Below are 104,564 nucleotides of genomic sequence, written 5' to 3'. Positions count from 1 at the left end.
GTGCACTCGATGTGGGTCTCTGGCGTTTCGTCAGCCCATGCGAGTTGTGTGGATATAAAGGGAAAAGTTGAGATGGTGTCGGGTGGAGTTCCCGGGTAGCTCAGCTGGTAAGAGCACTGGTACGTTCAACCAGAGGTCCCGGGATCGATACCTGGCCCCGGAACAATTTTTCCCTTGAAATTATTCACTTCTGTACTTATCTTTAAGAAACACAGAATCTCTGCCTTCCTGCTGTCTGGCTCCAGGGTGAGGGGAGGGGAAATGCTGTTAGCAACACCGAGCTCTGGCCCTATACCTTCCACTTACACTCCACCAGAAACATCAGAAGTCGATTCTTTTGTTGAAATAGCAGTAATATTGGTCACTACTGTTGTGTCATATGTTTGATTGCATTCTCCTCCTAGCAATTTTTAAAATAAAACTCTTCAGACTGTTCACAGTGACGTGGTGTATACAATAGAACTCTGGTTAAATGTTGTAATGAAGGAGTTTGAGTGAATGATTAATCGAATAATCCGTACCATACCTGATTTTCATATATGAAATAACAGTACGGGCTATTCCATATGAAATCGATCAGTAAAAAACCTCGCATTTTTTTATACTCTAATTTTTTCCCTATTTATAGAAGGTGCGAGGAGAGTGCATTTGCAAAAATATACTATCGAAAGTCAAATGTTTCTCGTATTGTTGAGCGACAAATTTAGCATATTTTAGAAAAACAAGCCTCTTACAGCGCTCAGAACTCTGGAACCATTTACTGTAGAACATTGAACGAGAGCTCATTTTGAAGCTGACATTTGGTAGGTTATGATAAGAAGTAGTCCTTATTTTTATTGTGTACAGAGAGACAGATAATCTGATTTTACTCACTTTTAGGCTTTTTGCTCATTTGTAAAAATGTAAAAAAATATTGAGAAAAAACCTTGCATTATTAAGAGGAATTCGGCATTGTTTGCTTAGTGGTACGGCAATAAGTTTCGAGGGTATTAAATAGATTATTTTCACATGCCTAGACTTTAACGGCACAGTACTCCCTAGCCCAGCTATGTGCTACTAAACGAAACATTACGTGTTTGTCTCCTGGCCTTGCTTGTCTCGGCTAGCTCCCGTCTCACAGTCAGCTGGTTAGTTCACGCGCGTACTATTTATTTTCTTTATTTGATATTTTCAATACTTTCTTATCAACATACCATCAGTAAAAAATATGTGTTTATTTGTACTTTCAATGCGGAATCTAACTATATATTTTTAAAATATGTTTTCCTAGGCAAAGGTGTCTTAATGAAGAAAAATCTAAATTTCTCCATTTCAATAAAAAGTAAGAAAATCTGTTTATATGTCAATATAAACTTTAATTTCTCAGCATCAAAATAAACCATGATTTTGATCATTGGGTGAAAGGGTTTCGGAGCTACAACAGTTTAAAGTTGCTAATTTTATGAAAATACGATAAATTAAAATATTTTTAATTTAAACGCTATGAAGTTCTGATGCCTCAAACTTTGCACAAAGCATTGTATCACAGTTCTCTACGTACAAAAAAAAGTTTCATTGTATTTAGAAATTGTAAGATCAATTTTCTCTCTATTTCGGTCGATCTGAGATGGAATAGCTCGTACAGTCTTTTGAGGTTCCTGCCATAATGAAACCAATGTTTTCTGCATGCTATACAGAATTTTGCTGGATATAAACTTAATTGAACTGTCACTGCTGCATGATAATTGTTTTCAGTCTCTGAAACAATTAAACCTCAGGCTACATGTTATTTCTGTTAGTCAAGGCTCTACTGTCAAAGATTCAGAGTTCAGAGCCTTAAGATTATCATCTTGTATACTGATGTGAAACTTCTTTAGGCAGGACTTCACATCCACATGCCGAAACATGGAAACTGCATCAGGTAAAATAATTAAAGTGTACTACAGTAGAATCCCGATTATCCGTCACCCTATTATTGGTGGATTATCCGATTGTTTCTCTCCCTCTTTTTTCTTACAGGACAAAATATGAGGTCCTATACAGTTACTTGTTGGAGGGGGTGTTTTTCCCAACTTATAAAATAGTCACTACCTGTTTTCAAGGAAATGACCCCAAGAACTTCCACAAAACTGCAAAACCCGTGTACAATTCAGTTCTTGTTCTACTGTTGGAGTGGTCGTTCTGTATAACATATGTAAAATATCTTATATGGGTGTCAAAAGAAAACGTGTTGTGCTATGTATAAAAAAAGAGCAAATAATTGAGAGATTTGGGAAAGGAGAAACTTTATCTCATATCGAATCGGAATACGAGATTGGCATTACAACTGTGCGCGATTTAATAAAAAGAAAAGGTAAATTATATAAAGTACGACTGTGTAAATCTACAACATGAGACCTCTACTCCTATCTTTTGGTAGACAATCATCACAAGGAGTTACCATGGCCCTTAAAACCCATCACTGATAACCAGACTTAAATTAGTGAATTTCTCATCCACTAACTAGCATGTTAAACACAACACCACGGAGGAAATTACGAAACTATAGCCCTAAATATTATGCACTTTATGAAAATCTTTTATGGTACGGATTATCCGATTTTTTCGATTAACTGTTCAGTCCATCCCCTTCATTACCACGGATAATAGAGGTTCTACTGTAGAAAAAATTATGTAAAATTTAATTTAATTACTAGTCTAAATATCTGCAGTGCCTGGGAAAAGTGACATAAGTCAGTTTTCACAAACCTTTTTTGATAATTTATCGACAACTTACACTGGTTTATGTCGATTGTATGAATTATTGTAATGGGAGAAATACTTATGTCTCTTTTTCCAAGTGAGCAGATGTTCCGTAAGTTGTCAATAAATTATCAAAAAAGGTTTGTGGAAACCGACTTATGTCACTTTTCACAGGCACTGCAGATATTAAGTAGTACAAAACCTCTTTTTCTACTAAGCCAATTATGTAAGATCAATTTTTAGGGCATTTTTAAGGGCATTTTTGAAAGATTTTTAGGTGAATAATTGATTAAATGGCGATCTTACTTGTGTTAATTGTGTAAGCATGTGCGGCTTACAACTGTTTCGGTGCTTCTTCACACCATCCTCAGAGCCTACTAGATCTCAGCGTCATCTTGAACTTCGCTGCTTGTTGTATCGATTGTTGAAAAGTGGTGTCAAATAGTGTGAAGAAGCAATGAAACAGCTGTAAGCCGCACATGCTTACACAATTAACATGAGTAAGATCGCCATTTAATCAATTATTTATATTCAAGTGTTAAAAGTAGTGTACGAAAGATTCAACATGGATTTTTAGGTCATAAATGCATTGTTTTTTGGACATTTTTCATGATTTATAGGTCATCAAAATCCTAGCCCTAATGATAATAAATGATTGAAAGAATTTTAGTTTTGTCCTTTGAAATATGCAGAAATTTGATCTGGACAAATGTAACATTGTAAAGTTCCTTTGCAGAACGAAAAGTTCCGATGAAATTTATTTAAAGACAAAAAAATTGCTTTCAACATTTTGATGTTTATATGTTCGCAATGACCCTTTTATTGGAAAAAAAGAATAGTCTTTTTGGACCATGCTTTCACAGTGCTGATCATTGACATAGCTCAAGTGGTAGCACATTTGTTTGCTGATCCAGAGCTGCACTTGGTCGTAGGTTCGATTCCTCCTTGGGCTGATTGCCTGGTTGTGTTCTTTCCAGGTTTTCCCCAACCATAAAGCGAATGTCAGGTAATCCTATTCGAATTCTTGGTCTCACCTCGCCAAATACCATCTAGCTATCACCAATTCCATTAATGCTAAATAACGTAGTACCTACTTGATACAGCATAGTTAAATAACTGATTAAAAGAAAGTCACAGTGCTTGTTTATTCTTTTGGACAGATTTCGTGAATATTGTGTACCCATAAGTAATTTTTTATGAACTTGTACACACTTTAATTTGTGAAGGTTTGTTTTGGTATTGACAATACTTTATATGAAGCCATTAAATAAAATATAAAACTAAATATTACTTGAAAACGATTGGTTTTTTACTGCCTTCAAATATTTTCAACTAAGACCAGTCTGGAATTTTACTAGTCTGGCAGAATTGAATTCTATTTATGAGATGGAGATACTTTGTGGAGCAAAATGAATTACTGCTGTTGGTAGGATGATTGAGAAATGTTCACATAATTTCTACTTTTAGACACCACGGATTTTGGACCTGGGTTTAGAAATTGTAGATGAATGATAAAAGGAAAATTTTGTTTAAAATGGACCGTAATTATTTAATTATTACCATTCCTTCCTCCATAACTGAAAATAAGATGAGACTTCGAGTCTGTGTTAAAAAAAATATATTAGAAAATAACATAGGCTACATTAAAAATGCCTCAAGCTTCAAACTATCCGTGTAAAAATAAAAATAGAGGACATGTACACAACTTAAATGACACAGATTTATATCTGACTTAACTAAAACCTTGCCACATATAAACATCCTTTTTCGAGTTGTAACTTTAAACAAAATTATGTATTTCAAGAAATACAATTTCTTAATGCTGTTATGTTGAATTAATTTAATAACAAATTATAAAATCCGTTATATTTCGTAAATGATTTTTATAGAAAATTGTAATAAATTTTGTAATATTCAATAAACAGTTCTTTTTCTCTGGTAAATGCCCTATTTTCATCAGAATATCATTTAATATATAATTATAACTAATACAATTCAAATTTAGTGACTTTTTATATTTATGCTGTAGAAAAGATCATGTTGTGAAGATTTTCCTGGCAGATTTTGTCCGATTTTGCTAAAATCTGTCAAGATTAATCTTGAGTATTGGGCTTATAACTACAAATACATTCTTAAACAGAAGATGATTTATGTGTGAACAAAACTTTATTTATTTTATCCCTGAGTTCAACGTTTATAACCTTAGACTTAGGTTTCATGCATGTATATACTATCTTTAATATTTGCGCATTTTTATCATTTGCTTTCTTAGAGAAGTAAGTAATAACACGCCAGAAATGTTTGTCTCTCAATTCATTACTGGTATTGAAGAAATTGTATAGTTCTCAAGATCTCCCTGAACAGAAAGTATCTGAATTCTGTTTTCATTATTGTGTCGAGTCAAGTAATTTAATACTTTGCAATAGTTATGTATTTGTTGGTTCACAAGTAAGTTATAGTATACTAATAAAAAAGTGCAATTATTTATTATTATTATTATTATTATTATTATTCAGTGCAAAGTGGCTTGTTAACTAAGTCATTATTGCCCCCCCCCGAAAAAAAGCACTACTTTCTCATTATACTCCGTACATAGAGAATATAAAAAAATTTTACTATTTCACATAACATAATAAAATGTATGTATAAACACTTGTGAATGAACATTATCATGTGTCAAGGAACAATATTGTTAAATACTGTATTTCACTGAAGGTTAGATAAGATTAAAAAGACATGCAGTCATTTTATGAGCAAATAACATTAGTCTTGTCTTTCCTTTAAGTACCCTGAGTTCAAGATACCCACCATATTGTGCAATTGTAATTACATTTCAATAAACTTGTAAATATGATCACATTAATAAATAACAGACTTGTGAAGATATATTTGCAAAATATTTTAAAGTAGATACATAACCCCTCTTTCTCTTATCCCACTTCTCTCACGGCTGATCTTTCATTGGTTCTACTTGTTCGTAATTTAAATTTACCATGTATTTCTGAATGTGTTAGGGTACTGTATACTGTAATATGCATATTGTGCTTTACTCTGCATAATTATTTGTGCGAAATGGACTGAAATAATCTTGTGCATGTATATGCGGACAAATTTGAAATACAGAAGATACACTTCTGATTTGCTGTTTCTGAGTTAGAGTTGACACCTGCCTCGAATTCGGCAGGATAATCCCACAGATATTTAGCTTAATGTATGTTCCACCATTTTAGAATTGGCAAAAACATGGAATTATAAAACAGTCCTAATTTGTTATACTGTTTTGCATTACGCTTATTGTACTTAAGTCACCTTTTCGTATACATATTAATAATCTTTTCTTTCAATGGATAAACTTTTGTAAGGGGTTTCGGCTGGATTTGTGGTGTGTAGTCGGAGCAATTAAAATGGGAGAAGAAATAATTTAATCATGCAATCAAACGTCCTTACAAGGGAGTTTGAAGCTTTGAGGAAGAATCTTTGAGAGCTTCAAGCCTATTAGCCACTTTTCTCATTCCATTTGAAGGAACCTGGGATAATATTTTTTTGGAGAAAAGCCGGAAATGGACGTAACTTAATTGCTATCACATAGAGAGAGGGCCATGTAAAAAACCTCGACACGCGTTAAATAGAGAATGGAGCGAGATGGACCATGTAAAAAACCATGAAACAAAGTTTATCTTACACTTATGTTTCATGGTATTACGAGTGACATTAGAATAAACCTTTCATGCCAAAACGTTACAATTTTTCTCTCATAGGTTTCACATTAAAAATTCGGTAGAGTTATTTGAGTGCTTCGTTTCCATGGTATCACGAGTAACACTGCGTAAACCTTTCATGTCGAAACGTTACAATTTTTCTCTCCTTGTAGGTTTCACGTCAAAAAGTCTTGTAGAGTTATACATATAATGACATGTCATTTGATGACTTTCAATTTCAAAGCTGCTTTCAATTCAAGTGAATGGGCACTTCTTCATGAGATAAAAATGCAGAGTTAGTGATTGACTAACATGAGTATTGAAAGAAAAATAGCTAGAGAAAGCTAGCTCCAATACAATCTATTCAGCACAAAAACCAATGGAATCTGCTCTAGGATTTGAACTCAGGCCTCCAGCATGGAACGTTAGTACATTAGTTTTATAACATATTGCTTTAGGTATCGAAGAAGTTGTTAGATAAACACGTCAAAACTTAATACAGTAATCCTTTCTTTCATAGATAAACTGAAACTTGATAATTTAATTCATTATCTTAGATCACGATTCAAGACATTTTTGTTTTTACCGCCATTTAAACTTTTGTTACATGCCAAACCCCGAACTAGGGTTGCCAACATTATTTCTGTTTCTGTCGCATTTCGTTGTATGGAATTATGTTGAATAACTTCTAAATATATGTTTAATGTTTTTATTAATGGTTGAAAATATTTGTTTAAGTTCTGAGGATTTGTTGTAAGCACGTAAGATTTCAGTGGATTGGTGTTTATTTCCTGTCTGCGTTGATTAGGTTGTCTGTCATGAAAGTTGTTCGAGGATATTGATTGTTTGTGTCATGTATTTTGTGTCTGAAGTGATTTTGTGCTGGAATTAAGTGTATCAATAGAATAAATTTAATCAGAAAACATTCTGGAAATAATTCAGCATACGTCGCATATGATAATGAAGACCATCTGAAAACCGTCACATAGCTTGTGACAATTGATCATCATTGGGTTTAGTTTGGAATTGAATATGCAAAAATATGAAAAACTGGAGAAAATTGGTGAAGGTAAAGTACATATAGTTCATAAATTTATGTGTCAGATTCACAGAATAAATTATTTAAGAGCTTTATTTATTCATGATTAAGACGTTAGTGATTAGTTTCTAGTTTTAATCGTTAGGCTACTATTTTGAGATAAAATATTTGTTTGTTATTGTACGTGTTTACTTTTAGGTACATATGGGACAGTTTTTAAGGCCAAGAATCGGGAGACTCACGAAATTGTCGCACTGAAGCGAGTTCGTCTAGATGATGACGATGAGGTAAGTAAATTTTACTCGAAGAGAAGGAGAACTTTACGTTCTTTTGTGCAGTTGTCCGGAAAATTTTGATTGTCCTTCCTCCTCAGTGTTAGTGACATGTAGTCACACTGTCAGAGACAAGGTTAGGTAGGGTTTGGTGAGAAATATTAGTGGCAAGTAGCCTGTTAGCGGTCAATAATAAGCAAGAGGAGGCCTCTTGATAATAAGGTTGGATGGGGTTTGAGAGGCGATAGATTAGTGACAACTAGTAACCTCACAGTGACAAGGTTAGGTGGTGTTTGATGGGTATAATATAGATTAGTGGCGAGTGCTGCGAACAATGAATGCCAGGTCCATTAAACCTCTGTTCCAATCCACCTTTAGTTAAATTTTTATAGTTAACTTATATAGAGATTACGTTTGTGGACACTTTAATGAAAAGTTTCCATTATTTTTTTTAATTATGCTCTCAATTATAATGTATATAAACATTTTCTTAAACGATACTCTCCTTAATTATAATGTACCATAAGAGAATTGTACATTACTGAGCACAGAGGTATTTACTTTCAACTGCAGAAGAGAACAGAGACAGTAGTGTTAATCTGTAGTTCCCTCGATCCCCAGACCTGACCACTTTGTGATTTTATCTTTGGAGCTTATTGAAAGATAAAGTGTCCAGTACAAAACCACACACTTTAGAAGATCTCAAGCATAATATCAGTCAGGAGATTGCATTTATCTGTATTTCTCGACGGGAACTTGAGTGAGTGGTGGAGAACGTGTTAAGCAGGTGCCAAAAATTTATAGAGAAACTAACTGGCGGTTTCAACATGTTCTTGATTAAATTGGACGAGTAAGTACAGTACATGACATTACCAATATCAACTCTGAGTGCTGCATGGACAATAGGTGTACCACAGCGGTGTTTCACATTAGACTGAGACGGGCAGATGCAAGGGGGGGGATTAAGGGGATATATCCCCTCCCGAAATTTTGAGAAAAATACGAAACAAGAAACAAAAATAATATTAATTTTAATTTGTGAATGTACATAGGAATTAGAGAGTTTTCCACGTAAATTCTCTATGCTAAAATGTTAAATTCCAAGAACTGCAGGAAGACAAACACAGCGTTCTTACTTCAAGACAGAGAGTCATGAAGAGTATTTTATGCTTTTAATTTTCCTTCTCTTCTTAGACTATTTCATTAGTCAGCTCAAGGACAGGTTTTTAAATAATAAGAGAATCCTAAAGTCCATACAAACTTTTCTGCCTAAAAGGATAGTGCGAGCATCAGATGAAAATTTAGAAACTGCTGTTCAGGCTATAGTAAATCAGTGGCCCAATGATGTTGATGCATCACCAGAGTCTTTCTTCAATGAATTGAGGATGCGGAGAAGAAATTTCCTTGATCAGAAAAATCTTCACCTAATACCTACTGATTTTATATCATCTTTGAACAGGTGCAATGAGATTATTTTTCCCTGCACTCACAAGGCGCTGAACTTTTCTGCACGTTGCCTGTAACTAGAGCAACACCAGAACGGTCATTCTCAACTTTGCGGAATTTGAAGACTTACTTGAGGAGCACGATGGGAGCAGACAGATTAAATGGACTGGCCTTGATGTATATACATAAAAATGTAGAAGTAAAAGCTCATGAAGTATTTGATGAAATTTCTAAGAAGCCTCGTCGCACCTTCTTCTGTAAATGTCATTCTGCCATTGTTTTTGTATTGCAGTCATTGTAAATGTTAAAATAAAAAAATTATGGTTTATTTAACAATGCTCACAATTGACGAGGTTATATCAGCGTCGCCGGTGTGCCGGAATTTTTTCCCTCAGGACTTCTTTTACATGCCAGTAAATCGACTGATATGAGGCCTGTCGCATTTAAACACACTTACATGCCATCGAGCTGGGTTGGGGTAGAACCCTCAACTTCGAGCACAGAAGGCTATACCGACTACGCTACTCAGGCCAACTTGTAAATGTTTCTGACTCGGAAACAAATTGTGAGTATATAAACTTATTTCTCATTACTCCATTTTTACTATCTCCTCAAATCCCTCCCCGAAAAAAAATCCTGCGTCCGCCCCTGGACTGAGACATACTGTATATGCAAGCAACATTCCAATTTTATCATATTTCTATTTTTTTCTACTTCTGTTTTTGTATTTATTCTTATTGTCATCAATATTTCTACCAGTTATGGAGTACTACCACATTTCTGTGCACGTGTGCCACCATAATTTTCTCTTACATTTTCCTACAATTAATATGGAATTCCGACAATGTGTTTAACTAATAAGTCCACTAATCCTGCTATTAACTTAACTTCAAACAGTCAATTTTTCTTTATTGGTCTTTAATATCTACCATTTGTTAGGTCACCTTCTAATAGTTTGTGCGCATTAATGTGGAGTCGCCATTTTGTTTTATGCCATTGTTGCCCAACATGTGACAGATGAATTAATTTCAAACAATTGAAACAACAAACAACAATTCTTTGAGTTTCTCATTCTTTTAATACCAGTCTCATTTCATAATTCCGCTTACTTAGTTACTTACCTACTTATTGGCTTTTAAGGAACCCGGAGGTTCATTGCCGCCCTCACATATATTATATATATAAATAGAATCATTCAAGATTGGCGACAGACACGCCATGGATTTATTCCGATTAATCGAAATTTGCAGCTTGATACTTTACTTTTCGCTGATGATTTAGTTCTCATGGCATCAACTGAAGATGATTTACAATATTCAGTACACAATTTAAATATGGTCAGTGAAAAATATAATATGGAAATTAATATCGAAAAATCGAAAATCATGTCATTTTGTGGGAAATTTCCTGTACCAAGCAAAATCTGTTTGAATAATAAAATAATAGAAAGAGTAAATACCTTCACTTATCTTGGCTATACACTATCACCTTATGATGAAGTAGATATTGCTGAAAAAATATGTAAATATAATAAAACAATGAGGATCATTAATAAAATCATGAAACCTTCACTAGTACAAAGACACACAAGAATAGGCTTGTATAAAACCTTAGCACAGCCAGTATTAAGCTATGGTAGCGAAGCGTGGACTGTGCAGAATAAAGATGTCAGTAGAATAACAGCACGTGAGATGAGGTTCATGAGAGCAACAGCTGGATATACTCGCTGGGATCATAAAAAAAATGAGGACATAATGCAAGAACTTCAAATAGAACCCATTATGCAGTTCATCAGCAAATATCAACTTCAGTGGAAGGGTCATCTCGAACGAATGAATCGATGCAGAATTCCAAAAGCACTGTTTCATTCCCATCCATATGGCAAGAGATGGACTGGAAATTCTAGTTTGAGACCGTAACAGGCCACTTGGCCTAATACTTGTTAGGAAGATGATGATGATGACATAAGCCCGCCATTGGTCCCTATCCTGAGCAAGATTAATCCAGTCTCTACCATCATATCCCACCTCCCTCAAATCCATTTTAATATTATCTTTCCCATCTACGTCTCGGCCTCCCCAAAGGTCTTTTTCCCGCCGGCCTCCCAACTAACACTCTATATGCATTTCTGGATTCGCCCATACTTGCTACATGCCCTGCCCATCTCAAGCGTCTGGATTTAATGTTCCTAATTATGTCAGGTGAAGAATACAATGTGTGCAGCTCTGCATTGTGTAACTTGCTCCATTCTCCTGTAACTTCATCCCTCTTAGCCCCAAATATTTTCCTAAGAACCTTATTCTCAAACACTCTTAATCTCTGTTCCTCTCTCAAAGTGAGAGTCCAAGCTTCACAGCCATATAGAACAACCGGTAATATAACTGTTTTATAAATTCTAACTTTCAGATTTTTTGACAGCAGACTAGATGACAAAAGCTTCTCAGCCGAATAATAACAGGCATTTCCCATATTTATCTGCTTTTAATTTTCTCCTGAGTGTCATTTATATTTGTTACTGTTGCTCCAGGATATTTGAATTTTTCCACCTCTTCGAAGGATAAATCTCCAATTTTTATATTTCCATTTCGTACAATATTCTGGTCACGAGACATAATCATATACTTAGTCTTTTCAGGATTTACTTCCAACCCTATCGCTTACTTAGTTAGCAATGATTAATTAAAATGTGGGAGGTTTGAAAGAGACATATTATATTTTATTCAGTAATTTAAGTGACTGCCATTCATGGTTTCTGTCTATACAAATATGATAAAGTAATGACAATTTTTGAGGATATGTGATCGGAAGTTTTTATATTAATATTGATGTGTAAATATTTCTTGGCAATACCACAGTCTAATATATACAGTCACGAAGCTCAATACGTAGTAAATATGCATCCATAGATAGTTGCTAACCACTAGGATCGCTACTATCGCCTCATTACAGACAATGCGAAATAGTACCAGCACAGTCTATTGTTCCTAGCACCCTCACAACTCAAGCTTCGTGACTGTATATACTAGACTGTGGTAATACTTGGTATCATCTCACTGATAATTAATTCCGTCCTTGTCAACATCAGCACCACCATGACCACGAAAATAACGAAGTGTTCTGGCTTGTTAAAACGATCATTTCGAACCTTCTTATAGCATTAGCACAGCATAAGAAGAATTATCTTATACTGTGGCATTGGTATGTTCAGAAATAACAATGCATTCTGATTTATTGGTAAAATAAGGTATGATAAAATGATGATTTTCAAATTAATCCTTAACTGAATCTCTTTCAGGGTGTACCATCATCTGCATTACGCGAGATCTGCCTTCTGAAGGAGCTGAAACATAAAAATATAGTTCGCCTTTATGATGTTCTACATAGTGATAAAAAGTTGACTCTGGTGTTTGAGCACTGTGATCAGGACTTAAAAAAGTACTTCGACAGCCTGAATGGAGAGATTGATCCAGATATAGTGAAGTCGTTTATGTACCAGCTTCTGCGTGGACTGGCGTTCTGCCACAGTCACAATGTTTTACATCGAGATCTCAAGCCGCAGAATTTGCTCATCAACAAGGTATGTAATAAATGGCCTGATAGGCTACTTTGGTCGACATTAAAACTTGTGTTCCTATACAAACATTTGAATTTGCAGACACCATTAAACACGATAGCACATAAAAGAAACTACAGTAAAACCCCGATAAGACGCAGTTCAAAGGACCGCGTGTAAACCGTGTATTAACTGGGACCGCGTATTAGGCGGGTATACTAATTTTGACATATATACAGTATCTATTAGCATTTTTCTTTATTGAATTACAAGATTCACGAAAGGTAATACAGTATTACTCCATTATGTAATTATTGTATTGTATGTTAATAGTACATTATGCAACGAGCCTATAATGATAGTAATTAAGAAGCAAGTATGCATGTTTATGAAACGAGCGCAAGCGAGTTTCATAATTTTCATACGAGCTTCTTAATTACCATTATAGGCGAGTTTCATACAACTTTTTATGCGCGACCATATTTCTAACTTGAAATTATTCAGATGTATACATTTTATTTGTATCTGACAAGATCGGAAGTGACCTTGTTCTAGGTCGTGAATTGTGAGATGTGCGCATACGCAAAAGTATTGATTTTTTCCGAGGAACAATAATGTCATTGACCTTGATGTAATCCCGTTAAACTTGGTATAACCTTGATTATTGAATTCGACATTGAAAAACCAGATGACAAATTGAATTTATTTGAATATTATTTACAATTAACGCTAATTATTATAGTAACAGTATTATAGCGACAGTATTGGATTTCCAGCCTCCGTGACTTTTCGCTAATTCTCTTTCGATTGCATATCCGAGAATAATCAATACTTGCGGTTTTATAATGGTACAAAGCTGACTTGTCATTGGCTGAACACCTGTAAGCTGAGTTGTCATTGGCTGAAAACACCTCTACTTTAATGAGTAGGTGTACTTTAATGACATGCATTAAAGGACTGCTACCAGGTGTATAATTACTACATTTGGGCATGGTCGAGCATAAAGACATTTACGATACTGCATGTATGCACTGTAGGCCTACTTAATTCTTTTGAAAAGAGTCATTTATAGTTGTTTGCCGTGTGTGTGCTCTCCAAGTCCTCATGTTTGCCACATTTCACTCTCTTGTGCTTACACCCTCCCAACGTCGCAGCTGCAGTGATTGAGTAGCGATTTGTTATTATTCTTAATGTCGATGATGGGATTCCTAATGAATCAGAGAGTTGTTTCTGATTAAGAGTACTGTTTTCATCGTACTTTCGTAAAATTTCCAATTTTTCCGGCACAGAAAGCGCTTTTCATTCATTGTAATCACATTCATAGACACTTCAATACACAAAGGACAACAAACTGACCAGCAAAAATTTCCAGAATTTTATTATGGTCGTGTGAAGAATGTTGTTTGAGAGAGAGAGAGGATTAGCAAGAGGGTAGACTATTGCTACTGTATGTGAGCTGCGCAGGTAAAGGGACGGATAAGAGAGCGTAACAAGAGGGTGGGGTATTGTATAGTAAGAAGGTTTAAATGCGCAAGTAAAGGGCCGAATACCAATAATTTTCAGGTTAATGGCATCAGTAAGTTCAATGACCAGAATGTTTCATTGCTGAAAATTACATCGAAAATATTCCACAAAAGTAGCGTATTATGCGGGACTTGAGCGCAACAAACGGGGTATTTTATAAAGGCGTTATATATGAAATGTTCAGGGACCAGACAAAAAAGCATATTACACGAGATAGTGTAATAAGCGGGCACGTCTTATCGAGGTTTTACTGTATTTGAAAATAATTTGCTGAGTTTTCATCTATTTGTGATTGTGGTGTGATATTATCGTTCAACATATGTTGTAGTATTTTTATTGTTTCTCGTATGGGTGTGTTAGTGAGTGTATAGATTAGTGATGTCAAAAGATCCTAGTGTTGAATTGTAGGGTATGTGTTTGTCCTTGTGGTTGACTACGTCTCTGTTATTTTTGACTGCAATGTGATTTGTGAATTGTATGTTGTTTCCGATGATGTTTTCCAAGTATTTAGCTAGCTTGTATGCTAATGCAGATATGTATATTGGTATATTAGGCCAATTGGTATTTACTTATGTATTTTATGTTGAGCATTCAGTTGTGGAACTTCTGGTTTCATTTGTTTCAACTATGTTTTTTTTAACTTAAAACTTGAAAAAATCTAATTCCTGTTTGGTCATTGCTGTGATTTCTTATTAACAGTATCTTCTTTACTTCATTAAATCCAATTAAAAATAAATTAAAAGTATTCAAGTAAAAATTTTTTTTTTGAATAAAAAAAAATGTTTTAAACAAAAAATCTTATTTAAATAAAGAATCACTGATTTTGATTTAATTACAAAAAATCATGATTTTTGTTTTCCACCCTGCTTTGCTGTAAAACACATGTTTTGAATGATTTGTTGTAGTTCAATCTTGTCAAGGTCACTGGCCTTTATGAGAGAGTTGTGGCTCGGCTATTGTAATAAATAATCTATTACGAACTACAACTTTGGGATATTTACAGATGTTATAACGTTCTTATGTTAAATTTATGTTACTATATGAAGAGTCCACTGCAAGAATGATGGATGTCATTTGGAATACATTTTCCAGGAGAAGCAATTGAAAGTTTGAAATGCTTAGCGCTCAAAGCTTAACTGTGATTTTCCGATCATTACTGGACAATGACTATCAGTGCTAATGCCATATAACTCTGTATGTACATTCTATATGTCTTAAGCTATGCATTGACAGTCTTGGTTCATTTTCGACAAGAAAGTGACATCCATCATTCTTGCAGTGGACTCTTCATATGTAAAATCCAGACTTCTATGTATAATATGTTCGTATTGAAATAGATTCATACAAGTGATTTACCCTGAAACTGTAATATTAAACATGCTTATTGAAAAATATTTAATCAGTTAATTACATAATATATTATTTTATTAATGCATAATACAATCTAAAAACAGTTATATTACCAGTTGTTCTGTATGGTTGTGAAACTTGGACTCTAACTTTGAGAGAGGAACAGAGATTAAGGGTGCTTGAGAATAAGGTTCTTAGGAAAATATTTGGGGCTAAGAGGGATGAAGTTACAGAAGAATGGAGAAAGTTACACAACGCAGAGCTGCACACATTGTATACTTCACCTGACATAATTAGGAACATAAAATCCAGACGTTTGAGATGGGCAGGACATGTAGCACGTATGGGCGAATCCAGAAATGCATATAGAGTGTTAGTTGGGAGGCCGGAGGGAAAAAGACCTTTGGGGAGGCCGAGACGTAGATAATATTAAAATGGATTTGAGGGAGGTAGGATATGATGGTAGAGACTGGATTAATCTTGCTCAGGATAGGGACCAGTGGCGGGCTTATGTGATGGCGGCAATGAACCTACGGGTTCCTTAAAAGCCAGGAAGTAAGTAAGTATAATACAATCTAAACTGTTGATATTTTTAATATTTTGAAGTGGAAAACAGGTTTATAAACATTCGATTTTTGAAATCATTGACATTGTATTATCTCGTATAAGTATCAAATATTGTACAAGAAAATACCTATTTCGTTGGTAAGTATTGTAGAGTAGGTAATTGAACTTTCGGTAGCCACAAATTATCAAGGTTGTAATTTTTGCTTCCACTAGAAAACTGTATAACATTACAACAATGAATAAAAAAGTAAACTCAATAGTAAAACAAAAACAAAAAAACTTTATATCTTCTGAAACAGAGTACAACCATTGGTTTTAGTATTTTTACTATGACAACTTAACTTCAAGCACTCGAAATCTCAGCTATGGCAAATGCCATCTATGGCTCACTTTGGCATGCCTGTTGTTAGTCTATGTTAACTAAGAATAGAATGCCTCATTTTTCGCATCATGGTTCTTTTCCATTTTCTGCTTTTTCTTCATAGTCATCCTTCCCTTTCTCGTTATACAGAGTAAAAGATAAAATTTTGTGATGCCGCAAAAAATTGATTTCGAGGTTTTCATGAAAATAGACAATATAAAAAAATCGAGATGTGGCAGCTGAGGGTTTTACCTGATTACTTACTTACTTACTTACTTACTGGCTTTTAAGGAACCCGGAGATCCATTGCCGCCCTCACATAAGCCCGCCATTGGTCCCTATCCTGAGCAAGATTAATCCATTCTCTATCATCATATCCCACCTCCCTCAAATCCATTTTAATATTATCTTCCCATCTACGTCTCGGCCTCCCTAAAGGTCTTTTTCCCTCCGGCCTCCCAACTAACACTCTATATGCATTTCTGGATTCGCCCATACGTGCTACATGCCCTGCCCATCTCAAATGTCTGGATTTATGTTCCTAATTATGTCAGGTGAAGAATACAATGCGTGCAGTTCTGTGTTGTGTAACTTTCTCCATTCTCCTGTAACTTCATCCCTCTTAGCCCCAAATATTTTCCTAAGCACCTTATTCTCAAACACCCTTAATCTCTGTTCCTCTCTCAAAGTGAGAGTCCAAGTTTCACAACCATAAAGAACAACCGGTAATATAACTGTTTTATAAATTCTAACTTTCAAATTTTTCGACAGCAGATTACATCTGACTTAAATCAACAGTACGATATTTCTGAGACTGTGTGTGTGATTGCACCCCTCTGTTTTACTCTTTACAGAATGGTGAGCTGAAATTGGCTGATTTTGGCCTTGCACGCGCATTTGGTATCCCTGTTAAGTGTTACTCTGCCGAAGTAGTGACACTGTGGTACCGACCACCAGATGTTTTGTTTGGAGCTAAGCTGTACACCACTTCAATAGATATGTGGTCTGCTGGCTGTATCTTTGCAGGTGAATTGCCCTCGTTTGCTGTTTTGTTTCTCTTTAATATTCATTCTTATTTATCTTAGTCATCATCATCATCTGTGGTACTATGGCCCTCCCAATTTAGCTTCGACCTCCTTATAGTTGACCAATCCTCTCATTCCAAAGCCCTCTGTCTCGATCTCTTTATCCCTCTCCTTGCAAGACCATCCTAAACGTCTCCCAGCCATCGTAGTTTAGGTCTTCTGACTCTTCTTTTACCACCTGGTTTAGCATCTAATAATACTTTAGAGCAGGAGTTCCCAGCCAGTGTGTCGCGACACATCGCAGCCCCATGGAGTGTGTCGTGAAATTTTGGAACTGAAAAATAAATTTTATGCCATACAGAAAGTCTCATTACAACGTATTTTGTATTTTTTTATTTACAACAAAGTCTTTGATATGGTACATTTTATTTTGAGACAGACTTTATTATCGCTGCGGCCTCATACTTAACATGCCGGCATCATACAATAATGTGCGGTGTGCTTTTAAAACAATTTCGCCGACCGATTAGGTTTCACTCTAAGGCCCGGTTGCAGAAATGCAAATCAAATCAGTCCCTGGTCACCAATCAGTTGATGTCTGATTTATTTGATTGTTCATTGCGTTCCACAAACGTGAATCTCCAATCAACTTGTCTCAATTTACTAATTGCTGATTTGAGAAAGAAGTGCATTTGACAATAATGCTATTTAGCAACCACAGCCGATTTGATGCTCTTTAAAAGTTGCGAAACGAATGCATCAAGTGGGCGGTGACTAGGAAAACAAGTGAATGCTCTGTTGTTTTGTTGCTTTTTGTAGAAAGGAAACAGGCGGATTCTATTTCTATATAGACTACAATATAGTGAAAAAAATGAAACAAACAAGAAACGTGAGGGAGTTTCTGTTGTGGGATTTGGTAGAGGAGTTGACAAGAAATTGGAACAAGCACAGCCTCCATAGGCCAAAAGAATTCCATTTCCCATCTCTCTATTTACAAATTGAGCTCGTAACATAACCATTAAAAATATTGTGCTGTCCTGTGTAGAACCCTTCCAACGGGCTACAACATTCCAGAATTTCAATGATGGTGTACATATTGCCTGTACATTCACAGAAAATAAACCTTTTCTATTTCGATAAAGTTCGGCATCATTTCCACCAGGTGATTGGATGGGGATGTGAGCAGTCTATACAACCAATTACTCTTGGAAATCCTGACATGGTCGAAAATTCTTTCTGGATTTCAAATCGTTTCCTGTTTGAAGTTTGGGGATTTAAGAGACCCTGCCATAACAAAGCAATTTCATACGTAACATTTCTAACTACTCGGCAAATAATTGATTTGTGGATCCTAACAAGATAACCCAAGACCGCCTGAAAAATTCCAACAGCATAAAATCTCAGCGTTATTAGAACTTTGTTCATAGGAGAAAGTGGAAGGTTTCGATTTGTCTGTCTGCATATATTTGTTTCAATTTTTGAAAGTAACAAAACACACGAATCCTTACTTAACCTAAATCTTTGCTCAAATTCTCTGTCATTATACATAAAAACAGTTCATTTCTATCATGGAAATGCCTTCTTTTTAATAATATTTCCTTCATTCTAAAATTTTTTCATCAGAAGTATCCATTATGTCGAAAACAATATTATTACGCTGTAACTATTTACTATATAAATTGCAATAACTGTACTATAAAGAAAACAACAGAAATAATTGATCAGTGATCAGTCACTTAACCAGCAAAAATCTGTTGATCAAATCTGATAGAAGATTGATCTCCGATCAAATATTGATTGTTCTTTCTGCAACAGAAATAGAACTTATGGCCAATCAAACCCTCCTTGATCGCCAATCATATTTTGATCGGTGTTTCTGCAACCGGGACGTTGTCACGTCTACTTCCTCGATAAGAATAAGCGCTAGTTTGTTATATTGTTAAATGGCTATTATTATTATTATTATTATTATTATTATTATTATTATTATTATTATTGTTGTTGTTTCATATACGAGTATGTTGACATTCTTAACTCTTGATAATAACTCTTTAATAATAATTTTTAATCACATGCCTTAATGTTCGTCCTCAGCATAAGACATTGCAACCTCGGTTTTAGTCCACGTGGATTAGACAAGTAGGTGTCATTTAATAATGGAAGCAGCTCATTGGTTGCAACATTGAAATTGAGGCGAGTGATTGCAGCGGCGACATGAGAAATTGAAAACAATAATACAATTAAATTTCAAAGACCTGCCGAATGTTACGCACGAGGCTGCTCAAAGACCTGCCGAATGTTAAGCATGAGACCGGCGTGATAATACCAATGAAACGTGAACACCTGCAACAATGCTCAGTTTAATTTTTCTTCCTGGCTATAATTCGAATGAAAATAAACACCTGCAACAAAGCAGCTTAGTAATTCGTTTACTCTCCCCACTTATTAATAATCAGAGTCTAGAATTGTTAGAACAGATAGTGAGATTATTTTGTTAAAAGTGCTTTATTTAGATTTTTATGGACAAATTTTTAATTCAGAAAGCACAATCTGAATTAAATTCTGTGTTAGATGACAGCAGTGCTAATTCAAATAATGTGAGCGAAAGTTCACTTCATGGTTTGCAAAAACGTACTGCGTTTCATAAATATTATAGTGATGAATACTTGCAATATGGTTTTATGTGGCGTGGAGATTAATATAAACAAAATCCCAAATGTCTTTTATGCGGAAATGTTTTGTCAAAGCATTCGATGGTGCCGAATAAACTAAAAAGACATTTAGAACTGTCGTTTTTAACGTCATACTTATGTGAATCGAAATTTTTCTACCATGAAAACATTGAACTCTAAACAAAGTAACAGACTGCTGCATCTTGAAGATGATTTACGTATTGGCCTGTCTGTCATAAGGCCATGTATAGAGAAACTCTATGTAACCCACCAAATCCAGATGCTAGTAATGCTAATAAAATAAGTAAGGTATTTATTCTACAAAAAAAGGCGGTAAGAATTATATCAGGGGCATCATTTGTCACTCACTGCAGACCATTATTTATTCAGGAAGAAAATATTACTTGTAATGAACTCTTATATATGTTTGAGTGATTAAAAAAATTAAACATTCATTACCTGAATATTATACAGATAAGGATCGACATAATTATTCCACAAGAAGTAATTATTTGTTGTATAAGACCAAGGTTAGATTGGTTAAATCAAATAAATGGTATTGTAATTTGGCTATTGACCTATTTAACAAATTGCGAAAAACGACATATAAAGTGAACCCGGAAAGGTTTGAAGCCTGTTTATATGACTGGTTACTTGTAAATCCTTTTTATGATAAGCAAGAGTACCTGAATTTGAATATCAGAATACCTTTATAGTTCAATTATTTATTAACAATGTCTAAAACAGTGTGTCATTGTTATTGACTTATTGAAAATACAGTATGTGTATCCCAATAATTGTACGATCTGTTGTTGATTATCCTACTCTAAACTCCTCTTCATCACCTTTATTTTTATATTCCCTTTTCAGAAACAGGTTAAGTACTTTTTAAAAGAACTTAAAGACTTTTACACGTTGACAACCCTCATGTAGCAGCCACTCGAAATCTTCCAAACAAAATTGAACATTGCATCAAACAATTACCAATTACCTTCGATTGCTCTGAACGTTTTTCTTCTCAAAAACTAAGAAAAGCATTGCGTGAAGATTCTTTTCATCAATGGAGCAAATTGAAAAGTAAAGATTTGGGAGTTGTTTTCTATTCTCACTGGAAGAAAGGTAATTCGGGTAATTCGTGGATCTCAACCAAAAAGGGACTTTCAGACAGTCAGTGGACGCAAGCCATTAAGATGAACTGTAATACAATACCTGTACGTACTCTCCCTGGTAGAACTCTTGGCTCAACCTGTTGCAGAAGATGCGACGAGCAAGAAACGCTTCCTCACATCTTGGGTTTCTGCCATCATGGAGAATTGCTCCAAATCAAAGACATAATACGGTTCGTTCTCTCATCGCAGCTTCAATTCGTCAGAATGCTTCCTATGAGGTTTATGAGGAGGTTGGTTGCGTCTCTTCTGATGGCTCTACTAGACGTGCTGATATCATCATAATTGATCGGCAGAAGGATAAGGGTGTCATTCTTGATCCCACATTCAGTTTCGAGATGCATGAGCAACAGCCACAAGAGGTGTGTCGTGAAAAACAAGTCATATATGAGCCTTGTTGTCAGCATCTTGGAGCACAATACCACATCAAACATTGGACAGTTTTTGGGCTCATGTTCGGTGCCCGTGGCACGATCCTACGAGAAACTTTAAATCAACTTAAACAATTTAAAATTTTTGATGCAACGATTGATGCCATAGGATCTCACGTGTTAAAATCATCCTTAGCTGTAATTAGTAATCATTTGTACCCAACAAACTTTTATTGTAAATGATTTCCTATGTTTTCTTATCATTTATCTTAATGTTTTTTTTCTTTCTAAGTGTCACAAAATTGTTTTGTTTACTTATTATTCTTTATGAATTGATTAGTAGGCCGATCTATCGAACCCTTATTTAGGGTGGCTTTTGTTTATACAAATTATCTTCATAGAATCTACTATTTGCATTCTTTACTGAAATTTCCCTCTTTTCTTCTCTTTCTGTGGGTGACAGTTCATTTTGTACATGATTCTAAATATGAATTTATTTACAGAACTGGCAAATGCTGGGAGACCTTTGTTTCCTGGTTCTGATGTGGATGACCAGCTGAAGCGGATATTCAAGTTATTAGGAACTCCAACAGAGGAAACGTGGACAGGGATCAGCCAGCTCCCAGATTACAAACCTTTTCCAATGTATCACCCTAGCATGAGTTTTAGTCAGGTGGTTCCTAAACTCAACTCCAAAGGACGAGATTTGCTACAGGTATGTTGAAATATTTTTTATAAGCTTCTGGATATCAATAACCTTCACTCATACTTTTTAAAATACAAAATACTTTAAAATACAAAGCAGCTATTCTATCAATAGTCTCTAAACACACACCTTCCTCTCAAACAGCAGAAATAACTAAAATGCTCTCTCAATTAATATCACTCAATAAAAGAATTGTATTCCAATGGATACCATCCCACTGTGGAATCCTGGGAAACGAGAATGCGGATGCATTAGCAAAGAAGGGCAGCACTGCTACTTGCAGACCTGTTACTAAATCTACTTATTACTCTGTGAAAAGATTTATTAAATGTACATACTTAGACTTCAACAAACAAAAATTTGATAACACAATCTCAAGGAAAAAAATGGAACTCTCTGCATCATAATCCACAGTTAATTCCCGATTTACCACGAAAATCGTCTGTAGCTGCATTTAGATTGGCAACAGGCCATGATTATTTGGCCAAACACCTGCATAGAATTGGAATATATCAGTCCCCTAACTGCCCATTGTCCAACTCAAACCAAGAAATGGATTCAGAACAACTCAAAATGTGTGCTTCTGGCTGGCCATGATAATATCTTTGAAAAATATTGGAGTGCAAGAGGTCAAATGACTTTATTGTCAAACGCCTGGCATTAGAAAACAACAGCAACATATTTGAACCATGTTCTTATTCATGTGGCAACACTGCAGGTCAGGATTTATATTTGAACAAGGCTCATTTACAATGAAAATTAAACATAACATAAGCGTTAACTTAAGAATGTAAACGTTACGGAAAAATCAAGAAGTCATACCATCATTCAGGATGGGAACATAAACATAACAGCAAACATACTTGGTAACCATGGAAACATAACAACGACGCCATTTCTTCATATTCTGTCGTATACTTCAACGATTGTGTTCTGTTTGCAAATCACGTAAACATAAGCATGAAAGTTTGGAGTTTGCAAACTTTCATGTTAACCTGTTACGGTAATGTTTATGTCAAAGTTTATGTGAATCATTGTGAATGATCCCATTTGGTAGCCTGGGCGCAAACTTCTGTGTTTATGTTACGGTTATGTTTAATTTTCATTGTGAATGGGCCTTTACTCTTGCCACAGTGATGATAGTGGTATGTGTAAGAAAAGGAGTGGTTGATGTTTCAAAAAGTGAAAAGTTAAACTGGTAAATGTTCTGTACATCATCGTCACTTTGCTGCATCACCATGTTGTATTTTTGGTCCAGAGAAAATAGTCGTCTTGCACGAAAACAATATGCCCTGCCACTTTGTTACAACACTTTTTGTATTTTTGGTCCAGGGAAACACTCGTATTTTTACAATTATTTTTTCTGGACCAAAAATACAATATGGCGTTGCTACAAAATGGCGGTGATGTACTGAACATTTAATGTTAAATTAACTTGATGTGATAGTAGATGGTGTAAGTGCATGTACAGATGTATCTTCGGGTAGTTCAAACAATGTGCTGGTGTGGGCAGATATTCAAAGCTAGTTAGTTGTTTAGTATTTTCTATACGACAAATCTTGATGTGAGTCCGCATTAGCTAGTTTTGCATTACTCTACACATAATTCTCTAATAGCCAGTGGCGGCCGCTGATCATGTTGCAGTGTTGCACAACAACCAAGTTTTTCCCGCACATTAAAATTTTGTTTATATTAAATAACTAAACAGATTTTAAGTTTCCTTCTCGTCCAATTGAAATATATACATTTTTTATTTATATATCATTCAAGAATTCGAGTATAAAATAATCAGCTTTTATAAAATTCATCAAATTGTGAATACTTCAGAAGTGGTCGTTGTGTGGCTCAAGCAACAGCCAGATTAGTGTAGCGGCTGGTACTGAAGGTAGGCTCAGTTCAGAGTTCCCTATCCCAGCAGTTAACACAGCTGGTCGCGGCAAAGCTCTTGCAACGACCGGAAGCAAATAGTTCTTGTATTTGCCCATAGATTGCAGAAGTGACCATTCCGAACGGACACATTCGCTGGATGACTCGTGACTTGAGACGAAATTTTCCGAGTCTTCGTTTCTCACGTGGTTTCTTACTTCCTGACTTCCTGTTTCCCAACCAACGTGTAGTTAGGTGAGCACGTGGTCCAGTCGTTTTATAATCGTGTGAAATCCATTTAATCCTCTCTTTAAATATTTAGTTTTTGTTGGAATTTAAGTAGTTTTATGTGAATTGTGCTGCATAATATATTTTTTTTTTATTGGATGTGATATTTTCGTCAAGTTTGTGACGTAGGTACTTAGGCATATAACGTTATGAATTTTGTAAGTTGTTTAAAAAACAGGAACTTTTCTGGCGTTTAATGAGTTTTATGTGAATTGTGGTAGTTATCACAATTTTTATAGTGCACTGATGTTTTCTTCAAGTTTGTGATATACGTGCGTTTACCATTATGAATTCTGTAAATAGTTTACAAAACAAGAACTTCTCTGTACTTTCTGACGAAGAGAAATTAAAAGTTAAAGAACTTGGTAGACCACTGCCTGATCTAAATATTGTCCAGACAGTTACTACGGGGAAAAGACAGTTCAAGAGAATTTTTAGGAAGGAAATTTACAATAATCATGATTGGCTTTGTGGCATTGAAGTGAAAAACGCACTGTTTTGTTTTCCGTGTATTTTGTTTGATGGGGAACAGTCGTGGACAAGAATGGACATTACTGATATTAATCATTTAAGTACCAGCATTGGATTAAAATGACCATGTACTGATAAAGGTAACTAATTCCACCCCACTCTTCACAGAAAGTGCAACACCTAGACCCAAACTTCACCGGCCGCCACTGCTAATGGCATGATGCTTTGAAATGTTCCTTTATTTGTAGCCATTTATTACCTTACTTATGGCTAAGTGGACCGACCTTTATTAATTTCGGCCATTTTGTAAAGACTACTAAAGTTTACTGGTTATTTCTTATGAGATTGTGAGTGATTAAAGGAACTATGTATGCTACGAGTGGTAGTTGTGAGTTTTCGGTAAATATAAAAAATAAATTGACCAGCTTTTTTGACGATTTTCAGATCCAAAAAAAATTGATTGATTCCTGAGTTTCAGATTCAGTTGTGAACTTCAATTTATTATGCATACTGTTAAACGATTGAAGTGAATCTTTAGATGTATCTGTATTTCCTTCTAAAACTAAGATAGTATCATCACCGTATCTATTGTATAATTTAAGATTAAACTGAGATATGAATTTAGGTATGTACTCTTGTTCAAGATGTTGCAAAAAAACTCGGTTAAAAGACTTGAGAGGGAATCACTCATGTCTACTCCATCAAATTGTTGAAAAATCTTGTTATCAAAAGAAAAATAATTTTGTTTGGTACAAACAGTAGATTGAATGGCTGCTTAGAATAATGTTGTAAGTCCGTTTTTGACCAAACTGAGTTTTTCGACTGAAAAATGTTGTATCGCACACCTTGCATCATGTGCTGCCATCATCTTGCTGATATTCACACTACTTCGAGAGCTGTATTATTTTGATTGTGTTGCTGAGCTGAAAACGTAACGCAGATAAAATGGCGAACAATCATACTTGTAGCATGTCACATGGATATAGATTATTGCCAATGCAAGGCCAAGCAAACCATTCCAGGTTGTTCACATGCACCAAGAATACTTTAGGGATATAGGGCTAGCAGAGCAAACAATAAAGAAGAATCCAGACCTCAAGATAACAACAGCTGCCTGGTTTCAGTTCAGTTGTGACGATCCTATGTCTCTGAAAATGCGGAAATTCCATGATATATTGTTACCATGGGCAGTTTATTCTCTAAAAAAAAAAAAAAAAAAAAAAAAATAAGACAGTAAATCATATTTCACAAGATAACTTACCTCGTCTTTATCATGGTCCTATTCCAATCACATAAGAGAAAAAAAAATTATCTGATTGCAATATGAAGTTTTCTTCCTCTTGGTCATGGCTAGGTCATGGTTACTCTGAATTCTACCATGGCCTCATAACAGAATAAAGAAAAAAAGGGATTCTTGTGTGTGTAATATTGATATTGTATGCCTAAACATATAATCTAAGTTGTGTAATTTGTTTCAAGTTCTTATGATATAAATTTGTCTTATTATTATAGTTGTTGTTATTATTATTATTATTATTATTATTATTATTATTATTATTTAATTTACTCAAATGTAACAACCATAAAGAATTTACCAGGAAATATGGACAATATTTAAGTTTCTTTGCTTTACAACGTTGTTCTTCTGGACTGATATACAACGTTTTTCTACTGTAAATGTTCGAGAAGTTGTGTTATTTGGAAGATGAAGGCAGTACATATATGTATAAATGGTGTGAATACTTACTGAAGTATTAATGCAGACCTCACCCTGTCATATTTTGTAATATTTAACAATGTTAGTATGGAATAAACATATTTTTATTTTCCTGACAAACTGTAAAAACTGACCTACAACGTTTTTCTAGGCAGCCATTCAATTAATCAATTGACAAATAAGATTTTCGTCTGTATTAAGTTGACGTAATCTGTCTTTTATTAACTGTAAAGTTTCATCCAAAGGGATATTAGTGTAAAGATTTTCAATATCAAGAGACATTAATTTGGTGGATCTAGTAACTTTCACATGCTGCGATCTATCAACTAATTGTTCCCAGTTGGATAGGGTGTAGTTATTCTGCATTTTGAAAATCTGTTTTAAATATTTGAGTAAAAATTTATTTTATTTTGTGTTATTACTACTACTGCTGCTGCTACTACTGCTACTACTACTGCTGCTACTACTACTACTGCTCATTCTACTACTGTAGGCTGTCCCTGATTTCCGGAGACAGTCCCCAGTTTTGAGTTGCTGTCCCCAGGGAGCAAATGTCCCCGTTTTTGTCCCCGGAAATTAATTTCATCCCCAGAAGTTTTGATTTTGTTTCAATAACATTTTACACATAAATATTTAAGTATCGTGATGAAACTGCTGCGATTCATGCACATTTCTGAACGGTTCTCAGTATGAGACGGAAGAACCAGCGAGCACAGTATGAGATATTCTGCACTCCTTGAGAAGAATATAGCATCTTTGTCTTTATTTGCCTTGCGCGGAAGTGTTAGAATTGCCACAGTGTCCATTTTTAAGTAGTTAAAAAAGTTAGGAGTTTGTGACAAACCAACAAGTGAAAAGTGGTCTGATGTTTTTCAGCATTTCAAAAAATATTCCATTCCATTCCATTTGAAAATCTCAAAATAGTGTCATTAATCATGTGTTTTTCAGTCAGTAATTCATAATTTGAAAGACTTTTTTTCTACACAATGAACTCAGTCTGGATTGATGAAAAGTCAAAAATAAAAATTGAAACAGTTAAAGCTTTGTCACAAGTGAAAAACTTTCATTTCTCATGTGAAGAACTTAGTGTGAAACTGCATGGGAATGAACAGATCCTTAAAAAGATATATTTTTCAAACAAGTAGGCCTACTTGTAAAATGTGTGTTAGAGTTCAGTGTGTAGGCCTACAATATTATGTGAAAGACTTCCATGCATACGTCACTACTGAAACTGAATTCTTAGTGGCTATAATTATGTATAGGAGTTACATGTGTTTATGCATTTAATTAAAAAAGTTAAGACACACTACAAATTTAGTGCGTCATCATAATATCTTTGAAAAATATTGGAGTGCAAGAGGTCAAATGACTTTATTGTCAAACGCCTGGCATTAGAAAACAACAACAACAAATTTAGTGCGCGAAGTTCTATTATTGTATCTATTGTTACATGTATTTTGTGCAACATTTCAACAGAGAGTGACTAGATAAGTGTTTGTGGTTTTTCTTGAAATTGCCAATGTCCCCTACTGGACCATAAAAAATCTGGTCAGTCTATACTACTGCTGCTACTACTACTACTACTACTACTACTACTACTACTACTACTACTACTGGTACTGCTACTCCTACTATTACTGCCACAACTACTGCTGCTATTACTACTACTGAACTACTGTTGCTGTTATTGCTGCTACTACTACTACTACTACTACTGCTACTGTAGTACTACTACTACTGTTACTGCTACTACTACTATTACTACCATTACTACTTCTGCTATTACTACTACTGCTACTACTGTTGCTGTTACTGCTGCTACTACTACAGCTACTACTACTACTACTACTACTACTGGTACTGCTACTGCTTCTATTACTACTACTGCTACTACTGTTGCTGTTACTGCTGCTACTACTACAACTACTACTACTACTACTACTACTACTACTACTACTACTACTACTACTACTGGTACTGCTACTGCTTCTATTACTACTACTGCTACTACTGTTGCTGTTACTGCTGCTACTACTACAACTACTACTACTACTACTACTACTACTACTACTACTACTGGTACTGCTACTGCTTCTATTACTACTACTGCTACTGTTGCTGTTACTGCTGCTACTACTACTACTACTACTACTACTGTTACTTCTAATGGCACTGCTACTGCTTCTACTATTACTACCACTACTACTGTTGCTATTACTACTACTGCTACTACTGTTGCTGTTACTGCTACTACTGCTACTGCTAGTACTATTACTACTACTACTGCTGTTACTGCTACTGGTACTGCTACTGCTGTTGCTTCTACTACTATTACTATCACTACTACTGCAGCTATTACTACTACTGTTGCTGTTACTGCTGCTGCTGCTGCTGCTACTACTACTACTACTACTACTACTACTACTACTACTACTGCTGCTGCTGCTATTACTACTACTGCTATTGCTAGTACTAATACTACTACTACTACTACTACTACTACTACTACTACTACTACTACTACTACTACTGCTACTGCTACTGCTATCACTACTGCTGCCACTACCACTGCTATTGCTAGTACTAATACTAACTCTTGATTTCTTTGCAGCGTCTGTTGGTCTGCAATCCTGCACTGAGATTACCGGCTGAAGATGCGATGACTCATCCTTACTTCAGTGACCTCAACTCAGCAATAAAGAGTGATCGCTGCCAATAGTGAACCTTGAGCATTGACTAATCTACCAGCCTTCAGAGTAGACAATTGGCTGATGCTCTCAAGCTGAGCGTTGACTGTGTGACCAGTGAGCCAGTGAGAACATTTAAGACAGATAAGTTTTTCCATTAGTATTTAAATTCCTTTTCATACAATTTGATACGATGTACATGTGAAAAGTAGTTTTCATTAGTGTGTGAGGTGGTTGAGCCTTGAGAAACTCATCCTGTGTTGATAACACTGTACTGTGTTATGTGCATTGTGAGTGAGAAGTGTATTAATTGTCGTTTTCTGTACTGTTGTAGAAGTTTTAATTAGTTACTGTTTTATGTGACTGAACAAGAGTACAGTATGTTATTTATTGCCTATTCGAATAGGACATTGTATCTAAAAACATTCTTCTAGCCTTCCCTTTCACTACAAAATACTTCGTGGTCTTAATGAGGACCACCAAAACTCTATACCAATAAAGACGTATAAAATATAATAAGAAATCAGTATTATTTCATCTTTTTATTTTTACCCACTTCAATGTGAGGTAGGAGTATTTTTATTGAAGAATTGGCCGCATAAACTACAAGTTACATAGGCCTATTTTAAATAAGTCATGTAGAAAAGCTAATTTTTACAGGATTCCTATGCAGCATAATAAATTATTTTAATGAAAGTAAATTAATAAAAAGACATCTTGATGCAATTGATAAGCTTTTATTTTAAATAGTTTCACTTATAATCACAGAAATGAAAATAACTTGAGTGGTGATATGTGATGTATACACAAGGTGTTAATAAAAAGTGTCTAATATTTTGAGATGTGGTAGTATTCATAAAAGCAAGAAAAAAGTTTAATAAACTTTGGTCCTAAAATTAATATATTTGAAGAAAAAAGGACTGTGAAATTGGTATTGTAACAACAGCAGTCCACACCTGTGGAGTAACGGCTAGTGCATCTGGCCGTGAAACCGGGTGGCCCGGGTTCGATTTCCGGTCGGGGCAAGTTATCTGGTTGAGATTTTTTCCAGGGTTTTCCCTCAACTCAATATGAGCAAATGCTGGGTAACTATCAGTGCTGGACCCCGGACTCATTTCACCGGGATTATCACCTTCATTTCATTCAGACGCTAAATAACCTGAGATGTTGATACAACATCGTAAAATAACTTACTAAAAAAAAAAACAACAGCATATATTCTAATGTGAGCACTCAGCTCCTTCGTTCTCCTTTTAGAAAAAAATAATGTCTCACCCAAACAGTCGTTTTTGGCCATTTTTCGAAAGAATAGTATAAATAGAATATATGCAGTAGATTGAATAGACAGACAAGCAGCTGTTCAGGTGAAGTAGATTAAGTGCCAATTTTACAGTACAACTTGACTTGAGAAACGTATCCTCATTGCTTCTGTTCAAGCAGCCATCCCTGCAACGGTAAGTTAGCTGACTCTATGTTATTTTATCAGGAGTACATTATACATTCGCAAAGTTAAGAAGTTGTTTTTCGGACACTATGTATTTGTTGTATCCCGCGCCGTGGCGTCGTGGTCTAAGGCATCCCGTCTAGGACTCGTGTTATGGAATGCGCGCTGGTTCGAGTCCTCATGGGGAAAGAAATTTTCTCATGAAATTTCGGCCAGTGTATGGGACCGATGCCCACCCAGCATCGTGATGCACTTGGGGAGCTACGATAGGTAGCAAAATCTGGTTGCGAAAGCCAGCTATAACGGCTGGGACGATCATCGTGCTAACCACACGATACCTCCATTCTGGTTGGATGATCGTCCACCTCTGCTTCGGCATGTGGGCGTGAGGCCAGCAGCCTGCTGGTCGGTCTAGGCCCTTCACGGGCTGTAGCGCCACAGATTATTATTATGTATTTGTTGTGCTCCAAGGTCATAGTCGACAGGACAACAAAGATCAACGATATTTTTAACATTGATTTGATTATGGGATATGGTTAGGAAATAATTATTTTATTAATTTATTGAATTTAATGATATTCGTACTTGCTGGCTATGTAAGTTGCTTGTAGTTTTTCATATCGACAGCGACAGACCGGATGAGGCATGATACCCGAGCTGTCTGCTCCCAGAGCTCAAGTCGTGTGTTCTCCACCATCACCATTTTAGCATGTGGAAATCTTTCATCTCCACTTGAACCTGTGTCAGCAAACATACTACAGCGTGTGACTTCGAAGCCCTGCGTGGGGAAGCTTACTAATCATTTCTTACAAGCAACACCCAAAAGGCGTAACTGTATGAAACTATTGGCGTAATTAAGATTTACGTCATTGATCACGTGATTGTAACTCGTTTAAGATCCTTAAGACGTTCTTTCTACCACAAATTTTCATCTATATATTATTGACGGAAATATCTTAATTGCGGGCAAAATTGGCATATAAGCCCTTTGGCTTTTCCTTTTTATCTACCTCCTTCCCCAAGTTGGTGCTGGAAGACTGTTTTCAGTTGGACTTGGAGACCAGCGTGTCTCGACAGTCGATCGGTGTGTACGGATCATTGAAGAGCAGAGACTGGCAAGTCCGGATGTCATGGCTTCAGGAGGAGAGTTCCAACCGCCCAATGGGAGAGGCTCCAGGCCAGCTATACTTTGTAAGTGGTCTCATGTTGTAGATTTACGTACTCTATACACTTTATCCTTGATTTTTATTAATTATCGCACAGTTGTAACATCAGTCTCGAATTCTGATGCGAGATGAGCCACAGTTTCTCTTTCCCCAAACCAATAAATTATTTGCACTTTTTTCGATACCAGCACAACATGTTTTCTTTTGACACTCATGGAATACATTTTATATAGATGTTGTACAATATGGCAGCTTGAAAAGTAGATCAAAATGTGCAAGTGTAAAGGCTTGTAATAAAACTGTCTAGAAAAAATACGTACAATACTAATATAACGTACAGTAGTACTTTATATGTTTCTGTAGCAAAAAAAGAGACAAAAAAAAAAGAAGTGAGGGAAAGACAGTCGGATAATCCACCAATCGGTTAATAGGGTGACAGATAATCAGGGTTCTACTGTATTCACGTATTTTTATTTCGGAGCAAGATAAAAAGTAAAAATTTGTTTTTCAGTGTTATTATTATTAGGGAGCGGATTTTTATGTGCTAAAAATTTTAAATATATTTATTTTTTATGTGCTAAAAAGTACGAAAATATTTGCTAAATATAAAAAAAATATATATATTTTTAAATATGACAAAAATGCCTTACTTAGCTTGAAAAAAAAAAATGTTACTAGGTACTCACCAACCACACTTGAGTGCTAGTAGTTGGCCGAGAATTGCAGTGAACGACAAAGGTCATCTCCAAATTCTCCGTCACAAATTCATGCCGATTATCTCTGAACAACTTGTACTGTGAAAACGATCTTTCCACATCACAGGACGTCAGATGTGCATATTTAAAGAGAGAATGTCACAAACACATATACCGACAATTTCACCTACAGGCACATCCTCCAATACTTGAGCAACTTTACACATTTTTTTATATCCACTGTTTTTCCCAAACACATTCTGGAATTTGTCCCTTAGTAATTGTGCTTCTGAACCTGGTAGTGAGTCTAGTTTAATTTCCACGGCACGCACCTCCCTGTTTCAGACAACAGGTTTTTGGATGTTTCGAGTTTTTTTTATGATGTCACACAAAAAGCTTAAATTTGCTAATAGGAAAGCCAAATCATTTTTTAAATAACCATCTTTCAGTATATTTTGAAGGATATCGATTGACGAAGCCCGATAACAGGGAATCACAACAAGATATGTTGCCTTACTTGATAGACATGAGCGAGAGGCGAGAGATTTGTTTAAATTAAATAATGTTCATACCCGAGCTCTTATCTGTTGTGTTTCACAAACAAAGAATGAAATGATATCATCTTCAGCAACAATAAACATTCCTAATTATGTGTTGCAAGATCTCTCCTCCTTGTCCATGTTAATTTATTCTCTAATAATAACACTGATATGCTGCCTAGCAGTTCTCAGAACTTGAGGCGATACTATTACGAAAATGGATCACGGATACACCACACAGCGCTTAGAAACACGAAGCAACCAAGAATTCTTAAAAAAGAGAACGTACTTCTGAGTGTTATAATTGATATAGTTTTAAAATATTTAAAAGTTCTTGTAAAAAAATTGTTGTTGTTTGTTGTTGTTGTTTTCTAATGCCAGGCATTTGACAATAAAGTCATTTGACCTCTTGCACTCCAATATTTTTCAAAGATATTATCATGGCCAGCCACTGAAGCACAGATTTTGAGGTGTTCTGAATCCATTTCTTGGTTTGAGTTGCACAATGGGCAGTTAGGGGACTGATATATTCCAATTCTATGCAGGTGTTTGGCCAAACAATCATGGCATGTTGCCAATCTAAATGCAGCTACAGACGATTTTCGTGGTAAATCGGGAATTAACTGTGGATTATGATGCAGAGAGTTCCATTTTTTCCCTTGAGATTGTGTTATCAAATTTTGTTTGTTGAAGTCTAAGTATGTAGATTTAATAAATCTTTTCACAGAGTAATAAATAGATTTAGTAACAGGTCTGTAAGTAGCAGTGCTGCCCTTCTTTGCTAAAGCATCCGCATTCTCGTTTCCCAGGATTCCACAATGGGATGGTATCCATTGGAATACAATTCTTTTATTGAGTGATATTAATTGAGAGAGCATTTTAGTTATTTTGTGCTGTTTGAGATGAAAGTGTGTGTTTAGAGACTATTGATAGAATAGCTGCTTCGGAGTCTGACAATATAACTGCATTCCTAAATTTATTGATGTGGCATAGAAGATTCCTGAGACTTTCACTTATTGCAATGATTTCTCCATCAAAACTTGTTGTTCCATACCCAAGAGATCTATAAAGTGAGAAGAGACAACACGTAACACGTGCACCGGCACCTTGTTCTCTGGAGATCAAGGATCCGTCAGTGTATAAATGAAGCCAGTTCTATGGAGGGTACCTAATATTAATTGTCTCTAAAGACAATTGTTTTAGTATTTCAGTGTTTACTTCTGATTTTAGTATTTCTTCTGTTAAATTTAGATTATATTCTATATTTAATAGAGTTAAAGGGTTTGGTTTAATTTGTAAGTTTTCTTTTAAATTCGGGATATTGATTTTTTGTTTTAATTCTTGAACAATGGATATGAAACTTTTTTGAGTTTTCAATCTACAGAGAGGACTGTATGAATGCCAATTGTTTCCTGGTAATCTAATAAGTTTTTCATATTGAATCAGTGCTTTTTCTTCTATTGTCATTTTGATGCTGTTAAGATTAGTGAGGAATCTCATAGAATCTATTGGAGTTGTTTTGATTCCACCAGTAATGAGTCTGAGAGCTTGGTTTTGAACATATTCCATTTCGTTTATGAAAGGTGAAGTAATTAAAATTTCTCCGCAATATGTCAGCACTGGTTGTATAAACATTTTGTATGTAGTGTTCAAAGTATTCCTAGAGCACCCCCATTTCTTTCCTGCTAGTCGTTTTAGAAGGGAGAATCTTTTACGAGCTTTTTCAGAAATGTATTCCAAATGGTTGCTCCATGTTAACTTACTATCGAAAATAACTCCAAGATATTTGGATTCATAAGTCCTAGGAAGGTGTTGGCCATTGTATTGGATATTGAATTCTCTTTCTTTTTTACCAAGTGAAAATATTTGGTAGTTACTTTTGCTTAAATTGAGTGTCATCAAATTTGATGTATTCCATTCATGTAGTTGATTTAGAGCTTTAAGAGCAGAATTTTGAATTTTGTCTCTATGTCTGTAAGATCCGGAAGTCCACAAAACTATATCATCTGCAAATAGTGCTGTTTTCATGTTTGATTCCTCTAATAGGGAGGGTAAGTCATTTATATAAATATTGAATAAAGTTGTGCTAAGGACAGCGCCCTGAGGTAGACCTCGATATTTTGTCTGTAACTAGAAAGTGAGTTATTGAATTTAGTGGCAATGAATCTTTGACTAAGGAATTCTGATATCCATCTGAACATATTGCTGGAGATACCTAATTTCTGGAGTTTTAGTAATAATTTATTTCTCCAAACAGAGTCATCTGCTAACTGAAAGGTATCTTCTTTCTTGTTAAAACTATCTTTTATTTGTTGGCCAAGGCGTATGACTTGTTCATTGGTAGAGTGTAGTTGTCGAAAGCTGGCTTATCTTGGTGATAAAAGATTTTGGGATTCTAAATACCAAGTTAATCTGTTGGAGATCATGGACTCCATGGTTTTAGCTATCATGCTTAATAGTGCTATTGGTCGATAACTATTAACATCATGAGCAGGTTTCCCTTTTTTGTGAATTGGTACAATGATTGCTTTTTTCCAAGCTGCAGGAATTGAGGTGTTCCATGATAAATTGAAAATGGATAAAAGTACAGACTTGGCTTTTTCCCCCAGATGTTAAAAAAATTCGGAATGAATATTGTCTGGGCCAGGAGATTTCTTGGTTTTTAAATTTTGTATAGCTATATTTAATTCTTTGGAAGTAAAATTTTTATGAAATATTTCAGGTTTTGTACTAGTAATATTGTTGTTATTATTTTTATGTAATTCTCTTTTGATAAATTTGTCAGTTTTTTTGATATTGGGATGTAATCTGTGAGAGTTTGAGTAGTGTTTATTAAATGCGTTTGCTATATCTCTACTATCTGTTAGTGTTTTGTTATTAAGAATAATTTGTAAAAAAATTATTTAAGTAAAAAAACTCCAAGATTTATGTTTTTATAATAGATTTCCTAAAAATATGTATTTACATCATTTTTTTCTGAAAATATGTGTTTTTATGTTAAATAAAATTCGGGTTTTAAACTTGAAGCTTCATGTTCGGAATTTTTAACTTTGTTAATTGTGTTTTATCACACGCAAAAATAATATTTAATTACATAGAAATCCGCTCCTTAATTATTATTAGTATTATTATTAATTTATTGTTAATTGTATTTTTTTATTAATTGTGTTCATTATTACTGAGTGTAATTACTTACCACTGCCACCGAGTATTTACCCATTAGCAGTATGAATAAATACATACATACATACTCTTTGCAGTGCTGGTGTACAAGCTGTTCCACGTGGTCCAGGTATTGCAGTCCAAATACGAGATGGTGCAGAAGCTGGAGGTCTTCATGAGTGACAAGGACCTCCCGGACATGCTACAGAGGTGGCATGTAGAGTACTACGAATTCTGCTTCCACAGATGATTCTTCCGCCAGTCGGAGATATTCAGCACACTCATTGAACAGCTGAAGGAGGTGAGCCAGGCACAGCCTCTTGTTTTCCAACCCATTGTTTCATTTTCTCATTATATATGAAGTTTACAGATATATTGAGAGGAAGGGTTTTTTTTGTGTGTGTCTCTCTGTGTACTGAACCATTGAATGGATGTACGACGACTGTGCACATTGAAGGAAGAATGGGATATATTAAAATAAATAAAGAAACCTCGTATGCATTTCGTAATGATGTACATGGTTAATTACAAAATTAGGCTGTAAGTCTACATAATTTGGCAACAGTGTGTCATTGGCTCTTGTACGAATACACATATTAACTCGGTCTGAATGTCGGAATTTCGTTCCTTAGTCATTGCAGTAGTGTTGTCAGCCTTCCTCATCTCGAGAAATAACGATACATAAGATGTGATTAGAGACTGAAACATACTAGATAGGCAAAAAAATACAGCTAGGAAAAAGTGCAATGGATTTGCACGATTTTACTGGTGATTAGTAGTAAACATGTGGGGATGCTACAATGAAAAGGGCAGATCTTCGAACTCCTTCGTTCTCCTTATGTAGAGTAAATTCTGTTTTGAAAAATCAAAATTACCGTTTTTTTTAATTTCTCCAGTGTCTACCGCCCATATACCTGGGGACAGAGAGTTGCCCTTTACACTACAGATAGAGTTCGAGGAGCTCTATTCGCCACACTTATCAGCTTTGTTCTCATTACACATACGGCGGGGTTAAGGCGGCGAGAATGTTGGCGGAATAGAGGTATTTGCAATTTTTTTTTCTCGAAAATCAGTTAGTGTTCAGGATCCCCATTTTGAAGTAAGTCCAGGGGGAATACGGGACAGCATCCCGTTCCTCGATATGGCCGTTATTTCCGGAGACTGAAATATTTTAGGTAACACTTTTTAACTTTGCTCTAGAGTATGCCATTAGGAAAGTCCAGGATAACAGAGAGGGTTTGGAATTGAACGGGTTACATCAGCTGCTTTTCTATGCGGATGACGTGAATATGTTAGGAGAAAATCCACAAACGATTAAGGAAAATACGGGAATTTTACTGGAAGCAAGTAAAGAGATAGGTTTGGAAGTAAATCCCGAAAAGACAAAGTATATGATTATGTCTCGTGACCAGAATATTGTACGAAATGAAAATATAAAAATTGGAAATTTATCTTTTGAAGAGGTGGAGAAGTTCAAATATCTTGGAGCAACAGTAACAAATATAAATGATACTCGGAAGGAAATTAAACACAGAATAAATATGGGAAATGCCTGTTATTATTCGATTGAAGAGCTTTTATCATCCAGTCTGCTGTCAAAAAGAATTTATAAAACAGTTATATTACCGGTTGTTCTTTATGGTTGTGAAACTTGGACCCTCACTTGAAAGAGAAACATAGGTTAAGGGTGTTTGAGAATAAGGTGCTTAGGAAAATATTTGGGGCTAAGAGGGATGAAGTTACAGGAGAATGGAGAAAGTTACACAACACAGAACTGCACGCATTGTATTCTTCACCTGACATAATTAGGAACATTAAATCCAGACGTTTGAGATGGGCAGGGCATGTAGCACGTATGGGCGAATCCAGAAATGCATATAGAGTGTTAGTTGGGAGGCCTGAGGGAAAAAGACCTTTAGGGAGGCCGAGACGTAGATGGGAAGATAATATTAAAATGTATTTGAGGGAGGTGGGATATGATGATAGAGAATGGATTAATCTTGCTCAGGATAGGGACCAATGGCGGGCTTATGTGAGGGCGGCAATGAACCTCCGGGTTCCTTAAAAGCCAGTAAGTAAGTAAGTAACAAAATTAAGTCTAGAAAAAACTGCAACGGAATTGCTCGATTCTATTGCTGATTATTACTAAACATGTGGAGATGCTACAGTGAAAAGGGCGAGTCTCAGAGCCCCTTCGTTCTCCTTGTGCAGAGAAAATTCTGTTTTGGAAGGTCAAAATGATCATTTTTTTTTAATTTTGTCAGCCTCTACTGTCCATATGCTTGGGGACAGAGAGTTGCCCTTTATGCTACGGATAGAGGTCGAGGAGCTCTGTTCACCGCACTCTTCAGCTTTGTTCTCACTACACATACAGCGAAGTTATGGTGGCGAGAATGTTGGCCGTGATATTTTTTTCTCGAAAATCAGCTTGTGTTCGGGATTCCCATTTTGATGCTACCGTATCAGAAGAAGTTCCAGGGAGAATACAGGATCACATCCCATTCCTCGAAATGGCCATTATTTCTATGGATTAGAGACTGTAATATTTTAGGTAGCAAAAAAATAAGTCTACAAAAATGCGCAATGGAATTGCTCGATTTTGTTGGTGATTATTAGTAAACATACGGGGATGCTACAGTGAAAAGGGAGAGTCGCTGAGGCCCTCTGTTCTCCTTGTAGAGAAAATTCTGTTTTCTAAGATCAAGATGACCATTTTTTTTAATTTTGCCGGCCTCTACTGTCCATATGCCTGGGGACACCACAGATAGAGTTCGATAAGCTCTATTCGCCGCACTTATCAGGTTTCTTCTCACTACACACACGGCGAAGTTATGGCCGTGAGAATGTTGGCGGAATAGAGGTTGGTATTTTTTTTTCGAAATTCAGTTTGTGTTCGGGGTTCCCATTTCGATACTATAGTGTATGAAGTAAGTCAAGGAGGAATACAGGACAGTACCTAGTTCCTCGATATCGTCATTATTTCCGGAGATTACAGACTGAAATATTTTAGGTAGCAAAAAAATAAGTCTACAAAAAAAGTGCAACGCATTTTCTGGGTTTTTTTGGTGATTACTAGTTAACACACACAGTTCGAGAAGCTTTATTCGCCGCACTTATCAACTTTGTTCTCACTGCACACATGGCGGAGTTATTGCGCCGAGAATGCCGGCAGACTAGAGGTATTTTTTTTCGAAAATCACTTTGTGTTTGGAATTCCCATTTAGATGCTATAGTGTCTGAAGTAAGTCCAGGGGGAATACGGGGCCATACCCAGCTCCTCGATATCGTCATTATTATTGGGAATTAGAGACTGAAATGATTTTTGTAGCAACAAAATAAGTTAAAAAAAAGTGCAACGGATTTGCTCCATATTATTGGCGATTATTAGTAAACATGCTGGGATGCTACAGTGAAAAGGGCAGATCTCTGAGCCCTTCGTTTTCCTTGTGTACAGAAAATTCTGTTTTGGAAGATCAAAATGACCATTTTTCGAAATTTTGCCAGCCTGTACCGTCCATATGCTTGGGAGTGGAGTGTTGTTCTTTACACCACAGATAGAGTTCGGTAAACTCTATTTACCGGCCTTATCACATTTGTTCTCACTGCACACACGGCGGAGTTATGGCGGCTAGAATGTTGGCGGAATAGTGGTTCCCATTTTTTTCTAGAAAATCAACTTGTGTTCCCGATTCCCATTTTGATGCTATCGTGTAAGAAGTAAGTCAAGGGGGAATACAGGGCCTCATCCCGTTCCTTGCTACAGCCATTATTTCCGGAATTAGAGACTGACATATTTTAGGTAGGCCTACCAAAAAAATAATGCTAGAAAAAAGTGCGAGGTATTTGCTGGATTTTAGCGGTGATTATTAGTGGACATGCGGGGATGCTACATTTAAAATGGCGGGCCTCTGAGCTGCCCCGTTCTCCTTCTGTAGAGAAAGTTCTGTTTTGGAAGGTCAAAATGACCATTTTTTTTTAATTTGTCGGCCTCTCCCGTCCAAGTGCACAGTGATAGAGAGTTGTCCTTTACACTAAAGATAGAGTTCGAGGAGCTGTATTCAACGCACTCATCGGCTTTGTTCTCAGTACACATACTGTGGAGTTATGGCGGCTAGAAAGACCCCTTCCCCTTTTTTTCTCGAAAATCAGTTTGTGCTCGCGATTGGCATTTTGATGCTATCCTATATGAAGTAAGTGAAGGGGGAATACAGGGCCACATCCCGTTCCCCGGTATGGCCATTATTTCCGGAATTAGAGACCGAAATATTTTAGGTACAAAAAAATAAGGCTAGAAAAAAGTGCGACGGATTTGCTGGATTTTAGCAGTGATTATTAGTGAACATGCGGGGATGCTACGGTTAAAATGGCAGGCCTCTGAGCTGCTCCGTTCTCCTTGTGTAGAGAAAGTTCTGTTTTGGAAGGTCAAGATGACGATTTTTTTCAAATTTTGCCAGTGGCGTATACTGGTTAAAGGGTTTGGGCTACCACTGACCCTATTATTACACAAAATATATTTTAAAATCCCTATAATAAAATTCCTTACATATTTATGTGAATTCCAGACGTCTTGATTGGGACGAAAATACGTTGATGACTTCGTCCTTGAAATTACAGTTGGGCCACTTGCAAAGTTTCTGTAGAAATGACTTTTCAATGGATATTAGTGCCAAGCCGGATAAACGTTCTTGTGTATGAGTTGATTTACAGTAGGATTTTATTCTCTTCAACGCAGAAAATGTTCTTGCTGCCGATGCTGACGTAGCTGGTATTGTCACAATTAATGTTGCCAATTTAATGACTTCAGGAATAACTTGGTTCAGCTGGTTTTCATATATGGCAGATAATATTTCATGGATAGGTTTGTTCGAAAAATCAAAGACTTCTGCTGAATATATTACACTTAATTCATTTTTCAAACGTACTTGATCAAAGTGACTGTTATAGGACTGAAATAATTTGTTTAGTGCCTCATTCGGGAAGTTTTCTCTATAAGCAGAACATTTTTGATATTCTAGAAGATGTGTGAACTGAAGCTTTCCATAATCAGAAAATCTGTCAGTAATTTCCATGTGCATACGATCTAGTATGCTGTAGTACAGCTGCCTGTATTTCAATTCATCATCTCCTTTTCTTCGCTTTAATGGTGGTTCCATTGTATTGGCTGAAGAATTTTCATTTTCCATATTACTCCATATGGACGGAAACCCACTACGTCTGAACTCGGATATAGTATTTTTTTTTTAACTTTGATACCTCTTGCAAGTAGTATGCTATGTCTAGACTTTTTATCTGAAGAATATTGTAGAGCACATCTGTATGTGCGAACACTCTAGCATAGACTTCAAGAAGAAATATATTCTGAAACTGTGTGAAAAAATTCAAATATCCTTGAGCCTGCACATTTACAGCATCATCCCAGTTTTCTTCAGAGTCATTACAAATGATATTTTTAAAGAAAGCAGTCCGTTTTACTCTCTGTATTCCTTTACTGTATTTACAAGCCGAGATGTAAAATTCAATCTAGTTGGTGCTACTTTTGGGAGTTTCTTGTTCATAAATTCCTTGAGTTTTCTGATCTTTTAGGAGATGATGAGAAAAATGCAGCTAAACCCGACAGTGTTTTGAAAAAAATGCGGCATTCTGGAATGGATGAAGTAGTTTGTTGCAAAACTAAATTGAGAACATGGCTGTAACAATGGACAAATAGTGCTTGAGGATACTTTTCTTGAACTTTCGTTTTTAAGCCATTAATATTTCCCGCCATAACTGAAGCACCATCATATGTCTGTGCAATTAACTTATTGCCGACATTGTATTCTGCTATAACACCTTCCACATGCTGAAACAAAGCAGCAGCAGTTTTGTCCGAACTGACATTTGTGAATCCTATAAACCGTTCTTGAACATTGGCAGTACTGTCGACGTATCTTAAAACAGTGGACAATTGACTCTGATTAGAGCAGTAACTTGTTTCATCAACAACAATGGCCACAAAAGGTTTTATGTTCTTTATCATAACCCCACTTATAGCAAATATTAAGTCATTCTGAATTGCGAGAGAAGTACCACGCAATACTGTTGAACTCTCAAGATGATTGGCCAATAAATGGTCAAATTCACTTAAGGAACTTAAATATTCAATATAATTTCCTATATTGTCTGATTCCACACTCTCATTATGACCCCGAAAAGCCAATTCTTGTTTTCCTAGAAAGCAGACTGCGTTAATAAGATGCAGTAAAATCTCCCGATTTTTTTTTCACAAGAGCATTGTGTTGGTTGATGTGTAGAGCTTTTTGCTTATCTAGCTGTAAATCAATTCTTGTCTTCCCAAAGTTTGCAAAGTTCATGCTACTACAAATATGAGCTTTTGATTTGTCGTATTCTAGGACTGCCGTTCGAAGGGAGTTCATATTAGAAAACCCCTCTTTTGACCACACATTAGTTTTGCGGCTAAATGACAAACATGGCCAGCAAAATAGTTTAGACAGTTTAGAAGTACCACACAACCAATTCCACTTACCATATGATGTTGAAGTGAAATGGCGTGTGTACTCTCGCTGTTTTTCTTTTACGTCCAAGGACAAATTTAACTCAGGAGTTGGTCTTTCCATTTTCACAATTTCAACTTTCTCGTTGTTATGTACGACGGTTAAAAGGCACTTTTAATAAACCTTCTATTACACAGTCATTTTCAACACAAACCTCTCCAGAAACTTGTTCTGCCATATTTTTCGCAATATCACTTAATTGGGAAATTAAAAACTTAATAATTCACAATTAATATAACTCTTAGACACTCGAACAAATCACAGATTTAAAATAATGCACTGCAAGAACACAATCACATTCAATTGCTAGCGTACTAAGCGTATTGCTGCTTCGCGCCTGCGAAGAAACCGATCATGAGAGCGGCAACTCGCCCGCCTACAGTACACGATGGAAACAGGAGGGAGCGGGGGGGACGGGCAGTTGTGCGAAGGACAGCATGAACGAAACGGTCACAGGCTACCTCACGTAGCAAGCGGTTTCCCCAGCGATGCCGCCTTGACAACTTGTTTCTTTTCGAGAGCAGAGAGCGAATATAAATCTAACAATTACTTTAATTTTAATTACTATGGTAAAACTAATAATACAAAATTATTACATTATGATATATTATAAACTTTTTCTTTTGTAATTTCCTTGAGCTACCGCCGGTAGCCCCGGTAGTCCGCAAAATATGCCCCTGAATTTTGCGGCCTCTCCCATCTGAACGCACGGGGATAGAGAGTTGTCCTTTACACTAAAGATAGAGTTCGAGGAGGTCTATTCAACGAACTCATCGGCTTTGTTCTCAGTACAAGTACTGCGGAGTTATGGCGGCTAGAATGTCGGAGGAATAGTTTTACCTTTCCCCTTTTTTTCTCGAAAATCAGTTTGTGCTTGCGATTGCCATTTTGATGCTATCATGTAAGAAGGAAGTCAAGGGGTATACAGGGCTGCATCCTGTTCCTCGTTATGGCCATTATTTCCTGAATTAGAGACCGAAATATTTTAGGTACCAGTACCCAAAAAAATAAGGGACTGATTTGCTGGATTTAAGTGGTGATTATTAGTGAACATGCAGGGATGCTACAGTTAAAATGGCGGCCTCTAAGCCGCTGCGTTCTCCTTGTGTAGAGAAAGTTCTGTGTTTTGGAAGGTCAAAATGACCATTTTTTTTAATTTTGGAGGCCTCTCCCGTCCAAAAGCACGGGGATAGAGAGTTGTCCATTACACTAAAGATAGAGTTTCAGGACCTCTATTCAATGCAGTCATCGGCTTTGTAGGCAGTACACGTACAGCGGAGTTATGGTGGCTAGAAAGTCGGCGGAATAGTTTTACCTTTCCCCTTTTTTTCTCGAAAATCAGTTTCTGCTCGCGATTGCCATTTTGATGATATCGTGTAAGAAGTAATTCAAGTGGGAATACAGGGCCGCATCCCATTCCTCGCTATGACTATTATATCAGGAAGTAGGGACTGAAATATTTTAGGTACCAGTACCCAAAAATATAAGGCTAGAAAAAAGTGCGACGGATTTTCTGGATTTTAGTGGTGATTTTTAGTGAACATGCGGGGATGCTACAGTTAAAATGGCTGGCCTCTAATCCGCTCCGTCCTCCTTGTGTAGAGAAAGTTCTGTTTTGGAAGGACAAAATGACCTTTTTTTAATTTTGCCGGCTTCTCCCGATGAAACGCATGGGGATAGAGAGTTGTCCTTCACACTAAGCATAGTGTTCGAGGACCTCTATTCAACGCACTTATCAGCTTTGTTCTGAGTACACGAAATGCGGAATTATTGTGGCTAGAATGTCAGCGGAATAGTGGTTTAAACCCTTCCCTCTTTTTTTCTCGAAAATCAGAAAGTGTTCACGATTGCCATTTTGATGCTTTCGTGTAAGAAGTAAGTCAAGGGGGAATACAGGGCCGCATCCAGTTCCTCGGTATGGCCGTTATTTCCGGAATTAGAGGCTCAAATATTTTAGGTACCCATAAATTAAGGCTAGAAAAAAGTGCGACGGATTTTCTGGAATTTAGCGGTGATTATTAGGGAACATGCGGGGATGCTACTGTCAAAAGAGCGGGCGTCTGAGCCTCTTCGTTCTCCTTGTGTAGAAAAAAGTCTGTTTTGGACGGTCAAAATGGCCATTTATTTTTATTTTGCTGGCCTCTCCCGTCCAAACGCGCGGTGATAGAGAGTTGTCCTTTATACTGAAGATAGAGTTCGACGAGCTGTATTCAACGCACTCATCGGCTTTGTTCTAACTACTTGTACGGCGGAGTTATAATGGCAAGAATGTCGGCAGAATGGTTCCCCTATTTTTCTCGAAAATCAGAAAGTGTTCGCGATTGGCATTTTGATGCTATCGTATAAGAAGTAAGTCAAGGGGGAATACAGGGCCGCATCCAGTTCCTCGGTATGGCCATTATTTCCGTAATTAGAGACTCAAATATTTTAGGTACCCAAAAATTAAGGCTAGAAAAAAATGTGACGGATTTGCTGTATTTTAGCGGTGATTATTAGGGAACATGCGAGGATGCTACAGTTAAAATGGCTGGCCTCTGAGCCGCTCCGTTCTCCTTGTGTAGAGAAAGTTCTGTTTCGGAAGGACAAAATGACCATTTTTTTAAATTTTGCCGGCTTCTCCCGTCCAAACGCGCGGGAATAGAGAGTTGTCCTTTATACTGAAGATAGAGTTCGAGGAGGTCTATTCAACGCATTCATTGGCTTTGTTTGAACTACACGTACTGCGGAGTTATGGCGGCTAGAAAGTCGCGGAATGGTGGTTTTAAACCCTTGCCCTTTTTTTCTCGAAAATCAGTTTATGCTCGCGATTGCCATTTTGATGCTATCATGTAAGAAGTAAGTCAAGGGGGAATACAGGGCCGCATCCCATTCTTCGCTATGACCATTATTTCCGGAATTAGAGACTCAAATATTTTAGGTACCCAAAAAAATAAGGCTAGAAAAAAGTGCGACGGATTTGCTGGATTTTAGCTGTGATTATTAGTGAACATGCGTGGTTGTTACAGTTAAAATGGCGGGCCTCCAAGCCGCTTCGTTCTCCTTGTGTAGAGAAAGTTCTGTTTTGGAAGGTCAAAATGACTTTTTTTTTAAATTTTGCCGACCTCTCCCGACCAAACGCGCGGGGATAGAGAGTTGTCCTTTATACTAACGATAGAGTTCGAGGAGCTGTATTCAACGCACTCATCGGCTTTGTTCTCAGTACACGTACTGCGGAGTTAGGCAGCTAGAATGTCGGCGGAATAGATGTTTACTATTGCTATCACTACTGCTGCCGCTACCAATGTTATTGCTGGCACTAGTACTAACTTTTATTTTCTTTTGCAGTGGCTGTTGGTCTGCAATTCTGTACTGACACACCGGCTGAACTTGCGATGACACATCCTTACTTCAGTGCCCGCAACGCAGCAATAAATAGTGTGAGCATGGCCAATAGTGAACCGTGAGTATTGACTGTGTGACTAATGAACCAGTGAGAACATTTACGACATATGTGCTTTTTAAATAGTATTGAAATTCCTTTTCATAGAATTTGATTGGATGTAAATGTGAAAAGTAGTTTGCAGTAGTGTATGAGGCGGTTGAGCCTTGAAAAACTCATCCTGTGTCGATAACACTTTACCGTGTTATGTGTTTTATGACTAAGAAGTGTATTAATTGTCGTTTTCTGTACTGTTGTAGAAGTTTGAAATAGTTATTGTGTTATGTGACTGAACAAGAGTACAGTATGTTATTTATTGCCTATTCGAATAGTAGATTGTGCCCAAAAACTTTCTTCCCTCCTTCCCTTTCACTACAAAATGCTACGTGGTCTTAATGAGGACCACTGAAAATACTGCTACTGCTACTGGTACTGCTGCTACTACTCTACTACTACTACTACTACTACTACTACTACTACTACTACTACTACTCCTGCTACTGCTACTACTGCTACTGGTACTGCTTCTACTACTACTACTACTACTACTACTACTACTACTACTACTACTACTACTATTCCTGCTACTGCTACTACTGCTACTGGTACTGGTGCTGCTTCTACTACTACTACTACTACTACTACTACTACTATTCCTGCTACTGCTACTACTGGTACTGGTGCTGCTTCTACTACTACAACTACTACTACTATTCCTGCTACTGCTACTACTGCTACTGGTACTGGTGCTTCTACTACTACTACTACTACTACTACTACTATTCCTGCTACTGCTACTGGTACTGGTGCTGCTTCTACTACTACTACTACTACTATTCCTGCTACTGGTACAGGTGCTGCTTCTACTACTACTACTACTACTACTACACTACTACTACTACTACTACTACTACTACTACCACTACTATTGCTATCACTACTGCTGCCACTACCACTGCTGTTGCTAGTACTATAGTACTAACTCTTGGTTTCTTTGCAGCACCTGTTGGTCTGCAATCCCGCACTGAGATTACCAGCTGAAGATGCGATGACTCATCCTTACTTCAGTGACCTCAACCCAGCAATAAAGAGTGATCGCTGCCAATAGTGAACCTTGAGCGTTGACTGTGTGACCAGTGAGTCAGTGAGAACATTTAATACAGATGAGTTTTTCCATTAGTATTGAAATTCCTTTTCATACAATTTGGTACGATGTAAATGTGAAAAGTAGTTTTCAGTAGTGTATGAGGTTATTGAGCCTTGAGAAACTCATCCTGCGTCGATAACACTGTACCATGTTATGTGCATTGTGAGTGAGAAGTGTTTTGTCGTTTTCTGTACTGTTGTGGGTTATTTAAGTAGTTTATGTCCAAAAACTTTCTTTCCACCTTCCCTTTCACTACAAAATACTTCGTGGTCTTAGTGATGGTCACTAAGGCTGGTATTCATAGTCGACACTTTATATCACCACTTTGCAAAGTGACACTTTTGACGAAAGTGGCTCCTTCATATTAGTGGTATTCATAGACGATTGAAGAAGTGCAGTTCACAAAGTGTCACTTTTCGCCAGCAAGGTATAGAGTTACAATTTGGTTGGTAACAGAAGTCCCACAATGCTTTTCTAAACAAGTGAACATACAATAACAAATTAATGACGTATAACCTACAAATTACAATGCTTGTGATTTGAATTGGGAGCCTAATTGTTCGCGCGAGAAAGAAAATATATATATTTAAAGTTGTTTTATTTCAGTTTCTAGTTTTTGTTGACAATAGTTTAGATTATTTCAATCAGTTCAGATATATAACATTTTATTAAATACCGGTAGTTAGTGATACTGCTGGTGAAATTAGGTTAGGTTTTGTACAGTACATAGCTGATCCATTAAATTATATAGTTAGATTAGGTTCTGTACATATCTTTTTCATTGATTTATGTCGCTAAGATTAATTTTGTATGTATCCATTCCACTGATTTATATAGTTCGGTTAGATTTTGTACATATCTTCTATTAGTTTATATAGTTAGGTTAAGTTGGATTGAGTAGGTAAAGTTTTTATATATATAATTAAATTTATATCGTTAAGTTAGGTTTTATACGCATCTCCTTCATTGATATATATCGTGTTTTTTCCTTTATTTTCATTTTTGTCTTTTTCGTGAATAGTGAATAGAAGTAAAAAAAGAATGAAATAAATACATTACTACTGCTATTATTATTATTATTATTATTATTATTATTATTATTATTATTATTATTACTATTTTCTCTCTCTCATTTCCATTATTGCCTACTCTTCAGGAATATTTTGAATGCCAAATCGTCGGTGAAGAAACAATACCGCATAAGTAACAAAATGCAAATTTTACAGGGCAAACAAAAAACGTAATTTAAAAAAAAACTAATCACTTCCGCAATGTGAAATTCGGCATGGCATTAGTAAATAATGCTAGAAATGTGTACGGTATCCGAAAATGAAATTATATTCCAATTTTAAGTTATTTATGTTAGTTACGTGGTATTAGAAGGCTAGCTGTGAAGATTTATGTCAGTTACGTGGTATTGCACTAAATTAGTTTTCACTTAATTTTCAATGATAAAACATTTTTAAAGTGAAGAAGTGTTATAATAAAAAGAAGTAAGCAATGTTTTGGTACTCTTAATTTTATTTTTAATATTACTAAAGTTTTTTACAGAAAAATATTGTAATTGTTAAACAATATTTGGAAAGGTTTCCTGTAAAACAATCACCTTGAAAAAGATCAATATGATGTAATTATAATTATGTTTATTATTTTGTGAGACGTGTTAATGAATTATAGTGTTGCTTTTAAGATTGTCATTTATGATATAAGGAAATACACCTTGCTTATAAACAAAATTACACATAACCAATGTTATCATAGAATGCATGACAGTACTTTGGCAAAACACTTTTTAGTTGCTGCAAGTGATTTCACTTTGACTTTTTTTATTCTCAGTGGTTGAGAATATAATTTCTTGTAGTCACTTATGTACTTTGTTTTCTGGGACGCCTTGGCATTACTTGCCAGTCTAAAGTGAAAAAAAAAAAAAAAAAAAAAAAATGTACCATCAGGACGATATTGTATTGCCCTCGGATCAGTTACAGTGGGTTCATTAGTTCCTCTTCCTGGGCGAATTGGATAATAAATCCAGAATATTTTGTCAGCATAATTTCTGAAGAAAGAATAATCTAAATGCTTAACATAGTAAAGTGTGGGTTTCTTTCTTGCTTCTCTTGTTATTGAAACATTTTAACTTGCATTCAATTACACTGTGAACTGAGTCACACTCCATCTGAGTGTGACCCTTCTCTAGATATTTTTGGGTAATCAACACAGAAATTGCTAGACCAAGGAGGGCATTAAACATGACTGCATTTCTATTTTGGTATGTACATCCATCAGAGTACAAAATTACTGGCAGAGGATTTTCTTTTATGCAGTCAGTCAATGCATCTATGACACAACAGGTGAAAACCAATGCCACCAGTTCTGCCTGTGTTTCGTCGAACCAGTAACATACGACATCATGATTTTTCAAGTTGTAAATTTTAAAGTTATGCACACATAACTTAGTCTTATAATACACAGAACTTGCCTGTATGTATGGAACTATTTTGACTACCTGGAGATCCATGGTAAATACATTGCCCAGTTCCATTTCAGCATCCTCTTTATCCTTTTCTTTTTCTTTTTGAGGTCCCTTCTTCTTTCCATCATATTGCAGCCATACAGCTTCACTTTTTTTTCCCAGTTTTGTAATTACAACAGATGTCACATTGATCTTTCTTCGAGCTATAAATGCTGATGTTACTTTCCTGGAAAAGCAGGTTGAAATATCTCTGCTCAGAGGGTCAGTATTTTCATGTGCACATCTCTGTTTATACAAATCATGTACTGGATTTTGGAATGAACTGTAGGCTCTAAATAAAATTTGCTTGGTGACTGTCGACAATAATGGGAAGGTAGTTTAGGGAGACTATCAAAAAATGTCCAGAGAAATTGTGTACCTTCTTCCTTTTTGGCATGAGTGTGGAAAACAGTAGAAGAAGAGGACATCCCATGCTTTGAATTTTCTAACCAATACCTGATACTCCAATCTTTTATTGCAAGAGTATTCAAGAACAGTTTCTTGCACACTTGAAACTTTTCATTGCCCACATGGAAATGATACAACAAAGTACCTTTTCTTCTTGACTCACTAGTACTCTTTCCAGGACGTTTTGTTGGGATTACATCCACAAGACCGTTCACGTATTGTTTTCTCTGATCCCAGGTCATTTTATTCCAAGATATATAAAAAAATTTCTTGTCTTTCAGCATTCCCAATTACATTGCATTGTCTGAATTTTGATTTTTGACACATTTTGGAATTACATGATGCCCCTAGTTTCCTTGCATCCCTGTATGTGTCATGCGTTACTTTTACAGTTTTCAGCCTTTTATACCCAACGTAGGCTTTCCCTTTCTTGCAGTTTTCACAGAATATTGTGTACACTTATTACAACGAAACTCAGTAACTAATAGGTACAGAAGTATTGATGTGTCAGATAAGTGCATACAGCTCGAATTGTCGGGAAAAATGATGCTTTGCGGCACACAGATTGACGTTCATGTTTCCGTAGCATTGTTGAGAAATATTAAATTCAGTCTTTTCCTTCGATGACCCATATCAACTCATCCATATTAAATGAGCATGTATTACATTTCAATTTGTTACTGAAAGAAATGTAAAACTCCTTTAATTCAGTTTGGTTATATTAAACTATTTTCCGCCGTACGCATTACTGTAAGAAGATATCTAATTGGAGGTACACAGCTCGCACACTTTGTCCATAAAATAGCCTACAGCATTATTTTATTCTTCCGTGTTGAAATTTTTCTTATTCACTTACGCGGTATTTCCAACAAATGTACCCTGAATGCAGTTAGGCGGTATTGCATGTAGTGTAGTTACGCGGAATTTCAGTAATATTTTCAGGAATTCTGATATGTGGTATTGTTTCAACTCCTTTTTCTCACATTTACATAGTGAAATTACACTTTCCCACGCTATCAAATGGTGCTCGCAGTGTCAGGGATGCCAACGCACCAAAAAACAAAAAATCGTCAAAAAGTCAGTTACGCGGTATTGTTTCTTCACCGACGAAATGTTTCTACAATGCAAAACGAAATAGGCCTAATAGTATGAGATCTCTTTTCATGATGAGGCTATGACTGCACATGAACTAGAGACAGTAGATGTATTGCTTACCGGCGTGAAAATATATATTACTGGTATCAAAACAGTAATGATTATATCAACATCAAGATAAATCTTATCTCAAAATACAGGTAGTCAACAAAAATCAAAATCATTTTAAACCCAATATAATTATGGAATCTGCTTAGAAGGCAGGCACGTGAGGTCTCTCAATGCTAATTTAAGATAGTTATGCCTACATTAGATTGAAGTTAGTTTAATATTATTTAAGTTAAAAAATTCGTTTCAGTAATAAAAAATAGGTTATATATATACCTACATATCACTTCATCGAATTGAGGTTATAAATATACGAATGTTACTACAGAAATATCTGAACTACAATATTATATATTATATTAATGTATGGTACATATCTGTAGCATAGAATTTTAATGCAGTCAATAACTGTATTATTGGAGGCACTGGCAAACCTCTATTATTCGTTTTTGTCAACCAGTCATCGAAAATACAGTAGTGTGCAAATTAATCCGAACAACGTAATTACTTATGCAAAAACACTCAAACGGAATAAAAAAAGGATCTAAGACATACCTCAGTAATCTATGTGGCCTCCCTTGTTCCTAATAACAGCTCTGAGATGATTTGGCATGGATTCCACTAATTTCCCACAAATGTTCTTCATTTCTTCATCGCGAAACCATACACCAATGAGGGCAGATATCATCTTCTCCTTTGTAGAACAATCCATTTTTTGCTTTCTTCTTTTGCAAATTGACCACAAGTTCTCAATGGGGTTGATGTCGGGTGAGTTGCTTGGCCAGGGGAGTACCTGAATATTCTTCTTGTTGAAGAATTCTGTAGTTTTTCGAGACGTATGGCATGGTGCCAGGTCTTGTTGGAACACACCTCTGCCATCTGGAAATGATTTTTGCAGCTGGGGCACGATTCTGGTTTCCAATAAGTGAATATATTTGTCAGAATTCATCATTCCCTTGATAGGTATTAATGCTCCAGGCCCTTCATGTGTAAAACAACCCCAAAACATTACTTTAGGGGGGTATTTGGGTGCTTGTTGGAGATGAGCTGCTGTTACTTTTTCGGATCCTTTCCGTACGTAAGAAACACGGTGGCCGTGGACCTCGAAATGAGACTCATCGGAAAAAAGTACATTCTTCCAGTCATTCACTGTCCAGTGTTGATGTAATTTTGCCCACATTAAGCGTGTTTTGCACATAACAGGGGTTAGCAGTTGCTTCTTAATAGGCTTACGAACCCTTCGTCCAGCTTCCAAAAGCCTACGCCGCACTGTTGTGACGTGAATATTCGCCCCAGTGGTAGCCATTAACTCGCGGGTTAAGTTGACAGCAGTTAGTCTAGGATTTAATTTACTTTTCCTGACAATTAAACGATCATCTGCAGGTGAAGTCTTCCTTTTCCGGCCACAGCTTCCTTTTTTCTGGGGTGTGATGGATCCAGTCTCCCTGTATCATTTTATGATCGAATTAACAGTAGCCAAACCGATGTGACATTCTGCAGCAATTTGCCTCTGTGTCATAGAAGAATGCTTTGCTAATGTTATAATTTTAGACCGTTTTCGTGGAGTTGTATCCATTTGTGAAGACGACAGAATGTACACAGGATTGCAGTATTAAGTCTTCAACACAACTGAAATGCTTATAAGTACAAAACGACAGGCAAAATGTCACATATTATAAAAAAAATAATAACGACAGACCTTCAACAATGGAATTACACGTACTACAGATGTCAATTAAAGCGGTATGAGCAGCTGTGAGGCCAACAATGACAGAAAATGTAAAAATATGTCGTGTTCGGATTAATTTGCATGCTACTGTATAAGCAATCTCAATAAGTTTCTTTATCAGATTGGAACCGTTTTTTTAAATTCTGTATCATTATAAAATTCCACGGGGATTGTCTTTAGGCTTATCTCTAATGTAGCGCTTTTGTACATTGTCCACATTGTGCCATCTCTTCCGCACGTTCTAATAATCGACAACTTCCAAGATGTCCGCCATTTTTCTACAGTGTCGCTTTCGGCTCAAAGTGTGGTCAGAACTACACTTTCATCCAAAGTGTTCCTTTGCACCAAAGTGTCAACTGTGCAACGGAAAAGTGATACTTTGCGTCTTCCAAAGGACACTTTAATCGAAAGTGTCGACTATGAATACCAGCCTAAAACTCTATACCAATAAAAACGTATAAAATATAATAAGAAATCAGTATTATTTCGTATCTTTTTATTTTTACTCACTTGCAATGTCAGGTAGGAGTATTTTTATTGCAAAGTTGGCTGCATAAACTACAAGATAAATAGGCCTATTTTAAGTAAGTTACATGTAATTTACGTCATGTAGAAAAGCTAATTTTTACACAATTCCTATGCTGCATAATAAATTATTTTATGCTCAACCATGCCGAAATGTAGTAATTATACACCTGGTAGCAGACCTTTAATGCATGTCATTAAAGTACACCTACTCATTAAAGATCAGGTCTTTCAGCCAATGACGACTCAGGTTACAACTGTTCAGCCAATGACAGGTCAGTTTTCTACCGTTATAAAACCGCAATTCTCGGATATGCAATCGAAAGAGAATTAGCGAAAAGTCACGGAAGCTGGAAATCCAATACTGTCGCAGAAGGTTATGTTCTGTTACTATAATAATTAGCGTTAATTGTAAATAATATTCAAATAAATTCAATTTGTCATCTCGTTTTTTAATGTCTAATTTAATTTCAATGTTATCTCTGTAGGTTCTTTGGCCTAGGAAGGTCAATGTGAACATCTGTTCCTCGGAAAAAATCAATACTTTCGCGTCTGCCAACATCTCACAACATACGGGACATTGGTCAAGGTCAGATACAAAGAAAATTAATAATATCAAGTTAGAAATATGGTCGAGCATAAAAAGTCGTATGAAACTCGCCTATAATGGTAATTAAGAAGCTCGTATGAAAATTATGAAACTCGCTTGTGCTCGTTTCATAAATATCCATACTCACTTCTTAATTACTTTCATTATAGGCTCGTTGAATAATGTACTATTAATGGAAGTAAATTAATAAAAAGCCATCATGATACAATTATTGATAAGCTTTTATTTTAAATAGTTTCACTTATAATCACAGAAATGAAAATAATGTCAGTGGTGAAATGTGATGTATACACAAGGTGTTAAGAAAAAGTGTCTAATAGTTTGAGATGTGGTAGTATTCGTAAAAGCAATAAAAAAAGTTTGGTCCAAAAATTAATATATTTGAAGAAACAAGGACTGTGAAATTTGTATTGTAACAACAACATATCTCTTATTGTGAGCACTCAGCCTCTTAGTTCTCCTTTTAGAAAAAATTATGTCTCACACAAACAGTCCTTTTTTGACCATTTTTCGACAGAATAGAATAAATAGACTGCATGCATTAGATAGAATAGGACAGACCAGGGCAGCTATTCAGGTGATGTAGATTGTGTCAATTTTACAGCACTACTTGACTTGAGAAACGTATCCTCATTGCTTCTGTTCAGCCATCCCTGCAAAGGTAAGTTAGCTGACTCTATGTTATTTTATCAGGAGTACTGTATAGCAGTGGTGTAGCGTCAATGTAAGCTAAAAAGCTTAGCTTCCCCATTTAATAATCATTTCATAATAAACCTGCAGTTTATGGAGAAAATGATTTATTAATTTCAATAGAATTTATATTTATGCGTTAAATATGTGATGCGGCAGTTTAGGATGATTTGTGATGCAGCAGTAAACAAGAAGCCTGCACACACCAGTTTCCAAGCAGACTGGTTTCTTCTGTGTAATCCACCCCGCAGATTTTCCATCCCTTTCTAACTAAACTGCCCTAGTCGCAAGGCTCGCAAGAAGCTAGCTTTAACATTTAAAATAAGTAGTTTCTGAGTTATCCCTTTTCGTCAGATGTGTTCAGTTGAAGTGTTAGTGTGCATTGTGGCTGATATATTAAATAATGAGCGAAATAACAGTTCCTGACACTAATTTACGTGAATTTTTTTTAGGACAGTTGTATTATCAAGACTGACTTACGAACAAAAGTATGATTTAAAAAACAAATGACTGACTCCCTTGCTGTCAATGAAGGACACAACCAAAAGACAGACGCATACTTACGTAATGATACTAATATTGTGATTTCTCTAAGTATGACAGCTTGAGCTAATGTTATAGGTATATGTGTCTATTTGTTAAGAGATATGTGTAAACCGTGAAATCATATTTTACTACGTATCATTTGAGGACATGCCTTATTGGTGTTATTTACGATGTTCCAACCAATCTTCGACTGCTGACTTGAAATTGACTACTATTTATTTTAAGACTATATTTTTGTAATACGTTTTCTCATATTGGATGAAAGACAACTTGAGTTAGCTTCCCCTGCTCAAAATTTCATGCTACTCCACTGCTGTATAGTCCATTATACATTTGTAAAGTTGAAAAGCTGTTTTTCAGACACTACGTATTTTTTTGTCTCCTTACCAATTTATTAATATATTAATCCTACGTTATGGTGTGTATACAGTGTGTTTGATAAGCTCTGCATATTGTCTTTTACATTTCAACAGAATTTTTTTTTTCGAAAAACACTCTAATACGTCAAATCTTACATTTTAAAAGTCACTTTTTCACAAACAAACCATCTTTAATATCATTGTTATGCGAGTTGTGACGTCACCGCAAGCATTTTAAAATTACCATTTGAAAGAGAATCTTCATAAATACGCGTAGATGTCAGCCGAAGATCCCATTCTTTTAATTTAATTTTACGTTTGTAGAACTTGTTGAATTTACAAACAATACATATCTCGTATCACAATTTTATCACAAATTGAATTGTATAACTTCCATATTTGGCACTTATAATTGAGAATAAAAGTTGTTAGTAACTTCTCTAAAACGAATAAAGTAATTTCTCTGGGTCAATACAACGAAAGTTCAATTAATTAAATGTTCGAAATGTTTCCCATTTACGATCTGGCAATGATAAAGACGCAATAGAAATCCCTTTCAACATTTTCAATTAAGTACTGCTGGTGATTTCACTACGCTGCATTCGTATTCTTGTTTTCAACTCATCCATATCAGCAGCTTCGTAGCAAATACTTTGCATTTCAGCATAAATTTGCGGCCAGGATGAACAGTAACAGAAGGATGGCTTTTTCGCGACTATTTAATCCTGTATTATAAAAGATCGGACACTATTTTAAAGGAAATGCTTCTGAAATTTCAAAGCTGCATTACATCTCAGCCTTGCTGATGCAACAAATTTGTTTTCATTTCTTTTCTCGTATATTTTCTTTCTTTGTTCTATTTTCTCCTTTATTTTCGCTCGTATGTTAGAGACTTCCCTTTGCGATGGATTAGAAAGTTTACAGGAGTTTTACCCACAAATAATTTGCACACCTCAATAATTAAGGCATGAACTTCGCCTTGTCTATGCTGATGAATCTCATAGAAATCTTACAACTGACGTAACTGAGAAAATAGTTGTCTGACTGTCTTGGAGAAGAGATGGGTTTGAATTTTTTTAACATGAATTTTTTTGTTAAGACACCTGTGACCGAAATTTCGTTTTGTTTGCTTTCCTATGTGGAATAATTATTTCCCTTCTTTTGTGGGATTTTATTTGACTTGACCCCGCAGAGAACAATAAAAAAGAAAAATCAGGTGGAAGATCCAATTTGTTTTCCAAATAAAAGAATAATCATAAAAACGAAAACAAATTAAAGATACATTTTACAAAAAATATTAGATTGTCATAATAACAACTCACATTGTCACATCTTTCATACCGCCATTTTCTCTTTGTGGTGAAGTTGCGTTTGTTGTTTTTCCTCTTCTATGAGGTTCAAAATATGTATCCCTCTACTTTTTGCTCTATTTTCTTCTCTAACTTGGCTCTATTTTCTCCTCTAACTTGGCTCTCTATTCTCTTTATTTTCCCTTCTTTTTCGCTCCAATTTTTCCTCTATTTTCTCCCCTTTTTCTCCTCTACATTTTATTCTATTTTCTGTCTATTTTCCCCTTTATTTTTCATATATCCCTTCTGTTTTCTTTTAAAATTTTTCCTCTAATTTCTATACTATAGGCCTAATATCTTCCACTCCCCCTCTGTTTTCTTCTCTGTTTTTCTCTATTTTACCCAATATTTATTCCTCCATTTTTCCTCTATTTTCTGCTCTATTTTCGGTCCAATATCTTCCCACTAATTTCTCCTCTAATTGCATTTCTTTTCTATCTATCTATCTATCTATCTATCTATCTATCTATCTATCTATCTATCTATCTATCTATCTATCTATCTATCTATCTATCTATCTATCTATCTATCTATCTATCTATCTATCTATCTATCTATCTATCTATCTATCTATCTATCTATCTATCTATCTATCTATCTATCTATCTATCTATCTATCTATTCTATTACATCTATGCTTTTCCATCTTATCTATCTATCTATCTATCTATCTATCTATCTATCTATCTATCTATCTATCTATCTATCTATCTATCTATCTATCTATCTATCTATCTATCTATCTATCTATCTATCTATCTATCTATCTATCTATCTATCTATCTATCTATCTATCTATCTATCTATCTATCTATCTATCTATCTATCTATCTATCTATCTAATTCCATCTATTCTATTACATCTATTCTTTTCCATCTTATCTGTCTATCTATCTATCTATCTATCTATCTATCTATCTATCTATCTATCTATCTATCTATCTATCTATCTATCTATCTATCTATCTATCTATCTATCTATCTATCTATCTATCTATCTATCTATCTATCTATCTATCTATCTATCTATCCTATTCCATCTATTCTATTCAATCTATACTATTCTTTTCTATCTATTCGATATTTTTCTATCTATTCTATCTATCCATTCTATTCTATATACTCTATTCTATTCTATATACTCTATTCTATGTATTCTAGTCTATCTATTGAATCTATCTTATTCTATTCTGTCTATACTATTCTATCTATACTATGCTATTCTATCTATTATATTCTATTCTATCTATCCTATCTATTCTATCATTTATCTATCCTATCTATCTATGCTATCTGTTTATGTATCCATCCTGTATCCATCCTATTTATCTATCCATCCTATCTATCCATTCTGTTCTATTCTATCTATTCTATTCTATATATCCTATTCTATTCATTCTGTATATCCTAAACTAATCTATCTATTCTATTCTATCCATTCTATTCTGTCTACCTATTCTATCTATTGTATTCTATCTATCAATTCTATTCCATCTCTGCTATTCTATATATCTATTCTTTTCTATCTATTCTATTTCACTATCTATTCTGTTCTATCTATTCTATTTCACTATCTATTCTGTTCTATCTATTCTATTCTATCTATTAAATTCTATTTATCTATTCTGTTCCATCTATCCATTCTACTGCATCTAATCTATTCCATCTATTGTATTCCATCCATCTATTCTATTCTACCTATCTATTCTATTCCATCTATACTATTCTATGTATTCTAATCTATCTTTGCTATCTAATCTATTATATTTCGTGTATTCAATTCCATGTTATTCTATTTATTATAATCTATTTTATTCTATCTTATATTCTATTTATTTATTCTATCTATCCTATTCTATTCTATCTATTTTATTCTATCTATCAATTCTAATCCATCTATGCTATTCTGTATATCTATTCAATTCTATATATATTCTATTTTAACTATATTCTATCTATTCTGTTCTATCTATTCTATTCCAATTATTCTATTCCATCTATTCTATTCTATCCTAATCTAACTGTGCTACCTTTTCTATTCTATTTTATGTATTCTATTCTATCTATTCTATTTGTTCTATTCTACTGTATCATATTCTATTCTGTCTTTATTCTATCCTATTCTATCTATCTTATTCTATTCTACCTCTTCTAAATTATCTATCTTATCTATTCTATCTATCCTATCCATTTTATCCTATCTATTCTACCCTATTTATCTATCCTTTGTCTATCCTATCTATCTATACTATCTTTCTATCCATTATAATTATTCATTCTATTCTATCTATTCTGTTCTCTTCTATCTGTTCTATCTATCTATCTATCTATCTATCTATCTATCTATCTATCTATCTATCTATCTATCTATCTATCTATCTATCTATCTATCTATCTATCTATCTATCTATCTATCTATCTATCTATCTATCTATCTATCTATCTATCTATCTATCTATCCATCTATACTAACTATTGTATTCTATCTATTTTATTATATCTATTCTATCAATTCTATACTTTCGTTTCCATTCTATCTATTCTATTCTATCTTTCCAATTCTGTTCAGTCTGTTCTATCTATTTTATTCTATCTATTCTATCTATTCCATCTATTCTATTCTATTCTATTTATTCAATTCTATCTATCTATCTATCTATCTATCTATCTATCTATCTATCTATCTATCTATCTATCTATCTATCTATCTACCTCCCTGCCTGCCTGCCTGCCTGCCTGCCTGCCTACCAACCTACCTACCTACCTACCTACCTACCTATCTATCTATCTATCTATCTATCTATCTATCTATCTATCTATCTATCTATCTATCTATCTATCTATCTATCTATCTATCTATCTATCTATCTATCTATCTATCTATCTATCTATCTATCTATCTATCTATCTATCTATCTATCTATCTATCTATCTATCTATCTATCTATCTATTTATCAATGTATCTATGTACCTATCTATGTATTCATCTATCTATCCATTCATCTATCTATCTACCCATCTATCTATCTATATCTGTCTATCTATCTGTCTGTCTGTCTGCCTGACTGCCTATCTGTCTATCTATCTATCTATCTATCTGTCTGTCTGTCTGTCTGTCTGTCTATCTATCTATCTATCTATCTATCTATCTATCTATCTATCTATCTATCTATCTATCTATCTATCTATCTATCTATCTATCTATCTATCTATCTATCTATCTATCTATCTATCTATCTATCTATCTATCTATTCTTATGTATCTATTCTATCCTATTCTATGTACCTATCCTATTCCATCTATTCTATTGTTATTATTCTATTCTATCTATTGTATTGTATGTATTCTATTTAATCTATCTATTCTATTCTATCCATCTATTCTATTTGATCTATTCTATTCTATCTGCTGTCTTCTGTCTGTTCTATTCCTTTTATCAATTCTATTCCATCCATCTATTGTATTCCATCTATCTATTCTATTCCATCTATTGTATTACATCTATTCTATTCCATCTATTCTATTCTATCTATTCTGTTCCATATATTCTATTCCATCTATTATATTCTATTTTATCTAGTCTATATTAATCTACCTAGTTTATTCTACTCTATCTATTTTGTTCTATCTATTCTATTCTGTCTATTCTATTCTATCCAATTTTACTCTGTCCTATTCTATTCTATTTTATTCTATCTATTCTAGTCTATTCTATTCTATCTATCCTTTGCTATTCTATCTATTCTAATCTATCTATCCTATTCTTTCATTCTTTATATCCTATTCTAATCTATCAATTCTATACTAATCTATCTATTCTACTCTATCTATTCTATTTTGTCTTTATTCTATTTTGTCTATTCTAACTAATCTGTCTATCCAACTATCTATTCTATCCATCTATTCTATGCTTTAAATAAATTCTAATCCATCTATGCTTTTCTATAAATCTGTTCTATTCTATGTATTCTATTTTACTATATATTCTATCTGTCTATTCTATTCTATCTGTTCTATTCTATCCATTAAATTCCATTTAACTATTCTATGCCATTTATTCTATTTCATCTACTCATTCTACTCCATCTATTCTATTCCATCTATTGTATTCCATCTAGCTATCCTATACCAGCTATTTATTCTATTCCATCATTTCTATTCTATCTATTGTAATCTGTCTGTGCTATCTATTCCATTCTATTTTCTGTATTCTATTCCATTCTATTCTAATCTATCTCTTCTAATCTATCTATTTTATTCTGTCTATTCTATCGATGTATTCCATTCGATCTATTTCATTCTATCTATCAATTCTATTCCATCTATGCTATTCTATATATCTATTCTATTCTATCTATTCTATTTTACCTATCTATTCTATTCTATCTATTTTATTCTATCCACTCTATTCTATTTATTAAATTCAATTTATCTATTCTACTCCATCTATTCCATTACATATATACATTCCATTCCATCTATTCTTTTCCATCTATTATATTCCATCTATCCTATTCCAGATATCTATTCTATTCCAATTCTATTCCATCTATTCTATTCCAATTCAATTCCATCTATTCTATTCTAACTATTCTAATCTATCTGTGCTATCTCTTCCATTCTATTCTATCTAATCTATTCTATCCTATTCTATTCTGTCTATTTTATTCTATCCTAATCTATCTTATTCTATCCTACCTCCTCTATTCTATCTATCCTATTTATTCTATCCTATTTATCCTATGTCTCTATCCTATCTATCTATCTATACTATCTATCTATCTATCTATCTATCTATCTATCTATCTATCTATCTATCTATCTATCTATCTATCTATCTATCTATCTATCTATCTATCTATCTATCTATCTATCTATCTATCTATCTATCTATCTATCTATCTATCTATCTATCTATCTATCTATCTATCTATCTATCTATCTATCTATCTACCTCCCTGCCTGCCTGCCTGCCTGCCTGCCTGCCTGCCTGCCTGCCTACCAACCTACCTACCTACCTATCTATCTATCTATCTATCTATCTATCTGTCTGTCTGTCTGTCTGTCTGTCTGTCTGTCTATCTATCTATCTATCTATCTATCTATCTATCTATCTATCTATCTATCTATCTATCTATCTATCTATCTATCTATCTATCTATCTATCTATCTATCTATCTATCTATCTATCTATCTATCTATCTATCTATCTATATCTATCTATCTATCTATCTATCTATCTATCTATCTATCTATCTATCTATCTATCTATCTATCTATCTATCTATCTATCTATCTATCTATCTATCTATCTATCTATCTATCTATCTATCTATCTATCTATCTATCTATCTATCTATCCTTTATATTCTTTCAGCCACCGGTGTGGCTCAGTCGGTTAAGGCGCTTGCCTGCCGGTCTGAAGTTGCGTTCAGGCGCGGGTTCGATCCCCGCTTGGGCTGATTACCTGGTTGGGTTTTTTCCGAGGTTTTCCCCAACCGTAATGTGAATACAAGGTAATCTTTGGCGAATCCTCGGCCTCATCTCGCCAAATATCATCTCGCTATCACCAATCTCATCGACGCTAAATAACCTAGTTGTTGATACAGCGTCGTTAAATAACCAACTAAAAAAAATTTATATTCTTTCTAAGTATTCTATTCTATCTAGCTATTCTATTCTATCTATTCTGTTGTATCAATCCTATTTATCTATTCATCTATTCTATTCCATCTATTCTATTCAATCTATTCTATTTTATCTATCTATTCTATCTATCTGTTCTATTCTCTCTAACTATTTTATTGTATATATTCTATTATATCTATTCTATTCTATGTATACTATTCAATCTATTCTATTCTATCTATTCTAGTCTATATATTCTATTCCATTTATCAATTCTATTGCATCTATTCTATTCCATTCACCTGTCTATTCTATTCCATCTATTCTGTTCCATCTGTTCTATTACATGTATCCTATTCTATCTATTCTATATTAATCTATCTAGTTTATTCTATTCTTTACTATCTTATTTTATTCTATCTATTCTATTCTATCCAATTCTACACTATCCTATTCTATTCTATTCTGAGTATTCTTTTCTATCTATCCTATGCCATTCAAACTATTCTATTCTATCTATCCTATTCTATCCATCCTATCAATTCTATTCTATCCTATTCTATTCCATCTATTCATACTATATATCCTATTGTAATCTATCTATTCTATACTAATCTATCTATTCTATACTAGTCTATTCTATTGTATCTATTCTTTTCTATCCATTCTATTCTCTCAATTCTATCTATGAATTCTATTCCATCTATGCTATCCTATATATCTATTCTATTCTATCTACTCTATTTCACTATCTATTCTATATATTCTATATCTATTCTATTCTATCTGCTCTATTCTATCTATTAAATTCCATTTATCTATTCTATTCCATCTATCCATTCTACTCCATCTGTTATATTCCATCTATTGTATTCCATATATCTATTCTATTCCATTTATTCCATTTCATCTATACTATTCTATCTATTCTAATCTATCTCTGCTATCTATTCTATTCTATTTTGTGTATTCTATTCCATTCTATATTATTTATTCTCAACTATTTTATTCTGTCTATCCTATCTATTTTATTCTATCTATCAATTCTATTCCATCTTTGCTATTCTGTATATCTATTCTATTCTATATTATATTTTACCTATCTATTCTATCTATGCTCTTCTATCTGTTCTATTCCATTTATCTATTCTATTCTAACTACTAACTTCAATTTATCTATTCGACTCCATCTATTCGATTCCATATATCCATTCTATTCCATCTATTCCATTCCATCTATTGTATTCCATCTATCCTATTCCAGCAATCTATTCTATTCCAATTATTGTGTTCCATCTATTCTATTCTAGCTAATCTAATCTTACTGTGCTATCTATTCTATTCTATTTATTCTATTCTATCCTATTCTATTGTCTATTTTATTCTATCCTATTCTATCTATCTTATTCTATTCTACTTCCCATATTCTAGTTATCCAATCTATTTTATCCTATGTATTCTATCTTATTTATATATCATATGTCGCTATCCTATCTATCGATACTATCTATCTATGTATCCTAATTATTCATTATATTCCATCTATTCCATTCCATCTAGTCTATCCTATCTATTCTAATCTATATTTTCTATTCTCTTCAAGCTATTTTATTCTATACATTTTATTCTATCTAGTCAACCTATTCTATACTATCGATTCAATTCTATCTATTCTCTTCTATCCATTTATTCTATCTATTCTATTCTATCTTCTATTCTAACCATCTCTTCTATTTTATCTATTCTATTCTGTCTATATATTCTATTCTATTCCATTTATCAATTCTATTCCATCTATTCTATTGAATCCATTTATTCTATTCCATATATCTATTCTATCATATCTATTCTAATCTATCTGTGTTATTCTACTCTATTCCGTTCCTTCTATTCTAATCTATCTATTCTATATTATAATATCTAGTCTATTGGATTCTATTCGATCTATTTTATTCTATCTTTTCTATTCTATCTATTCTATTTTAGTCTATCCTCTGCTATTCTATCTATCCTATTCGATCCACCCTATCAATTCTATTCTATCCATCCTATTCTACTCCATTCTATCTTGCCAATCTATTCTATTGTATCTATTCAATTCTATCTATATATTCTATTCTATCTATCTATTCTATCTAGCTATTCCATCTAGCTATTCTACGCTATCTATTCAATTGTCTCTATTCTATTCAATCTATCTACTCTATTCTAGCTATCTATTTCATTTTATCTGTTGTATTTTATCTATTCTCTTCCATCTATCTATTGTATTCCATCTATTCTATTCCATTTATTAATTCTGTTCCATCTATTCTATTGCATCCATTTATTTTATCGCATATATCTATTCTATCCCATTTATTTTATTATATCTATTCTGTTCCATCTATTCTGTTCTTTCTATTCTGAACAATCTATTATATATTATTTTATCTAGTCTATTGGATTATATTCCATCTATTTTATTCTATTTTTTCTATTCTATCTATTCCAATCTATCCTATGCTATTCTATCTGTCCTATTCTATCCATTATATTCTATCTAACAAGTCTATTCCATCTATGCTATCTATTCTATTAAAACTATTCGAATCCATTTATCTCTTCTATTATATTCTATCTATTCTACTCAATCTATTTGTTCTATTCCATCTATCTATTCTATTCCATCTATTCTATTCCATTAATTCAATTCTATTTATTCTATTCTATTGGTTCTACTCTATCTGTTCTATCAATTCTATTATATCTACTATATTCCATTCTACCTATGCTATTCCATCTATCCTATATATTCTATCTATCCTATGTATTCTGTCATATTTAATTATCCTACCTATCCATCCTATCTATATATGTATCCATCCTATCTATCTATCCATCCTATTGATCTATCCACGCTATCTACCAATTCTACTCTATCTATTCTATTCTTTTCTATCTATTCTATTCCATCTATTCCATTCTATATATTCTATCTATCATCTATCTATCTACCTATCTACCTATTCTATCTATTCTCTTCTATATATCTATTCTATTCCATCTATTTTTTCCTATTCCATCAATTTTCTTCTATTCCATCAAATTCTATTCTAACTATTTTATTCTAGTCTATCATATTCTATTCTGTATATCCTATTATATCTATCTATCTATCTATCTATCTATCTATCTATCTATCTATCTATCTATCTATCTATCTATCTATCTATCTATCTATCTATCTATCTATCTATCTATCTATCTATCTATCTACCTACCTACCTACCTACCTACCTACCTACCTACCTACCTACCTACCTACCTACCTACCTACCTACCTACCTATCTATCTATCTATCTATCTATCTATCTATCTATCTATCTATCCTCTCCTATCTTTACTATCTATCCTGTGAATTCTATTCTATCTATTCCCTTCTATTCTACCTATCTATTCTATTCCATCTATTCTATCTATTCCATCTATTCTATCCTATTCTACCTATTCTACTATTTTCCGTCTATTCTACTCTACTCCATCAATTTTATTCTATTGCATCTATTCTGTTGTATCTATTCTATTCTATCTATTCTATTCTGTCTATCATTTCTATCGATCTATTCCATTCTATCTATTTATTCTATCTATCATTTCTATTCCATCTATGCTATTCTATGTATCTATTCTATCTATCTATGATAATATATCTATTCTATCTATCTATGATAATATATCTATTCTATTCTATCTATTAAATTCAATTTATTTATTCTACTCTTCTATTCTATTCCATATATCCATTCTATTCCATTATTCTTTTCCATCTATTATATTCCATCTATCCTATTTCAGTTATCTATTCTATTCCAATTATTCTATTCCATCTATTCTATTATAACTATTCTAATCTATCTGTGCTATCTCTTCCATTCTATTTTATCTATTCTATTCTATCTAATCTATTCTATATTTCCATTCTATCCTATTCTGTTCTATCTATTTTATTCTAACCTATTCTATCTTATTCTATCCTACCTCCTCTATCCTATCTATCTTATCTATTCTATCCTATTTATTCTATCCTATTTATCTATCCAATGTCTCTATCCTATCTATATATCCATCCTAGTTATCCATTCTATTCTATTCTATCTATCTATCTACATATCTATCTATCTATCTATCTACCTATCTATCTATCTATCTATCTATCTATCTATCTATCTATCTATCTATCTATCTATCTATCTGTCTGTCTGTCTGTCTGTCTGTCTGTCTGTCTGTCTGTCTGTCTGTCTGTCTGTCTATCTCTATCTATCTATCTATCTATCTATCTATCTATCTATCTTATCTCTTCTATGAATTCTATCTCTCCTATCTATTCTATCTTATCTATTTAGTCTAACTATTCTATTCTATCTATCTATTCTATCTATTCTATTCTATCTGTTCTATCAATTCTATACTCTCTATTCCATTCTATCTATTGTATCCTGTTTATTCTATACTATATATTGCATTCCATCTATTTTATGTATTCAATTCTATCTATCGATTCTATCCTATCTATCTATTCTATCTAGCTATTCTATTCTTTCTATTCTCTCTATGTATTCTAATCTATCTGCTCTATTCCATATAGATATTCCATTCTATCTATTCTAGTGCCTCTATTCTATTCTATCTATTCTATTCAATCTATCTAGTCTATTCTACCTATTCTATCCATCCTCCATATACCATCTATCCTATCTATTCTATCGTATTTAATTATCCTATCTATCCATGCTATCTACCCATTCTATTCTGTCTATTTTATTGTATCTATTCCACTCTATATATTCTATCTATCATCTGCTATCTATCTACCTATTCTAACTATTCTCTTCCATATATCTATTCTCTTCTATTTATAGTAGTCTATCTATCTATTCTATACTATCTATCCTATACTTTGTATACTTTTCTATTTATTCTATTCTATTCCATCTATTCTATTATATTCCATTCATTCTATTCTATTCTATCTATTTTATCCTATTCCATCAATTTTATTCTATTCCATCCATTCTATTCTATCTATTCTGTTTTGTCCTACTCTATTCTGTATATCCAATTCTATCTATCTATCTATCTATCTATCTATCTATCTATCTATCTATCTATCTACTTACCTAGCTACATAGCTACCTATCTATCTATCTATCTATCTATCTATCTATCTATCTATCTATCTATCTATCTATCTATCTATCTATCTATCTATCTATCTATCTATCTATCTATCTATCTATCTATCTATCTATCTATCTATCTATCTATCTACCTATCTACCTATCTACCTACCTACCTACCTACCTACCTACCTACCTACCTACCTACCTACCTACCTACCTATCTATCTATCTATCTATCTATCTATCTATCTATCTATCTATCTATCTATCTATCTATCTATCTATCTATCTATTCTATTGTATCTATTCTATTCTATCCTCTATTCTGTCTATTCTATTTTATCCTATTCTATCTATTTCATTCTATTCTACCTATTCTATTCTATCATTATTATTTGTCCCATCTATATATGTATCCATCCTATATATCTATCCATCCCATCTATCCATCCTATTCTATCTATTCTGTTTTATTCTATTTTCTATCTATCTATCTATCTATCTATCTATCTATCTATCTATCTATCTATCTATCTATCTATCTATCTATCTATCTATCTATCTATCTATCTATCTTTTCTATTCTATCTATCTATTCTATCTGTCTATTCTCTTCTATTCTAACTATCTATTCTATTCTATTTATCCCATTCTATCTATTCTATTCCATCCATTCTACTTTATTCCATGTATTCTATTCTATTCCATCAATTTTATTCTATTGAATAAATTATATTTTATTCTATTTGTCCTATTCTATTCTATCTATATATCCTATTCTAGCTATATATCTTATTCACTCTATCTATCCTATTCTATCTCTCATATCTAGTCTATCCTATCGATCTATTCTAACTATTCTATTCTATCTATTTCATTCCATCTATTCTATCCTATCTATTCTAATCTATATTTTCTATTCTATTGAAGCTATTGCCTCTAGCTATTTTATTCAATCTAGTCAATCTATCCTATTTTATCTAGTCAATCTATTCTATTCTATCTATTGTATCTATTAAATTCTAGCCATCTATTCTATCTAGCTATTCTATTCTATTCTATTCTGTTTATTCTATTCTATTTGTTCTATTCCATCTAGCTATTCTATGCTATCTGTTCAATTGTCTGTATTTTATTCTATGTATTCTATTAAATCTATCTATTCTATTCTATCCACCTATTTTAATATATCTGTTCAATTCTATCTATTCTCTTCTATCTATCTGTTGTATTCCATATATTCTATTCCATTTATAAATTCTGTTCCATCTATTCTATTGCATCCATTTATTCTATCGCATAAATCTATTCTATCCCATCTATTCTATTATATCTATTCTAATCTATCTATTCTAAACTACTCTATTCTGTTCCATCTATTCTCTTTCTATTCTAATCTATATATTATATATTATTTTACCTAGTCTATTGGATTCTATTCTATCTATTTTATTCTGTCTTTTCTATTGTATCTATTCTAATCTGTCCTATGCTATTCTATCTATTCTATTCTATCCATTATATTCTATCTCTATTCTATTCCATGTATGCTATCTATTCTATTATAACTATTCTATTCCATCTATACCATTCCATTAATTCTACTCTTTCTATTCTATTCTATCGGTTCTACTCTATCTGTTCTATCAATTCTATTCTATCTATTATATTCTGTTCTACCTATTCTATTCTATCTATCCTATATATTCTGTCTATCCTATGTATTCTATCATATTTAATTATCCTACCTACCCATCCTATCTATATATGTACCCATCCTATCTATCTATCCATCCTATTGATCTATCAACGCTATCTACCTATTCCACCTATTCCATTCTATATATTCTATCTATCATCTACTATCTATCTACCTATTCTATCTATTCTCTTCTCTATATCTATTCTATTCCATGTATTTTTTCCTATACCATCAATTTTATTCTATTCTATCTATTTTATTCTAGTCTATCATATTCTATTATGTCTATCTATCTATCTATCTATCTATCTATCTATCTATCTATCTATCTATCTATCTATCTATCTATCTATCTATCTATCTATCTATCTATCTATCTATCTATCCATCCATCCATCCATCCATCCATCCATCCATCCATCCATCCATCCATCCATCCATCCATCTATCTATCTATCTATCTATCTATCTATCTATCTATTCTCTCCTATCAATTCTATTCTATCTATCTATTCTCTCCTATCACTCCTATCAATTCTATTCTATCTCTATTCTCTTCTATTCTATCTATTCTATCTATCCCATTCTATCTATTCTATTCTATCTATTCCATCTATTCTACTCTTTTCCGTCTATTCTACCCTATTCTATTAATTTTATTTTATTGCATCTATTATATTGTATATATTCTATTCTATTTGTGGTAATTTATTCTAATTATCTATCCTATTCTATCTATATATCCTATTCAATCTATCTATCCTATCTCTTCTATCTATTCTATCAATTCTATCTATCCTACCTATTCTATCCCATCTATCTAGTCTAACTATTCTATTCTATCTATCTATTCTATTCTATTCTATCTGTTCTATCAATTCTATACTCTCTATTCCATTCTATTTTTTGTATCCTGTTTATTCTATTGTATATTATCTATTCTATTCAAACTATTCTATTTTATCTATTTTATTCTATCTATTCTATCCTCTCCATTTTATCTATTCAATTCTATCTATCGATTCTATTCTATCTATCTATGCAATCTAGCTATTCTATTCTTTCTATTCTATCTATGTTTTCTATTCTATCTGCTCTATTCCATCTAGCTATTCTATTCTATCTATTCTAGTGCCTCCATTCTATTCTATCTCTTCTATCCATCTATTCTATTTTATCTATTGTATTCTATCTATTCTATCTATTTTATTCCATTCTACCTATGCTATCTATCTATCTATCTATCTATCTATCTATCTATCTATCTATCTATCTATCTATCTATCTATCTATCTATCTATCTATCTATCTATCTGTCTATCTATCTATCTATCTATCTATCTATCTATCTATCTATCTATCTATCTATCTATCCTATTCGAGGTATATAACCTATCTATCTATCTATCTATCTATCTATCTATCTATCTATCTATCTATCTATCTATCTATCTATCTATCTATCTATCTATCTATCTATCTATCTATCTATCTATCTATCTATCTATCTATCTATCTATCTATCTATCTATCTATCTATCCATCCATCCATCCATCCTTCGATCCATCGATCCATCTATCCATCTATCTATCTATCTATCTATCTATCTATCTATCTATCTATCTATCTATCTATCTATCTATCTATCTATCTATCTATCTATCTATCTATCTATCTATCTATGTATTCTATGCTATCTTTTCTACCTATGTATTTATTCTATCTATTCTATTCTATCTATTGAATTGTATCTACTCTATCTATTCTATTCTATGTAGTCTATTCAATCTGTCTATTCTATTCTATCCATCTATTCTATTTTCTCTATTCTCTTCTACCAACTTTCTTGTGTCTATTCTATTCCATTTATCAATTCTATTCCATCTATTCTATACCATCCATCTAATCTATTCCATCATTCTATTCTATACCATCTATTCTATTCCATCTGTTCTATTCTATTTCTTGTGTTCTATCCATTCTATTCCATCTATTATATTCTATTCTATCTAGTCTATATTAATCTATCTTGTTTATTCAATTCTATTCTATCTATATTATTCTATATATACTATTCTGTCTATTGTATTCTACCCAATTCTACTCTATTCTATTCTATCTATTCTATTCCACCCTATTCTAGTCTGTGTATTCTATTCTATCATATGCTATTCATTCTATTCTAGTCTATGTATCCTATTCTATCCATCCTATTCCATTCTAACTATTCTATTCTATCTATTCTATTCATTCTATATATCGTATTCTAATCTATCTATTCTGTACTAATCTATCAATTCTATTCCATCTATGCTATTCTATATATCTATTGTACTCTATTCTATTCTATCTGTTCTATTCTATCTATTAAATTCCATTTACCTATTCTATGCCGTCTATTCTATTCCATCTATCTATTCTATTCCCGCTATCTATTCTCTTCCATTTATTCTATTCCATCTAGTCTATTCTATCTATTCTAATATATCTGTGCTATCTATTCTATTTTGTGTATTCTATTCCATTCTATTCTGTCTATTCCATTTTATCTATTTTATGCTGTCTATCTATTCTATCTGTCTATTCTATTCTACCTATTCTATTCTATCAATCCTATTGTATCTATTCTTTTCTATCTATTCTATACTATGTATTCTATTCAATATATCTATTCTATTCTATCTATTCTGTTATGTCCATCTATTCTATTTGATCTATTCTATTTACTCTCTTCTATCTATTCTAGTCCATATATTACTCCATTTATCAATTCTATTCCATCTATTATATTCCATCCACCTGTGTATTCTATTCCATCTACTCTATTACATCTACTCTATTCCATCTATTTTATTTTATCTAATCTTTTCCATCTATTTTATTCTACTCTATATTAATCTATCTAGCTTATTCTATTCTATTCTATCCTTTGCTATTCTATCTATTATAATCTATCTATTCTATAAATCTATTCTATTATATCTATTCTATTTTACTATCTATCTATCTATTCTAATCTATCTATTGTCTTTTCTATCTATCTATCTATCTATCTATCTATCTATCTATCTATCTATCTATCTATCTATCTATCTATCTATCTATCTATCTATCTATCTATCTATCTATCTATCTATCTATCTTATCTCTTCTATGAATTCTATCTCTCCTATCTATTCTATCTTATCTATTTAGTCTAACTATTCTATTCTATCTATCTATTCTATCTATTCTATTCTATCTGTTCTATCAATTCTATACTCTCTATTCCATTCTATCTATTGTATCCTGTTTATTCTATACTATATATTCTATTCCATCTATCGATTCTATCCTATCTATCTATTCTATCTAGCTATTTTATTCTTTCTATTCTCTCTATGTATTCTATTCTATCTGCTCTATTCCATATAGATATTCCATTCTATCTATTCTAGTGCCTCTATTCTATTCTATCTATTCTATTCAATCTATCTAGTCTATTCTACCTATTCTATCTATCCTCCATATACTATCTATCCTATCTATTCTATCGTATTTAATTATCCTATCTATCCATGCTATCTACCCATTCTATTCTGTCTATTCTATTGTATCTATTCCACTCTATATATACTATCTATCATCTGCTATCTATCTACCTATTCTAACTATTCTCTTCCATATATCTATTCTCTTCTATTGATAGTCTATCTATCTATTCTATACTATCTATCCTATACTTTGTATACTTTTCTATTTATTCAATTCTATTCCATCTATTCTATTATATTCCATTCATTCTATTCTATTCTATCTATTTTATCCTATTCCATCAATTTTATTCTATTCCATCCATTCTATTCTATCTATTCTGTTTTGTCCTACTCTATTCTGTATATCCTATTCTATCTATCTATCTATCTATCTATCTATCTATCTATCTATCTATCTATCTATCTATCTATCTATCTATCTACTTACCTAGCTACATAGCTACCTATCTATCTATCTATCTATCTATCTATCTATCTATCTATCTATCTATCTATCTATCTATCTATCTATCTATCTATCTATCTATCTATCTATCTATCTATCTATCTATCTATCTATCTATCTATCTATCTATCTATCTATCTATCTATCTATCTATCTATCTATCTATCTATCTATCTATCTATCTATCTATCTATCTATCTATTCTATTGTATCTATTCTATTCTATCCTCTATTCTGTCTATTCTATTTTATCCTATTCTATCTATTTCATTCTATTCTACCTATTCTATTCTATCATTATTATTTGTCCCATCTGTATATGTATCCATCCTATATATCTATCCATCCCATCTATCCATCCTATTCTATCTATTCTATTTTATTCTATTTTCTATTCTATCTATCTATCTATCTATCTATCTATCTATCTATCTATCTATCTATCTATCTATCTATCTATCTATCTATCTATCTATCTATCTATCTATCTATCTATCTTTTCTATTCTATCTATCTATTCTATCTATCTATTCTCTTCTATTCTAACTATCTATTCTATTCTATTTATCCCATTCTATCTATTCTATTCCATCCATTCTACTCTATTCCATGTGTTCTATTCTATTCCATCAATTTTATTCTATTGAATAAATTATATTTTATTCTATTTGTCCTATTCTATTCTATCTATATATCATATTCTAGCTATATATCTTATATACTCTATCTATCCTATTCTATCTCTCATATCTAGTCTGTCCTATCGATCTATTCTAACTATTCTATTCTATCTATTTCATTCCATCTATTCTATCCTATCTATTCTAATCTATATTTTCTATTCTATTGAAGCTATTGCCTCTAGCTATTTTATTCAATCTAGTCAATCTATCCTATTTTATCTAGTCAATCTATTCTATTCTATCTATTGTGTCTATTAAATTCTAGCCATCTATTCTATCTAGCTATTCTATTCTATTCTGTTTATTCTATTCTATTTGTTCTATTCCATCTAGCTATTCTATGCTATCTGTTCAATTGTCTGTATTTTATTCTATGTATTCTATTAAATCTATCTATTCTATTCTATCCACCTATTTTAATATATCTGTTCTATTCTATCTATTCTCTTCTATCTATCTGTTGTATTCCATATATTCTATTCCATTTATAAATTCTGTTCCATCTCTTCTATTGCATCCATTTATTCTATCGCATAAATCTATTCTATCCCATCTATTCTATTATATCTATTCTAATCTATCTATTCTAAACTACTTTATTCTGTTCCATCTATTCTCTTTCTATTCTAATCTATATATTATATAATATTTTACCTAGTCTATTGGATTCTATTCTATCTATTTTATTCTGTCTTTTCTATTGTATCTATTCTAATCTGTCCTATGCTATTCTATCTATCCTATTCTATCCATTATATTCTATCTCTATTCTATTCCATGTATGCTATCTATTCTACTATAACTATTCTATTCCATCTATACCATTCCATTAATTCTACTCTTTCTATTCTATTCTATCGGTTCTACTCTATCTGTTCTATCAATTCTATTCTATCTATTATATTCTGTTCTACCTATTCTATTCTATTTATCCTATATATTCTGTCTATCCTATGTATTCTATCATATTTAATTGTCCTACCTACCCATCCTATCTATATATGTACCCATCCTATCTATATCCATCCTATTGATCTATCAACGCTATCTACCTATTTCACCTATTCCATTCTATATATTCTATCTATCATCTACTATCTATCTACCTATTCTATCTATTCTCTTCTCTATATCTATTCTATTCCATGTATTTTTTCCTATACCATCAATTTTATTCTATTCTATCTATTTTATTCTAGTCTATCATATTCTATTATGTCTATCTATCTATCTATCTATCTATCTATCTATCTATCTATCTATCTATCTATCTATCTATCTATCTATCTATCTATCTATCTATCTATCTATCTATCTATCTATCTATCTATCTATCTATCTATCTATCTATCTATCTATCTATCCATCCATCCATCCATGCATCCATCCATCCATCCATCCATGCATCCATCCATCCATCCATCCATCCATCCATCCATCCATCCATCCATCCATCCATCCATCCATCCATCCATCCATCCATCCATCCATCCATCCATCCATCTATCTATCTATCTATCTATCTATCTATCTATCTATCTATCTATCTATCTATCTATCTATCTATCTATCTATCTATCTATTCTCTCCTATCACTCCTATCAATTCCATTCTATCTATCTATTCTCTTCTATTCTATCTATCTATTCTATCTATCCCATTCTATCTATTCTATTCTAGCTATTCCATCTATTCTACTCTTTTCCGTCTATTCTACCCTATTCCATTAATTTTATTTTATTGCATCAATTATATTGTATCTATTCTATTCTATTTGTGGTAATTTATTCTAATTATCTATCCTATTCTATCTATATATCCTATTCAATCTATCTATCCTATCTCTTCTATCTATTCTATCAATTCTATCTATCCTACCTATTCTATCCCATCTGTCTAGTCTAACTATTCTATTCTATCTATCTATTCTATTCTATTCTATCTGTTCTATCAATTCTATACTCTCTATTCCATTCTATTTTTTGTATCCTGTTTATTCTATTGTATATTATCTATTCTATTCAAACTATTCTATTTTATCTATTTTATTCTATCTATTCTATCTATTCTATTCTATCTATTATATCTATTCAATTCTATCTATCGATTCTATTCTATCTATCTATGCAATCTAGCTATTCTATTCTTTCTATTCTATCTATGTTTTCTATTCTATCTGCTCTATTCCATCTAGCTATTCTATTCTATCTATTCTAGTGCCTCCATTCTATTCTATCTCTTCTATCCATCTATTCTATTTTATCTATTGTATTCTATCTATTCTATCTATTTTATTCCATTCTACCTATGCTATCTATCTATCTATCTATCTATCTATCTATCTATCTATCTATCTATCTATCTATCTATCTATCTATCTATCTATCTATCTATCTATCTATCTATCTATCTATCTATCTATCTATCTATCTATCTATCTACCTACCTACCTACCTACCTACCTACCTACCTACCTACCTACCTACCTACCTACCTACCTACCTACCTATCTATCTATCTATCTATCTATCTATCTATCTATCTATCTATCTATCTATCTATCCATCTATCCATCTATCCATCTATCCATCTATCCATCTATCCATCTATCGATCTATCTATCTATCTATCTATCTATCTATCTATCTATCTATCTATCTATGTATTCTATGCTATCTTTTCTACCTATGTATTTATTCTATCTATTCTATTCTATCTATTGAATTGTATCTATTCTATCTATTCTATTCTATGTAGTCTATTCAATCTGTCTATTCTATTCTATCCATCTATTCTATTTGATCTATTCTCTTCTACCAACTTTCTTGTGTCTATTCTATTCCATTTATCAATTCTATTCCATCCATTCTATACCATCCATCTAATCTATTCCATCATTCTATTCTATACCATCTTTTCTATTCCATCTGTTCTATTCTATTTCTTCTGTTCTATCCAATCTATTCCATCTATTATATTCTATTCTATCTACTCTATATTAATCTATCTTGTTTATTCAATTCTATTCTATCTATATTATTCTATATATTCTATTCTGTCTATTGTATTCTACCCAATTCTACTCTATTCTATTCTATCTATTCTATTCCACCCTATTCTAGTCTGTGTATTCTATTCTATCATATGCTATTCATTCTATTCTAGTCTATGTATCCTATTCTATACATCCTATTCCATTCTAACTATTCTATTCTATCCTATTCATTCTATATATCGTATTCTAATCTATCTATTCTGTACTAATCTATCAATTCTATTCCATCTATGCTATTCAATATATCTATTGTACTCTATTCTATTCTATCTGTTCTATTCTATCTATTAAATTCCATTTACCTATTCTATGCCGTCAATTCTATTCCATCTATCTATTCTATTCCAGCTATCTATTCTCTTCCATTTATTCTATTCCATCTAGTCTATTCTATCTATTCTAATATATCTGTGCTATCTATTCTATTTTGTGTATTCTATTCCATTCTATTCTCTCTGTTCCATTTTATCTATTTTATGCTGTCTATCTATTCTATCTGTCTATTCTATTCTACCTATTCTATTCTATCAATCCTATTGTATCTATTCTTTTCTATCTATTCTATACTATGTATTCTATTCAATATATCTATTCTATTCTATCTATTCTGTTATGTCCATCTATTCTATTTGATCTATTCTATTCTATCTACTCTCTTCTATCTATTCTAGTCCATATATTACTCCATTTATCAATTCTATTCCATCTATTATATTCCATCCACCTGTGTATTCTATTCCATCTACTCTATTACATCCACTCTATTCCATCTATTTTATTTTATCTAATCTTTTCCATCTATTCTTTTCCATCTATTTTATTCTACTCTATATTAATCTATCTAGCTTAATCTATTCTATTCTATCCTTTGCTATTCTATCTATTATAATCTATCTATTCTATTCTATATATCTATTCTATTCTATCTATTCTATTTTACTATCTATCTATTCTAATCTATCTATCTATCTATCTATCTATCTATCTATCTATCTATCTATCTATCTATCTATCTATCTATCTATCTATCTATCTATCTTATCTCTTCTATGAATTCTATCTCTCCTATCTATTCTATCTTATCTATTTAGTCTAACTATTCTATTCTATCTATCTATTCTATCTATTCTATTCTATCTGTTCTATCAATTCTATACTCTCTATTCCATTCTATCTATTGTATCCTGTTTATTCTATACTATATATTCTATTCCATCTATCGATTCTATCCTATCTATCTATTCTATCTAGCTATTTTATTCTTTCTATTCTCTCTATGTATTCTATTCTATCTGCTCTATTCCATATAGATATTCCATTCTATCTATTCTAGTGCCTCTATTCTATTCTATCTATTCTATTCAATCTATCTAGTCTATTCTACCTATTCTATCTATCCTCCATATACTATCTATCCTATCTATTCTATCGTATTTAATTATCCTGTCTATCCATGCTATCTACCCATTCTATTCTGTCTATTCTATTGTATCTATTCCACTCTATATATTCTATCTATCATCTGCTATCTATCTACCTATTCTAACTATTCTCTTCCATATATCTATTCTCTTCTATTGATAGTAGTCTATCTATCTATTCTATACTATCTATCCTATACTTTGTATACTTTTCTATTTATTCTATTCTATTCCATCTATTCTATTATATTCCATTCATTCTATTCTATTCTATCTATTTTATCCTATTCCATCAATTTTATTCTATTCCATCCATTCTATTCTATCTATTCTGTTTTGTCCTACTCTATCCTGTATATCCTATTCTATCTATCTATCTATCTATCTATCTATCTATCTATCTATCTATCTATCTATCTATCTATCTATCTACCTATCTATCTATCTATCTATCTATCTATCTATCTATCTATCTATCTATCTATCTATCTATCTATCTATCTATCTATCTATCTATCTATCTATCTACTTACCTAGCTACATAGCTACCTATCTATCTATCTATCTATCTATCTATCTATCTATCTATCTATCTATCTATCTATCTATCTATCTATCTATCTATCTATCTATCTATCTATCTATCTACCTACCTACCTACCTACCTACCTACCTACCTACCTACCTATCTATCTATCTATCTATCTATCTATCTATCTATCTATCTATCTATCTATCTATCTATCTATCTATCTATTCTATTGTATCTATTCTATTCTATCCTCTATTCTGTCTATTCTATTTTATCCTATTCTATCTATTTCATTCTATTCTACCTATTCTATTCTATCATTATTATTTGTCCCATCTATATATGTATCCATCCTATATATCTATCCATCCCATCTATCCATCCTATTCTATCTATTCTATTTTATTCTATTTTCTATTCTATCTATCTATCTATCTATCTATCTATCTATCTATCTATCTATCTATCTATCTATCTATCTATCTATCTATCTATCTATCTATCTATCTATCTATCTATCTATCTATCTATCTATCTATCTATCTATCTATCTATTCTATCTATCAATTCTATCTATCTATTCTCTTCTATTCTAACTATCTATTCTATTCTATTTATCCCATTCTATCTATTGTATTCCATCCATTCTACTCTATTCCATGTATTCTATTCTATTCCATCAATTTTATTCTATTGAATAAATTATATTTTATTCTATTTGTCCTATTCTATTCTATCTATATATCCTATTCTAGCTATATATCTTATTCACTCTATCTATCCTATTCTATCTCTCATATCTAGTCTATCCTATCGATCTATTCTAACTATTCTATTCTATCTATTTCATTCCATCTATTCTATCCTATCTATTCTAATCTATATTTTCTATTCTATTGAAGCTATTGCCTCTAGCTATTTTATTCAATCTAGTCAATCTATCCTATTTTATCTAGTCAATCTATTCTATTCTATCTATTGTATCTATTAAATTCTAGCCATCTATTCTTTCTAGCTATTCTATTCTATTCTATTCTGTTTATTCTATTCTATTTGTTCTATTCCATCTAGCTATTCTATGCTATCTGTTCAATTGTCTGTATTTTATTCTATGTATTCTATTAAATCTATCTATTATATTCTATCCACCTATTTTAATATATCTGTTCTATTCTATCTATTCTCTTCTAGCTATCTGTTGTATTCCATATATTCTATTCCATTTATAAATTCTGTTCCATCTCTTCTATTGCATCCATTTATTCTATCGCATAAATCTATTCTATCCCATCTATTCTATTATATCTATTCTAATCTATCTATTCTAAACTACTCTATTCTGTTCCATCTATTCTCTTTCTATTCTAATCTATATATTATATAATATTTTACCTAGTCTATTGGATTCTATTCTATCTATTTTATTCTGTCTTTTCTATTGTATCTATTCTAATCTGTCCTATGCTATTCTATCTATCCTATTCTATCCATTATATTCTATCTCTATTCTATTCCATGTATGCTATCTATTCTATTATAACTATTCTATTCCATCTATACCATTCCATTAATTCTACTCTTTCTATTCTATTCTATCGGTTCTACTCTATCTGTTCTATCAATTCTATTCTATCTATTATATTCTGTTCTACCTATTCTATTCTATTTATCCTATATATTCTGTCTATCCTATGTATTCTACCCATCCTATCTATATATGTACCCATCCTATCTATCTATCCATCCTATTGATCTATCAACGCTATCTACCTATTCCACCTATTCCATTCTATATATTCTATCTATCATCTACTATCTATCTACCTATTCTATCTATTCTCTTCTCTATATCTATTCTATTCCATGTATTATTTCCTATACCATCAATTTTATTCTATTCTATCTATTTTATTCTAGTCTATCATATTCTATTATGTCTATCTATCTATCTATCTATCTATCTATCTATCTATCTATCTATCTATCTATCTATCTATCTATCTATCTATCTATCTATCTATCTATCTATCTATCTATCTATCTATCTATCTATCTATCTATCCATCCATCCATCCATCCATCCATCTATCTATCTATCTATCTATCTATCTATCTATCTATCTATCTATCTATCTATCTATCTATCTATCTATCTATCTATTCTCTCCTATCACTCCTATCAATTCCATTCTATCTATCTATTCTCTTCTATTCTATCTATCTATTCTATCTATCCCATTCTATCTATTCTATTCTATCTATTCCATCTATTCTACTCTTTTCCGTCTATTCTACCCTATTCCATTAATTTTATTTTATTGCATCTATTATATTGTATCTATTCTATTCTATTTGTGGTAATTTATTCTAATTATCTATCCTATTCTATCTATATATCCTATTCAATCTATCTATCCTATCTCTTCTATCTATTCTATCAATTCTATCTATCCTATCTATTCTATCCCATCTATCTAGTCTAACTATTCTATTCTATCTATCTATTCTATTCTATTCTATCTGTTCTATCAATTCTATACTCTCTATTCCATTCTATTTTTTGTATCCTGTTTATTCTATTGTATATTATCTATTCTATTCAAACTATTCTATTTTATCTATTTTATTCTATCTATTCTATCTATTCTATTCTATCTATTTTATCTATTCAATTCTATCTATCGATTCTATTCTATCTATCTATGCAATCTAGCTATTCTATTCTTTCTATTCTATCTATGTTTTCTATTCTATCTGCTCTATTCCATCTAGCTATTCTATTCTATCTATTCTAGTGCCTCCATTCTATTCTATATCTTCTATCCATCTATTCTATTTTATCTATTGTATTCTATCAATTCTATCTATTTTATTCCATTCTACCTATGCTATCTATCTATCAATCTATCTATCTATCTATCTATCTATCTATCTATCTATCTATCTATCTATCTATCTATCTATCTATCTATCTATCTATCTATCTATCTATCTATCTATCTATCTATCTATCTATCTATCTATCTATCTATCTATCTATCTATCTATCTATCTATCTATCTATCTATCTATCTATCCATCCATCCATCCATCCATCCATCTATCTATCTATGTATTCTATGCTATTTTTTCTACCTATGTATTTATTCTATCTATTCTATTCTATCTATTGAATTGTATCTATCCTATCTATTCTATTCTATGTAGTCTATTCAATCTGTCTATTCTATTCTATCCATCTATTCTATTTGATCTATTCTCTTCTACCAACTTTCTTGTGTCTATTCTATTCCATTTATCAATTCTATTCCATCTATTCTATACCATCCATCTAATCTATTCCATCATTCTATTCTATACCATCTATTCTATTCCATCTGTTCTATTCTATTTCTTCTGTTCTATCCATTCTATTCCATCTATTATATTCTATACTATCTACTCTATATTAATCTATCTTGTTTATTCAATTCTATTCTATCTATATTATTCTATATATTCTATTCTGTCTATTGTATTCTACCCAATTCTACTCTATTCTATTCTATATATTCTATTCCACCCTATTCTAGTCTGTGTATTCTATTCTATCATATGCTATTCATTCTATTCTATCTATTCTATTCATTCTATATATCGTATTCTAATCTATCTATTCTGTACTAATCTATCAATTCTATTCCATCTATGCTATTCTATATATCTATTGTACTCTATTCTATCCTATCTGTTCTATTCTATCTATTAAATTCCATTTACCTATTGTATGCCGTCTATTCTATTCCATCTATCTATTCTTTTCCAGCTATCTATTCTCTTCCATTTATTCTATTCCATCTAGTCTATTCTATCTATTCTAATATATCTGTGCTATCTATTCTATTTTGTGTATTCTATTCCATTCTATTCTGTCTATTCCATTTTATCTATTTTATGCTGTCTATCTATTCTATCTGTCTATTCAATTCTACCTATTCTATTCTATCAATCCTATTGTATCTATTCTTTTCTATCTATTCTATACTATGTATTCTATTCAATATATCTATTCTATTCTATCTATTCTGTTATGTCCATCTATTCTATTTGATCTATTCTATTTACTCTCTTCTATCTATTCTAGTCCATATATTACTCCATTTATCAATTCTATTCCATCTATTATATTCCATCCACCTGTGTATTCTATTCCATCTACTCTATTACATCTACTCTATTCCATCTATTTTATTTTATCTAATCTTTTCCATCTATTTTATTCTACTCTATATTAATCTATCTAGCTTATTCTATTCTATTCTATCCTTTGCTATTCTATCTATTATAATCTATCTATTCTATAAATCTATTCTATTCTATCTATTCTATTTTACTATCTATCTATCTATTCTAATCTATCTATTGTCTTTTCTATCTATCTATCTATCTATCTATCTATCTATCTATCTATCTATCTATCTATCTATCTATCTATCTATCTATCTATCTATCTATCTATCTTATCTCTTCTATGAATTCTATCTCTCCTATCTATTCTATCTTATCTATTTAGTCTAACTATTCTATTCTATCTATCTATTCTATCTATTCTATTCTATCTGTTCTATCAATTCTATACTCTCTATTCCATTCTATCTATTGTATCCTGTTTATTCTATACTATATATTCTATTCCATCTATTTTATGTATTCAATTCTATCTATCGATTCTATCCTATCTATCTATTCTATCTAGCTATTCTATTCTTTCTATTCTCTCTATGTATTCTATTCTATCTGCTCTATTCCATATAGATATTCCATTCTATCTATTCTAGTGCCTCTATTCTATTCTATCTATTCTATTCAATCTATCTAGTCTATTCTACCTATTCTATCTATCCTCCATATACTATCTATCCTATCTATTCTATCGTATTTAATTATCCTATCTATCCATGCTATCTACCCATTCTATTCTGTCTATTCTAATGTATCTATTCCACTCTATATATTCTATCTATCATCTGCTATCTATCTACCTATTCTAACTATTCTCTTCCATATATCTATTCTCTTCTATTTATAGTAGTCTATCTATCTATTCTATACTATCTATCCTATACTTTGTATACTTTTCTATTTATTCTATTCCATCTATTCTATTCCATCCATTCTATTCTATTTATTCTGTTTTGTCCTACTCTATTCTGTATATCCTATTCTATCTATCTATCTATCTATCTATCTATCTATCTATCTATCTATCTATCTATCTATCTACTTACCTAGCTACATAGCTACCTATCTATCTATCTATCTATCTATCTATCTATCTATCTATCTATCTATCTATCTATCTATCTATCTATCTATCTACCTACCTACCTACCTACCTACCTACCTACCTACCTACCTACCTACCTATCTATCTATCTATCTATCTATCTATCTATCTATCTATCTATCTATCTATCTATCTATCTATCTATCTATTCTATTGTATCTATTCTATTCTATCCTCTATTCTGTCTATTCTATTTTATCCTATTCTATCTATTTCATTCTATTCTACCTATTCTATTCTATCATTATTATTTGTCCCATCTATATATGTATCCATCCTATATATCTATCCATCCCATCTATCCATCCTATTCTATCTATTCTATTTTATTCTATTTTCTATTCTATCTATCTATCTATCTATCTATCTATCTATCTATCTATCTATCTATCTATCTATCTATCTATCTATCTATCTATCTATCTATCTATCTATCTATCTATCTACCTATCTATCTATCTATCTATCTATCTATCTATCTATCTATCTATCTATCTATCTATCTATCTATCTATCTATCTATCTATCTATCTATCTATCTATCTATCTTTTCTATTCTATCTATCTATTCTATCTATCTATTCTCTTCTATTCTAACTATCTATTCTATTCTATTTATCCCATTCTATCTATTCTATTCCATCCATTCTACTCTATTCCATGTATTCTATTCTATTCCATCAATTTTATTCTATTGAATAAATTATATTTTATTCTATTTGTCCTATTCTATTCTATCTATATATCCTATTCTAGCTATATATCTTATTCACTCTATCTATCCTATTCTATCTCTCATATCTAGTCTATCCTATCGATCTATTCTAACTATTCTATTCTATCTATTTCATTCCATCTATTCTATCCTATCTATTCTAATCTATATTTTCTAATCTATTGAAGCTATTGCCTCTAGCTATTTTATTCAATCTAGTCAATCTATCCTATTTTATCTAGTCAATCTATTCTATTCTATCTATTGTATCTATTAAATTCTAGCCATCTATTCTATCTAGCTATTCTATTCTATTCTATTCTGTTTATTCTATTCTATTTGTTCTATTCCATCTAGCTATTCTATGCTATCTGTTCAATTGTCTGTATTTTATTCTATGTATTCTATTAAATCTATCTATTCTATTCTATCCACCTATTTTAATATATGTTCTATTCTATCTATTCTCTTCTATCTATCTGTTGTATTCCATATATTCTATTCCATTTATAAATTCTGTTCCATCTATTCTATTGCATCCATTTATTCTATCGCATAAATCTATTCTATCCCATCTATTCTATCATATCTATTCTAATCTATCTATTCTAAACTACTCTATTCTGTTCCATCTATTCTCTTTCTATTCTAATCTATATATTATTTTACCTAGTCTATTGGATTCTATTCTATCTATTTTATTCTGTCTTTTCTATTGTATCTATTCTAATCTGTCCTATGCTATTCTATCTATCCTATTCTATCCATTATATTCTATCTCAATTCTATTCCATGTATGCTATCTATTCTATTATAACTATTCTATTCCATCTATACCATTCCATTAATTCTACTCTTTCTATTCTATTCTATCGGTTCTACTCTATCTGTTCTATCAATTCTATTCTATCTATTATATTCTGTTCTACCTATTCTATTCTATCTATCCTATATATTCTGTCTATCCTATGTATTCTATCATATTTAATTATCCTACCTACCCATCCTATCTATATATATACCCATCCTATCTATCTATCCATCCTATTGATCTATCAACGCTATCTACCTATTCCACCTATTCCATTCTATATATTCTATCTATCATCTACTATCTATCTACCTATTCTATCTATTCTCTTCTCTATATCTATTCTATTCCATGTATTTTTTCCTATACCATCAATTTTATTCTATTCTATCTATTTTATTCTAGTCTATCATATTCTATCTATCTATCTATCTATCTATCTATCTATCTATCTATCTATCTATCTATCTATCTATCTATCTATCTATCTATCTATCTATCTATCTATCTATCTATCTATCTATCTATCTATCTATCTATCCTTCCATCCATCCATCGATCTATCCATCCATCCATCCATCCATCCATCCATCCATCCATCCATCCATCCATCCATCCATCCATCCATCTATCTATCTATCTATCTATCTACCTATCTATCTATCTATCTATCTATCTATCTATCTATCTATCTATCTATCTATCTATCTATCTATCTATCTATCTATCTATCTATCTATCTATCTATCTATCTATCTATCTATCTATCTATCTATCTATCTATCTATCTATCTATCTATCTATCTATTCTCTTCTATTCTATCTATCTATTCTATCTATCCCATTCTATCTATTCTATTCTATCTATTCCATCTATTCTACTCTTTTCCGTCTATTCTACCCTATTCCATTAATTTTATTTTATTGCATCTATTATATTGTATCTATTCTATTCTATTTGTGGTAATTTATTCTAATTATCTATCCTATTCTATCTATATATCCTATTCAATCTATCTATCCTATCTCTTCCATCTATTCTATCAATTCTATCTATCCTACCTATTCTATCCCATCTATCTAGTCTAACTATTCTATTCTATCTATCTATTCTATTCTATCTGTTCTATCAATTCTATACTCTCTATTCCATTCTATTTTTTGTATCCTGTTTATTCTATTGTATATTATCTGTTCTATTCAAAATATTCTATTTTATCTATTTTATTCTATCTATTCTATTCTCTCTATTTTATCTATTCAATTCTATCTATCGATTCTATTCTATCTATCTATGCAATCTAGCTATTCTATTCTTTCTATTCTATCTGTTTTCTATTCTATCTGCTCTATTCCATCTAGCTATTCTATTCTATCTATTCTAGTGCATCCATTCTATTCTATCTCTTCTATCCATCTATTCTATTCTATCTATTGTATTCTATCTATTCTATCTATTTTATTCTATTCTACCTATGCTATCTATCTATCTATCTATCTATCTATCTATCTATCTATCTATCTATCTATCTATCTATCTATCTATCTATCTATCTATCTATCTATCTATCTATCTATCTATCTATCTACCTACCTACCCAATTCTAATCTATTCTATTCTATCTATTCTATTCCACCCTATTCTAGTCTGTGTATTCTATTCTATCATATGCTATTCATTCTATTCTAGTCTATGTATCCTATTCTATCCATCCTATTCCATTCTAACTATTCTATTCTATCTATTCTATTCATTCTATATATCGTATTCTAATCTATCTATTCTGTACTAATCTATCAATTCTATTCCATCTATGCTATTCTATATATCTATTGTACTCTATTCTATTCTATCTGTTCTATTCTATCTATTAAATTCCATTTACCTATTCTATGCCGTCTATTCTATTCCATCTATCTATTCTATTCCAGCTATCTATTCTCTTCCATTTATTCTATTCCATCTAATCTATTCTATCTATTCTAATATATCTGTGCTATCTATTCTATTTTGTGTATTCTATTCCATTCTATTCTGTCTATTCCATTTTATCTATTTTATGCTGTCTATCTATTCTATCTGTCTATTCTATTCTACCTATTCTATTCTATCAATCCTATTGTATCTATTCTTTTCTATCTATTCTATACTATGTATTCTATTCAATATATCTATTCTATTCTATCTATTCTGTTATGTCCATCTATTCTATTCTATCTACTCTCTTCTATCTATTCTAGTCCATATATTACTCCATTTATCAATTCTATTCCATCTATTCTATTCCATCCACCTGTGTATTCTATTCCATCTAATCTATTCCATCTATTCTATTCCACCTATTTTATTCCACTCTATATTAATCTATCTAGCTTATTCTATTCTATCTATTTTATTCTATCTATTCTATTCAGTCTATTCTATTCTATCCAATTCTACTCTAACCTATTCTATATATTTTATTCTACCTATTCTAGTTTGTGTATTTTATTCTATCTATCCTTTGCTATTCTGTCTATTCTAATCTATCTGTTCTATTCTATACATCCTATTCTATTCGAAATATTCTAGTCTATCTATCCTATTCTATTCAATCTATATATCCTATTCTAATCTATCTATTCTACACTAATCTATCAATTCTATCTTTTCTATTTTGTCTATTCTAGCCAATCTATCTATTCGACTATCTATTCTATACTATATATCTATTCTATTCCATCTTTGTATGATATAAACCTATTCTATTCTATCTATTCTATTTTACTACCTATTCTATCTATCTATTCTAATCTATCATTTCTATTCTATATATTAAATTCCATTTATCTATTCTATGCCATCTGTTCTATTCCATCTATTCATTCTACTCCATCTATTGTATTCCATCTAGCTATTCTATTCCAGCTATCTATTCCATTCCATCTATTCTATTCTATCTATTCTAATCTACCTGTACTATCTATTCTATTCTATTTTGTGTATTCTATTCCTTTCTATTCTAGTCTATGTATTCTATTCTATCTATTCTATTCTGTCTTTCATTTCTATCGATCTATTCCATTCTATTTTATTCTATCAATTATATTCCATCTATGCTATTCTATGTATCTATTCTATTGTATCTATTCTATCTTACCTATCTATTATATTCTATCTATTCTATTCTAACTATCTACGCTATTCTATCTATTAAATTCAATTTGTCTATTCTACTCCATCTATTCTATTCCATATATTCATTCTATTCCATCTTTTCTTTTCGATCTGTTATATTCCATCAATCCTATTTCAGCTATCTATTCTATTCCAATTATTCTATTCCATCTAATCTATTCCTATTATTCTATTCCATCTATTCTATTATAACTATTCTAATCTATCTGTGCTATCTCTTCCATTCTATTTTATGTATTATATTCTATTTTATTCTGTCTAATCTATTCTATCTCTTCCATTCTGTCCTATTCTATTTTATCTATTTTATTCTAACCTATTCTATCCTACTTCCTCTATCCCATTTATGTTATCTATTCTATCCTATTTATCTATGCAATGTCTCTATCATATCTATCTATCCATCCTAGTTATCCATTCTATTTTATCTATTTTATTCTACTATTCTATCTATCTATCTATCTATCTATCTATCTATCTATCTATCTATCTATCTATCTATCTATCTATCTATCTATCTATCTATCTATCTATCTATCTATCTATCTATTCTATAAATCTTTTCTATTCTATCTATCTATCCCATTCTATTCCATCTATTCTATTCCATCGATTCCACTCTATTCCATCTATTCTATTCTATTCCATCAATTTTATTCTATTGCATCTATTATATTTTATTCTATTTGTCCTATTCTGTTTTATCTATCTATCCTATTCTATCTCTCATATCTAGTCTATCATATCTATTTATCTATTCTATCTATTCTATTCTATCTATTCCATTCTATCTATTCTATCCTATCTATTCTAATCTATATTTTCTATTCTATTGAAGCTATTTCCTCTAGCTATTTTATTCTAATTAGTCAATCTATCCTATTTTATCTAGTCAATCTATTCTATTCTATCTATTGTATCTGTTCAATTCTATCCATCTATTCTATCTAGCTATTCTATTCTTTCTATTCTATTCCGTGTATTCTATTCTATTTGTTTTATTCCATCTAGCTATTCTATGCTACCTGTTCAATTGTCTGTATTCTATTCTATGTATTCAATTAAATCTATCTATTCTATTCTATCCGATCTATTCTACTATATCTATTCTAACCTATCTATTCTATTCTGCTCTATTCTGTTCCATCTATTCTCTTCTTTCTATTCTAATCTATGTGTTCTATATTATTTTACCAAGTCTATTGGATTCTATTCTATCTATTTTATTCTGTCTTTTCTATTCTATCTATTCTAATCTATCCTATGCTATTCTATCGATCCTATTCTATCCATTATATTCTATCTATCTATTCTATTCCATGTATGCTATCTATTCTATTATAACTATTCTATTCCATTTATCTCTTCTCTTATATTCTATCTATTCGACTCAATCTATTTATTCTATTCCATCTATCTATTCTATTCCATCTATACCATTCCATTAATTCTATTCTATTCTATCGGTTCTACTCTATCTGTTCTATCAATTCTATTCTATCTATTATATTCTATTCTACCTATGCTATTCTATCTATCCTATATATTCTGTCTATCCTATATATTCTATCATATTTAATTATCCTACCTACCCACCCTATCTATATATGTATCCATCCTATCTATCTATCCATCCTATTGATCTATCAACGCTATCTACCCAATCTATTCTATTTTTTTCTGCCTATTCTATTCCATCTATTCAATTCTATATATTCTATCATCTACTATCTATCTACCTATTCTATCTATTCTCTTCTATATATCTATTCTATTCCATGTATTTTTTCCTATTCCATCAATTTTATTCTACCTATCTATTCTCTCCTGTCTCTCCTATCAATTCTATTCTATCTATCTATAATCTTCTATTCTATCTATCCCATTCTATCTATTCTATTCTATCTATTCCATCCTATTCCATCTATTCTACTCTTTTCCGTCTATTCTACTCTATTCCATCAATTTTATTTTATTGCATCTATTCTATTCTATTTGTGGTATTTTATTCTAATTATCTATCCTATTCTATCTATATATCCTATTCAATCTATCTATCCTATCTCTTCTATCTATTCTATCAATTCAATCTCTCCTACCTATTCTATCCTATCTATCTAGTCTAACTATTCTATTCTCTCTATCTATTCTATCTATTCTATTCTATCTCTTCTATCAATTCTATACCCTCTATTCCATTCTATTTTTTGTATCCTGTTTATTCTATTGTATATTTTATATTCTATTCAAACTATTCTATTCTATTTTATTCTATCTATTCGATCTATTCTATTCTATCTATTTTATCTATTCAATTCTATCTATCTATTCTATTCTATCAATCTATTCTATCTATCCATTCTATCTAGCTATTCTATTCTTTCTATTCTATCTATGTATTCTATTCTATCTGCTCTAATCCATCTAGCTATTCTATTCTATCTATTCTAGTGCCTCTATTCTATTCTATCTATTCTATTCTATCCATCTATTCTATTTTATCTATTGTATTCTATCTATTCTATCTATTTTATTCCATTCTACCTATGCTATTCTATCCATCCTGTATATACTATCATATCTATTCTATCGTATTTAATTATCCTATCTACCCATACTATCTACCCATTCTATTCTATCTATTCTATTCTGTCTATTCTATTGTATCTATTCCACTCTATATATTCTATCATCTACTATCTATCTATCTATCTATTGTATCTTTTCTCTTCTATATATCTATTCTGTTCTATCTATAGTATTCTATCTATCTATTCTATACTATCTATCCCATTCTCTCTACACTATTCTATTTATTCTATTCTATTCCATCTATTTTATTATATTCCATCAATTTTATTCTATTCCATCTATTCTGTTCTATCTTACTCTATTCAGTATATCTATCTATCTGCCTATCTATCTATCTATCTATCTATCTATCTATCTATCTATCTATCTATCTATCTATCTATCTATCTATCTATCTATCTACATCTATCTATCTCTATCTATCTGTCCTATCCTAGGTATATAACCTATCTATCTATCTATCTATCTATCTATCTATCTATCTATCTATCTATCTATCTATCTATCTATCTATCTATCTATCTATCTATCTATCTATCTATCTATCTATCTATCTATCTATCTATCTATCTATCTATCTATCTATCTATCTATCTATCTATCTATCTATCTATCTATCTATCTATCTATCTATCTATCCTACCTATGTATTTATTCTATCTATTCTATTCTATTCTATCTATTTTATTCTATGTATTCTATTCAATCTGTCTATTCTATTCTATCAATTCTATCCATCTATTCTATTTGAACTACTCTCTTCTACCTACTCTCTTCTGTCTATACTATTCCATCTACTCTATTCCATTTATCAATTCTATTCCATCTGTGGTTTGCAAACAGATGGAACACTTGATTTCAGCTTATCTAAGGCAGCATTGGGATGACTCAAATTGGTTACATAACTGTCAGCATGGATTTCGGGGGGGCTATTCATGTGAGAGTCAATTAGTAACGGTATGTCAGGATTTAGAAGACGGAATAGATTCCAATAGCCAAGTAGATGCAGTGATTATTGACTTTTCACGCGCATTCGATGTAGTCCCACACGATATATTGTTGGTTAAACTACAATCAACGGGGATTGACTTCAGAGTGCTCCAGTGGATCAAGGAATTTTTAACTTGTCGCACTCAGAGAGTACGGGTAGGGGAGGAATTATCAAACCCAATTGAAATTACTTCCGGGGTCCCGCAGGGGAGTGTCTTGGGGCCTCTTCTATTCTTGGCTTTTGTAAATGATCTGCCAGTTAATATCTTATCTAGGGTTCGCTTATTCGCGGATGATTGTATGATATACAGGGAAATAAAAAGTCATGAAGATACTACTCTTCTCCAGAATGACCTCAATAGAATAAATGATTGGGCAATAGCCAACAAAATGAAAATAAATTCTCTAAAGAGCAAAGCCATCAGCTTTACAAGGAAAAGAAATAAAATAGTCGCATCGTATACGTTAGGGGGTGAAACCATTCCGGAAGTTAACAAATGTAAATACCTCGGAATAACATTTAGCAGCGATCTCGGCTGGGGGGAACACGTTACAGACACAGCGGGAAAAGCATGGAGAGCGTTACACTTTGTGATGAGGGTACTAAGAAAAGGTTCTGATAAATCCAAAGAGATTGCATATAAATCACTAGTACGTCCAGTAATGGAATATGGTGCTGCATGTTGGGATCCTTACAGATTAGAACATATTAAGACACTGGAAAAGATTCAAAAACGGGCTCTTAAGTGTTGTTGGAAAAATTCACCATTAAAATGGGACACACTCACGGACAGGAGAACGCGAATTCGATTATGCGCACTGTTCAAAACATACAGAGGTGAGCCTGCCTGGAAAGAAATAAAAAATAGGTTGCAGCCGCCAAATTACTCTTCAAGGAACGACCACTCATATAAATTGAGGGAAAGAAGGCAGAGGACGGACACTGGAAAGTTTTCTTTTCTCAATCGTACTATCAGGGACTGGAATGCTTTACCTGCAGACTTACTAAAGGCTTTACCAACAACCAAAAATGTATTTAAAAATAGGCTTAAGGACCTTACTAATAGACGGTAATTATACACAGTACTTAAAGGGTGTAAATGATATGTTGTTATTGAAGTGTTGTATCAGTGAAGAATTATGTTGTGTCAGTGAAGTGTGTTGTATCAGTGAAGAAGTATGTCGTGTCAGTGAAGTGTGCTGTGTAAGGGAAACGTGTTCCTGTCAGTGAAGCTGTATAGGTTATAGTGGCAGTGCAAAGTATTTGAACAGTGAAATGTTTTTGAAGTGTTAGTGAAATCAGGATAGAATCAGTGAAATGTGTCGTAGTTCCAGTGCAGTGAGTGAGTTGACAGCGAAATGAGTGTAATGTTGAAAGGTACTTGTCCAGATATGAACATATACTCGTGGGTTTTAGTTCGATCTTAGTTTTAAGATACAAATTAGAATATTTCAAATGTTATTTTAAGTGATCGTTTCATTTAATTTAGTATATTCCCTGTTGTTGTTGTTATTATTATTGTTATTATTATTATTATTAGTATTAATTATTAGTATTATCATTAATTGTATTTTTAATTAATAAGTTTATTATTGTCATTATTGAGTGTAATTAGTTACCACTGCCACCGGGTATATACCCATTGCAGTGTGAATAAATACATACAATACCATCAATCTATTCTATTCCATTTATCTATTCTATACCATCTATTTCATTACATCTATTCTATTCAATCTATTCTATTCTATCTAATCTGTTCCATCTATTCCATTGCATCTATTTTATTCTACTCATATTAACATATCTAGTTTATTCTAGTCTATTCTATCTATTCTATTCTACCCTATTCTACTCTGTGTATTCTATTCTATCTATCATATGCTATTCATTCTATTCTAGTCTATGTATCCTATTCTAAACATCCTATTCTATTCTATTCTATCCTATTCATTCTATATAACCTATATTAATCTACCTATTCTGTACTAATCTATCTATTCTATTCTATTTATTCTATTCCATCTATTCTATTGAAATTATCAATTCTATTCCACCTATCTATTCTATACCATTTTTTCTATTCTATTACATCTATTCCATTCTATCTATTCTGTTCCATCTATTCTATTCCATTATTGTATTCTATATTAATCTATATTGTTTATTCAATTCTATTCTATATATATTATTCTGTCTATTCTATTCTATCCAATTCTACTCTATCCTATTCTATTCTATCAATTCTATTCTACCCTATTCTGGGCTGTGTATTGTATTCTACCTATCATATGCTATTCTATCTATTCTAGCCTATGTATCCTATTCTATCCATCCTATTCTATTGTATTCTATCTATCCTATTCATTCTATATAGCCTATTCCAATCTATTCTGTACTAATCCATCTATTCTATTCTATTCTGTCTGATCTATCCAACTATCTATTCTATCTATGCTATTCTATATATCTATTCTATCTATTTTATCGGTTCTATTCCATCTATCTATTCTCTTCCATTTATTCTATTCCAGTTAGTCTATTCTATCTATTCTAATATATCTTGTGCTATCTATTCTGTTCTATTTTGTGTATTCTATTCCATTCTACCTATTTTATTCTACCGATTCTATCTATCTAATCCATTCTAACTATTCTATTGTATCTATTCTATTGTATCTTTTGTACTCTATTCTATGTATTCCATTAAATCTATCTATTCTATTCTATCTATTCTGTTATATCCATCTATTCCATTTGATCTATTCTATTCTATCTATTCTTCTCTACCTATTCTAGTCCATATATTCTATTCCATTTATCAATTCTATTCCATCCACCTGTCTATTCTATTCCATTTATTCTATTCCATCTAATCTATTCTATCTATTCTGATCCATCTATTCTATATTAATCTATCTAGTTTATTCTACTCTATACTATCTATTTTATTCTATCTATTCTATTCTCTCTATTCTATTCTATCCAATTCTACTCTATCCTATTGTATTCTATTCTGTGTATTCTATTCTATTTATCCTATTCTATACCATCTATTCATACTATATATCCTATTCTAATCTATCTATTCTATACTAATCTATTTATTTTATACTAATCTATTTATTCTATTCTATCTATTCTTTTCTATCCATTGTATTCTATCTATTCTATCTAATCTATCTATCCAAGTATCTATTCTATCTATCTATTGTATTCTATCTATGAATTCTATTCCATCTATGCTATTCTATATGTATTCTATTCTATCTATTAAATTCCATTTATCTATTCTATTCCATCTATCCATTCTACTCCATCTATCCTATTCCATCTATTGTATACTATATAGCTATTCTATTCCATTTATTCCATTTCATTTATAACTATTCTGTTTATTCTAATCTATCTCTGCTATCTATTCTATTCCAATTTGTGTATTCTGTTCCATTCTATTCTATTTATTCTAATCTATCTATTTTATTCTGTCTATCTATTTATCTATCTATTCTGTCTATTTTATTCTATCAATTCTATTCCATCTATGTTATTCCGTATATCTATTCTATTATATTTTATCTATCTATTCTATTCTATCTATCCATGCTATTCTATCTGTTCTATTCCATTTATCTCTTCTATTCTATGTATTCTATTCTATCTATTAACTTCAATTTATCTATTCTACTTCATCTACTCTATTCCATATATTCATTCTATTCCATCTATCCTATTCCAGCAATATATTCTATTCCAAATATTGTGTTCCATCTATTCTATTCTAGCTAAACTAATCTTACTGTGCTATCTATTCTATTCTATTTCATGTATTCTATTCTATCTATTCTATTCTCTCTGTTGAATTCTATCCTATCCCATTCTGTCTATTTTATTCTATCCTATTCTATCTATCTTATTCTATTCTACTTCCAATATTCTATTTATCCTATATATTTTATCCTATGTATTCTATCTTATTTATATATCCTATGTCGCTATCCTATTTATCGATACTATCTATCCATCCTAATTATTCATTATATTATCTATTCCATTCTATCTATTCTATCCTATCCATTCTAATCTATATTTTCAATTCTTTTCAAGCTATTCTACTCTATATATTTTATTATATCTAGTCAACCTATTCTATTCTATCTATTGTATCTATTCAATTCTATCTAAATATTCTATTCTATCCATTTATTCTATCTATCTATTCTATTTAGCTATTCTATTCTTTCTAGTCTATCCTATCTATGTATTCTGTTCTATCTGTTCTATTCCATCTAGCTATTCTATTGTATCTATTCTATTGTCTCTATTCTATTCTATCTATTCTATTCTATCTGTTCTATTTTATCTCTTCTATCTATTCTATTCCATTTATCAATTCTATTCCATCTATTCTATTGAATCCATTTATTCTATTCCATATATATTCTATCCCATCTATTCTATTCTAATCTATCTGTTCTATTCTACTTTTTCCGTTCCATCTATTCTCTTCTTTCTATTCTAATCTATTTATTCTGTATTATATTATCTAGTCTATTGGATTGTTTTCGATCTATTTTATTCTATCTTTTCAATTCTATTTAATCTATTCTAATCTATCCTATGCTACACTATCCTATTCTATCCACCCTATCAATTCTATTCCATCTATTCATAATATATATCCTATTATAATCTATCTATTCTCTACTAATCTATCTATTCTATTCTATGTATTCTATTCTGTCTGTTCTATTCTATCTATTAAATTCCATTTAACTATTCCATTCCAGCTATTCTATTCCATCCATCCATTCTACTCCATCTGTTCTATTCCATTTATTCTATTTCATCTATGCTATTCTATTCTAATCTATCTCTGCTATCTATTCTATTCTATTTTGTGTATTCTATTGCATTCTATTCTATTTATTCTAATCTATCTATTTATTCTATCTATTTTATTCTATCAATCCTATTCCATCTATGCTATTCTATATATCTGTTCTATTCCATTTATCTATTCTTTTCTATGTATTCTATTCTATCTAACATAGTCTATCTATTATATTCTATCTATTAACTTCAATTTATCTATTCTACTCCATCTATTCTATTCCATATATCCATTCTATTCCATCTATACCATTCCATCTATTGTATTCCATCTATCCTATTCCAGCTATCTATTATATTCCAATTATTTTGTTCCATCTATTCTATTCTAGCTATTCTAATCTTACTGTGCTATCTATTCCATTTTATGTATTCTATTCTCTATATTTTATTCCATCTGTTCTATTCTATCCTACTTTATTCTGTCTATTTTATTCTATCCTATTCTAACTATCTTATTCTATTCTACATCTCATATCCTATTTATCCTATCTATTTTATCCTATGTATTCTATCTTATTGATCTATCCTATGTATCTATCCTATCTATCGATACTATATATCTATCCATCCTAATTATTCATTATATTCTATCTATTCTATTCTATTCTCTGTTCAATTCTATCTATCTATCTATCTATCTATCTATCTATCTATCTATCTATCTATCTATCTATCTATCTATCTATCTATCTATCTATCTATCTATCTATCTATCTATCTATCTATCTATCTATCTATCTATCTATCTATCTATCTATCTATCTATCTATCTATCTATCTATCTATCTATCTATCTATCTATCTATCTATCTATCTATCTATCTATCTATCTATTCTATTCTATCCTCCTCTATTCTGTCTATTCTATTTTATCCTATTCTATCTATTTCATTCTATTCTACCTATTCTATCATTATTATATATCCCATCTATATATGTATCCATCCTATTTATCTATCCATCCACATCTATCCATCCCATTCTATCTATTCTATTTTATTCTATTCTGTCTATTCTATTCTATTTTCTAATCTCTATCTATCTATCTATCTATCTATCTATCTATCTATCTATCTATCTATCTATCTATCTATCTATCTATCTATCTATCTATCTATCCATCCATCCATCCATCCATCCATCCATCCATCCATCCATCCATCCATCCATCCATCCATCCATCCATCCATCCATCCATCCATCCATCTATCTATCTATCTATCTATCTATCTATCTATCTATCTATCTATCTATCTATCTATCTATCTATCTATCTATCTATCTATCTATCCATCCTAGCTATTTTTATTATTCTATCTATATATCCTATTCTATTTATCCAATTTATTCTATTTCCTATCTATCTATCTATCTATCTATCTATCTATCTATCTATCTATCTATCTATCTATCTATCTATCTATCTATCTATCTATCTATCTATCTATCTATCTATCTATCTATCTATCTATCTATCTATCTTATCCATCCATCCATCCATCCATCCATCCATCCATCCATCCATCCATCCATCCATCCATCTATCTATCTATCTATCTATCTATCTATCTATCTATCTATCTATCTATCTATCTATCTATCTATCTATCTATCTATCTATCTATCTATCTATCTATCCATCCTAGCTATTTTTATTATTCTATCTATATATCCTATTCTATTTATCCAATTTATTCTATTTCCTATCTATCTATCTATCTATCTATCTATCTATCTATCTATCTATCTATCTATCTATCTATCTATCTATCTATCTATCTATCTATCTATCTATCTATCTATCTATCTATCTATCTATCTATCTATCTATCTATCTATCTATCTATCTATCTATCTATCTATCTATCTATCTATCTATCTATCTATCTATCTATCTATCTATCTCTTCTACCTATGTATTTATTCTATCTATTCTATTCTATCTATTCTATGCTATGTATTCTATTCAATCTGTCTATGCTATTCTATTCTATGTATTCTATTGTCTCTATTCTATTCTATCTATTCTATTCTATCTTTTCTCTTTATCTCTTCTATCTATCTATTCTATTCCATCTATTCTATTCCATTTATCAATTCTATTCCATCTATTCTATTGCATCCATTTATTCTATTCCATATATATTCTATTCCATCTATTCTATTATATCTATTCTAATCTATCTGTTCTATTCTACTTTATCTATTCCGTTCCATCTATTCTCTTCTTTCTATTCTAATCTATTTATTCTGTATTATATTATCTAGTCTATTGGATTCTTTTCGATCTATTTTATTCTATCTTTTCAATTCTATCTAATCTATCCTATGCTACTCTATCCTATTCTATCCACCCTATCAATTCTATTCCATCTATTCATAATATATATCCTATTATAATCTATCTATTCTCTACTAATCTATCTATTCTATTCTATGTATTCTATTCTGTCTGTTCTATTCTATCTATTAAATTCCATTTAACTATTCTATTCCAGCTATTCTATTCCATCTATCCATTCTACTCCATCTATTCTATTCCACCTATCTATTCTATTCCATTTATTCTATTTCATTATACTATTCTATTCTAATCTATCTCTGCTATCTATTCTATTTTGTGTATTCTATTGCATTCTATTCTATTTATTCTAATCTATCTATTTATTCTATCTATTTTATTCTATCAATTCTATTCCATCTATTCTATTCTATATATCTGTTCTATTCCATATATCTATTCTATTCTATGTATTCTATTCTATCTATCATAGTCTATCTATTATATTCTATCTATTAACTTCAATTTATCTATTCTACTCCATCTATTCTATTCCATATATCCATTCTATTCCATCTATACCATTCCATCTATTGTATTCCATCTATCCTATTCCAGCTATCTATTATATTCCAATTATTTTGTTCCATCTATTCTATTCTAGCTATTCTAATCTTACTGTGCAATCAATTCTATTTTATCTATTCTATTTTTCTCTATTTTATTCCATCTGTTCTATTCTATCCTATTTTATTCTGTCTATTTTATTCTATCCCATTCTAACTATCTTATTCTATTCTACATCCCATATCCTATTTATCCTCTCTATTTTATCCTATGTATTCTATCTTATTTATCTATCCTATGTCTCTATCCTATCTATCGATACTATATATCTATCCATCCTAATTATTCATTATATTCTATCTATTCTGTTCTATTCTGTCTATCTATCTATCTATCTATCTATCTATCTATCTATCTATCTATCTATCTATCTATCTATCTATCTATCTATCTATCTATCTATCTATCTATCTATCTATCTATCTATCTATCTATCTATCTATCTATCTATCTATCTATCTATCTATCTATCTATCTATCTATCTATCTATCTATCTATCTATCTATCTATCTATCTATCTATCTATCTATCTATCTATTTTTCAATCTATTCTATAGTATATATTCTATTCTATCCTCTATTCTGTCTATTGTATTTTATCCTATTCTATCTATTTCATTCTATTCTACCTATTCTATTCTATCATTATTATATATCCCATCTATATATATGTATCCATCCTATTTATCTATCCATCCACATCTATCCATCCCATTCTATCTATTCTATTTTATTATAATCTGTCTATTCTATTCTATTTTGTAATCTATCTATCTATCTATCTATCTATCTATCTATCTATCTATCTATCTATCTATCTATCTATCTATCTATCTATCTATCTATCTATCTATCTATCTATCCTAGCTATTTTTATTATTCTATCTATATATCCTATTCTATTTATCCAATTTATTCTATTTCCTATCTATCTATCTATCTATCTATCTATCTATCTATCTATCTATCTATCTATCTATCTATCTATCTATCTATCTATCTATCTATCTATCTATCTATCTATCTATCTATCTATCTATCTATCTATCTATCTATCTATCTATCTATCTATCTATCTATCTATCTATCTATCTATCTATCTATCTATCTATTCTACCTGTGTATTTATTCTATCTATTCTATTGTATCTATTCTATTCTATCTAGTCTATGCTATGTATTCTATTCAATCTGTCTATTCTATTCTATCTATTCTATCCATTTATTCTATTTGATCTATTCTCTTCTATCTACTCTCTTCTGTCTATTATATTCCATCTATTCTGTTGAAATTATCAATTCTATTCCATCTATCTATTCTATACCATTTTTTCTATTCTATTACATCTATTCCATTCTATCTATTCTGTTCCATCTATTCTATTCCATTATTGTATTCTATTCTATCTATTCTATATTAATCTATATGGTTTATTCAATTCTATTCTATCCATATTATTCTATGTATTCTCTTTTATCCAATTCCACTCTATTGTATCAATTCTATTCTACCCTATTCTGGTCTGTGTATTGTATTCTACCTATCATATGCAATTCTATCTATTCTAGCCTATGTATCCTATTCTATCCATCCTATTCTATTCTATTCTATCTATCATATTTATATTGTATAGCCTATTCTAATCTATCTATTCTGTACTAATCCATCTATTCTATTCTATTATGTCTATCTATTCTATCTGATCTATCCAACTATCTTTTATATCTATGCTATTCTATATATCTATTCTATCTATCTATTCTATCGGTTCTATTCTATTTATTAAATTCCATTTACCTATTCTATGCCGTCTATTCTATTCCATCTATCTATTCTCTTCCATTTATTCTATTCCATCTAGTCTATTCTATCTATTCTAATATATCTTGTGCTATCTATTCTGTTCTATTTTGTGTATTCTATTCCATTCTATTCTATCTATTCATTCTATCTATTTTATTCTACCTATTCTATCTATCTATTCCATTCTATCTAACTATTCTATTGTATCTTTTCTACTCTATTCTATGTATTGTATTAAATCTATCTATTCTGTTATATCCATCTATTCCATTTGATCTATTCTATTCTATCTATTCTTCTCTATCTATTCTAGTCTTTATATTCTATTCCATTTATCAATTCTATTCCATCCACCTGTCTATTCTATTCCATTTATTCCATTCCATCTAATCTATTCTATCTATTCTGATCCATCTATTCTATTCTATCTATTCTATATTAATCTATCTAGTTTATTCTACTCTATACTATCTATTTTATTCTATCTATTCTATTCTATCCAATTCTACTCTATCCTATTGTATTCTATTCTGTGTATTCTATTCTATCTATCCTATGCCATTCAATCTATTCAATTCTATATATCCATCCTATCAAATCAATTCTATCTATCCTATTCTATTCCATCTATTCATACTATATATCCTATTCTAATCTATCTATTCTATACTAATCTCTATTCTATTCTATCTATTCTTTTCTATCCATTGTATTCTGTCTATCTATTCTATCTAAGCTATCTATCCAAATATCTATTCTATCTATTGTATTCTGTCTATGAATTCTATTCCATCTATGCTATTCTATATATCTATTCTAATTTCTGTCTATTCCATTTCACTATCTATTCTATATATATTATATCTATTCTATTCTATCTCTTCTATTCTATCTATTAAATTCCATTTATCTATTCTATTCCATCTATCCATTGTACTCCATCTATCCTATTCCATCTATTGTATTGTATATAGCTATTCTATTCCATTTCGTCTATACTATTCTATTCTAATCTATCTCTGCTATCTATTCTATTCTAATTTGTGTATTCTGTTCCATTCTATTCTATTTATTCTAATGTATCTATTTTATTCTGTCTATCTATTTATCTATCTATTCTGTCTATTTTATTCTATCATTTCTATTCCATCTATGCTATTCCGTATATCTATTCTATTATATTTTATCTATCTATTCTATTCTATCTATCGATGCTATTCTATCTGTTCTATTATATTTTATCTATCTATTCTATTCTATCGGTGCTATTCTATCTGTTCTATTCCATTTATCTCTTCTATTCTATGTATTCTATCTATCTATTCTATTCTATCTATTAACTTCAATTTATCTATTCTACTCCATCTATTCTATTCCATATATCCATTCTATTCCATCTGTCCTATTCCAGCAACCTATTCTATATCAAATATTGTGTTCCATCTATTCTATTCTAGCTAATCTAATCTTACTGTGTTATCCATTCTATTCTATTTTATGTATTCTATTCTATCTATTCTATTCCCTCTGTTGAATTATATCATATCCAATTCTGTATATTTTATTCTATCCTATTCTATCTATCTTATTCTATTCTATATCCAATATTCTATTTATCCTATCTA

General features: G+C 32.0%; 1 protein-coding gene across 2 annotated transcripts; it reads left to right on the top strand.

Moving 5' to 3' along the window:
- Positions 1–7,061: 7,061 nt before the first annotated feature.
- Positions 7,062–50,103, top strand: Cdk5 (Cyclin-dependent kinase 5). 2 transcript variants are annotated; one of them, XR_011332472.1, is made up of 9 exons: positions 7,062–7,488; positions 7,657–7,745; positions 12,472–12,753; positions 17,386–17,557; positions 22,269–22,480; positions 29,425–32,135; positions 36,605–36,807; positions 46,382–46,496; positions 47,476–50,103. XR_011332472.1 is itself a non-coding variant. In XM_069827799.1 (6 exons), exons 1-6 carry the CDS (start codon positions 7,452–7,454, stop codon positions 29,530–29,532), a joined length of 900 nt encoding a protein of 299 aa, XP_069683900.1. In that variant the 5' UTR covers positions 7,062–7,451; the 3' UTR covers positions 29,533–32,499. The 2 variants fall into 2 exon arrangements, 1 of the variants encoding a protein (XP_069683900.1); XM_069827799.1 differs by lacking the exons at positions 36,605–36,807; positions 46,382–46,496; positions 47,476–50,103 and having other exon boundaries at positions 29,425–32,499.
- The last annotated feature ends 54,461 nt before the right edge of the window (positions 50,104–104,564 follow it).

This window comes from Periplaneta americana, chromosome 6 (genome assembly GCF_040183065.1).
Source record: "Periplaneta americana isolate PAMFEO1 chromosome 6, P.americana_PAMFEO1_priV1, whole genome shotgun sequence".
NCBI classification, from domain to species: domain Eukaryota; kingdom Metazoa; phylum Arthropoda; class Insecta; order Blattodea; family Blattidae; genus Periplaneta; species Periplaneta americana.
This window is presented reverse-complemented; position numbering and strand designations above follow the sequence as displayed.

Coding starts and splice junctions, on each gene's coding strand:
- Cdk5 (XM_069827799.1), top strand. CDS start 7,452: ATGCAAAAATATGAAAAACTGGAGAAAATTGGTGAAG. Junction 7,489..7,656: donor ACTGGAGAAAATTGGTGAAG/GTAAAGTACATA, acceptor GTTTACTTTTAG/GTACATATGGGACAGTTTTT. Junction 17,558..22,268: donor TGCTGGCTGTATCTTTGCAG/GTGAATTGCCCT, acceptor ATTTATTTACAG/AACTGGCAAATGCTGGGAGA.